Source organism: Capricornis sumatraensis, chromosome 4 (genome assembly GCF_032405125.1).
Source record: "Capricornis sumatraensis isolate serow.1 chromosome 4, serow.2, whole genome shotgun sequence".
Taxonomy (NCBI): Eukaryota; Metazoa; Chordata; class Mammalia; order Artiodactyla; family Bovidae; genus Capricornis; species Capricornis sumatraensis.
In genome coordinates this window covers 111580985-111725163 of record NC_091072.1, presented here as the reverse complement: position 1 = coordinate 111725163, position 144179 = coordinate 111580985, and the positions used below count along the sequence as shown (strand labels likewise).

Genomic DNA, 144179 nt, shown 5'->3' with positions numbered 1-144179 from the left:
ACTAGACTGTAGGCTCAAGGGCTGAGATCATGCCTTGTTTACTTTGGTGTCCCTAGAGCCCGATAAGAAATAGATTTCTGCTTGAAGAGTCATCCAACCCAGACAGTCTTCATCATTACAACTTGGGCAACTCATGACTGTGAGATGCTTCACTTTAGATTCTGGCTACTCATTTAAGAAATTAGTTTCTTGAAACCTAGCCATATAATTTTATAGTGGGAGGGAACTTCGAGAACATATGATCTAACATTTCACTAAATTTGCAGATCACTGGTGAGACTCAAGAAAGGTAACTTCAAAAAAAAAGAGAAAGGTAACTTCTAGAATGTTTATAGGTGATACATGGAAGAACATTTTTATTAAAGTTCAACAGGATGCATATATGTATGTGTATAGAAAAATGTGGGCTTCCCTGATAGTTCTTCCCTGATAGAAAAATGTGTAGAACAAAGCAGTGCTTCTATAGATTAATGCTTAAAAAATGCTAAACTTATTTTGAAAAGTAAATGCAAAGGTGAAATTTTTATGCTATTAGAAATAAGCAAAGGGAATTCTCTGGCAGTCCAGTGGTTAGGACTCCATGCTTCCATTGCTGACAGTCTGGCTTTAATCTCTGGCAGAACTGGCAGAACTAAGATCCCTCAAGCCTTCAGGTGGGGCAAAAAAAAAAAAAAAGAAGAAGAAGAAGAAGAAATCAGCAAAGTGGTTGCCCTTGGTGTGGTGGTGTGAGAGTAAGAGGCATGAGGGGGTTTCTGAGGTATTGGAAACCTTGTTTCTTTAGCTGGGTGCTGGCTGGATAGGGTTGTTCAGTTTGCAAAAATAATTGCACTTTTCTGTACATATAGTATACTTCAATTAAAAAGCATTTCAGAAGGTGACATAATTAAAGAAAAATAGATCATAGTACATGAATATGGGGAAAAATTCTGAAACTGGTACATGGAAGGCAAATTTGGGACACACAGACTCAAACTCCTTCATTGTGTAGATGAGAAAAAGCTCAAATGGTCACCTAAACCTAACCCTAACCTGTGTGACCTTGAGCAGCAACTCCCCCACTCCACTTTCTCTCATTCTTCCCTTCCCCCAATTCAAGTCTTTACCAACCACCTCCAGGCTAGTCTTATCAGCTGCTCCCAGAGCAAGAACAATCTTTCTCTTTGAGATACCCCTGCAAAATCCTTAACTTCCAAGGGAGTCGCCTTCCCCACTTGGCTGCTTCTAACATTCCTCTTAGACCTTCACCATATGCTGCTGCTGCTGCTGCTAAGTCGCTTCAGTCGTGTCCGACTCTGTGCGACCCCATAGACGGCAGCCCACCAGGCTCCACCGTCCCTGGGATTCTCCAGGCAAGAACACTGGAGTGGGTTGCCATTTCCTTCTCCAATGCGTGAAAGTGAAGTCGCTCAGTCGTGTCCGACTCTTCGCGACCCCATGGACTGCAGCCTACCAGGTTCCTCCGTCCATGGGATTTTCCAGGCAAGAGTACTGGAGTGGGGTGCCATTGCCTTCTCCATCACCATATGCTGCCCTAAATGTTAAGTCTCTGAAAGAGGCAGACCCTACAGCATTTAACAACCCCATCAGCTGGGCAGGTTACAATTCACACAACATAGTAAATCAACTACACCTCGGTTTAAAAAAAAATGTCTTTTTGTTTTTAATCGGGCAAGTTACTTTTGTGGGTCTCACTTTTTACACTTGCTAAAATCAGAGGTGAGAGGTGGAGTACAATGGTGAAGACCTGGGCTTTGGAATCAAATTGCCTCAGCCATGTTCTACCACCCATGTTCTATCATTAATCAGTTGTGGAACTTTGGGTGGGTTTTGTAAGCTCTAGGTGCCTCAGTTTCTGTATCTGTAAAACGAGGGGCGGAGGGATGTATCGCTGGTAAAATGACACAAGATTGTCCACATCAAGTGTTTGAAACAGTGCTTAGTAACTGTTAGCCATTATGGCCATTACCTGCAAAGCCAAGGAAATACAAGAACCTTTCTCACCTCAAAGAGTAATTGAAAGAATAAAGTGGGGTGATGCACCAGAAACCTGCTGAAAATTCAAGGGAGTGGGGCAAGATCTGTCTGATAAGATTGGGGATAGATGCCAAGAGGGTGTGGGGGACAGATGGTACATGTGCCTCACACAAGACCTACCCAATCAGAATCTCCAGTTAAAACTGGTGTAAAATCCCCTCTGGCGCTTTGAGTCTGTCACTCTCAGCCCAGGGTTCTGGATTCCTGAGTAAGTAAGGAAGTGTTAGTCGCTCAGTCGTGCCCGACTCTTTGTGACCCCATGGGCTGCAGCCCACCAGGCTCCTCTGTCCGTGAGATTTTTCAGGAAAGGACACTGGATCGAGCCCAGGGCTTCTGCACTGCAGGCAGATTCTTTACCGACGGCGCTACAACGGAAGCCCTGCGAGGCGAGGGTAATTACCCGGGGGTAGTAAGTGGCTTGGTCCCTTCCCCTCTCCTCCTTCTTTGGGAACGCGGTGCTTGTAAGAAGGGTGCACCTTCCACACCCCGCGAGCCAAAAAAAAAAAAAGGCCAGTAATTCTCCATAACGTGGACTCTGAACGCTCTTCGCAGGTCCGGTCTGCCGGCACCTGCCTCCGACCCCCTTGAAAGCGACAAAGCCGGGCGGCCCTCCGCCAGCCGCCACCTCCGAGTCTCTCGGTGAGCGGGTGTGGGGGGCGGGGGGGAGGGGGCGGGGAGTGGCCTCTCTCCGCCGCGGGGCATCGCCGGCGCCCGCAGCCGGGCAGGCCTCGCCAGTTTCTGGATTCTCCAGCTTGGCGCCCGTCAGGCCCGCGACGACGGCCAAAGGCAGCCCGGCCGAGGAGCCTGGAGCGCGGGGGCCCAACCACAGCGGGCCAGCGCCGGCCGTCTGGAGGGTCCCGGGGCCGCGCCTCTGCCCTCGGTCGTACCTGCCGTGCGACCGCCCCGGTCACTCTTGCGCTTGGCCTTCCGCTCGGCCGCCCGCGCCTCCTTGCTCTAGGCGCAGCCCATGGCGCGCGGGGCCCTGTGGGAACTCGAGGCCGAGCGACGCCGAGTGAGGGCCGCGCGCCCCCTGCCGGCCGCCGCCGGAGAGACCTCTTTCAAGACCTAGTTTTTTGTTTGTTTAATATTAAAATAGGAGAAGGCGATGGCATCCCACTCCAGTACTCTTGCCTGGAAAATCCCATGGACGGAGGAACCTGGTAGGCTGCAGTCCATGGGGTCGCGAAGAGTCGGACACGACTGAGCGACTTCACTTTCACTTTTCACTTTCATGCATTGGAGAAGGAAATGGCAACCCACTCCAGTGTTCTTGCCTGGAGAATCCCAGGGACGGTGGAGCCTGGTGGGCTGCCGTCTATGGGGTCGCACAGAGTCGGACACCACTGAAGCGACTTAGCAGCAGCAGCAGCAGCAGCAGCAGCAACATTAAAATCCGTTCGCCGAAGATGATTCAGTTCAGGTCAGCCGCTCAGTTGTATCCGACTCTTTGCGACCCCATGAATCGCAGCACGCCAGGCCTCCCTGTCCATCACCAACTCCCGGAGTTCACTCAAACTCACGTCCATCGAGTCGGTGATGCCATCCAACCATCTCATCCTCTGTCGTCCCCTTTTCCTCCTGCCCCCAATCCCTCCCAGCATCAGAGTCTTTTCCAATGAGTCAACTCTTCGAATGAGGTGGCCAAACTACTGGAGTTTCAGCTTTAGCATCATTCCTTCCAAAGAACACCCAGGGCTGATCTCCTTCAGAATGGACTGGTTGGCTCTCCTTGAGAGTCTCCAAGGGACTCTCAAGAGTCTTCTCCAACACCACAGTTCAAAAGCATCAATTCTTCGGCTCTCAGCTTTCTTCACAGTCTGACTCTCACATCCATACATGACCACTGGAAAAACCATAGCCTTGACTAGACGGACCTTTGTTGGCAAAGTAATGTCTCTGCTTTTGAATATGCTATCTAGGTTGGTCATAACTTTTCTTCCAAGGAGTAAGCATCTTTTAATTTCATGGCTGTAGTCACCATCTGCAGTGAATTTGGAGCCCCCAAAAATAAAGTCTGTCACTGTTTCCACTGTTTCCCCATGTATTTCCCATGACGTGATGGGACCAGATGCCATGATTTTCGTTTTCTGAATGTTGAGCTTTAAGCCAACTTTTTCACTCTCCTCTTTCATTTTCATCAAGACAAAGCCTTTGACTGTGTGGATCACAATAAACTGTGGAAAATTCTGAAAGAGATGGGAATACCAGACCACCTGACCTGCCTCTTGAGAAACCTATATGCAGGTCAGGAAGCAACAGTTAGAACTGGACATGGTACACCAGACTGGTTCCAAATAGGAAAAGGAGTGTGTCAAGGCTGTATATTGTCACCCTGCTTATTTAACTTATATGGAGAATACATCATGAGAAACGCTGGGCTGGAAGAAGCACAAGCTGGAATCAAGATTGCTAGGAGAAATATCAATAACCTCAGATATACAGATGACCACCAAAGTTGATTAGAAAAATGCTAAGTGGGAAGAAGAAAAAGCATCATCCAAAATCTTCCCCTTCAAACTGCTTTTGCTGCGTTTATTACTTCTTCTGAAGTCTCTTGAGAGTCCCTTGGACTGCAAGGAGATCCAACCAGTCCATCCTAAAGGATATCAGTCCTGAATATTCATTGGAAGGACTGATGCTGCAGCTGAAACTCCAATACTTTGGCCACCTGATGCGAAGAACTGACTCATTTGAAAAGACCCTGATGCTTCGAAAGATTGAAGGCAGGAGGAGAAGGGGATGACAGAGGATGAGATGGTTGGATGGCATCACTGACTCAACGGGCATGAGTTTGAGTAAACTCTGGGAGTTGGTGGCGGACAGGAAAGCCTGGTGTGCTGCAGTCCATGGGGTCACAAAGAGTTGGACATGACTGAGGGACTGAACTGAACTGATTACTTCTTTTCAGCTTTCCCCTCCCACACACACAATGCATAGTTTTGCACCCAGCTTTTCACTTAATGCTAGCATTTTCCGTCTTATTATGTAGTCCTCCAGATAACTGCCTGGCTTCCATCAACACTTCAGAGTTTGCCAAAGAATGAGACTTATACTGCCATTGTATTTTACACAGAAGCCTGTTCAGACCACCCCCACACCTTACCTTATTCTTTTGTTCCTTTAGCGCTGAGTAACTTGTCCTATTTTCTTGGTCTCAGGCCATCTCCTCTCTCCTCCTAAAATGTACTGTTGTTGCATAGTCCCTTGGTCTTGTTCCACTCTTTGCGACCCCATGGACTGTAGCCAGCCAAGCTCCTCTGTCCATGGGTTTCTCCAGGCAAAATTACTGGAGTAGGTTGTCATTCCCATCTTCTCAACCCAGGAGTCAACCCATGTCTTCTGCATTGACAGGCGAAGTCTTTACCACTGAGCCACTAGGGAAGCCCCTAAAATGTATAACCCAGCAGAATAACTTCTTTGCATGTTTTTTCCTCTTTGTTACATCCCAACAGTCCAGAACAGTGCCCAGGACATTACAGAAATCAATATCAAGAGGTGTAAGAGAGGAAACATATCTTTAATAATCAGCAGCATAATAGTGCTTCCAGTAGAACTAAAGTACTAGGCCTCCTCGGTTCTCTTCATTAGACATTTAGTTTCTTGCTTATTTTAAAATATAAATAATGTTGCCATGAATATCTTTGTGTTTACAGCCTTAAGGCTCTCCTTACACATGGCCAAATTGCTTTTCCAGAAAAGCAGTCCTTGTTTGTACTCCCAGGAGTAATGAATGAAAGTTCCACCGCTCCCTGAGGGTGATTTTTTAAACACCAAAACCACATTGTGCCACATCAAGCTGGGGGCGGGAAAGGGGGTCACTGTTCTCAAATAGTGCAGTGCTTTATTTTTCTTTCTTCTGGCTAATTACCATATGTGAAGCATCCAACCCATATCCGACTCTGTTCTAGGGTTACAGGGTGTCTAATACAAGTTTCCTGCTCTTGAGGAACTTCCATCCCAGCTAGATTCAGGGAACTTGTCTGGTCACCAGCTGTGTGATAATGCTGCAGGCTCTTGCTTTTTAGCTGGGTTTGTGGGCAAGCTTGTTACCTGCTTTTTTGGGGAGAAACCCAGAATCAAAATGCTCTTGGAAAACACTGGGTGTTAAAAACAGGCACTGTCCCAAGCCAAAGTGAATCCTAATTAACAGCCTCATGTTTGCTGCCCATCATAATAGTAACTAAATATAACTAAGCCCACAACTTTCTAAAGGCGAAGGAAAGCTTCCTCCCTCTGTGAACCAAGTCTATTTCCTTTGTTCAGATGGAGTGATTGTTTCAGAGATTTTTTTAAAAAATTATGCTTGTTCAACTTATGCTAAGACTACTATTTTGTCAGCAAAATTCCAATTGTGGCTGTCTTTTCTCTTTCTGTATTTAAACCACACATTTCACTAAAATGAGTTGTTTAGTCACTCAGTTTTGTCCGACTCTTTGTGACCCCATGGACTGCAGCACACCAGGCTTCCCTGTCCTTCACTATCTTCTGAAGTTTGCTCAAACTCCTGTCCATTGAGTCAGTGATGCCATCTCACCATCTCATTCTGTCACCCTCTTCTCCTGCTCTCAATCTTTCCCAGCACCAGGGTCTTTTCCATGGCTTTCCCATTAAAAATATAAATAAATAAAAGCTAGCAGAAGTGGCCGACAGTCTTATGTTTGAATCATCCTATCATATATTAATAATTTCTTGGGCATCCAGTTTAGTCCTTTTCACACAGTAGCTCAATGTTATCTGCATGAGAGCCTCACATAGTAGGGACTATTATTCTTCCTATTCTACAGATGAGAATCCTGATGCCAATCTAGTTCTCCTAGCTCCCAGGCCTCTGCTCTTACCCTCTAGTCTCTCTAAGCACTGTGATAGTGCAATCCACTCAGCCCTATGCATGAAAAGGACTCTTCCCTGGGAAATGTTTGGAGTTTGTCCTCACCACTCCGCCTGCAGAACTTCCCTGACTAGGGATCAAAACGGCCCCCCCTGCAGGGAAAGTGCAGAGTCCTAACCTCTGGAACACCAGGAAAGTCCTTCCTTCATTTTTAAACTTTCCGTGAATAAAACTTTTCAGAGTAACATGAATCAACATTTCATCGAAGTGAAGCTCATGTTTTTAAATCTTTAATTTTATCCCAATGCTTATTGACAATTTTTATTCATATTCCATGTGGCGTTTATATATTTTACTGGAATGTCATGCTCATTAGTGAGTGAAAATTGCTCAGTCGTGTCTGATTCTTTGCAATCCCGTGGACTGTAGCCTGCCAGGCTCCTATGTCCATGGAATTCTCCAGGCAAGAATAGTGGAGTGGGATGCCATTCCCTTCTCCAGGGGATCTTCCCAACCCAGGGATCGAACCTGGGTCTCCTGCATTGCAGGATTCTTTACCAGCTGAGCTACCAGGGAAGCCCATTCTTATTATGATGACTTATCAAATATCCCCTCAGTTTTCTTATGAACCAAAATATTCCTCTATTTATAGTAATGCACAAACTCACGGTTCCTAAAAGGTGAATTAATCATCATAGATATATTTATTTCAGCCTGCCTGAGTCAGTGTTGCTATGTATAAAAGGCTGCATTGGCACATGTTGCAAAAACTGCAAGTCTATCTCAATAAATTCTCCCAGTGGAGCTGGTAGCAGAGGGAGCTTTGGGCATATGAGTTAGCATCTGGTCCCTGCCTGTTTTGTTTTATAGCCTTCTTCCAGTTTTATTGAGATATAGCTGACATACAGAACTATATAAGTTCAAGATGTACGGCCTAATAATTTACATACATAGATCATGAAATGATCACAATATGTTTAGTGAACATCTGTCATCTCATACAGAACCAAAATTCAAGTATTAGAAAAAAAAATTTCCCTTGTCCTGAGAACTCAGAATTTACTAATCTCTTAATAACTTTCATATAAAACACCTAGCAGTGTTAATTATATTTATGTTATACATCTCATCCCTGGGCTTTCCTGGTGGCTCAGATGGTAAAGAATCCTCCTGCAGTGCAGGAGACTGGAGTTCGATCCCTGGGTCGGGGAGATATCCTGGAGAAGGAAATGGCAACCCATTCTGGTATTCTTGCCTGGAGAATCCCATGGACAGAGGAGCCTGGTGGGCTACAGTTCATGGGGTTGCAAAGAGTTGGCCAGAACTGATTAAGTGCACACACACACACATTACATCTCTAGTACATATTTATCTTATAACTGGAAGTCTGGAAGTTTGTACTTTCTGATTGTCTTCATCAATTCCCCTTTCTGTCAACCCCCGAGCTCTCTGTCTCTGGTAAATACAAATCGGACAAATCTGATTCTTTTTTCCCCGCAGCCACTCCACATATCATGTGGGATCTTAGTTCTCTGACCAGGGATCACACCCACACCCCCTGCATTGGAAATATGGAGTCTTAACCATTGGAACACCAGGGAAGTACCCTGATCTCTTTGTTCAATGAGTTTGTTTGGTTTTGAAGTATAATTGATCTAAAGCATTCTCTTAGTTCCTGTTACACGACCTGTTACACATGTGCGTGCATGATAAGTCGCTTCAGTTGTGTCTGACTCTTTTGCAACCCCATGGACTGTAGCCTGCCAGGCTCCTCTGTCCATGGGATTCTCCAGGCAAGAATACTGAAGTGGGTTTCCATACCCTTCTTCTGGGAGATTTTCCCGACCCAGGGATTGAACCTGCATCTTCTGTGACTCCTGCCTTGCAGGCAGATTCTCTACTGCTAAGCCACCGGGGAAGCCCATAGTTATCCAATATTTCTATACATTTCAAAATGATCGCCAAGATAAGCCTGATTATGTTATGTTACCACTCAGAGATATTGCATTATTATTGGCTATATTCCCCACACTGTGCATTTTATATGTGTGACTCATTTATTTTGCAACTAGAAGTTTGTGCCTCAGTCTGCCTCACCTATTTTCTTTCTCCCTCAGGCCCCTCCCCTCTGGCAATTACCTGTTTGTTCTCCATATCTAGGATGCTGTTTCTACTTTGTTGTTTGCACACTTGTTATTTTTTAGATTATATATTTTAAGTAAAATCATACAGCATTTGTCTTTTCCTGTCTGACTTACCTCACTTAGCATAATATCCTCTAGGTTGATCACAAATAATATTTCATTCCTTCTCATGGCTGAGTAATTCTTTGGGCTTCTCTGATGGCTCAGTGATAAAGATTTCATCTGCCACTGCAGGAGATGTGGGTTTGATACCTGGCTCAGGAAGATCTCTGGAGAAGGAAATGGCAACCCACTCCAACATTCTTCCCTAGGAAATCCCATGGACAGAAGTGTCTAGAGGGCTGTAGTACATGGGGTTGCAAAAGAGTCAGACACGACTTAGTGACTGAACAACAGCAACAGTATTCTTCTTTATCTGTTCACCTATCAATGGACATTTAAGTCACTTCCATATCTGCAATAACATAGGAGTGCACATATCTTTTCTAATTAGTGTTTTCTTTGGATAAAATCCAGGAGTGAACTTGCTGGAACTTATGGTAGTTCTATTTTTACTTTTTTGAGGAAACTTTATACTGTTTTCCATAGTGGCTGCACAGTCATTCGATTTTTATTATTTCCTTTGAATCTCCAGGAAACCCAATGAGGTTCAGAGAGGTAAGGCAAGTCACTCAAGAGCGTGTAGCTGATGTGAGGCGGGTTGGAGACGTCAACCTCCATCTTCTGCCTGCACATCCAGTGCCCTTTCCCTCTGACACACCTGCAAGGGCTAGAGACTAGGACCTAAGTCCTTGAATAAAGTCTTTGATTGCTGAAGACTGATAAAATGCTGGGACTCCACATCTGTGTTCATAGAAGCATTATTCACAAGAGCCAAAAGGTGGAGCCAATCCAGGTGTTCACTGAAGGGTAAATGGAGAAACAGAATGTGGTCTATACCTGCCCTGGGGCAGTGCCTGCATGCTAAGTGGCTCAGTCATGTCCAGCTTTTTGCGACCCTATGGGTTGTAGCCCGCCAAGCTTCTCTGTCCATGGGATTCTCCAGGCAAGAATACTAGATGTCTCCTGTATCAGCAGGCAGGTTCTCTATCACTAGTGCCACCTGGGAAGCCTGCAATGGGACATTGTTCAGCCTTAAGAAGGAAGGAAATTCTGACACACACTGCAACATAGATGAACTGAGAGGACATTGTGCTAAGTGAGTCAGACACGAAAGAACAAATATGCATGATTCCATTATATGAGATACTTAAAGCAGGCAAATTCATGGAGACACAGAGCAGATGGTGGTTACCAGGGACTGTGGGCAGGGAGAAATGGGGACTTGGTGTTCAATGAGCCCAGAATTTCGGTTTGAGGAAATGAAGAGAGTTCTGTGGCTGTGTGATGGTGGTGGTTGCACAACAATGTGAATGTACCGAATCCCACTCAGATGGACACTTGAAAATGGTTAGAATGGTGAATATTCTCTTCTGTGTCTTTTGTTTTTTTCTTGGCTGTGCCAAGAGGCAAGTGGGATTTTAATTTCCCATCTAAGGACTGAACCTGTGCCCCCTACAATGGAAGTGAGGAGTCTTAACCACTGGCCTGCCAGGGAATTTCCAGATCACAATTTTTAAAAATTAAAAAGAAAGAAAATGCTGACTCCTTTAACTGACTTCATGAATACGAGGTAAATTAGTATTAACTCAGGTCAGAGGGCAATGCCTTTGTTGGAGTATGCTCTTGTTAACACTTTCTGAGTTAATGTGGCGTGTACTGTGGATATCTGGCCACCTTTGACTACCTAGCACCCCACCCCACTTCCCCGGGGAACAGAATCCATCTTTTTTTTTGGTAGAGTAATGAGTCTGAGTGAACTCCGGGAGTTGGTGATGGACAGGGAGGCCTGGCGTGCTGCGATTCATGGGGTCGCAAAGAGTCGGACACGACTGAGCGACTGAACTGAACTGAACTGAACTGAACTGAACACATACTGTGAAGTTCAAGGAGACCCAGACCAGACCAGTCACGTACTTCGTCACTGTGGTCACTGACATTTGCGCAAACAGAACCTTTATGTCATTTGAGCAAACAAACGCTTAGAGACATTAAGTGGTTTTTATTAGAATGTCTTCCTACTTCAGTTTGAATGCCAGAGTGATTTTACAGCATGTTTACAAATTATTTAACGCTAGTCCCTTCAAAAGGTGGAGACTATTATCCCTGAGCATAACAGTACTCAGTGACTCACTTCTGACAAAGAGGATGCTGCATAAATATGAGTCATCTGTGGCTAAATCATAAATGACACGTGCTTCTCACGAGGATGGGATGGCTGGTTCTGGAGGACACTGGCTGCCATGTTATGACGATGCTCAAGCAGCCCTAGGGAGAGGTTCATGTGGTGAGAAGTTAAGGCTTCCTGCCAATAAGTAGTATGGACCCAAGGCCATCAGCCATCAGCCATGTAAGTCACATGGAAGGATCTTGGAAGCAGATCCTCCAACCCCAGTTAAGCCTTCAGATGACTTTGATGACTGCAGTCCCAGCCAACATCTGACTGCAACTTTGAGACCTTGTACCAGAATCACCCAGCTAAGTTGTTCCTAAATCTCTTCTTTTGGAGGGCCACACTGCAACATTTGGGATCTTAATTTCCCAACCAGGGATCGAACCTGTGCCCCCTGTAGTGGAAACAGAGTCTTAACCACTGGACCATCAGGAAGTCTCATGCTCCTGAATTTGACTCACATAAATAGTGAGACAATAAAAGGTTGTTTTTTAAGTGATGTAATTTATTTTTTAATCACAGTAAAACACACATAACATTTACCATTTTTTAGGTATATAGTTTGGTGGTGTCAAGTACATGCATATTGTTGTGCAACTATCTAGCTTCAGAACATTTTCCTTTTTGCAAAAACTTCAGACTTCACCTGCATCGTCAGCAATTCTGGGTCTTGAGACTGCTCATCCACACAGCTGATTTTGGACTTATCAGCCTACATAACCATGTGAGCCAGCTCCTTGTAAGTTTCTTAAATCTTTTTCTGTATATAAACATACACATTCTGTTGGTTCTGTCTCTGGAGAACCCTGACTAACACAATACTGTATGTGAACGTGCATTCAAAACCAGTCTGGAAGTGCCTGTAGTCTTAGAAACGCTCGGTCTGCAGCCTCACATGTCACCCCATTTAAGAATCCTGTAGGCAAATTCATCCCAGTCCTTTGTGCTTTTGTGACACCTCTCCATCAAGCATTAGTCCCTCAGTCATGTCTGACTCTGCAACTCCGTGGACTGTAGCTTGCCAGGCTCCTCTGTCCATGGAATTCTCCAAGCAAGAAGGCTGGAGTGGGTTGCCATTTCCTTCTCCAGGGGATCTTCCTGATCCAGCGATCGAACACAGCTCTCCCACATTACAGGCAGATTTTTACCATCTGAGCCACCAGGGAAGCCTGTCCATGATTGGCTGGATTGGCAGCATGATTGTAACTTCATTTTCTCACAGTTGTAAAGAAGAAAGAACCGATACTCAAAATTCTTGACATGTCCCCACGTGCATCTTAAATGTTCACATAATCAGCTTACTGAATGACACATTCTTAAAAGCATTTAATTTTTTCTAGATTGCTCTATGTTGTTCAGTTTTCTTAAAAAGCCATTGTACTGCAGGGTGCATATGAATATGGTGTGTGGTTGTTGTTTAGTTGCTAACTAAGCTGTGTCTGACCCTCTGCAACCCCATGGACTGTAGCCTGCCACGGTCCTCTGTCCATGGCATTTCCCAGGTATGAATACTGGAGTGGGTTAGCATTTCCTTTTGTGTAATAATGTGTAAAAAAGGATACTGATAGATCAATCAACTGATCTAACATCTGTTTATCTATCTATTCTTATATGTCCATGCTTGCATATTCATGAACCTTCTCTGGCAATGCACAAATGAAACTGGTAACACTGGCACTGTCCTAAGACAGGAAACATAAGATAGTAGGGAAAAACGGATGGAGAGTTGATTGAAAAACATGAATTTATTCCTCACATTTCTGGAGGCTGGAACTCCAAGATCAAGGCACCAATAAATTTGATGTTTCATGTGAGCACACTTCCTTGTTCGTAGAGGGCCATCTTCTTGCAGTGTCCTCACCTGGTAGAAGGGGAGAGGGATCTAGGTGGAGTCTTGTAAACACATCTTAATCTTTATAAACACATTAATCCCATTCAGGAGGGCTCCATTATCATGACCTAATTACCACTCAGAGGCCTCGTTCCTAATACCATCACACTGGGCATTAGGATGTAACATGAATTTGGGAGAAATACAAACATTCAGTTATAGCATCCAGCAAGACGGGACCATTTAAATAAATTATGTTGTTGTTTAGTTGCTTAGTCATGTCTCACTCTTTTGCAACTCCCTCTAGACTGTAGCCCACCAGGCTCCTCTATCCCTGGGATTTCCCAGGCAAGAATACTGCGATGGGCTGCCGTTTCCTTCTCCTAGGGATCTTCCCAACCCAGGGGTTGAACCTACGTCTCCTGCACTGCAAACAGATTCCTTACTGCTGAGCCACGGGGGATGTCCAAGTAAATTACGACATATCCATAAAATGAAATGCTTGGCCTCCAGAAAAAGAATGAGAAAGCTTTTATGTGCTAATATGCACAGTCTCCAAAATCATTTTTAAGTATAATAAGCCAGAGCAAGGTATATAGCCACATGAAGAGCATACTACCATTCTGTTTCTTGTTTTTAAAAGGAGAAAAGAGAAAAAGAATCTATATATGTACTTGCTTATCAGTATAGATTTTGTCTGTGTAAGGATTTACAAAGTAGTAACAATAGTTGTTTCCAGTGAGGGAGGACTAGGGAAGTGGAGACAGAGGTGGGTGTGACTTCAGCTGCACATATCTTTTGGTATCTCTTGAATTTTGAATCATGAATGCAAACCATATTTTAAAAGAAACTCCTTTTAAAAAGTTCAGGGGACTTCCCTGGCCAGGGGCTAAGAATCTGCCTTCCAATGCAGGGACTGTGGGTTCAGTCCCTGGTTGGGGAACTAAGATCCCGTATGCTGCAGGGCAGTAAAGCTTGTATGCTGCAGCAACTGAGCCCTTGGGACACAGCTAGAGTCCATGCACCACCGCGCACCACGACGAGGGACCCCACATGAAGAGAATAAGATCTGATGCAGCAAAATGAATAAACACATAATTTTTAAAAAACCTGTTAATTTAAAAAAAAGAAAAATGAGCTTGGAAGCAGGTTTTTCTGTTAATCCTTCAGATGAGAACTCAGCCTGGCTGATCCCTAGATACCAGTCTGTGAGGCGGTATATGGCACGTGGTTGTAAGCTGCCAAGTTTGTGTATTGCTTCATAAGCATGGACCCAAGTAAGTTTCAGGGAGATTAGTGCCAGCCTTGTTTATTTTTTAATTTTGGCTGCACTGTGCAGCATGCACGATCTTAGTCCCCCCACCAGACTGAACCCACGCACCCTGCATTGGAAGTGAGGAGTCTTAACCGCTGGACCGCCAAGGAAGTCTCCTAGCATGTTTATCGGTAACTATGCAATGGAAGATTTGCACCTGATCTCAACGAGAACCCCTTGAAGGGGCTCACTCGGCAGTGATCTCAAGGTTGCTACAGAGCAAAAGAAAAGGTCAATGAGCAAGCCATATATAGCTCGTGTTCCTGGCCTCCTGGACACTCCTTTCTAATGCCAGCTTTTCATGGACCCTTTTAGACAAGCTGTCCTCAAGTGAAAGGGTCCAGCTGATTGTATTTGGCGGGCATGTCACCTGTGCTCCTTTCTGAGCATCACCCCAGGGGTTCAGAGGCCTCTTTTGAGCTGCCAACAACGGTTTAAAAGCAGATTTTTGTACTAGTTGAGTCTTGTCACTCCTGCCTCTTTTACAGTTTCTCTTTCCAAAAATGGCCCATAATTTTACTAAGAACCTCTAAAGAAGGATTCTCCATTTGGGGAAAAAAAAAAACCCCTTTGAAGCCCTGTATATGAAGAGATCTTAAAGTAGGAAATGGCAACCCACTCCAGTATTCTTGCCTAGAAAATTCCATGGACAGAGAAGCCTGGCAGGCTGCAGTCCATGGGATTCCAGAGTCTGACACAACTGAGCCACTGAGTATGCACCCACAAGCACCAACTGGTTCCCCAAGAATGTGTGAGGCCTTTCTCAAGTTTCCTATTATTTCTATTCAGCAGCCATGATACACCTTCTGTGCTTGAGACGGACTTTGACAGAAGGATCTAGGAGTAAGTGCTCATTTTTGATTTTTCTGAACATTAATAAGAATAAACTTTATGGTTTTTGAAAATCAGTGGGAGCAGGGGGAACAAGGTGGAAAGGCCCATGGCTTTAGAACTTGGAGAAGGAACATCAGGTTTCTTATTCTTCTTTTAATTAATTTATTTGGCAGTGCTGTTTAAGGATCTTTAGTTGTGGCATGTGAACTCTTGGTTGCAGCACGTGAGAGCTAGTCCCCTGACCGGAAATCCAACCTTAGCCCCCTTCACTGGGAACTCAGAATCTTAGCCACTGGTCCACCAGGGAAGTACCAAGCACCAGGCTTCTTAACCCAGACATTTTAAAGTGGCCATACGGATAGTATCTGCCACAGTAAGAAAGTTTACAATCCAAAAGAGAACTAAGCCAAAAAAAGCTAAACTTGGCCAAAGGAATGAATTTTGGTATTTACATTTGGAAATGGGTTTGCCTGATTTCTTGCACAACCAGACAAGAATGAAGCTGCTCTGACCCAGGACTCTGCTCTGACTCACAGAAACTGAACCAAGAGAGGCTAGAGACCCATAGTTTCCTCACCCAAAGATTTTACCTCCTACCTGATATTGTGAGAGCATTGCCTTACTTTTCATGTCTAATCCACACTTTCTCAGAGTAAAGGTGAGATAATAATGAAGCATTTTTATTCAAAAAATAAAATCATTGGGGATTCTTTCAGGTGCAATTGGCATAAACACCAAAGTAAATAGATTAAATGAAAAGACAACTCATTTACCCATGGGAAGGAAAGGCTGTTGGCTTCAGGCACATCTTGATCCAGGAGCTCAAATGATGTTATCAAGACTCCCTTTCTGTTAAACAGGTCTTCTCTACTGGAGAATATAATGATCACTGGCAGCTCCAACTTACCTCCTTCCAGCTTAGTCTCCTCAGAGGCAGGAGAGCATTTCCCCAAATCCCATTGGCAGAAAAGTCTCAAGGAAGACTTTCTTTTCAAGGAGGATTTTGAATGGTCTCATTTGGGTCATGTGCCCAATCCTAAGCCAATCATCATGTCTGAGGACACAGAGTCCCTTGGGAGCTGGATATGAGCAAAACCATGGTGGCTCAGATGATAAAATAATCTGCCTGCAATGCAGGTGACCCAGGGTCAACCCTTTGGTTGAGAAGATCCCCTGAAGAAGAGAATGGCTACCCATTCCCGTATTCTTGCCTGGAGAATTCTATGGAGAGAGGAACCTGGTGGGCTACAGTCCATGGGGATCATAAAAGTCGGACACAACTAAGCCATTCACACACACACACACACACACATACACACACACTAAATGGGAAGGTTTTTCTACAAGGAAGAAGGATGCTGTTTGCAAAAGAGGGAACGGATGTCAGGCAGACAATTACCACAGATAGTCTCCACAAAAGGCCTCCTGGAGTAACTTATCCAGCCTAATAGGGAGGCAGAAGGAAGAAAGAGGTGAAGGATGGGGTGCCATCTGTGGAACACACTTTTTTTTTTAATGTTTAATTTCTTGTTTTCCTCCTTCCTTCAATCATTTTATTCAACAAATCTCCTTGCTTGTTGGAAACAGTAGGAACTGGGATTGCAGACTTAACAATATCACATTCGAGAGTTTTAACAGAGACGTGAACAGTGGAGGCTGGACAGACTTCCTGAGAATTTAATTCTGAGTCAGGTCTGAGCAGTGATAAAGGAGATCATGAGGTGGGGGAGAAGTGAAGAAATAAATGCCAGGTCAAGGAGACAGCTGGCATCAAGTTACAGCCATTCTGGCAGGGTAGGCACATTTATTCAACACTGGAACATTCCCCACGGCTGGGGCAGGGGTTGCATGGGAGGAAGGAGGGCCGGTGATGAGAGAGGAGCCAGGAGAGGGACCTCAGGGCAGACTGTGAGCACCTTGAACTTCACGCCAAAATGTTCGGACTTGATTTCTCTCTAGGTTTGGGGGAGGTTTTTCACCCGAGAATTAATTTTTCAAGTATTTTTATGATGACGTCTCTGGCAGCTGACAAGAAGGTGAGGTGGGATTGGGCAGGACGGCTGGCAAGGAGCCCAGTTTGGAGGCTAAGTTGGGAATCCTGATCAGAAGTGACAAAGCCCCCAAAGGAAATGGTAGAAGGGAGGGTGGGAGACAGAGCTCAGGTTGAGCTCAGGTAGAATCCATGGGACTTGATTCTGCCAGAGTTCAGAGAACTGGTTCACAGAAGAGGTATAGGGAGACCAGAGTGTGAAGTAAGGAGCTACTGCCCTCCCCTGGCAAATTATTGACAGGATGAATCACCCATTAAGAGATGGGAAAGGTCACTGTAGTTTCAGAACAGAAGATGCATGTTTCTGGAACACATCGGGAGGTATGTGTTGCATTCGTGTGGATTTTCATTTCATTTGCTTTTCAAAACCTTTTAAAATACATTCATTCATTTATTTTCGGCTGTGTTGAGTCTTTGTTGCTGCACATGGACTTTCTCTAGCTTTGGAGAGCGGGGGCTACTCTTCATGTGGAGAACAGGCTTCAGTAGTCTGGGCATGTGGGCTCAGGAGTTGTGGCGCAAGGATCGTTGCTCCTGCGCGTGTCGCATCTTCCCGGACAAGGGATCAAACTCGTGGCTCCTGCGTTGGCAGGCAGATTCTTACCCACTGTACTACCGGAGCAGTCCCCCAAACTTTTAAATGTATTTGTCTTTATTTTTGACCGTGCTGCATCTCAGTTGCTTTGCGCAGGCTTTCTCTAGTTGTGATGAGCAGGGGCTACTCTTCATTGCGGTGCTTGGGTTTTTCACTGAAGCGGCTTCTCTTGCTGCAGAGCACAGGCTTGAGGATGCACGCGCTCACTCATGGGCTCAGTAGTTGCAGCTCACAAGCTCTAGAGAGCGGCTCAGTCGTTGTAGTGCATGGGCTAAGTTGCGTCGTGGTATGTGGAATCTTCCCAGACCATGGATCAAACCCTTGTCATCTGCACTGGCAGGTAGATTCCTACTCACTGTACCACCAAAGAAGTCCATCATTTCATTCACTTCTCAAGAAACATTTATTAGGTCCTGTTACATGTCAAGTCCCATGCTAGATGCTGGGTACAGATTAGAAGTGAAACAGACATCGTTCTTGTCATCATGGAGCTTTCTATATACTGTACTGGAGGAAAGGACAATAAACAAATGTATGTACAGTTAAAACATACAAACGCTTTTAAATGTATAAAGACAATTGATTTCAGGTGCAAGGAAAAGAAATGAAGGGAGCAGAGAAGCTCCTAAGATAGGTGGTCAAGATGAGACTAGATTCTGAGTGGGACTGTCCACATCACCTTTCATCTGGGGAGGGTATTTCTAGCCAAGCAGATGTCAAATGAATGACAATTTTGCTATATTAATAAATTTCGCTTTGAATTCAAAACCACTCTTTTCTCCAGGTATTGTGCAGTTTTAAATGTACTCTGAGTAACTTGGCTTTACTTACCCTCAAGTTTTATGACTATAACTCATTTAGAATTTAGAATCTGCAGTAATTCTCTATTTGCTGACTGATTTATGTGCTGTTCCTTGGGCAGATTGTTACAATAATGGCTCCCACTCTATCACTGTTTCCCAGATCCAGTCTCTTAGGTAGACCCCTCCCACACTGACATGTGGTATAGCCATGGGACTTGCTTTGACCAATGGAATATTAGGAGATATGATACAAGCAGGGGCTTTCCAGGTGGCTCAGTGGTAAAAAATGCACCTATCAATGCAAGAGACACAGAAGACGTGGGTTCAATCCCTGAGTCAGGAATATCTCCTGGAGAAGGAAATGGCAACCCACTCCAGTATTCTTGCCTGGAGAATCCCATGGACAGAGGAACCTGGCAGGCTGCAGCCCATGGCGTCGAAAAGAGTCGGACACAACTGAGTGTGCACGTACAACTCAGCACATGATACAAGCAGAGAATTAAAAGTGCTAGAACACTGGGCTTGCCCTCTTTTGCTCCCTGAGAATGACATGTGAGGAAGCCTGAGCTAGCCTCCTGGAGGATGAGTATCCCAGCTGAGGCCTCAGAAATCAGTCAGCTCTCAACCAGATGACTGTCACCACAGGTGTGAGCCTAGACAACCAGCAGAACATCCATCTAGTTGAGCTCAGTCTAAATGAATAATCCAAAGAAATGTTGAGGAAATTAAAGGATTCTTGTTTTACGTCATTAAATTTCAGGGGCTTTTTATGCAGCAATAGATAACTGATATGGTGAAATCTTTAAACAGCTTAGTTTAACAAGCTGTTTAACAAGAAAACTAAAAAGCAGCAAAGATAAATGATGCTACTAAGATCTCATCAGAGTTTGGGGATGTATCTGAATTCTTACTTTACATTCTAAAGACCACTTCATTTCTGCAAGACCCAGTATCTTTTGGAAAATATCTAAACCCAAACCTACTAATAAATCAAGATTCCCCAGCTTCCTAGCTTTCTTGGCATATCTTAAAGTGATATTAAGATACTGGGCTTTCATATAATTTTAAATTATTAAGAGCCAAGATTATATTTAACTATATGACTAAACAGAACTAAACTGATCATTTTCAAAACAGCCACAGAACTTCATAACTTATAACCTTCTGGGAAATATATTATTCTATCATTCTAAACAGCAAACAAATTGAAAGGAACTAGAAGGACCTTTTACTCAGCTTGTTAAAAATAAATCATTGTGACTTTTTTCCTTTGTGCTTATAGAAGAAATGTATTTTTCCAGTTCTTTGAAATATTAAAACAATAACTAAACCTAAAGTGGTATATAACACATATGTTTCTGAATCTTTAGATATGAAATAATTTGTTCCCTAGGACAAAAGAAACTTATATCTCTTTAATGTATTCTATATTTTTTAAAACATGACAATCACTTTCAACTTTTTAATAATAATGACCCGAAGATGTTAAGTTACTTGCCCAAGACTATAGATTATAAGTCACAAAAACGGAATCAAATATTTATCTTTTTGATGCTAAATCCCATTCTCTTAACTTTTCTATTCTATCATTATACAAGTAATATGTGCTCACTTTCTTCTTCCTAACTGAGTGACTGAACTGAACAGAAAGAATATTTTTGCAGTTTCCCATCTTCCACCAAACAGACACATGCTTCTGGGGAGATGGGCATTTGACCATCTTGAAGGCATGGTCCTTATTGGTCTATCTTTATCAATCATAGTGGTCTCAGCTGGTTTACACACGGACATGTGATCCTTGTAACACACAGGAAAAGTCTGTTGGGGCATTTATTCCTAAAAAGAGAGAATGCTTTTTCAGCTCTCCACCTACAGGGACCCTAACTGACTGACAGTCTCTGAGCACCTGAGGCTGTGCTTCCCAGGGCGGCTTCCAGCCAGTGATGAAGTGCGGCTGGGGTACTAAGACAGACTTGTTCCTGGGAGACAGGAGACTCCCCTGACAGGTGAAGTTTGATCAAAATTGACTTTCACTCGGTGCCTTTGGCCTTCTCTGCTGAGGAGTCTAAGTATGGATGCTTCTCCTGAGACTGCTGCAAGTAAGCCCCTTGAGGGGAGCTGCCAGAAAACAAAGCCTGCTCCCAGAGAATGGCAAAGCAGAGAGATAGAAAGAACCTAGGTCTCGAATGGTGTTCTGACCTGCTGAACCGATCAACCCCAGGGTCCCCCTCCCCATGGACTTCTTGTTTTGAAGGCAATACATTTTCTTATTGTGTGAGCCACTGAGTTGAGGTGTTCTTTACTTGCAGCAGAAAGCATTGTCGGGGATAGAATTATTCTTCAACTTCACTTCCTAAAGAAGAAATCTCTGATAACATTACTATGCACTTTTCCAATACATTTACAAACATGCACATAATTTTGCAACTTGATTTATTTTGTAGTCATCAATATGTTATACACATTCTTCCATATAGGTACCTATAGATCTACCCGTCTTTCTTTTTCACAGCCACACAGAATTCTACGTGGGTATATGCCCTCATCAACGTGCTTCTACCTACGATCATTCATGCCTGCCCTTTTTCTGAGTCAAGAGACTTGAGAATCCCCGGTGGAGCCTTCTTTGGAGGTTAGATTATTATGTTCCTCCTCTTTCCATCCCAGTAACGGGGCCGCTGTCAATGCAGGGGGAAATACACTTTCTAATGAACACCAAAGTTAGTCTGAGCAAATAAGTCAGGAACCGAGAGGGCAGACGTTGAGTGTAATAGAAGACAGACCTCCCAGCGAGACCTGGTCACAGAGATGCAGCCTGAGACTGTGCGGAAGAGAGGACGAGCATCCCAGATTATTCTAGACACTTTTCGCTCCTTCACTCCACCGGCCTCTCTTCCTTCTCGGCTGCCTGGTACACCCGGTTCTGGGGGCCGCGAGAGAGAAGAGGGGTAACTGGGCTTAGACGGAAGAATCACCCCACAGGAAGAGCCTCAGCTGCTCAGGCTGAGCTCGGTGGGCTAGCAGACGCTCACTCCACGCCACCCGGCCTAGCCAGCTTTCCACCTTCCTCGCCCGGAGGGAGTCCGGCCACGCCCCCCTAAACAGTCAGACCCCGCCCCAGCCCCACCCACAACCCACCTGCGGCCCCGCCCCCGCCCCCTGCGGGCCGATGCGCTTCTGGGTCTAGAGTCCACCTCTCCGGATACAAAGGGATGTTTTGAGCCGCAAACTGCAAAACAGCACAGAAAGTGTTCATGCTAAGGTGCTGTTCTTGTGACTCGCATTCTAAGGTGCTGTATTTGTTAAGAGTCAAACAGCTAATACGGTCCACCTAATGAGATCATTCATCTTACCTTCTGAAAGCCCAAGCCGTATACAGAGGTCTGGTGTTCAGGATAGAACTCTGCACCGGGATCCTTTCCACGAAGCTTCCCTCGTTCAGCCGGCTGGTTTCAATCACTCTATGCACCTCAAACTGGCCTGGTTTAGAGATGGATCTTATCTGGCTGGAAAGATAAAAGCAGCGGGCTTTTTTTTTTTTTTAAAGCTTGTGTAGGCCTGCTTGCTTATTACAGCAAACATTAAAATAGCACCACATCATATATTAAATATACTTTTAAAATTTTTGCTATGTTATTTGCTCAAGATAGAGAAAAGAGGGTTTAATATGCCAATGTTTATCTAAAAAGAGGGAGATACAAATCTTTATGTATATTTACTTATTTGGCAGAGAAAAGGACAATGGGAAAATATACCATTAAAATGAACAGTTATCTATAGGGAGAAAAAGAAACGGATTGGAAAGAATAGAAATACAAGCTAGTCGTTGAATGTACCTTCTTTTTCAGATTCAAGATATCTTTTGATATTTTATATAATTAGAAAAATTATGTTAAATAAAAAATATTTAACAGTGAAAGCAAGTTTAAAAAAAAAGAAGTTAAATGTACATTTAATTGTAATATAACCATACTATGAAGAAATAACTGTGACCAAAATACCAAAGAACCCTCTACTGGAAGATGCTAGAGAACTAAGTAATTATTCTGAAAACTGTTAATAAAGAGAAAGAATCAAACATTTACCTTGCCTCTTTTATACAAACTATGCTTTGGGGTGGAGAAGGCAATGGCACCCCACTCCAGTACTCTTGCCTGGAAAATCCCATGGATGGAGAAGCCTGGTAGGCTGCAGTCCATGGGGTCCCGAAGAGTCGGACACGACTGAGCGACTTCACTTTCACTTTTCACTTTCATGCATTGGAGAAGGAAATGGCAACCCACTCCAGTGTTCTTGCCTGGAGGATCCCAGGGATGGGGGAGCCTGGTGGGCTGTCGTCTATGGGGTTGCACAGAGTCGGACATGACTGAAGTGACTTAGCAGCAGCAGCAGCATGCTTTGGGGTAACCAATTAATTGACGAAGGAACATTTCTTTTTTATAGTATTCCAATTATTAAAAGAAGGAATGATAGAATTATAATATCACCATTTTACAGCATTGAATGAATTAATGGATCTAGGCAATGATCATCAGTGGTTGCAAATGTCTGAAAAATAAATACAGGCAGATACTGTGTGCCTCCTGATAGACGTCCTCTGACTGAGGTTTCTAAAAAATGCTGATTACATAAGAATCTAATCAGTTAACTTGGTCTGACTGCCAAAGAACTCAGAGGAAATACTAGGAGAAGGAGTGTGAAGGGACTCTGAAAGGTACAAAGTAGCAAATCCAGACTATGACAAATTCCATGGGACAAACACCTGGTTATTCAACAAGAAAAACTGTCAGTAAGAAGATCAAAAGGCATTTAAAAGGCATCATTCATTTACAATGACTGGACTTTATTTGGACCTTAATTCAAACAACTCTTTTAAAAAACCCAGCTCTATAAATAAACACACATATTTGAACTTCTGGCTAGATATTTGATGGTATTACAATTTTATTGCTTATTTATATTTACTGGGTTTGGGGGGTTATATTTTGTGTTTTGGTGGTTATGTTTTTTTAAGAGTCCTTGTCTTTTCAAAGTAAATGTTGAAATATTTACAAACAAAATGATAGGAAGCATGTCTAGAATGTTTTTGAAAATAATCCTGGCTTGGGGGCAGGGCAGTGGGTAGGGATGTAGATAAACAAGATTGGCCACGAGTTGGTCATGGTTGACACTATTTTCTTTATATTTGTATTGGCTTGATACAGTGTTTTAAGAAATCTTTTGGAAAGAGTTCTTATAATTTTGCTTTTGAAATTACTTTCCTGTGAAAGTCACTCAGTAGTGTCCGACTCTTTGCAACTGCATGGACTATACAGTCCCAGGTCTCCTGCTGACTTCCCTGGTGGCTCAGACAGTAAAGTGTCTGCCTCCAATGCGGGAGACCCGGGTTCAATCCCTGGGTCGGGAAGATCTCCTGGAGAAGGAAATGGCAACCCACTCCAGTATACTTGCCTGGAAAATTCCATGAACAGAGAAGCCTGGTAGTCTACAGTCCACAGGGTCGCAAAGAGTCAGACATGACTGAGCAACTTCACTTTCTCCTGCATTGCAGGTGGATTCTTTACCAACTGAGCTATCAGGGAAGCCCTGAAATTACTTTAATTTCATTTAATTTGAGAAACTCATGAGAAGTTCATTTAATTTGACTACAATTTCACATTTTGGAATTCTTTCCAAGTAAGAAAGCAATGATAATAACAATAACAGTCAGTACACATCCTTAGAGTATGCCAAGCATGTTGTCTAACTGTTTTGCTCATCTAACCTTTTCAACAGTCTTTAAAGTTAGTAGTATAACTATCCTCATCTTATATATGGGATTACAGAACATGAGGAAAAAGAAGCTCAGGGAGACTATAAACAGCAACTCAGGTGTTGTTGGCCAGAAGTCACAAAGTAAATGAGGAGCCAGGATCTGACCACAGGTAATGTGGCTTCACAGTTCATGCTTTTAAATACTAGGGGCTTCCCAAGTGGCACTAGTGGTAAAGAACCTGCCTCCCAGTGCAGGAGACATAAGAAATGCTGGTTCAGTCCCTGGGTCAGGAAGATCCCCTGGAGTGAAGCGTGGCAACCCACTCCAGTATTCTTGCCTGCAGAATCCGATGGACAGAGGAGCCTGGCAGGCTACAGTTCCATAGTATCACAGAGTCGGACACGACTGAGTGACTAAGCACAGCACAGCAACCTTCATTAACTTACATTCTGAGATTTTTCTCTTTGTATTATAGAGCAGTATTTTTTGCAAGATCCCAGATATTTTCAAAAGTCCCAAATATCTCATAGACCCTATGCCCTGGGCCTCTCCTGCCCAGTGTATAAAACACCTGAGATCTGGGGCAGAAATTCTTAGGTGTTTGTATCAGTCTGATCCTCCTGTCTTGGTTTTGTCAACTTTCAACATCCCTTCGCATTGTCTCTATCTGCTTCTTTGGTATATCTGCAACTCATCTTCTGGAGTGGATCCCAGTGTATTTTTTTAAAAAATATTTATTTATTAGCTCTTAGTTGCAGCATGGGGGATCTTTAGTTGCAGAATGAAGATCCCAGTGTATTCTTCCTTGAGAGGTGAGTTTCAGTTTGCTCCCAAAGAATGCATTTTGGCTTTCCCCGTAGCTCACAGGGTTGGTTGGCCACTGTAGAGTCAGAATTCAGACTCTGAGCCTAAGAAATGCATTCAGTTGGGCAGGGCAATCAACTCAAAATTTTTCCCCAATCCCCACTGAGACAGCTGGGTGTATGCTAGTTCAGTTCAGTCACTCAGTCGTGTCTGACTCTTTGCAACCCCATGAACCACAGCACATCAGGCCTCCCTGTCCATCACCAACTCCCGGAGTCGACTCAAACCCATGTTCATTGAGTCGGTGATGCCAGCCAACCATCTCATCCTCTGTCGTCCCCTTCTCCTCCCACCCTCAATCTTTCCCAGCATCAGGGTCTTTTCAAATGAGTCAGCTCTTCGCATCAGGTGGCCAAATACTGGAGTTTCAGCTTCAACATCAGTCCTTCCAATGAACACCCAGGACTGATCTCCTTTAGGATGGACTGGTTGGATCACCTTGCAGTCCAAGGGACTCTCGAGAGTCTTCTCCATCACCACAGTTCAAAAGCATCAATTCTTCAGCACTCAGCTTTCTTCACAGTCCAACTCTCACACCCATACATGACCACTGGAAAAACCATAGCCTTGACTAGATGGCCCTTTGTTGACAAAGTAATCTGTCTGCTTTTGAATATGCTGTCTAGGTTGGTCATAACTTTCCCTCCAAGGAGTAAGCGTCTTTTAATTTCATGGCTGTAGCCACTATCTGCAGTGATTTTGGAGCCCCCCAAAATAAAGTCTGACACTGTTTTCACTGTTTCCTCATCTATTTGCCATGAACTGATGGGACCAGATGCCATGATCTTAGTTTTCTGAATGTTGAGCTTTAAGCCAACTTTTTCACTCTCCTCTTTTAGTTTCATCAAGAGGCTCTTTAGTTCTTCTTCACTTTCTGCCATGAGGGTGGTGTCATCTGCATATCTGAGGTTATTGATATTTCTCCTGGCAATCTTGATTCCAGCTTGTGCTTCTTCCAGCCTGGCATTTCTCATAATGTATCCTGCATTTAAGTTAAATAAGCAGGGTGACAATATACAGTCTTGATGTACTCCTTTTCCTATTTGGAACCAATCTGTTGTTCCATGTCCAGTTCTAACTGTTGCTTCCTGACCTGCATACAGATTTCTCAAGAGGCAGGTCAGGTGGTCTGGTATTCCCATCTCTTTCAGAATTTTCCACAGTTTATTGTAATCCACACAGTCAAAGGCTTTGGCATAGTCAATAAAGCAGAAATAGATGTTTTTCTGGAACTCTCTTGCTTTTTCCATGATCCAGCGTATGTTGGCAATTTGATTTCTGGTTCCTCTGCCTTTTCTAAAACCAGCTTGAACATCTGGAAGTTCACAGTTCATGTATTGCTGAAGCCTGGCTTGGAAAATTTTGAGCATTACTTTACTAGCATGTGAGATGAGGGCAATTGTGCAATAGTTTGAGCATTCTTTGGCATTGCCTTTCTTTGGGATTGGAATGAAGACTCACCTTTTCCAGTCCTGTGGCCACTGCTGAGTTTCCCAAATTTGCTGGCATACTGAGTACAGCACTTTCACAGCATCATCTTTCAGGATTTGAAATAGCTCAACTGGGATTCCATCACCTCCACTAGCTTTGTTCGTAGTGATGCTTTCTAAGGCCCACCTGACTTCACATTCCAGGATGTCTGGTTCTAGGTGAATGTGAGTGATCACACCTTTGTGATCATGTGGGTCGTGAAGATCTTTTTTGTACAGTTCTTCTGTGTATTCATGCCACCTCTTCTTAATATCTTCTGCTTCTGTTAGGTCTCTACCATTTCTGTCCTTTACTGAGCCCATCTTTGCATGATATGTTCCCTTGGTATCTCTGATTTTCTTGAAGAGAACTCTAGTCTTTCGGATTCTATTGATTTCCTCTATTTCTTTGCATTGATCGCTGAGGAAGGCTTTCTTATCTCTCCTTGCTATTCTTTGGAACTCTGGATTCAAATGGGTCTATCTTTCCTTTTCTCCTTTGCTTTTGGCTTCCCTTTTCACAGCTATTTGTAAGGCCTCCTCAGACAGCTATTTTGATTTTTTGCATTTCTTTTTCTTGGGGATGGTCTTGATTCCTGTCTCCTATACAATGTCATGAACCTCCATCCATAATGTATGCTAGAGGACTTTACAAAGTTCAAGCCAATGAGATTCCTGCATTTCGTTTCTGTATAGTGACCAACTAACTGGGTGTAAGAATAGTCTAGGCAATAGAAAACATAAAAAGATCTGCACATAGTCAGCTTCAAACTGTGCTGGAGAAGACTCTTGAGAATTGCTTAGACAACAAGGAGGTCAAACCACTCAATCCTAAAGGAAATAAACCCTGACTATTCATTGGAAGGACTGATGCTGAAGCTGAAGCTCCAATACTTTGGCCCTCTGATGTGAAGGCCCAACTCACTGGAAAAGACACTGTTGCCAGGAAAGATTGAGGGCAGGAGAAGGGGGCAGCTGAGGATGAGATGGTTGGATGACATCACTGACTCAATGAACATGAGTCTGAACAAACTCCAGGAGATAACTGAAGGACAGGGAAGCCTGGGGTGCTGCAGTCCATGGGGTAGCAGAGAGTTAGACATGACTTAGTGATTGAACACCAATGGCCTATGAAATTCTCCTATGGATCCTCTGACACTGTTTATGGGACCTTGGGATCCCTCATGCTGTCAGTCATCTTGTTATGCATCTTATTTTTCCACTTCTGTCTGTTCTTTGCATTTATTTTAATATCACTTAATCTGCCATAAATGTTTGGTGCTGGGAAGAAGGAACAGAGTGTAATTTGTCCTGGGCCCTCACCTGCTAGAGAATTATTAGCTATGAACCCTCCCTAAAGATAACTTTGAACACAGGATAAGCATGCATTCCAAGCATGATTTACTAAGAAGTCTGCAATGTATCAAAAAATAAAAGGATAAGCATAGACTGACTCAAAGATCAAAAGAGCAGTAGAACTTTGAACTTCTAAATCAATTTTTCCTTCAAAGCATATGTTTAAAAACATTTATTGGCAGCAAACCTGAAGGATTTTGGGGTTGTGGTCTCATAGATAAGCAGATAAGTTCAGTTCAGTTCAGTTCATTTCAGTCACTCAGTTGTGTCCGACTCTTTGAGACCCCGTGGACTGCAGCACGCCAGGCCTCCCTGTCCATCACCAACTCCTGGAGCCTACTCAAACTCATGCCCATTGAGTCAGTGATGCCATCCAACCATCTCACCCTCTGTCATCCCCTTCTCCCACCTCCAGTCTTTCCCAGCATCAGGGTCTTTTCAAATGAGTCAACTCTTTGCATCAGGTGGCCAAAGTACTGGAGTTTCAGCTTCAACATCAGTCCTTCCAGTGACCATTCAGGACCAATTTCCTTTAGGATGGACTGGTTGGATCTCCTTGCAGTCCAAGGGACTCTCAAGAGTATTCTCCAACACCACAGTTCAAAAGCATTAATTCTTTGGTGCTCAGGTTTCTTTATAGTCCAACTCTCACATCCATACATGACTACTGGAAAAACCATAGCCTTGACTAGATGGACCTTTGCTGATAAGCAGATAGCCAGCTCCAAAGGCTGTTTCACCAGCATTAGTTTCTTCTTCCTTAGTGAATAAATAAACTGCCACTTATTGAATTGCCTCTATTGGTCCCTGCACTGCCTATATATACTTGGAGGTGTCTGAAATTCAAGAGTTGATCTGTTTGATCCTATGTAATTTAGGAAATTTGAAAATGGCCCAAGCAAATAAGACTCAGAGCCAGAAACACAGCCTGATATCAGTGACAAGACAACAAGAAGAGGATGAGATAAATACACTGCATTTAATCTTGTTAATGTTTGTGTTGCTATTTGCACCATTCCAATTAAAGGAATGGATAGCCATTCCCTTCTCCAAGGGATCTTCCCAACCCAGGGTCAAACCCTGGTCTCCTACATTGCAGGCTGATTCTTTACCATCTGAGCCACCAGGGAAGCCCCAGTTAAAAGAGTTTTTAGTTGCTTAGTCGTGTCTGACTCTTTGCAACCCCATGGACTATAGGTAGCCTGCCAGGCTCCTTTATTCATGGGATTCTCTAGGCAAAAATACTGGAGTGGATAGCCATTCCCTTCTCCAGGGACTCTGCCCAACCCAGGAATCGAATCCCAGTTTCCTACTTTGCAGACGGATTCTTTACTATAGCTGTACACACGTGAAGTTTTCTCCAGTTGTGATGTGAAGTAGTCAAGAACTGTGCTAGGCCAGAGTTTTCTAAGCAGTGTGGTGGTGTGGGATGGTGAGGATGAGTTGAAATGGAGAACAAGGTATGATAGGTATATGGAGTGAGTCACCATGTTGTACAACTACAGAGGACGCAGCTCATTATAGACCAAGTCAACAGCGTCTCTGGCATCGGTCAGTGTGTCCTGGGGATCCAGGAGAGTAGGGGAGCCGTTATCTCACTAGTCCAGCTGAGTGATGCCTTGGCAGACAGGGTGATAGTCCTTTCCCATTTGTCTAACCAGTGAGTAATGGCTTCTTTACTTTTCAGAATCCGTTTCATTGTCTGCATCCTCTCTGATGGTTTCCTAATACTGCATCCTGCCCTGAGAGAGTTAACAGCATCGTCTTCTATATTCCATCTCTCCCCCAAACACAATTTCTTCACTGCACATTCCACCCTGAAATCATAAGAATTAGGTGCCATCTCCCTTGCTGGATCATTTTTTGAAGACAGGAAACATTGTCTGTTTTGTTCATATTTGTAATCCTAATGCCTGGTACATAGTAGGCACTCAATAAATGTTTATTGAACTATACCAAAAGGAAAGGATGCTTTCCTCATCTCTTAAATTCTAATCTAGAAACCCAAGAAGCATTTCCTGAAGTGAGGACACAGCACAGAAGTCCCAGAGAAAAGCTTTTCCAAAGAGGGTGAACATGGCAACGAAACTGTCTCCTCATGAAAATCACAGTGCATATTACAGAGCACAAGCTTTACGAAGTCCTGCAATTAGAAGAAAAACAAACACATTTTAACTTCATTTTGAACGCAAACTTTCCAAACTCATTTGAGCATGGTATCCTTTCCCCTTCTCTGTGGTAGCATGGCATTTCTACGGGCACTTAAGAAACACTTCTAGAGTATTTTGATGTCCATAAACCAAGTTGTACTCACAACTCGCAAATTGAACCTGCCTTTTTAGTTCGCCCATGGAAAAAAACCTTATTTTATTTATATATTCATTTGTGTATATTCACTTAAACTAAAAGAAAGGCAATGCCAAAGAATGCTCAAACTACCGCACAATTGCACTCATCTCACATGCTAGTAAAGTAATGCTCAAAATTCTCCAAGCCAGGCTTCAGCAATACTTAAACTGTGAACTTCCAGATGTTCAAGCTGGTTTTAGAAAAGGCAGAGGAACCAGAGATCAAATTGCCAACATACGCTGGATCATGGAAAAAGCAAGAGAGTTCCAGAAAAACATCTATTTCTGCTTTATTGACTATGCCAAAGCCTTTGACTGTGTGGATTACAATAAACTGTGGAAAATTCTGAAAGAGATGGGAATACCAGACCACCTGACTTGCCTCTTGAGAAACCTATATGCGGGTCAGGAAGCAACAGTTAGAACTGGACATGGAACAACAGACTTGTTCCAAATAGGAAAAGGAGTATGTCAAGGCTGTATACTGTCACCCTGCTTATTTAACTTCTATGCAGAGTACATCATGATAACCACTGGGCTGGAAGAAGCACAAGCTGGAATCAAGATTGCCGGGAGAAATATCAATCACCTCAGATATGCCGATGACACCACCCTTATGGCAGAAAGTGAAGAGGAACTAAAAAAAGCCTCTTGATGAAAGTGAAAGAGGGGAGTGAAAAAGTTGGCTCAACATTCAGAAAATGAAGATCATGGCATTTGGCCCCATCACTTCTTGGGAAATAGATGGGGAAACAGTGGAAACAGTGTCAGACTTTATTTTTTTGGGCTCCAAAATCACTGGAGATAGTGATTGCAGCCATGAAATTGAAAGATACTTACTCCTTGGTAGGAAAGTTATGACCAACCTAGATAGCATATTCAAAAGCAGAGACATTACTTTGTCAACAAACGTCTGTCTAGTTAAGGCTATGGTTTTTCCAGTGGTCATGTATGGATGTGAGAGTTGGACTGTGGAGAAAGCTGAGTGCCAAAGAATTGATGCTTTTGAACTGTGGTGTTGGAGAAGACTCTTGAGAGTCCGTTGGACTGCAAGGAGATCTAACCAGTCAATCCTAAAGGAAATCAACCCTGAACATTCATTGGAAGGACTGATGCTGAAGCTAAAACTCCCAATACTCTGGCCACCTGATGAGAAGAACTGACTCATTGGACAAGACTCTGATGTTAGGAAAGATTGAAGGCAGAAGGAGAAGGGGACGACAGAGGATGAGATGGCTGGATGGCATCACCGACTCAATGGACATGAGTTTGAGTGAACTCCGGGAGTTGGTAATGGACAGGGAGGCCTGGCGTGCTGCAATTCATGGGGTCGCAAAGAGTCAGACACGACTGAGCAACTGAACTGAACTGAACACATATGGAGTGTTTATAGCTCATATGACAAGGATAACAAAAGATGTCTTAGCCTTCTGAAAATTCATAGTCAAGACAAGAAGACAGGTAAACAGACTGTTGCAATACATACAACTCAATGTTTTTCTGAAATAAATAGCCCCTGCTTCACACCACATTGGGCTGTTATTCACCTTGAAATTTAGATCAACTGGGAGGAGGTAGGGCAAATTCACCTGCCAGGGCGTCTCAAGCTCTTTGGGGTGAAGGACCAGTTGGTTTTGTGATATTGTGATTTATAGTAAGAAAGACATTTGGTTTTCTGAAAGTTCTGGGAATTTCCTATTAAGGGGATAAAGGTATCTTCATATTTATATAAACTCTTTTCAACTACACCTGAGTTTATGTCAGTGAAGCAACTTTTAAAAAGCTCCTAAGGATGGGGGGTGGTTTCCAAGGGAACCAATCAGGTGTTTAGAGAGTTGGAACTTTCGGTCCTCCCTGCTCTTCCCCCTGACCTGCCAAGAAAGCAGAGGGGCTAGAGATTGAGTTCAATCACCAATGACCAATGATTCAACCAATTGTGCCTATGTAATGAAGCATCCATTAAAACCTGAAAGGATGGGGTTCAAAGAGTTTCCAGTGGATGAGCACTTTGAGATTTGGGGAGACTGATACACAGGAAAGGGTATGGGAGCTCCAAGCTCCTTTCCACATACCTTACCCTATGCATCTCTTCATTTGGCTGTTCATCCATTTCCTTTATGATACCCTTTATGATAAATTGGCAAACATAAGTAAATATTTCTGAGTTCTTTTCTGAGTTCTGTAAGTCAGTCCAGCAAATTAATTGAACCCAAGGAGGGTGTTGTAGGACCCTCTAATCTTTAGCCAGTGGTTGGAAGCACAGGTGACAGCTGGACTTGTGACTGGTGTCTTGAAGTGGGATGCAGGGGGTGTATCCTGTAGGTGTCAGCTCTTCTCCTGTGGGACCTGACACTATTTCCAGGTAGATATTGTCAGAATTGAATTGAATTATAGGACCCTCAGCTGGTGCTGGGAAAGATTGTAGGCAAAAGGAGAAGGGGACAACAGAGGATGAGATGGTTGGATGGCATCACCGACTCAATGGACATGGGTTTGAGCAAGCTCCGGGAGACAGTGAAGGACAGGGAAGCCTGTGTATGCTGCAGTCCATGGAGTTGCAGAGAGTTGGACACAACTGAGCGACTGAACAGCAACAGCTGGTGTTGGCACATTTCTTTTTGGTGTCGGGGAAAAAAAACCCAACAACAAAGTTTTTCTTTTTCAGTCCATTGTGATTTGATACCTTTGCAAAATACATTAAAAATGTATTACTAAGATAGTGTAATACTGGGATTAAGAAAGACACATAGATCAACATCGAGAAACAAACCCTTAGATTTATGGTTAATTAATTTTTAACAAAGGTGCTAAGACTTTTGCTGAAAATCAATTAATTTAATGGGGAAATAGTACTTCTCTCTTTTCAACAAATGGTGCTGAAAAAACTAAATATCTATATGGATATTTAAAAGAATGGAACTGGATTCCTTCCTTATACGGTGCACAAAAATGAACTCAAAATTGATCACAGACCTAAATGTAAAACTATTCTTATAAGAAAACATAAGAGCAAACTTTTGGAATCTTGGATTAGGCAAAGCCTTCTTAAAGGATATAACACAAAAAGCACTAGAGAAAAAGAAAAAATAGAGAATAATTTTAATAATATTAAAACAAAACTTCTGTGCTTCAAAGGACACCATCAGGAAAATGAAAAGATCACTCACAGAATGGGAGAGAATATTTGCAAAACATACACATCTAGCAAGAGGTTTATAACCAGAGTAGACAAGGAACTATTGCAACGCAATGATATACAAGATAAATAACCCAACTGAAAAATGGGCAAAGGGTCTCAATAGACATTCTTCCAAAGATATACAATGGCCTAAGATGTGATCAGGATTTGTAAATCAATAGGAGACACTGTGGAGCAGGCAATGGCAAACCACTCCAGCACTCTTGCCTGGAGAATCCCATGGGTGGAGGAGCCTGGTGGTATGCAGTCCATGGGGTCACTAGGAGTCGGACACGACTGAGCGACTTCACTTTCACTTTTCACTTTCATGTATTGGAGAAGGAAATGGCAACCCACTCCAGTGTTCTTGCCTGGAGAATCTCAGGGACAGGGAGCCTGGTGGGCTGCCGTCTATGGGGTCGCACAGAGTCGGACACGAGTGAAGCTACTTAGCAGCAGCAGCAGCAGCAACAGGAGACGCTGTGGGTCCCCGAGGGTTAGCAAGACCAGGAAATCATGAGCAATGAAGGAGCAATGGGAGGGAGTAGTTTCAGAATCTATGGAGAGAGACTTCCCTGGTGGTGTAGTGGTTAAGAATCAGACTGACAATGCAGCGGAAATGAGCTCGATTCCTGATCCGAGAAGATCCCACATGCTGGAGAGGAATTAAATCCGTGTGCCACAGCTACTGAGCTGTCCTCTAGGGTCTGTAACAACTACTGAAGCCTGAGCACAGCAACGAAGTCCCAGTGTAGCCAAAAATAAATGAATAAAAAAAAAAAAAAAGAATCTATGGAGAGGAGTTGAAGGGAGAGGGCTGCCCAGACAGGATCGTGGCCTTTGGTAGAGAGACACAGCAAATCCACTGCTTCCAGCGAGAAAGTAATCAGAAAAATAAACACCCCAAACCCACTCTCTTTCTGCCTTTGATTTCCTTCCCCATTGGCCAGACTCAGGAGTAGAGCTTGCATCCCCCAGTTGGAACCCCAGTGGAATTAGGGTGAGTATAGAATAGGAATAGGAAATAGAGCTGTGCGTGTAATTTAGGGAATAGGAGACAGTGGGAGAATTTATGCATGGGATGGAAAATCAAAATGAAAGAAAAACCACGGTGAGGATCAGGGCGGGAACAAGGAAGGTGGGGTGGGAACAGTATATACTGTGGATTTAGATGTGATTAGGCTGCCTGTGGAGTGTCAGGATGTTCTCTGAGGGGTAGAACCCAGGGGCAGTTGGGCTTGGAGCATAAGTGACCTAAAAACTATTCTGCTGTTTCTTCACTTCTGTTTGGAGCATTGTCCTGGGCCAGAGGTGATTTTTCTCAAAGGGCCAGCTGGTAACGATTTTGTTTTACATCACAGTTACTCAACTGCCATTACAGCGAGAAAGTACAAGGCACGTGTATGCAGACAGTACAGACGGTACAGGAACGGATTGTTTGGTTCTGTTTCAAAATACTTTTATAAACTGCAGAGCTTTATCATCTGCAGGGCTTCCCTTTAGCTCAGATACTTAGGAATCCACCTGCAATGTAGGAGACCTGGGTTTGATCCCCAGGTCAAGAAGATCCCCTGCAGAAGAGAATGACAACCCACTCCAGGGAGAATCCCAAGGACAGAGGAGCCTGGTGGTCTACAGTCCATGGGAACACAAAGAGTCGGACAAGACTGAGTGACTGACACTCCACTGTGTTTATTTATAAACACAGCAAGCCTGAAAGCTATAAGAATTTTTTGATCATTTTGCCTTCAGGTAGACTTGTGATGTATCTATTCAAATGACCTTTCCCAGTTCTGGCTTCTGACAGATTAAACAATCTGAACTTCTTTCAGTGTACCAGGAATGAATGAGTGAGTAGATTCTGCCTTAATTCCTATGGATGTCTAAGAAAGGAAGCATGAGTATCTGACTAACCACTAACAAGGGACATGCGGCAGAAATTTCCAGTGTCCAGTCTCCAATGTCTTCATCTCAAATATTTTCCTAAAAATAGGTGAGACTAAAGGAAGGAACTCGGGGAGATAGTGAAGGACAGGGAAGCCTGGCTGTTCATGGGGTTCGCTGTTCATGGGGTCGCAAAGAGTTAGATGTGACTTAGTGACTGAACAACAAAAGGAAGGTTTGCTTTTCATGCCAGGAACATACTCTAGTCTGGAGACATGAGATGAAGCTTGGAAATCACACAGACCTGAGTTTAAAGCCAGTCACTTACAGGTTGTTTGACCTTGCTGAGCCTGCTTTCTCATCTATAGAATGGAGATAATCCTTACCTCATAGGTAGCAATAGCTGTTATTATTATAAGGAGTCACAAAATATCGTGTTGGCCAAAAATTTCCTTTTGGATTTTCCATATCATCTGATGGAAAAATCTGAATGAACTCTTTGGCCAACCAAATATATTCCTGTTTAGAGCTTTTTTCTCTCTTACTCTTTTCTACTGCCCTCTTGAAGACTATTGGTTCTAAAAGTTTGTTCCCAATCTACAGGCTTTTCCCTTAGGTTCTCTGATGCTCCTTGGGCAGATCAAAAATAGGTTGCAGACAATTTATAAACTGATGGAGATCCTTTGTTTTTTTATTTTTTATCTTATTTTTTCATGGAAAGGCATTTTATTTTCAATATAGCGGTGTGTACAAGTCAATCCCCAAATCCCAATTTATCTGTTCACCCCCTGTCCCTGCAACCATAAGTTTGTTGTCTAAGTCTGTGAGTCTGTTGAAGATTCTTTGCTTATAGCAATAGAAACTGAATTCAAACTAATGTAAGAAGAACAAAAAGAAAGGTGGGATAATTTATTGGATCCTGGAGTAATTCTCCAAATTGAAACATAACTATTCAGCCTCAGGAAAGCATGGATTTCAGGAACTGAACTCATATTCTATTTTCTCTGCATTTCTTATGTGGACGAGTATTTTCTATACTTCAAGAGAGGTGCCTGCTGAGAACTCTCAGTCATGTCACAGCTTCACCACCTATGAGGAAAGGAAAGTTCTTTGCCTCTTCTTCCCCTACAGCTGTATTTCAAAACCCCACAAAAGGGTCCTGTCTGTCCAGACTTGGGTGGAACCCACTCCTTGAGCTACTTGCTGTGGCTATGGAGCTGAGGGACCATGGCCTGCTGAGCTTGTGTCCAGCACCCACAGCACCTGACTGGCCACACCCACTCAGACCACATGGCTGGAGTGGGGGACAAGCACTTGTCACTAAAGGAGAGTGACGTTACCTGAAGAAGGATGGAAAGGTGCGCTCGGCAGAGACATGCGTGCTATATGCACAGGCCACATCTGCTCTATTCAGAACATCGACACAGCAATTTTCCCAAGTGCCTGCCACGATTACAGCGCTAAGATCCTTAGAATAATCGACAGGACAAAGGTGAGCACATGATTCCTGCTCTGTTGTTGGTGGAGTGGTGGGGGGTAGTTGTCTGATGGGAGAGCTGTGAATAGGAGGATCAATTTAGTGTAAGATATAAGGTGAGAGATTGTACCAAACAGTTTTCCAAATGATCACACTAGACCCATTAAACTTTGATACTAGTGCCATACATTTTTTTTTTTTCAGTTGAAAACTTGAAAAGTGAAAGTCCAGTTCCCAGTGTTTCTCTTTTTTTTATTCCTCTGGCTGTTTCTTTCTCTGTACTTGCCCTGTCCCATGGCTCTCTCCTGGATACGATATCTCCTTAATTATAAGCTTTGTGATGATTTCTTTTGCATTACATATCACCTGAGGTGGTAGAGAGGTGACTGTATATATTAACTCAGATGAAAGGAGGTGGCAGGCAGTATCATAAAGAACAAAATCAACATCCCCTCTGTGGTTATTACCTCTGAGATCATACTAGACACAGGGTGTGTTACTCAGGACTTAACTTCAAGGGACAAAAAGCGACTAGTACTAAGTGAAGTAAGTCAAACAGAGACAGACAAATATTATATGATATCATGTATATGAGGAATCTGGGCTTCCCAGGTGTCTGGGCTTCCCAGTGATAAAGATCTGCCTGCCAGTGCAGGAGACACAAGAGACGCAGGTTCGATCCCTGGGTTGGGAAGATCCCCTGGAGTAGGGAATGGCAACACACTTCAGTATTCTTGCCTGGAAGATTCCATGGAGAGCCTGGTGGGCTACCATCCATGGGGTCACAAAGACTCAGACATGACTGAACACACACACATATGAGGAATCTAAAAAATTGTATGAATGAACTTATTTGCAAAACAGAAAGACTCACAGACATAGAAAAAAAACATGACTACCATAGGGGAAGGAGAAGCGGAGGGATAAGTTGGGAGTATGAGATTAGCAGATACACACTACCATACACAAAATAGACAAACAGCAAGGATTTTCTGTATAGCACAGAGAACTACATTCAATATCGTGTAATAAACTATAATGGAAAGAATCAGAAAAAAATGAATGCATATATATACATGTGTGTATAATCAAATCAGTTTTCTGTATACCTGAAACACAATATTGTAAATCAACTATACTTCAATGAAAAAAAAAAGAAATAAAGAGAAAAAATAAGAAAAAAAGAACCAGCCAGTACTAAGTTGATGACCAGTACTAAGTTGGCAAAAAGTTAGACAGATTGGTGAACCAGAAACTAGAACCCAGCTGAGACCTTTCTTGGCTTCTCTGTGTGTGTGTGTGTGTGTTGGCTGTCTCCATGGGGCTGGGGGCCAGGCAGTTGCCAGGCCAGTTCCTCCCAGCTTTGACACCAGACAGAGGTAGACATTTGCTCTCCTTAAAGTCAAGCACTCTTTCTCGGGATAGGTTGAAGGCTGAACTAGCATCAGTTGCCAACACCAAGACCTGTCTTCAGAGGTCAGGCAGGTCACAAAAGGTAAGAAATAGTCTGGTAGAAGCCAGGGATTGGTGGGGCCTGGGGCAAGTGACAGAAGCCATTGTTCCCAAATGACTTAAACTCCTCCCTCCCAGCTCCAAGATCCAAATCCTGTACCCATCACTTCAGTTCAGTCGCTCAGTCCCGTCCAACTCTTTGAGACCCCATGCACTGCAGCACACCAGGCCTCCCTGTCCATCACCAACTCCAACCATCTCAACCTCTGTCGTCCCCTTCTCCTCCCACCTTCAATCTTTCCCAGCATCAGGGTCTTTTCAAATGAGTCAGTTCTTCGAATCAGGTGTTTAAGTGACATAAAAGTATGTGTGCTGCCTCCAGAGACCAGACTGGCTTGGTAGGAGTTTGCAATCTTGGAGCTAGAAGGCCTAGAATGTCTTCACAATTGTGCAAATGAATCTGTAAGTTTGATTATCAGCAAACACAAGTGGGAGGAGTCTTTGCAGCCAGGAAAATCCTATTTCCCAGAAGGATAATGAAGATGAGGGAGGTGCCAAGTTGGGAGGAGCCACTAAGCATCCTTCCCTTTACATTTCATAAAACTCGGTGATTTCCCAGATTATAGTCACAAATGCCTTAAAAGAAAGAAAGAAAGAAAGAAAGAAAACCTTTTCACTCTAGGTTCAGAAAATTCAGTTATGTTGGTTCAGTCTTAGCTCATAATTGTGTATCCTTTGATTGCATTGGGTTCTCCCTGGACTGGGTCAGAGTCAAGTCAAAGGCATGGTGGTGGAAGGGTCTCTGGCTCTGAGGCAGGAAAACTTCAAGGGTCCTGGAGTCCCATCAGAGCAACCTGCACAGAGCTGGCCTGTTAGCTTTGTCCAGGGGCTTGTAGGCAGTGAGGGAGTTGGGGGGTGAGGTCACTCATTAGATAATCTGTTCATTTAGAAAACTGCCATTCACCTCTGAGCCAGGCACTGTCATAGGGTGCAGTGATGAACAAGGTGGATGTGCTTGGGCTCTCGCAGAATCTACACTCACAGGAGGACATATTGAGATGAATATAATTCTAAGGCTTGGACTTGGAGGATCAGGAAGGCTTCCTAGAGGGGATGATATCTACAATAAATTCTGGAGGATATGTAAGCAGTAGCCAGGCAAATGTCAATGAGTGAGAGGTCAGTGGGCTACCCTGGTGGCTCAGCGGTAAAGAATCTGCTTGCCAATGCAGGAACCAAGGTTTGATCCCTCAGTAGGGAAAATCCTCTGGAGGAGAAACCCACACCAGTATTCCTGCCTAGAGAATCCCATGGACAGAGGAGCCTGGCAGGCTAGAATCCATGGGGTTACAGAGAGTCAGACATGACTGAGCATGCACGCAGGGGAGGTCAGTAGCCCAAACTTCCCAGGTGGAATGAACCATTATACATACCAAGAATGTGCTTAAGGACCAGCAAAACAAAGATATCAGAAAATGAGGGGAAATATTATTTGGAAAGAGTTTAATATTGAAAAACATCCCAGAGTGCCCATTTGGGAGAAAGGTAAAACTCTGTGGGACTTATATCCATGTATTTTGCAATAAAGTCTCCTTTTAATTTTGAATTAGATGTGAGCAACATGGCACCATAATCTTTTCGATGCCTAGGGCCACTGAAAATCCTCAGGAGCTGTCCTGCACCAAGAGGTGGGAGGGAGGTCTGTGGTTCCCCATTTCCTCCCCCTCAGGTTACCTCCTCCAGCAGGTCCTTCCCCTCCAGGGCTCAGCCTGCCTCATCACACCTCTCTTGTAGGCCCACTCCCTAACATGCCTATTAAAATTCACTGCCCTTTTATTCCTTCCCCCAAGCACCTCAAATCTACAGAGACATGGGTGTTAATGATCACATAGCATATAAATTACTCCCATAACTGAGCAGACTAGATAACCTTTAAAGATGGCCTGATTCCACTGTAAAAAAGAACATTAATAACTGTCAATTATATTACGTACTCATAGTTATTCTTAATTTTGATTTCATTCTCAGTCATCCCCATCTCAACAATTATAACAACAATGACTGGGCTTCCCTGGTGTCTCAGGGGTAAAGAATCTGCCTGCCAATGCAGGAGACATGAGTTTGATCCCTGGCCCAGGAGGATCCCACATGACTCAGAGCAGCTAAACCAGTGTGCCACAACTAATTGAGCCTGTGCTCTAGAGCCTGGGAACTGTCACTACTGAGCCCACATGCCACAACTACTGAGCCCACATGCCACAACTATTGAGCCTCGTGGGTCCTAGAGCCTGTGTTCCGCAACAGGAGAAGCCACCACAATGAGAAGCCCGCGCCCTTTGATGAAGAGTAGGCCCCGATCTCTGCAACTAGAGAAAAGCACTTGCAGCATCGAAGACCCAGCGCAGCCAAAAATAAATAGATAAAATAATAATGGCTAATGATTTTGACCAACCTTCAACGCATCAGGCTCTCTTTTAAGTTCTTTATACTAACTCATGCCCCCCAACTCAATCTAAGAGTTATATTGCTATCTCTAAAATGGATGAGAAAGCCATCACTCTGCAGATAAGAAGACTGGGGCATACAGAGATTATGTAGCCTGTGCCTCCAAGGTCACTCAGCTGATGGTTATTACACCACGATTGCATACCAAGCAGTCCAGCTCTAGAATCCTCCCCTGCTACTCAGGCCAACCACCCAAGAGAAAATTCTATTTCTTCATACACATTTTTGGCACCAAAATGTTTTATTTCTAAAATGTATCTGACAGTCTATCCACTACTCTCCATTTCTCTCTCTCTCCATGAGCTATCTCATCAAGCATGTTTCAGAAGAGCAGTGACTTGGTCTTGTTCCCTACGAGAGCAAGATGTTCTCAGGGCTGGTGGGCACATTGTAGATATTCAGTAGAAATGAACTGAATGATTCCCTAACTGAAATCCACACGCATGTGAGGAACAACTATTCTGTGTCAGAGAAAACTGTTGACTATTAACATATTCACTTGCAGGTTTTCCCTGTAAGTATTCATGCAAATACAGACTTTCCAATTTGGAATCATATTGTATATCTTTTTGGAGTTTATTTCTCAACATTGTAATCTGAACATCTTCCTGTGTTACTAAAAATTCTTTAACAGATGTTTAACAGCAGTGTAACATACTATTTCACCTACTTTAAGCATTTTCAGTCTGTTAGACAATGAGGCTGTATTAGTTATCTATTACTGTGTGACAAATTAATACCCTACAACTCAAAGGCATAAAACAGTAAACATTTTCTATCTCACAGTTTCGATGGGGTGGGAATCTGGCCGTGGCTTTGGCTCAGGCTTTTCAAGGTGGCTGGAGAAGGAAATGGCAACCCACTCCAGTACTCTTGCCTGGAAAATTCCATGGATGGAGGAGCCGGGTGGGCTACAGTCCACGCGCTCACAAAGAGTTGGACATGACTGAGCGACTTCACTCACTCACTCACTTTCAAGGTGGCAACCAAGATAGCTGGTGGGCTTCAGTCATCTCAAACTTCAACTGGGGGAAGACTCACTTCCAAGCTTCCATAACCATTGGCAGAATTCAGTTTCTTGCTGGCTGTCAGCTATAGACATAAGTTTTCTCTTTTTCTCTCTAGGTAGATAGATAAATATAGCTATAAATATTGATATACAATGGGCTTCCCTTGTGGTTCAGACGGTAAAGAATGTGCTTACAATGCAGGAGACCCGAGTTCGATCTCTGGGTCAGGAAGACCCCTGGAGAAGGAAATGGCAACCTACTTCATTATTCTTGCCTGGAGAATTCCATGGACAGAGGAACCTGGTGGGCTATACAGTCCATGGGGTCACAAAGAGTCAGACATGACTAAGTGACTAACACTTCCACTTTTACTTTTTCATCTATATACAGACCTCTCTATATTTACTATTTATATGTCTATCCACATATCTCTGTATCTATTAGAGAGAAAGGATGGAATTCAGTCTTTTTGTAATCTAATTTTACCTGTTACACTCTATTCACTGGAAGCAAATCAATAAATCCAGCCTACAAGCTAGGGGAGGTTAATTTATACATTTTTTGGCTACACCAGGCTGCATGTGGGATCCTAGGTCCCTGACCAGGGATCAATATTTATCCCCTGCACTGGAAGCTTGGAGTCTTAATCACTGGACCATCAGGAAAGTAAACAGGGGAGGGAATTGCACAAAGGCATGAATACCAGGAAGTAGGGATCATTGCAGGCCATTTTATGTTTCATTCTTTGGTACTATAATTCATCACAGATATTGATCTACTTCCCTATGCTATACAGTAGGACAGGGGCCACTTTAGAGTCTGCCTGCCATATAGCTTTTCTACTGCTGACAGAGCTCTTCTGAATCTCTTATTACCTAATTATTATATTAGATAATATAATCTAACCTGCATCACAAAATTATTTTATTAGGTAATATACTATTACTTGCATTACAAGTTATTTCCTTATGATTCATTTATTGACTAGAAGGGAAAAGCATCTTAAAGTCTGCTGGTGCACACTCACTAATTGCTTTCTAGAACGCTTCCTATCATCAGGGTATGGGAACACTTATCTCACCACATCTTCGTCTTTGTTGTACAATTCTTAGCGTATTTGATTGTTGTTCAGTCACTCAGTCATGTCCGACTCTTTGAGACCCCATGGACTGCAGCACACCAGGTTTTCCCTGGCCTTTACCAACTCCTGGAGCTCGCTCAGACTCATGTCCATTGAGTTGGTGATGCCATCCAGTCATCTCATCCTCTGTTGGCCCCTTCTCCTTCTGCCTTATATCTTTCCCAGCATCAGGGTGGTTTCTAATGAGTCAGCTCTTTGCATCAGGTGGCCAAAGTATTGGAGCTTCAGCTTCAGCTTCAGCATCAGTCCTTCCAATGAATATTCAGGATTGATTTCTTTTAGGATTGACTGGTTTGATCTTGCAGCCCAAGGGACTCTCAAGAGTCTTCTCCAACACCACAATTTAGAAAGCATGAAATTTTTGGTGCTCAGCCTTCTTTATGGTCCAACCCTTACATCCATACATGACCACTGGAAAAACCATACCTTTGACTAGACTGACCTTTGTTGGCAAAGTAAAGTCTCTGCTTTTTAATATGCTGTCTAGGTTTATCATAGCTTTTCTTCCAAGGAGCAAGCATCTTTTAATTTCATGGCTACAGTCACCATCTGCAGTGAGGGATGCCCAAGAAAATAAGGTCTGTCACTGTTTCCATTGTTTTCCCATCTATTTGCCATGAAGTGATGGGACCAGATGCCATGATCTTAGTTTTTGAAATGTGGAGTTTTAAGCCAGCTTTTTCACTTCTTCATTTGATTTGAGGGGAAACTCCCCTCCCCCAGGCAACACATGTTTATTAGCTATTTGTATTTCTCTTTTGTGAGTTTTCTATTTTATGCCCTTTGCTTGCTTTTCTGTTGGAGATATGTGTTTTTCTTATCAATCTGTATGCACTTCACACATAAAGATATTAACAGTGGGTAGGATTTTTTTTAATAACAGCTTTACTGGGATGCTGTTTACCTACCATACTATTTAACCATTTAAAGTGTACAATTCAATGGTTTTTAGTATATTGACAGATTTGTGCAACTATCACTGCAATCAATTTTAGAACATTTTCGTCACCCCAAAAGAAACCTCATGTCCTGTAACTGTCACCCCTTATTCTCCCATCCCCTCCTGGAGTTCTAAACAACCAGCTGACTTTGTCTCTATGGATTTGCCTCTTCTGTACATTTACTATAAATGAAATCACATACTCTGTGGTCTTTTGGGTCTGCCTTCTTCTGCATAGATGTTTCCAAGGCTCATCCATGTTGTAGCATGTGTCAGAACTTTATTCATTTTTATGGCTGAATAATATTCATACACCTCATCTGTTTATCCATTTATTAGTTGATGGGCATTTGAGTTATCTCCACATTTTGGCTATATGAATAACACTGCTATGAAGCTTCAGGTACAAGTTTGTGTGCAGATTTTTTTTTCTTTCTGTTTGTCCTAGGTATACACTTAGGAGTGGCGTTGATTGTTGGGTCAAATGTTAACTCTATGTTTAACTGTTTGAGGAACTGTCCAAACAGGTCCACCACAGCTACACCTTTTACATGCCCACCAGCAGTGTATGAGGGCTCTGTGTATGAGGATTTCCCCACATCCTCAACAACATTTGTCATTAGCTGTTTTTTATGATAGCCAAACTAATGGTTGTGAAGTAGACTCACACTGTGGTTTTCATTTGCATTTCCTTTATAATTAATGGTGCTGCACATCTTCTCACGTGCTTATTGCCCATCTAAACATCTTCATAGAGGATCGTCTATTCAGATCTTATAAACAGGATTTTTATAAGGGAGATTGGGGTCAGAATGAACTTGCAATGTGGTGAGACTAAGAGGAGGTGTTAGCCTTGGCTCCTCCACTTATTAGCTGTGTCATGTCTGGGTTTCTTGAATTCTGAGCTTGCTTTCAGTTCTTTTAAATGGCAATAATAATACCTACTTCACAAGGTCATGGTGTGACTAAAATGAGAAAACACGTGTGAATGACTAGAGTACCCAATTGCAGTAAACATGCTGAAAGTGGGAACTATTGTCATGATTTTTAAAAGGTAATAACATGGTAATACTTGGGTTTCAGGAAGATTAATCTGAACCTGTCATAGTAAATAGATCAAAAAGAGACTGCAGACAGGGTCACTGGTTCAGAGAAGACAACAATTTAAGTGAAAGCAAACAAAATGAGAAAAAGTTGTTCTCTGGCTTTCCTTTCTGTCAATTTTTCCACTGGTCCTTGGCCTGGGCAGCCCTAGAACAGAGAAAGATCTTTTTCAGATGGATCAAGGATGTTTTAATCATCTTCATATATTAATTTATCTAATCCATGCAGAACTAGTGATGAATATGTTTTGAATATTTGATGAACACTTCATAGTAACTTGAGGAATTTAAAATATGATTATTAGCTCTGTTTCTCTGGAGAGAAATGATACATATGGCTTTGGTAATTTCAGGGTCATTTATTTTATCAATTAAAATGCAGATCTTCCTTGATTTATATGGGGTTACATCATTATATCCAGATAAACCCATAGGAAGCTGAAAATATTGTAAGTTGAAATGCATTTAGTACACCTCACCTACTGAACATCACAGCTTAGCCTAACCTACCTTAAACATGCCCAGAATACTACATCAGCCTTCATGTGTGCATGGTAAGTTGCCTCAGTCGTGTCCGACTCTGTGTGACCCTATGAACTGTGTAGCCCATCAGGCTCCTCTGTCCATGGGATTCTCCAGACAAGAATACTGGAGTGGGTTGTCATGCCCTTCTCCAGGGGATCTTCTTGACCCAGGGATTGAACCTGTGTCTTCTACGGCTCCTGCTTTGGCAGGTGGGTTCTTACCACCAGCACACCTGGTGAAGAGCACCCAGGAAGCCCTTACATCAGCCTATAGTTGGGAAAAATTATCTAACACAGAGCCTATGTTACAATAAAGTGTTAAATATCTCATGTAATTTATTGAATACTGTACTGAAAGTGAAAAGCAGAATGGCTGTGTGGGGACAGAAGGGTTGTGAATGTACTGGGTTTTACCCTCATGATCTTGTGGTTGACTGGAAGCTGTGGCTCACTGCCACTGCCCAGCATCCTGAGAATATGAATACCATCAGTCTGAAAAATGATCAAAACTCAACATTTGGTGGATTCCCTGGTAGTCTAATGGTTCTAGATTTAGAACCACTAGTTCTAGGTTCATGGATCTAGAGATCCATGCTTCCATTGCAGAGGGCATGGGTTTGATCCCTGATCAGGGAACTAAAGATCCTGTAAGCTGCACAGCCAAAACAAAACAAAAGTCTCAAAATCTGAAGAACAATTTTTAGTGATTGTATATTGCTTTTGCACCATTGCAAAGCTGAAAAATAAAAAATCGAACCATATTAGCCATCCATGTAGTGTTATCCAACGTCTCCTCATTCACTCATCCCATACATATCTCTGGAGCATCTACTATGTGCAGACACTCTTCCAGACCCTGACTATACAGCAGTAAACACAAGGTCTTTGCACACAAGGAGTCTATATTGTAATACAGTGAAATGTTAAAAATCCATTCACTCAACAAGTATTTTTGAACACCTACTATGTGCTTGGGATGCACAAAATAAGCAAAACTCCTTGTCCTCATAGAGCTTACATTCTAGCAGGAAGAGACAGACAAAACACAAATAAAATAAATAAGGAAGCTCTATAGGATGTCAGAGGTGATAAAGTATTACTGAAAAAAATAATAAAGCAGTTAAGAGAGAGTGGGGGAAGGGAACTGGAATTGCATCTTTAATATTTATTTATTTTAGCTGCATCCCCAGGGCATGCGGGATCTTGGTTCCCTGACCTGGGATCAAACACATGCCTCTTGCATTGCAAGTGCAGAGTCTTAAACACTGGACCTCCAGGGAAGGCCCTGGTATTACAGTTTCTAGATAAGAGAACAGGCTGGTGTAACAAAGAAATAGAAGGAGGTGAGAGAGTGAGCTGTGTGGTTATCAGAGGGAAACATGTGCTAGGCAAATGTTGGAATAGCAAATGCAAAGGCCCTGAGGTAGGAGTGTTCCTGCCATAAATAAAGATAAAAGGAAGTGGAGTGAGCAAAGGAGAAAATAGGATATAAAAGTCAGAGGGGGAGTAGAGAGGAAATCTGGTCCAATCTTCATGAAAAGTGAAAGTCGCTCTGTTGTGTCTGACTCTTTGCAACCCCAAGGACTATACAGTCCATGGAATTCTCCAGGCCAGAATACTACAGTGGGTAGCCTTTGCCTTCTCCAGGGGATCTTCCCAACCCAGGGATCGAACCCAACGGTCTCCCACATTGCAGGCAGCTTCTTTACCAGCTAAGCCACAAGGGAAGTCCAAGAATACTGGAGAGGGTAGCCTATTCCTTCTCCAGGGGATCTTCCCAACCCAGGAATCGAACTGGGGTCTTCTTCATTGCAGGTAGGTTCTTTACCAACTGAGCTATCAGGGAAGCCCGATCTTCATATCTGACAGAAATAAAAAGTGATGAATATATTTCTGGCTAAGCAAAGGACAGCTGTATTATAAGGCAGAGCATCTTTGAACAGAGAAGTCTAAGGTCTTATATATAGTGTTCAGGAAGTGCAGGGTTCAGAGACTGGAACTTTTAGAAGCTAGACTGATCAGAGATGAATTGGCCTTTAGCTGAAGAAGGAAGAGGATTAGTGAAGTATGCCTGTTGCTGATTGGCTAACTTCCGGAAGTCAGCAGCAGCCATGATTGGGAGGTTGTCACTGATTGATTAAAAAAGATTCTGGGTGTTGCTTGTTTAATGGCCAAAGAGCAATTAGTCTTTTCCTTTGTTCAACTTGAAATGTACAAACTTGTCACTCTCTGCTTGCAAGGCCACTGTAGAGTCTTTTGTCGTTTACTCTGGGGAAAATGGGGAGGTACTGGAGGATGTTTTGAGCAGAGGAGTGACAGAATCTGACATCCATTTTGGTAGGATCGCTCTGGCTGCTGTGTAAGCCAGAGTAGAAGCAGCGGGACAAGCTAGGAGGTCACTGCAGCTGCCTTGGTGAGAGCAGATGGAAGGAGAAGTGTTCCCATTTTGGATATATTGATAGACAACAAACAACCAAGGTAACCCAATGAGGCTAAGCATATTGGAATGAAAGTAATAATATTATTATGATATGACTGGATGGCTCTCTATGATTATACAGAGTAACTGAGTGGGGTTTTAAAAGAGGTCAATGGTGAGGGAAAACCTTCTTGAAGAGATGAGGCCTCAAAGATGAAAAGGAGCCAGTTAAGACCCCAAGGCTAGAGCCTGTGTGTGAGTGTGTGTGTGTGTGTGTGTATGTGTGTGTAGCAGACCTGAGGCCATTGTGTCTAGAAGGTGGTGAGGTGGGAGTGGGCCTAGAGTGATATCAGAGGTGGGAGATGGAAGCTGAAGCTGGACCCTTCCAGGCCCTCAGTGCTGAGAATGGATGGAGAGGACAGGGCAAGAGTAGACCAGGAAGCTGGAAACAGAGACAATACTAGTAATACAATAGATACTGTCATCATGGGGATTTATTAGGTCTCATTAAAGCAATAAAGTAAAATCCAACTGAGGAGTCTTCATTGAGCCAGGGATTCAGTTTTAATGTTTGCCGAATTATGACTCATATATGGTGGTATAAATAAGGGGCAGCTGTGGTGTATGAACTAGGAAAGTATGTGCACGCTTAGTCACTCAGTCATGTCTGACTCTTTGCGACCCCATGAACTGTAGCCTACCAGGCTTCTCTGTTCAAGTGGATTCTCCAGGCAAGAATACTGGAGTGGATTGCCATGCCCTCCTCCAGGGGATCTTCCCAAGCCAGGGATTGAACCCAGGTCTCCCTCATAGCAGGCGGATTCTTTACCATCTGAGCTACCAGGGACGCCCATGGACTAGAAAAGGAATGAAGTCAAATTACCTGTCCTTTGGCCTGTAATACAAAGTCAAGATTAGTCCAGAGAAGGTCTTTTCTTAGGCATTAAATTGTGATCCACATCCCTCTCTTTCACTGTGTGACCATGAAACATGGTGGATATTGACTGGAGGCTTCTGGAACACAGGTTTTCGAGGCACAGAGAACACAGGTGGTCAAGATTGGGTAACTGGCATTCAACTGCAGAGGGGGTGTGGCCTGGGTCTCCTGTCTCCTAGTGGTAGCTCCCAGGGGAAAGACAGTGCTTTATTCACCTTTGTAGCCCCAACACTCCTAGCACAGTGCTTGTGGACAGTAGGAGCTGGATAATCTGTTGACTCTGAATTAAGTACGTAGATTAGATCAGTGGCACTGAAATAATACCATAGGAATTCAGGGAAAGTAGTCAGTCATCTTTGCATCTTTTGAGTCATCATCCAGTGTGTGGATTCATCATACTTCCAGTTCTATTCTTCCTTTTTTATATTTTCTACCTTTGAGTACATGATTTCACTCCTAAAATTCCACTTTATGGATAATCATAAAGAAAGGGAGGGGTTAAAACATAGGCCAACTTTACTCCTTTTTAGCAAATAACAGTTTAAAAAAGTTTGTTGGAGGGGACTTCCATTGTGGTCTAATGTTTGGGACTTCGCCTTTCAATGCAGATGGTGTGGTTTTGATCCCTGGTAGGGGAGCTAAGATCCCACATGCCTCAGGGCCCAAAACCCAAACATAAAACAGAAGCAATATTGTAACAAATTCAATAAAGACTTTAAAAATGGTCCACATTAAAAATAAAAACTTTAAAAATAAATAAAAAGTTTGATGGAGATTGAAATTCATGTGATACAAAGATCTTAAGTTAATGGGCCAAGTTTTTTTTTTTTTTTTTAAAGGGCTTTCTATGTGCATTTACTTTAAGTAAATTCCAAGCAATCCTAAGAAGTGGCTACTATTACTCCTATCTCAGAGATAGTTACAGTACTTACCCAGAGATAAAGAAATTTGGCTAGGGTCACATGCCAGTAAGAGAGGGAGTTGGAATTCAAGCCAGATTGTCTGATCCTAGGGTGGTATTGCTTACTTACTCCTCTTGGAATAATTTGGAGTCTTTCATTTGTTTTTGCTTCGTTATTTGCTCCAGAAATGTGAAAATATGCAGCCCAACAGTAGGAGCTTTATAAATAAAACATAGCTATATATTTTTAAATGATTAAAGCTGGAAAGTTTAATGTGGCACGGAGCCACTTGTTTAGAGGAAGTAAAGGGAACGCGATTCCCGGCTCTGGTTGCAAAAACCCTGCGCGCTTTGCAGCGAGTGATGTCTGGCTCGCCGCCCATCTGTGATGGTGACGGTCCAGGGAAGACCGACCCAGACTGCACTCAGGGAAAGACAGAGAGGGAGCTTGCACCAAAGCAAGAACGGGCCATGGATTCTTGAAGCCCAAATGTCATCTGGTTGGGAAAAGCCACACGTTGGTGTTGCAATATTTTAAGGGATATGCAATATTTTAAGCTGGGGTGAAGGCTCACTAGTCTGACAACTTGTTAAACCTGAAGGAGAGGATTGTATCTTTAGATGGAATCTGAAAAACTAACACCGGAGCTCGGTGGTCGACTGAAAAGGACCGCTGTGTTTGTGGCAACATTTACAGCGACACAAAGCGAACACGAGGTACTTTCAGCACCAGGAGGCAATCGGCGCACAGATCCACAGATCCACCCTGTCGCTCGGGTGTCGCCCTGGCCCGCGGCTTCTAACCTTGGTTTACCCTTCTTAAAAATCGAGGCGCAGGCAGGCTGCACTCAGGCGGGTGAGACGCTTCCACGTGGGGGAGGGAGGGGATTGAAAAGAGAGGGCGGGCTGAGAAATCAGCCTTCTCAAAGCCTGGGGAAAACACCGCGGGAAGCAACTCGGCACAGACCTCAGCAGCATCTCGCTCGGGCCCTAGTCCCTGGTAGCCCCAGCCGAACTAGGAGGCCACTGGACGGCTTGGATAGCCTCGCAGGACCGGCCCGCCGCAGCAGGCTGGCGGAGCTTCGGCCGCCGGGCGCGCGGGGCGGGGTCGGAGGCGGGGCCGGGGCCGGGGCGTGGCCGCGCCGGGAGGGCGCGCGGGAGGCGCGGAGGGAGGGTGTCGCGCCGAGGGAAGCGGCCCGCAGCGGAGGGAGGGGAGGCCGAGTCCTGGAAGCGGAGCTCCGCGCTGGGACTGGTTCCTTCGCAGCCATTTTCTGTCCAACCAAACAGCCGATTGGAGACGGGAGCCAACCAGGGCTGCATTGGAGGTTTGTGTCTCGCTTCGGCCAATGATCGCTCCTAAACCGACTCCACTTTAGCTCGAATGAAATGTCCGTCTCCTCCCGGCGCCGTCCCCGCCGCCAACGCCGCCGCGGCCGGGGGCACTCGCCTCCCTCCTGCCCACCCGCCCTCCCGCCTGGGCCGGGGCCGGGGCCGGGCGGGCGCCTGCGAGGCCTGTCCCGCTGCGGGCCCGGCCGGGGAGCCGGCGCGGGGCCGCTCCTCGGCTCTTTGTGCGCCGGGCCGAGGAGCGGCGGGACGCGGGCCAGGCCGCCTCTTGTTCGCCGCCGCCGAGCTCCGGGCCCGAAGCCGAGGAGGGGGCACCGGGGCACCGGGGCACCGTCGGGCCCGCTCTCGGCGGTGTCCCGACCGGCTCCATTTTGTGCGGAGAGCCGGCCGTGGGGGCGGGGGACGCGGCCCGGACCCCCGGCCCAGATCCTGCCCCCAGCCCCGGGCCTGGCCCCCTCGCGGGGATTCCCGGGGGCGCCCCCCTTCCGCCTGTCCGCCCGCCCGCGGGGGCACGGCGGGGCCGGGCCGCTTTGTCTGCTGCCCCGGCACCCCGGGCGCCGCGCGGCGGGCGTTGGGCGCGGGCCCGGGCCCGGGCCTGGGCCGGGCGAGTCGGGGGGATGGCGCGCCAGGGAAGACCGCGCGGCGCGGGCGGGACTGACAGGTCGGCCGAGCGGGCCGGGGGCCCGGGGGCAACCCGCTTACCTTCGTAGGGGAGGAAGCCAGGTCCCCGGGAGGAAGGAGTGGATTTCGTTTCCCCGCAGTCTGGTTTACGCGTAAAGAATGCAGCCATCTGGCGGCTTGCGGTCCCTGGACTTGCCCCGAAGGTGGGAAGGAAGCTTTCCGGATTGGGCTAAGGTTTTAATCTTGGGTGGGAGGCGGGGAGGATGTGCCGGGCCTTAGGAGTAGTAGTCTCCGAGAACAAAGAATTACGGGGCACCCACAAGTCATAATCTTGCCCAGAGTACTTTAATGAGATGATTTAAGCAAGGTTAGGTAATCTAAGACTTAAAAAAAAAAAAAAAAGAATAGCATCCCTCTTAACCTGCGTGGACTCCACCGCTCGTGCCACGAATTGCCGGGATGGTTTCCGCTCTCTGATATGGAAACTAATCAACAATATGAAGTGATGAGGTAACCTGATCAATGTAAGTGGCGTTAACAAATAGGAATTTTATTTGTAAAATAAAAAGTTTAATCCCAATACCTCAAAAGGCAATTATTCCTTCCTCACACTGCTCCTGTAGTTTAATTTAGGGATTGCATTGATGCAAAACTCGGGTCTCGATGCCAGAGACTGGAGGGTGGAGGAAGAGTCTGCTGCTTTTCTTGGATACAAATTTGCATTTCTTTAAACATTAAACAGATGTATGCATTCCCTTGAGCTTTCACATATATCATAACCTGCCTTTAAGAAAATATATACCATATGCGGTGATAGTGTTTTTAATATACCAAGTCCAAATATATACTGACTCAACTATTTGGGTGAGTGATTGTAGTGAGGTGTGCACCCCCTCCCCCGGCAAAATACATAAATATATACAGCTCCTACATTTTAAGTATTCTGAAGATTCTCCCTCCACCCCCCTCCAGACTCCCTTTGAAAAATAACACTTAAAGCTACAAGGAAGGAATTTTCTGGGCAACTATGGGTTAGAAAGAGGACGTTTTCTGAAAAGAAATTAGAAATTGCTTTTAAGATTATAGCAGAGTAGACAGTGCCAGCCAGTCTTGCTGCCTAGACCCTTGTAATGGCATTTTAAAATTCAATTCAGTGGTTACAATTTCTTCTGCTATTTACTAGATTTCATGCTTGAATGCATATCCATATTTTTTATTACTTTAAAAATTAACACTGAAAGGGTATGTTTTTGTCCTCTCCACTCTCCATTTACTTGTTTTACGTGAGAAAACCAAAAGCAAATGAGAAAGGAAGATTGTAACATTGTAGTTGATGCCAGTTAATTCAGCTATTTATGCCTTACAGTGAGAATGAAGTGCTATCCAGATGCAATTTTAGTCCAAAATGGTGGTGCCTTAAAATGATAAATAAAGGTCTTAATTGATTCTGTTGTTCTCTGGGCAACATTCCTGTTCTCTGGGCAACATTTGTCTTCTCATTATAATATGAAATGTTTAAAAGCATTATATTCTGAGGTAAATTTGTCTCCCACTTTGAGCTTTTGGACCCTAACAAAGAAAACCCTCACCAAAAAATTAAGTTGATGTCTGGGTGTTGGTGTTTTAAATAGCTTAGATACGTGATGTGATTTTTTTTTTCTTGCATATTATATAATTTGGTGTGTTGTGATGAATATTTATGATGAACATGACTAAATATATGTTGGAAAAGCAATATCTCTTCCCAATGGCATTAAGTTTTTTGTAAGTTTTCCAAAATATATCTTCCAATTTAACAAACATTTATTGGGTGCTTGCATTTTGCATCATTTTATTGCCATATATTACATTAAATAATAGTAGGTAAAATTATACATGCCTTTAAAACTTTTACTAGGAAGAAAGCCTATGGGCTATACCTTTTTTTTTTTTTTTTTAAACTACTAATAGATGTTTATCTTCCAGGTTGAAATTGGGCAGAGATTAGACACCTTTTTTAGGCAGGTGTTCTTGAGTACCACTGACAACACGGTTCTCAGCGTATTTCATGACAGTAAGTATGTTTTATCATTCTGGTTGTTAATTAGATTTGAACTGTAATTAACTGAAAACAAAATTCTAAGTGGTTTATACTGGAGATTCCTGCTAGAATGAGTGCCTTTCCAGGCCAGACAGTACCTCTCCCCATTCCTGTTGCTTCCTTCTTCTCAGTGACCTGCATGTATTAAGTATTTCCTCTGGGCCACAGGGTTAAAAGTTGTCCCATCTCAGGTGGCTGTCTGTTTAGCTGGCAGGGCTTTAGTCAAATTGTATTTAGAGGCAAGTTATGTGTGGAACAGAAAATGCTGGTTCTAAGGGTAGCACAAGTGAAAAGAAGAGAGGTGTGGTGGGCTGGGTAGTTGGGAATGTCACAGAAGGAACTAGTAGGGCTGGAACTGAGCCTTGAAGGATGGGTAGGGTTGGATAGGTAGATGCTGTCACCGGAAGTTGAACCCTGAAGGCAGGGCTGAGTGACTTCTGTTGGTGGCAGGGAAGTGGATCTGCACGGTGCAGGTGGGGATCTCACAGGGTAACCTAGTGAAGAGATACCACTTGGCCTATCTGAATACTTTACTTTTGAATGGGATACTATGTCTGTGACAGGAGGCATGTCACAACTTCCTTGAGACAGGATTACCTCACTCCTTAAACAAAAGAACTGTACCTGGTGATCCATAAATAAGGTTTTTTAGCCCTGAAGAGAGGTGAAAATCAGTTTTCAACTGGTTTAGTTTAGTTAGGTTTAACAAGGGAATCACTTATAAAAAGCCATGAAAACTAGGTTTGGATTTGACATGGAAGACTTTTAGAACCATCATAGGTTCAAGAGCTATAAAAGCAATGTTTCAGTGACATTAGTCTTAAAACATTATGTACCCAAGTAGGTTGGATTGTAGTCCAGTGGAAAGAGAAAAGGAAGGGCATATCCAGAAAACATTTAAAAAGAGGTCACAGATTAGGTAGAGCTTGGAGGAGATGGAAGAGCCTAAGGTGACACTGTATAATTAGCCTGGAGGAGTAGAGAGATGGCATTGTTCTTAATGGAACAGTTCAAAAGGAGCTCCCCTCCACTGCCTCCCTGCAAGGGATGGGGAAGGTGAATTTCATTTTCCAGTATCTTAAGTTTCCAGTGGCAGGATAATCAGATATATCCTACAGGCCTGGCTTGCATGAGCGGCAGTCACGATATGGTTGTAGATGTAGGATTTATGAGCATAGAAGTGATGTGTAATGAGTTTATTAAGAAAGTAAGGGAAGAAAGAGAAAATGATTGTTGGTTAAAATTAACAGTTAAGTGGGATGGGGAGGGCAGGGGAAAGAATACTGCTTTGGAAATGAAGGAGAATTCCAAGCATAAATGTGGGATTAGCAGAAGCCAGCACTACAAAGAATAGTAGAATAGTCAAGTAGGTTGAAGGCAAAATCTCTGGCAACTTTTGTGAGCAGTTTCACTATTATGTTGGGATGGAAACGCACATGTTACGGAGTTTCAGTTGGAATGAAGAGGGTGTGTAAGGACTGTCAGGGTGAGAACGAACCAGAGTGTGTAACAGAATTAAGGTTGTAGGTGTCTGTGTCCTTCAATGTGTTTGAGGGGGATTAAGAATGTTTAAGGGAGAATGAAGAAGCTGGTATCAGAGATGAGGAATCATTGTATTATGCCTTATCTACAAAGAGATAAGGAATTGATCCAGAGAACAAGTGAAAGGGGTTGTGTGAAAGAAAAAACACTTATGCCTGGGAAGAAGATGAGAACTGTATTTGAAGAGACAGTAATAATACTAGGTTACATTTGTTGAGTTCTTACTGTGTATCATGTGCTTTTTATACAGTACTTCACTTTTCATAGTAACTTCATTTTGAAAATGGGAAAGGTAATATTGTCTTTGCTTGAGGAGCATCTTTGAATGTTTTCAGTATACAGTCAGTAGACTCAGAATTTAGAGGGGAAATTAAAGATATAGGCTTAAGGACTATTTGAAAACCCATCAAGAACAAATACTGTACAGTACTTGGCATATGAGACTCCAGACTTCACTCCCATTTAGGGTGCCGCCTTTGGCAAGTCATTAGCCTCATATAACTTCTGTTTTCTCAAGTGTTTCAGTGGGTCATGAACATTGCATAAGATATTTAGAAAGTGTTCAGTAAGTGTTAAATATATTAAAAAGGGCACTATTTACACATTTGTGCAACAGATTATTCAGTTCAGTTCAGTCACTCAGTCATGTCCAACTCTTTGCAACCCCATGAATTGCAGCACGCCAGGCCTCCCTGTCCATCACCAACTCCCAGAGTTCACCCAAACTCATGTCCATCGAGTCAGCGATGCCATCCAGCCATCTCATCCTCTGTCGTCCCCTTCTCCTCCTGCCCCCAATCCCTCCCAGCATCAGTCTTTTCCAATGAGTCAACTCTTCGCATGAGGTGGCCAAAGTCTTGGAGTTTCAGCTTTGGCATCTGTCCTTCCAAAGAACACCCAGGACTGATCTCCTTTAGAATGGACTGGTTGGATCTCCTTGCAGTCCAAGGGACTCTCAAGAGAGTCTTCTCCAACACCACAGTTCAAAAGTATCAATTCTTTGGTGCTCAGCTTTCTTCATAGTCCAACTCTCACATCCATACATGACCACTGGAAAAACCATAGCCTTGACTAGATGGACCTTTGTTGGCAAAGTAATGTCTCTGCTTTTGAATATGCTATCTAGGTTGGTCATGACTTTCCTTCCAAGGAGTAAGCGTCTTTTAATTTTATGGCTACAGTCACCATCTCCACTGATTTTGGAGCCCAAAAAATAAAGTCTGACACTGTTTCCCCATCTATTTCCCATGAAGTGATGGGACCAGATGCCATAATCTTAGTTTTCTGAATGCTGAGCTTTAAGCCAACTTTTTCACTCTCCTCTTTCATTTTCATCAAGAGGCTTTTTAGTTCCTCTTCACTTTCTGCCATAAGGGTGGTGTCATCTGCATATCTGAGGTTATTGATATTTCTCCTGACAATCTTGATTCCAGCTTGCGCTTCTTCCAGCCCAGCATTTCTCATGATGTACTCTGCATATAAGTTAAATAAGCAGGGTGACAATATACAGCCTTGACGTACTCCTTTTCCTATTTGGAACCAGTCTGTTGTTCCATGTCCAGTTCTAACTGTTGCTTCCTGACCTGCATATAGGTTTCTCAAGAGGCAGGTCAGGTGGTCTGGTATTCCCATCTCTTGAAGAATTTTCCACAGATTATTGTGATCCACACAGTCAAAGGCTTTAGCATAGTCAATAAAGCAGAGATAGATGTTTTTCTGGAACTCTCTTGCTTTTTCCATGATCCAGTGGATGTTGGCAATTTGATCAACAGATTATTAGTATAGTTAAAATACTGCCACATCAAAAAATTACAGAATAAAATTTACTACTTAATCAGCTGACCATTTATTGCACTTAAGATTTTAGAGAACAATATTATCAGTTCAGCTAAATACTTAGGATAGTTAATTTAATGGGATTTAACTCCTTGTTGGTATTTCTCATTTCCCTTGGATCTAATGATTGATCATTCTTATCAGTCAGTATCCCTTGTGTTCTTTCGTGTTTGCTGTCTGGATGGAATCCACCACTTTAGCTTCTCTGTTCTTACCAGGCTTATAAGTATCACAGCTGGACCTATCGGTTCCACTAGACATGCCTGGTCACCAGCTTCAGCTGGGCTTTCTTCATTACCCAGCACTCCCCTCCCCTTCCTTTTGCATTCTCCAGGGAAAGCCATCTGTCTCCCCAGCTGTAAGAATCCCAGTGTTATCCTTGGTTTTTCCTCCAGCTCTTACTCAGTCAGTCACCAAGTCTGTTGATTTTACCAATGAAAAAGCTTTGTAGTCTCTGCTTCTGCTCTCCAGTGCTGTTTCCTGTCAATACTGGGAAAGTTCGTCATCTTGGCTGAACTCTTGCCCTAAACGCAGCATATGGTTCTTACTGGTCTTCTGACCCCATTCTTGCTCCCCTTCCAGTTCATTGTCTACATGGGACTGTAACCAGAGTGATCTTTTAAAAAAGAAACTGGGCTGGCATTCTTCTGTTAAAACTCTAATTTGATTTACTCTTGTCCACAAGGCACTGCTTGACTAGCCTCTACTTAGCTCATTCCAGGCCACCAGTACTGTGTCTTGGTTTCCTTTGCTTGGAACATTCTTGTCCTATCTTTGTTTGCCTGATTGTTGTTCATCTTTCAGTCTCAGTGTAAATGTCATCTTCTTAAGATGCCCTTCCTTGATTGAGGTCCCTTATGGAGTCAGCTCCAAAAGTGTATCATGAAACATCTTTGTTTTCCTTAGCATTGGGCACTAGCAATTAGTTAATGATTTATAATTATAACATTTACTGAGTACTCTTTATTGTACTATGCTCATCCCCACTTGCCAGTTATTAGCAGGGAATTCAAATCAGATGATTTGATTCCAGAGCCTGTGCCTTGGAAATGCTAATGGGCTGCGCTCCCCACCCCTTCTCCTTGCCCCTAGTTTACGTAATATTTGTCTTCTCTACAAGACAGGACAGAGACCTTGTCTTTGTTGTTGACCTGTTAGGTCGTCAGCACATGGTACAGACCTGATAAATACTAGGTGCTTACTTGGTAAATATTTGTTCACTGGCTTACTTATGCTCTACAAACTATTTTGAAATTTTAATAGGAAGTTTTAGAGCTAGAAGAAACCTTTGGGATGTATCTAGCAAGTTACCCCCCTCATTTTTTATACATATAAATAAGAGAATAGCTAGCATATTATAGGCATCAAAGATGAGGCTAATATGTGGAATGGTAAGAGCCTTGGGGATTCAAAGATGGGAACACTAATTTCTGGCTTACAGAGTAGGGTAAATCAGATTCAGGAAGATGGATGAACACTGGGATTAAAGTATCAGGCAGGATTTTAATGGTAGAGAAATAGAGGAGAGGAAGACAGGAGTGGTAAAATGACAGAAAAGCTAAGGCTTGCAGAAGCAAAGACACACACAGCTAAGTGGATGACGTGTGGCTCATTTTCAAAGGAGAGATGGCGAGATGTGACGTCTCCTATGTACACTGTGTGCCAAAGTCCATCCTTAGCAGGTTTCTGTTCTTTTTTTAATTCCAACAACTCTATGAAATATTTGTAGAAATATTTTTTAGAAGACTGAGGTTTAGAAGCTAATGCTATTAACTCTGGTGATGATCTTGCTGCTAATTCCAGTTCAAGACAATATAATGTGACTTAAACGTTTTGCCTTTAATACTTTTTTACATTGCATTTATAAATTAATTAATCTCTTAGACCATGGTTATTTCAACAGTCTTGCTCATCAGCTAATTAAAAATCCAGGCTATCTTGTAGACATTGATTTAGCAAAAGATTTGTTACTGCTTCATCTACCCCCCCACCTTCCTAAAAAAACAAACTGGATTTGTTTCCAGTTGTACACTCTTAAACAACCACTTTGATCTTGTCTCTGGTACCTTGACCTTGTAGGGCATTGTAAAAACCAATCAATTCACAGCTATCCTAATTGAACTTTTTCATGGGTAATAAATCCATCATCATATCTATTAAAGGCTATTCTCCTAGTATCTTTTTAGCATTTTAGGATCAAAATAGCATTTTATAATTGGTTAATATTTCATGCATATATTAACTGTTTTAAGGTGGGGGAGGTGAAATTATTATTTCCATTTTATATAGAAATACATTTAACTGGTAAGGATGCTTGTTTTCAGGGATCAGTGAGACTCTAAATCCAAGCTCACTGACTATTGTTTACCTCCTCTTAGAGGGCACTAAGGAGCATCATAAATAGGTACCCTGTACTTCTACAAATTATTAAAAGTAGGTGAATTCTTTTCTTTGCCCCTCAACAGATGCATCAAAAGCCATGTTGCTGAAGACTTGGAAACTAACCTGGTATTTTAGTATTATCTAATAGATAAAAATCCAACAGAGATGGAAAAGAGGTATTGCATAAGGACTCAAATATTGCAGTTAATAACATCAAGTTTGTGCTAGGTCATGGACCTTGATGAACTTTTAGAATTAAGTGTCTCTTCTTGAAAAACATATATAAATTAGACTTAATTTTGCTATATTTTTTATTCAGATAATACATTCAAAAAATTTCTAACCACAAATAGCCAATCCCTTATTGTTTTCAATAGTATTATTTGCAAAGCAGAAAGACTTCCAGGATTTGCCATGTTGGAATGGAGACAGTTCAGGGCTTATGGTTTTAGTTTTTTTTCCTTCCAAATCCTCCTTCTTTTACTTCTGAGCAAAATTAAGCAGGGTTCTTTTTTATTTTGTTTTGTTTGAACTTCTTATTTTGTACTGGGATGTAGCCAGTCAACAATGTTGTGATAGTTTCAGGTGAACAGTAAAGGGACTAAGGCGTACCGTGGACTTTAGCCCACCAAGCTCCTCTGTCCATGGGATTCTCCAGGCAAGAATATTGGAGTGGGTTGCCATTTCCTTCTCTAATAAATAAGCACTGCATGGCTTGAGGATTCTCAGTTCCCTGACCAGGGATTGAACCAGGGCCATAGCAGTGAAAGTGCCGAATCCTAACCAGTAGACCTCCAGGGAACTCCCATGGTTCTTTTAAAATACTCATTTTAACACTCATTTTTGTCTGTGGTTATAACACTTTCATATTTTTATATGCAGATCTCCAATCTCCCTGACCCCTCCTTTTCTTTTCTTCTGTACAAGTCAAAAGTCTCGGAGTAGGGGGTAGGGAGGAGAGAAAATTAACCTTTCAGTTAGAGGTGATGAGCTTGTTCAAAATGTGGGTGTACTTTTGGGCTGCATGGGTACAGAATTGTGCAAGGAATCCATGATTCTTATACCAAACAATAGTCTGAACCAGGACATTGTCTCTGTAGAACTTCTGAGATACTAAAGAGAGTCTGCAGCAAGAGCAAAAATGCTTGTGTAGGAATACACCTGGCTTTAGCAGGAGAGCTGAACATGCTGGATATAGGTGACTTCCAGGTGACTCACTGACAAGCTGATTTTGGCTCTTCTTGTTATTCCAGTGATAAATTAGGTTGTAAGTCATGCTTGCCTGTACGGTATTTGAGGATTATGCAAATGAAAAGAAAGACGTGTGTTTTAGATTCATTTCTTTGTAGGCTTATCACTTAATGGAGGGTAGGTAGGAGAATCTTGAATCGTTGGCAAATTATTAAAAAGTTTCCAAAACAAGAAGTGGAAATGTTTCCTTTTAGTAAACATTTTAGTAAATGTTTCTTTTAGTAAACATTCCATAGCTTAAAGCTATGTAAAATGTAATTGACTCATCCTATAACAGTTTATGAGCACTGAATCTATTATGTAGTTTTTTAGATAAGTTTTATTGAAGATTATTGAAAAGCTTTTTTTCCTTGTAGATGGATGGTGACAGTTCTACCACAGATGCTTCTCAACTAGGGATTTCTGCAGACTATATTGGAGGGAGTCATTATGTTATACAGCCTCATGATGGTAAGAAAGCCACAATTAGAAACACATTCACAAGTAGGAAAAATGAGAAAGTGGAAATTTTACTGACGTGATGTTCTAGGTTACTTTTGTATTTACAGGAAAATTTGAAATCTTTTGTCACAGTTCAGTGTTTGTCTAAAAGCTGTACTTGCTTATTTTTATTAGAAATATTTTTCAAAAGAATGATGGGTTTTAGAAAAGAATTCTGTAAAAGTATGCCTTTTTAAAGCTGATATGGTTTCTTTAATTTGTTACTGATTCCCTACTTCAGTTCAGTTCAGTCACTCAGTCGTGTCCGACTCTCTGCGACCCCATGAATCGCAGCACGCAGGCCTCCCTGTCCATCACCAATTCCCGGAGTTCACCCAAATTCACATCCATCAAGTCGGTGATGCCATCCAGCCATCTCATCCTCGGTCGTCTCCTTCTCCTCCTGCCCCCAATCCCTCCCAGCATCAGTGTCTTTTCCAATGAGTCAACTCTTCGCATGAGGTGGCCAAAGTCTTGGAGTTTCAGCTTTAGCATCAGTCCTTCCAAAGAACACCCAGGACTGATCTCCTTTAGAATGGACTGGTTGGATCTCCTTGCAGTCCAGGGGACTCTCAAGAGTCTTCTCCAACACCACAGTTCAAAAGCATCAATTCTTTGGTGCTCAGCTTTCTTCACAGTCCAACTTTCACATCCGTACATGACCACTGGAAAAACCATAGTCTTGACTAGATGGACCTTTGTTGGCAAAGTAATGTCTCTGCTTTTGAGTATGCTATGTAGGTTGGTCATAACTTTCCTTCCAAGGAGTAAGTGTCTTTTAATTTCATGGCTGCAGTCACCATCTGCAGTGATTTTGGAGCCCAAAAAATAAAGTCTGACACTGTTTCCCCATCTATTTCCCAAGAAGTGATGAGACTAGATGCCATGATCTTAGTTTTCTGAATGATTGTATATGGAAAATTCTTATTCAATTGATAGAGTAAACTAGTTCTTTAGTGGGTGGGTGCTAGCTATTATATTTCCAGTACTTATGAACATATGTAGTTTTATTTTTTATTCAATATTAAGTATTAACTGTGTATTAGAATGGCAGCATTATGTTGGCCTGTCAGAAATAATTTGCTTTTGTGGCATTCTGATGTGCAGAATTAAAAAATACTAAGATGAAGGTAGTTGAGGGTCGGTGATTGATTATTTACTTCATTTTTAAACAACTCAAGTTAATTTTGATAACATCATTTTAAAATTGAATCAACTTAAGTACCTTTCTTATGTAACATATATAAAAGAATGGGAAGTTTACTTTCAGGATACTGCATTTAATCATAAAAGGATACTTGTACTGTGAACGCTTCAGTTATATCTACATCTATATAATTTGAAAATTTACTTTTTGTAAGAACATTATATTACTGCTATTGCTTTGTTCAAAAACTATTACTACCTTAGTAATAATCCAACTGGGTCAGTAATATTCACGTCCAGATTTTCTGTTCTGTATAAACTTGGCTTTGGATAAACATACATCCTCTTAATCTAGCTATATGCATGGAGCCACAGATCAGTCTCTTATGTTTTATAGCTAAGTTATGTAACAAGTATTTATTTGTTCAACAACCTCCTCTGTTGAAGCTGCTTTACCAAATGGAAGAACATAAAGCTGATCCCTGGCCTCAGCCAAAAGCTAAGAGGAGAATAAGAAATAAGAATTACAAAATGTGTTAGAGAAGAGACAAAGAAGCACATGTGATATTTTGTGAGAGAGATCGCCTCTGAAGGTGCAGTAGAGACATATTTGAGCTTTTTGGAGAGTTAATAGGCAGAGTTGAGGATAAAAGTATTCTAGGCAGTGGGTTTGAAATTAATGAGGATATTCAGCCCTGGGAAACTTGTGTAAAGGCCTGCCATTTTAATCCTGAAAAATAATTAGGAGATGAATCAGAATGTATCCTAGGTTGTTTCAGGTAGTCTTCTCTATCTTGAAGTAAAAATTATGAGAACCTATAAACTGTTATTTTCCTTTAGATACTGAGGACAGCATGAATGATCATGAAGACACAAATGGTTCAAAAGAAAGTTTTAGAGAACAAGATATATACCTTCCAATTGCAAATGTTGCAAGAATAATGAAAAACGCCATACCTCAAACGGGAAAGGTAATGCAGAGGAGAAATTTAACTAGGTTTTATTTTTCAGGGGTGAAGAGGGGGAAGGTAAAACTACATGAACACATAGTTCATGAATGTAGTTAGCTATTGATTTCAGTCATTCAGCCTTTCAGCAGAATACTTAGTTCAGTGGTACGCGCTTGGTTACTGAGCAGTGTTCCAATTTCAGTTCTCTTACATCCCCCAAAGCTCCCTCTCCCCCACTTGCTGGAAGCAGATCAAACAGAATTAAGAATCCTTTTAAAAATAGGTACATTGTTAGAACTATCAGGTTTGGGGTCTGTGAAGTTGTAACTTCTAAACTGTGGCATCAAAATTGAATTATGTTGGACTAATGGATATTCCCCCCAAGTCTATATATCTGGAAGCTCTGTCTATAATTGTAAATATTAATATACATTTAAATTCAGCTGGCATGATTTTTTAAAATTTTTATTTATTTTTGGTCATGCCGCATGGCATGTGAGATCTTAGTTCCCCACTAGGGTTTGAACCCGTATCCCCTATGATAGAAGCCTAGAGTCTGAACCACTGGACCACCAGGGAAGTCCTTGGCATGATATTTCTAAGTTGTTTTGTCTTATAGAGAAACAACCATATAGTTAACCAATAACAGCTTTAAAAACTTACACTCTGCTTATCACTTAGTCTGAACTGAAGTCCACACTTTTTATATTGTTTCACATTGCATAATAAGCTTTCTCTCATTTTATTATAGCTTAGAAAATACTTATGAAAGTAATAAAGCTTACAAGGAAGTATATTATTAAACTATATCGTTAAGCCTAGACGTTGCAATTTGAGTGGTCCTCCTGTGTTAAGGGGAAAGAAGCACAAGTGCTACTAACTGCTGCTTAAGCAGGCCTGTGCCACAGGGTACTGTGGCCACTAGCCACCTGTGGTTACTGAGCACTTAAAATGTTGGCTGGTCTGACTTGAGATGTGCTGTAAATATAAAACATACCCCAGATTTTGAAGGCATAGTATGAAAAAAAGAATAAAGATATCTCAATTTTTTAAAATGTTTTTTATTGAAGTATACTTCAACTTTTAAATAGATTCTATGTTTAAATGATAATATTTTGGATTTATTAGGTTAAACAAAATATATTAAAATTAATTTCATCTTTTTTTTTTTTACCATAGCTGCTAGAAAATCTAAAGTCCTGTATACAGCTCACATTATATTATCTTGCTTAACTGCATTTATGCAGTAACTCTTGTTACTTTTCTCCAGGATGTAAAATAGGTGTGGAGGTGAAAGACAGTGTGTTTCAGCAAGGATTTGGTCATTCCTGTTAGACGTGACTTTGGAATTGCATGGTTTAGTCTATTACAGTTTCACTTTGAAACCCTAGATCGCTGAGTGAAGAATTATTTTTATAAGATGACAGGTGTGTGCTGCTTTTGGTAGGCTTTTTCATAAACTCAAAACCTATTCCTGACACTCTGTGTCTTTATTAATAAAAATGTCACTAGATGTCATTATTTCACTCCCTTGTAAGCCTTACACAAACTTATTTGTTTTTAAAAACTTTCTGGTGTCCTCACTGGTGGAAACACCAAGGCAGAGAAGCAGGACTTGAGTCTAGCCCACAGGACACTCCAGACATAACAGGATTGATTTTCTTGGGCACTTGGTTAGTAAGAATTTTCATCTTTATTGGGTAATAGAGTCATCTAGCGGTTGCTTTTGTACCTAAATTCTGTTTTTTGTGAATAGCTGTCAAAGCCTCTCTCCTTGTATTTGAGTTTTCAGTCTCACTCTGGGGGTTCAAATTTTGATAACATACATTATTCAGTGTTATTAGCAGGTTAACAGTCATTAACTGAAATTTATATTCTTCTGAATAGCTTTTTATTTTTGCAGGTTGTTAGGAAAGTGGTGATTATATTCCCTGCAGATTTACCTTCGATTTTTCTCCTCAGATTGCAAAAGATGCCAAAGAATGTGTTCAAGAATGTGTAAGCGAGTTCATCAGCTTCATAACATCTGAAGCAAGTGAAAGATGCCACCAAGAGAAGCGGAAGACAATCAACGGAGAAGATATTCTTTTTGCCATGTCTACCTTAGGCTTCGACAGTTACGTAGAACCTCTGAAACTATACCTTCAAAAGTTCAGAGAGGTAAGTAAAGTGTCTCCTGTTATGCTTTTAAGAAAATTAAGGTACACTATTCCCTTTAACTTTTTAAACATGTGAATCATTTCTCAGAAGTATGTAATCACTTATATTATTGAACTTAAATAGCAAGTCCTTTCTTCTTCCCTTTGTTTATTACTAATGGCAGCATAATTACGTAATGACTAAAAGAGCATGGACTCTGGATTTACACCACCTGGATGCTGAACTCCATGACCCTGGGCAGACTATTTAAGTACTTTAGGCCTTGGTTTCCTGGTCTGTAAAGTGAGGCTAATAATAGGATTTAAGACAAAGTAAAACAATCCATGTACAACCCTTGGCCTGGCACATACTGAATGGTCAATAATGTCATTAATAGCACATGCTGTTATTGTTATTAATTTAAAAGAGGTAGTATCTCAGAGCTTGGGGCGTTTAGATAAAAAGATAGGGAACTACAACTATATCATTTTCTTATATTAAATTTTTCTACATCTCATGTTTGGTTTTTCTTTGCCTATGGTATGAATTTGTGAAAATGAATTGAGATCAGCATATTTTTAAATTCTACACTCCAACTTGGGTGTCAGATTCATACTACTCATATTTCCTTAATGTCTTTAGTGTTAGAATCCCATTAACTTTGTGATATCTGTACAAAATGACTGGAGTAGGAAGAGAATATGTTAATTCTTTACAGAACTTTTCCAGATCTTCAGCATCATTAGATAATTAGAACCTGAGAGTAGACAGACACTTAAGCGGTCTTCGATCCAAACTGTAATTCTGATTGAGGAATTTTAAACTCCCAGCTGTCTGCCTCTGTGTTGCCCCGTTGGCCAAGAGATGTGTATATGGTTAAATGATACTGGGATCACTTGTAGTAGATTTGCAAGCTGAGTATTTATAATATTTTGCAGACTACTTTATCTGTAATTAGACTTTTCCTTTTGACGTAGTGTCGAATTAGAATAACTTCTTTTTACTCATAAATATTTTAGATTTTCTAGGTCATTACTAACACTGTCTTGTGATGACTACTGCATATATAGCAGTTAGCATTTTGAAGGACCTCTCCGTATGTTATTAACCAGAAGTGTTAATAAATAGTTTTATAATAATAGAAGCTTCTAATTCTAGGAACTAAGCAAGCATTTTCATTTAGGAAGTAGGTTTTTGTTGCTGTTGTTGTTGTTTTGAGTACAAGTGATTACTGTTTCATTTCCTTCCCCAGGCTATGAAAGGAGAAAAAGGAATTGGTGGAGCAGTCACAGCTACAGATGGACTAAGCGAAGAGCTTACAGAGGAGGCATTTAGTAAGTAGTGTTATGATACATTTATGCAACTAAATTGTTGGCAGTGATTAACAGGATATGTCTTTAGTGGAACTTTTGGAATATTAGCACTGTGTGTTTTGACATAGCACTATTTTGAATAGTTCTTACTAGTTCATGCCCTTATATTTGAAGTCCGTGAGGGATAAGTGTATAAATTTTAATTCTGCAGAGATTATAATCTTTTACCAATAGTTCTGATTTCCATAGTCCCTAATTTTTTATTTAAGATTCATGAGATAGGAATATTGAGAACTGTTTATAATATTAAATCTTGTGATTTAAATAAATTTGAACTGAAGGTTTCTTAAAAATTGAGACATTAGGCATTGGTGAAATAAAAGGTCTATGGTGACTATATTTCTCATGTAAAATTTATATGTATATATTTTTATATTTCTCATATTTAAAATACATACTGCTTAGTTATGTAAGTGTTATTCTCAGCCAAGCCTAAGCCTAGAGTTTAGGTGTATTTATGAATCAGAAACTTAATCCATCTTTTATGCACATGGGCAGTTAGTACACTTCATAAAATTGAAAAAATGCTATAGAAAAAAATGTGCTTTTGGGGAAACTTTTTAAATGGAAAATCACCCAGTCTTAAGATTCAGGTCAAGAAAGCAGATGCACTTCTTTACCTACTTTAGCATTTGTTTGTTTGTTTGTCTTTTAGCTAACCAGTTACCAGCTGGCTTAATAACTGCAGATGGTCAGCAACAAAATGTTATGGTTTACACAACATCATATCAACAGGTACCGTACTTTTTTTGTATTTTAAATTACTTAAATTATATTCATTGATTTTTTTTTTTTAAATCACAGGTAGTTAACATCAACATAATTATTATTAAGAACTGGATAAAGAGGCTTGTTAAAAACTGTTTTCTCAAAATATATAACTGTGTATAGTATTCTCTTATGGTTACAGATATGTACACAGATGTTCATTTAGTCTGTCCTTCATATCCATGGGTTCCACACCGTGGATTCAACCAGCTGTGGATCATATGCCGTCTCCAATCCGTCGTTGGTTGAATCCGCAGATGGAATTTACAGATGCAGAACCCGTGGATACTGAAAGCTGACTAAAGGACTTGAGCATCTGTGCATTTTGGCATCCACAGGGCGTTCTGGAACCAGTCTGCCGTGGATATTGAGGGAATGAGTGTATTCACATAGATTTCTATAAAGATATACGAGATTGTTGACGTAGCTCCTTAGGTAGAGAGAATGGAGATTTGGGATGGGAACTAGTCTTATGTTTCATTGCCTTCTGTTTTTATTCTTGGAATGTTATAGTATACATGCTACTTTTAAACTATTTTTTCTTTAATTATGCTCAATTTAAATTTTCAAATCTTAGATTTCTGGTGTTCAGCAAATTCAGTTTTCATGATCTGAAGAAATGGTGGAACGGAGAGTATAGAGAACCAAGTCTGTATACAGATTCTGGAACAGAGACATTAGAAGGAACTGACTGGTGAAAATATGTCTCTTTGTATATTAAATAGCTGTAATGTAGCTTCCTAATGCTTGACTAATTGAGGTGTTAATTCTGACTTGAGAATCTTTTTCATGAATGATTTTAAAGAAAAATTTGGATTTTAAAGGTATTAAAATATTTTTGTTTTGTACGAGAGTTTGTTGCTCTGTATGACTCCTGTATGCATTGTATATTGCAATTTATTACTGTCAGAGATTTGTAGACAGTTTCTTATTTTCATATTGAATCATGTTACTTTTGTAATTCAAGTAAGCAGCTGGGTTAATTCATGATGTTTGCCCTTTTAATAAAATATAAGGGTAGAGTTCATTTTGAATGCAAGTTGCCTTTATTATAAATTTGAGTTTGTCTTGGTTATATAATATCTTGCATGATAACCTAGCTAGATTTTTAGCATTTGCCATATTTATTAAAAATTAACTTTTTTTGTAAAACATTCATAGCTTAAACAGTACCATTTTTTTTAATGTAATTGAGAGATTAAGTGTGAATGCAGAAGCAACTATTGTCTGCCCTATTCAACTTGGTGCCCGTTAACAGTGTTTACACTGTTCCTTGTGCCTGTTAAGATAGTTTTAGTTTATTGGAGCTTTTGTTAAGACAAGATTTGTTTTCGAGTTATATTATTATGAGCGTTGGAATTCATAAGTTTATTGCAGTCGTAGTGCTCTAGAAATGGTGCCCCTTTCATTTTGTATATGATTTTTCCAAAGCATATCTGCAAATACTACATAATACCCTCTTCCAGAAGAGGAATTTTAGTCTGATGGTAAATGTCCCCATTTTACCTTTTTAACTGAAATGTCAAGTTTCCTATTATACTGTGGGAACCAGGAAATGTCAGACATCATTGTGTGTGTACAGACCTTTTTTGCATGGGTGAGTGAATGAAATGAAGAGCAGAGTGAGTGCTGTGAATGGTATGAAAGAGAAGCTGCCAACTTCTAGTGTGCTGTCTTGATCTTTGCAATAAACTAAATTTAGATAATGTAACTTTGTATAATTTAATAGCACTGCACTTGGGTTGTTGCTTTTTTAAAGTGAGGAGATTTGTATTTTCTCACCTGTTCTTTTTGGTAATAATTTTTTAATCAACAATTGCTTTTGTATAGTTTGCCTAAAAGACACTTGGAATGACTGTCATCTTGGAAGAATACTCAAATTTACAAGGGAGAAGCAATTTCCCAGATATGGGCTGGAAAGAAACATTTTCTTTGCCAGAAGGAGCTTTTGAGGGCACAACTGGGATAATCTGACGTTAATAACTTCCTCTTTATCTTCCCATTTAAAGAATAATCTTCATTACAGAAAATTCAAACAGGCAAAAAAGGGTGGTTAAGCAAAATCAACCATCATCCTACAATGTTAAAGGTAACCAATGTTAATATTTTGGTAAATATTTGTCCTTTTACTTTGCTAAATATGTATATTTTTATAAAATGGGCTCATACTTGCATACTGTTTTGTAACATGCTTTTTTCACTTAACAATATATTGTGAACATCTTTCCCAGGTCATTACGTAAGTCTGCTACTTTAATTTCTTTATTATTTTGTTGTATAGCTGAAACATAATTTATTTAATCCTCTGTCGGACATTTTGACTATATACATCTTTTCAGTTATAAACAACACTTCACTGAATCTTGTGTACATCCATGACTGTTTTCTTCAAGTTAATTCTATTAGCAGAATTGTTGGTTTAATAGATATGCAAAATTAAGGCTTTTGATGCATATATAATTGTATTTTTGAAATATCTTCTATTTGATCCAGGCAGTATGTCATTATATAACTGATAAAAGCACTTGATCTTTGGTTATCAGCTTCTTTCTCTAAAGTTTAAAGATTGGGCTGTTTAAGAATCAAGATAAAAAAGGAATTAACTTTAAATTTTACATCAATATATACCAAAATGAAATTCTAAATTTAATAATTTGCTATTAGTACTGAAACTTGAAAAGGTAAAATTGGTCAACTTTGGGTTATACGGGCTTCAGACTCTGAAAGAACATTGGCCACCTACAGGTGTCAGGTCCATAGTCCCCTCTGATGCACGTGAGAGACAGTGTTGCCTTCTCACCTGGCTATGTCGCATGTAATTGAATGTCATGTTTTCTCCCTCCCTGGAACTTCTTACCTATATAAGCTCCTTCTCCAGGGGATTTTCCCAACCCAGCGATTGAACCTGGGTTGAATCCTCCTGCACTGTAGGCAGATTCTTTGCCGTCTGAGCCACCAGGGAAGCCCACATAAGCTCTTACATTAACCTACAAGTGAGTTTTTAAAATAATTGTGTACATACTGCTTTATGCTGTGATTCATGGGGTCGCAAAGAGTCGGACACGACTGAGCGACTGAACTGAAGTGAAGAGAGACATGGATATCAGTGACTAAGTCATAGAAGAAAGGACTTAGTAGCTTCTATATACCCTCACTACCTCATTATAATGGAGATGCTCTAGAGTTTTTTTTAATGCTACCTTCCTAGTGTCATATGCTTGGTTATTTCTTTTCTTCTTACTGTATACTGCCTATGCAGTATTTTCCTTTCTTCAAGTTTTCTGGATTGCCTTACTGGGTCACAGGAATACCACTTAACCTTTAATAATGCTAACTGAACACAGCTATTATGAAGGCCCAACTAAAAGGATTTCACAGCAGTATCAATTAGGCATGAAAAATTTAAAGAAAGTTTTTTTAAATGGTTTCTACCACTCACCAAGAATGAAATCTTGCAGTGTAAAATTTTCTGGGAAAATATATTTTCTCTTAGGGAAACTTGTTAGCGGTCTAAAACAAGACAATTATTTGAAATTATGCTTCTGAGTCACTTAAATGTTATTGGATGAGATTTCTACCAAAAGCCTAGTCTATTTTACTGAAAAAAAAAAAGTTTTTTAAATTTATTATATTTTTGGCCACACACACAGCTTGCAGGATCTTAGTTTCCCAACCAGGGATAAGGCCCAGGCCCCTGACAGTGAAAACACTAAGTCCTAAACACTGCCAGTCAATTCCCAAAGCCAGTCAATTTTAAATGTATATTTTTGGTCTCCCTGAATTTGACTATTTATATATTAGTTTATGTAATAATTTACATATACACACATAGCATTAAACTTATAAGTCATACGATGTGCTCTTGAGTAAAAAACAACTCTACTAACTTTGTCTTTCAAAGAGCTGTACTATACTGTCAAAAAAAATACTCAGTTTTAATTTATGCTTCTTTCAGAGCTGAAAATGTTACTTTGTTTAATTTCACCAAGCTGAGCTTCCTCTTGCTTCATTCTGTTCTGCCATCCTGGCCTGCTGACTCCTTGTGCCCTATTCCTGATTCTTCCCACCACCCTGCCATGGCTGTAAACACATAAACTTCCCTCTGTCTAGAACATTCTTTCTCTTCCTCTGCCTGGCTAAGGCCTACTCATCCTTCAGATCTTAGTTTAAACTTCATTAAGAAAGCCTTTAACATTTTTGTAAAAACTGTTCTAATCATCACAGAAAATAGCGCCACCTAAGACTGGATTGTAATAGCCGATATGCTGGCTGCTCTAGACTCCTGGATGTTTCTTTCAAGACTGTGCTGCTTTATATACCTGATTTTAAGAATTTTAAAACCAGAAGGCAGAATCCTTTCAAATCATGGACCATAGACGGCAATGGGATAGATTCATATTGCTGGCTTCTGGGCGTCACATTTTGAGATATAAGCTTGCCTATTAATACAGTTACAGCTTTCCCTGACCTTACTCCAAAGACAGTTTCCTTTTGCACTGCATATCAAATAGACACCTGTGCAAGGCAATGTACTGGAAGAACTCCTTGGCCAAGTTTAATGCCACCAAGCATGCCAAATAAAGTCAGTAAAGTAAGTGCTGGCTGTGTCTATAGAGACCTAATGGCTATGTATTGGTTTTAGGGACAGAAATTACAAGTTGATAGGTAATGATCCATCTTCCAAAAAAATAAAAGGTTAAAAAAACTCTCACATTACAGCATAAGTTTTTACCTCTTTTAAAAAGGCATAATTTAGGTCTTCCTTGAGTGTACTCTTAAGGGCAAACAGTAACAATTTTGTGTCTTACTTTTACACCTCTTTTCCAGGGCTCAATTTCAAAGCACCTGAAAAGACAGTCCTGAACCTTTAAGCATTGGGTAATCGGTGGCTCAGTGGTAAAGAATCCGCATGCCAGCCAGGAAATGCAGATTTGATCCCTGGGTCGGGAAGATCCCTTGGAGAAGGAAATGGAAATCCATTCCAGTATTCTTGTCTGGGAAACCCCATGTACAGAGAAGCCTCCTGGGCTATAGTCCAGAGGGTCGCAAAAAGAATTGGATACAACTTAGCTACTAAACAATAAATTGGTTGAAACAATAGTGCCTTTCAGCCAGGACAGGTATGTCAAAGGGCCCATTCATGCATATATAATGCCCAATATTAGGTTTATAAGAAAACAAATCCTTTTTTCTAGACCAAAGCAGTCACTAATCAACACAAGTAATATTGGGGCTAACAGCCATTTAAGGAAATGGCAGAGCCATTCTTTACTGTGGAGGAAGAGTGTGACTAAAAAAATAGTTTTCTATACAATTCCATACCATAAAAGTGCTATCTCACAGGACAGTACAATGGAGAGAACAAGGCATCCTGTAATTCTGAATAGACTACAACCTATTATATTTCCTACTTATATTAGGGCAAAGTAAAGCAAATTTTAATTTCTACTTCCTTTCTGAGAGTAAGGCAGTCTAGATACCTTCAGTAATCCCTGCTTTAAAAAACCAAATGCTGAAAAAATATAAGAAACAATCTAAAGTAGTATTAAATAATATATATTAAAAAAATGTTTATCACTGATTTGATATGAAAGTAGAAGGCATCTGCAAAATGCCAAAACTGAAGTGCAAACAGGAAGCCTGTAAGGGAAGCTGGCACAGAAGCCTGCCTTTGCCACGAGAGTTCTGTCAAACTCTGGAGACTGGAAGCTGCCAGTAGCTAGGGGACTAGATGGAAAGCCTGAGGCTCACTCAGGCCAGAATCTAGCTGAGCTACCACTTGAGAAGTGGGCAGGAGGAACCTGGCTGTTTGGTGCTGGGTGGCAGGGGGCTAAATCACTACCACCCTCCAATTCATCATTACTGGTGAGCCCTCAAGGTTCGTGATCTGAAATCAGAGAACCTTCAAGATCATAATTGAAATTGGTCTCAGTGGCCCCTAGGTGTTTGGCAGAACAGACAAATTCTCCTGGAGATCTCAATTTCAGTCCTTATTTCATGTAATTCGCATTTTTTCCAAGGAAAACAAGTTTCGTATATCACAAAACAAGGGGAAATGGCACCATAAATGAAAAACAAGACAAATGTATACAACAGACAGTACACTCACCCACAATGAATACTGGTATCAACACAAGAAAAATTAATGATATATTGATATAAAGGAATAGAAGCATGAAAAATATGAATAAGGAGCAAAAGATTATACAGAAACAGAATAAGTACACTTGTAAAACAAATAGAACTCATAAAAAATAATAACAGGAGGGGAAAAAGTAAATGAAAATGAAAGATGAGAAGGAGACAAAAATTTTAAAAAGATGATATGAGAGCATAAAAATAGAAATCACAGGAATAAGTCCAAATTATATTTGTAATCACAGTAGATGTAAATGTATCAAACTATTCGAAGTTTTCTGTGGTCTTGTGTATCAAAATGTGAGGCTAAAGAAATATCTAAGATACTCAGATAAACACTAACCAAAATGTTGCTATAGAAAGTACAGGTAACAACAAAAAGATAAAAGCAAACAGCATTCACAGAGTCGCTACATAATTATAAAAAATTCAATTCACCAGGGAGATGGAAAAGTTCTAAGTTGGGCTTCCCAGGTGGTGCTAGTGGTAAAGAAACTGCTTGCCAATGCAGGAGACGTAAGAGACGTGGGTTCAATCCCTGGGTCAGGAAGGTCCCCTGGAGAAGGGAATGGCACCCACTCCAGTATTCTTGCCTGGAGAACCCCATGGACAGAGGAGCCTGGTGGGCTATAGTCTGTGGGGTTGCAAAGAGTCAGATATGACTGAGTGACTAAGCACTCATGCGTTCATCTAAAAATAAAGCCCAAACAGAAAGCAAACACCACTTCAAGAGAAACTGAGAAATCTGCTAATAATGAAATCTTGAGGCTCTTCAGTAAATAAGAAACCAAGTATAAGATAAATCAGTAAAGAAGATCTGCACAGCACAACTAACAAATTTGATCTAATGGACACTATATTCAACTGAGGAATATACACTTATCAATGTACACATGGGACATGTATGAAAACTGATCACAAGATAAGTCATAAAGCTAGTCTCAAATTTCAGATCTTATAGCTCATATTCTCTGGCAAAATGTCATTAGATATAAAAATTAAGACAACTGTAATCCACCCAAGCATTTGGAAATACATTTTTTAAATGACTAGTGGGTTAACCAGTCAAACCTCTGGAAGGATTAATGATGAAGAAAAAATGAGAAGGCGTAAATGACAGGAATGAGAAACAGTCATAACTACATATGCTGTGGAAACAAATGGTATAAAGATAATATGGATAACAATATCAAGAAGTTTTAAACTAAGATGAAATGGAGAAATCACTAGAAGAACTTATTAAATTTAATAAAACTGACTCGAAAATAATATATCTTAATGATGCTGTAATCCTCAAAGAAATGGATCAACAGTTTACACGCTCTTAATGACCACTGGCTTTAAGACTAGTTCCAATCTTAAACTCTTCCAGACTGTTGAAAAACTCTTTTAGTAAGATTAGTATAACCTTGACACCAAAACAGACAATGCAGGACATAAAAGGAAAATTATAAGCTGATTTCACTCATGAATGTAGAGGCAAAAATTCTAAAGAAAATATTTGCAAGTTGAGTCCAACAATGTATTAACACACACACACCAGGACCAAATTGGGTTTATCCTAGGAATTAAAGATGGGTTCAATATTAAAAAATCAACTATCAGTTTAATACAGTAACATTAAAACAATTCATCCCTTTAAATAAGTGAGAAAAAAGCATTCAATAAGATTCAACATTCATTCATATTAAACTATTAGCAGGGACCTCCCTAGTTTAAGAATCCACCTTGCAATGCAGGGGATGCGAGTTTGATCCCTGGTTGGGGAACTAGGACCCCATATGCCACAGGGCAATTAAGCCCACACACCACAAATACACAGTCTGTGCCGCAAAAGATCTTGCATGAGGCAAGAAAGATCCTGCAAGCTGCAACAAAGACTTGATGAAGGTAAATACATATTTAAAAAAAAAACTATTAGCAAACTAAAAATAGAAAAGAATCTCCTTAATCTGAGGACAGGCCATTTGTGGAAAAAACATAAAACCTAGAAAACTGAAATGTTAAAAGCATTCCCTTTAAACTGGGACTGAGACAGGATGTTCATCATCAGTCCTTTTCAACATTGTACTACAGGTCCTAGCAAGTACAGAATGTAACAAATTTTTTTAAAGGGAGAAAGTTCAGGAAAAGGAAGAAAACTGCCACCATTTCACATGATGTCATTATATAAAAAAAACTCAAAAGACATCTAAATAAGAACTAATAAAATTTTAGCATGGTTGCTAGATGCAGAATCAACATGTAGCTACAACAGATCTATAATCAGTAAGAACCACATAGATAAGAAAGTGTAATTTTAAGAAATTTACCACAGCATTAAAAAATATATTAAAAAAAACTAATATAAGACGTGAAGGCCTTTATGGAGAAAAATAGTTATAAGTTTATTGAGAGATATTAAATAAATGGAGAAATACACAACGGTTTTGGATGGGAAGACTCATTATTGAAAAGATACCAATTTTCTCCAAGCTAATTAATAAGTTCAATACAATTACAAAAGATAATACATAAACTTGGAGAACATACATACAACATATTTAAGTGACAAAGGACTGGGATTCAGAATATATAAAGAAATTATATAAATCAATGAAATAGACATCAACAGAAAAATGGGTAAAAGACATGAACAGGTATTTTACAAAGAGGAAACACGTTTATATATGAAAAAACATTCAATTTCATTAGTAATCAGGGAAATGCAAATTAAATGCACAGTAAGATACTATATAATTGCCACTCAACTGGCAAATATAAAAGATAGTCAAGATTAAGTGTTTGCTAAGACCTAAACATTTGCAATGCCACTCAACCACTGCCAGTGGGAGCCTACTGGTACAAATGCTGTAGAAAACAGTTCAGCATGACGAAGTGAAACCTGCTTTTTGGAGCATCAGTTCTCAAATTTTTACTCCAGAACCTCTATACAGCCTTAAAAATTATTGAGGACCTCAAAGAGCTTGTTGTTCATGTGGCTTATACTTATCAAAATTTACCATATTAGAAGTTAAAACAGACATTTTCAAAACAAAAATACACAGGTACACCCTTGATAAGCTGTCAGAGTGATGTCGTCATATATCTGAAAAACATTTAAATGTGAAAAATGAGAGTGAAGCGGACAAATAACATTTTAGCACTCTTATGAAAATCATTTTGCCCTCACAGACTCCCCTCTGAAGGGGTGTCAGGGTCCTCAAGAATCCCTGGACCATATTTGAAAACAAGTGCCCTAGAGAACTCTTGCACATGTGCACCAGGTGACATGTACAAGGATTCACTCATTCCTCAGATATTTATTAAGCATCCACCACGTACCAGCCTTGTTCCAGACACTGTGAATGTGTTAGAAAAAATCAGATGAATCAAGACAAAACCCCTGCCCACACAGAGCTTACACTGTAATTGGTAGAATGCTCATAGCAGTGTCATTCAGAATAGCCAAAACTGAAAACAATCCAAACCTCCATGAACAGGGGAACAGATAAATAAATTGTGGTACAGTCATACAATGGAATACTATACAGTAGTGAAAACAAATGAAATACACTTACATGCATAAACATGGATAGGAATCTCAAAAAACAATGTCAGAAAAAGTCACAGAAGAATATATAAAGCATGATACCATTTACATATAAGTTCAGAAACAAGTAAATCTAAATATTAGGGATACATAACATAGAATGCAAAGCCATAAATAAAAACAAGAGAATTGTTACCAAATAATCCAGAATAATGTTTACCTCGTGGTATGTGTGGAAGGAAGGCAAAGTGGGGGAGCTGTATACATCTCAGGGTATTCTAGTTCTTAAGCTGAAGACGTGTGATCATTTTATTCTCAACAAGCATTTTAAAAGAAAAAAATAAAAGGTTATATGATACAATTTCACCAACAAAGAGAGGGAATATCTGATATTTCAGCCACTGTTCTGCATTGCAAATCAGCCAATTATTGTAACTGGTGGGGAAGAACTACATAGTAATAGGAAGAAAGGAATAAATACGAGCTATTCTTCACAGAAGTTAATTACGTTCCCAGAAAGCTGGGATCTAATGAGATGGCAGTATTACAGTGCTGCTCTGCCAAGTTGGTTCAGCCACTGGCATGATTCTGGTTAACCGGTTACTTTGTTCACTGGGTATAATTATTTGTATAAGTGGAGAATAAAATGATAAGTGATGCAAATCCCAAAATAAACTGAGAAGACATTGACTCTACTGAATTCTGTTGACTTTCAAAAGTACAAATTCCCTTTGGCACATTCTTTTAACAGTGCATTTATGTATTAAGCAATTGAAAAATAAAGTGCATGGCAGCTAGTTTCTCCACACTGGTCAATAACAGGTGCCCAAGTTGTCATAACAATTTTGCAATCATATCTCTGCCAGGGTCATCACCAGCAGTGACATTCTGCAGATTAAACAAGGCACAGTTAAAGTGCAATTTAATCTTATTGAGGGGATTAACTATACATTTTGGTATTCAATCTAGAAATCTGAAAGAAAAAAAATCTTGAAACACGGATCTATGCTTTGTACCCAGCAACACAGGCCAAAGTTATCTTGGGTTAGGGAGTTGGTACAAGAGGTGGACTAGGCCTGGAAGCAAATGGCTGGCACCACACTCCCAGGAAACGGAGAGCAGACAGAGAGTATCCTTTAGGTCCTGTCTCCCCACCCGGGTTCCAATCATTCAAAAAGTTCCAGACATCACTATGCTATTTTTAAAATCCTAGGCTGCTTGCTGCAAGACCCAAAATCTTACCCATATGTGAACTGGAATGGACACTGCCACCAGGAAGTGCTATACTGCAGCTGGCTGCAGGATGATTTTGGACCAAGCAGTTGACAAGACCTTCAGGGTCTCACCCACTCTCTTATATGCTATGCTGCCTTAAGTGGCACACCCACACCTTTGTTAAACCAGATATAATTATTATACCTGTAGCTTTGCCCTCCTTCTTCAATAAGAAACAGAGAAATAGGGAGGGGACTTTCCTCAAGCTCTTAAGGAACTTCCACTCTGTCTTCTCAGAGAGGAGGAGGAATGGATAATTCCCTTGGTCAGAGCTGGACATTTGCTGGACCATGAATTGCTAGTGGACAGATTACTCTTTGTTAAAAAATAAACATTAGCTGCTGTGCTATACAGATATAGAAATAGAAGATACAAAAATCTATTTTGGATAAGGAGGCTGGTATAGCTTTTTCTTTCATCGTTCAGTTTTTAGAATTAATTGTTCCTCCCAGAATGCTGCAGTTCATGTTTTTCCAGGCTTGATTTTTAAAAAGTCTTTTCTGACTTATAGAAATGCATAACTATATAAGAACTCCCAAGGATAACTGGGAAACCTGGAAGGAAGGTGTGCCACTGTCATCTTATTTTCAAGTAAAAATCCTCTGTCCTGTAAGTTTAGAGGTGGCCACAGTGGCCTGACAGACTCCAGTGCAGTATTAATGCTGGGGCTCTGTGTCCTTCAGCAGCTCCCTGTGCTTACGTATTAAATAGGTAGCTTCTTCTAGACAACTGTCCATGGCTTTCCTGTGTGGAAATCAGAGAGACTGACTCTCGAAATAGTTTTAGCTCATTTTCCTTATCATCCAAAATCATTAGAAATCCTGATCATTAAAAATCATTATCCAGTAATGCCAACCGATTTCACTAAATGCTCATATCTTTTTAGATCAAAGAATCCCTCTTGATATCTAAACACACCCCTATTAAATCCTTTTTAGCCTAATAAATACATAGTAACATATCTCTTACTTATCTCAGAACTTCTCTTAGGAACCTAAGTAACAGCAGGGTAGAGTAAGACAAAGGTGGACCTTGTATTTCCTCCAAAAGCTTATTAAATCTGCTAAAATCTCTTTCCCTTTGAAAGCCTCCCTTGCACTTCGATGCAATTTGAGAAGAGGAGGGGAAGTATGGAAAGAGACATAAAGGTGACAGTTTTCCTTAATCATTTGTTAAAATATTTAAGTACCAGCTAAATGGCTGATACGGAAGAGAGATAAAGACCCAGTCTCTGCCCTAGAGACCTACCACCTGGCAGAGGGCGAGGAACAATGCTGACAAGTTAAGGGCATAACAGCTTCTAGGCTGCTATGACAAGACTGAACAAAGGGCAGTGGGGGCACAGGAAAAAGGAGGCAAGTCTCCCTAGAAATAAATTATGTCAGGAAAGGCTTCATCAGATTGGCAACATTTACGTGAATCTCTGGAGACAGGTGGGAGTGGAAAACAGGACTGCAGACAGAGGAGATACATAAGAAGACAAAGGGCACAGTTTGACAGAAGCTAAAAAAAGGTGAAAGTGTCAAGTTTAAAGTAGTTAAAGTTTCAATGATAAGATTAAGTACAATGAAACAATTCACTGGATTTGGGAAATGAGATGTTATCCCTGACCTTTGCTACAGCCATTTTGATGGAGCAGCTAGGACAGAAGACGGGCTGCTATGAATTAAAATGAAAAGCACGAAGAAAAAAATATTGAAAGTAAACAAGACCAAAGAAAAAAAAAGAAATGGGACAACTAGGTTAATCTGTTTCTTGGAGCCATTTGCTTTTTTACTTTCAAGCATACTAGTTTAGCTACAATAAAGGTTAGAGAAGCTTTATATTTTTATCAGAAAATGACTCCCAAACACAATCCACTAACTCATAAACAAATTTTTAGACACATTTCATTCTTTCTGTGCCAAAAAACCGATGCTTTTGAATTGTGGTGCTGGAGAAGACTCTTGAGAGTCCCTTGGACAGCAAGACCAAACCAGTCAATCCTAAAGGAAATCAACCCTGAATATTCCCTGGAAGGATGCTGATGCTGAAGTTCCAATACTTTGACCACCTGATGCAAAAAGCTGCCTCACTGGAAAAGACCCTGATGCTGGGAAAGACTGAGGGCAGAAGGAGAAGGGGGCAACAGAGGATAACATGGTTGGCTGGCATCATCATCAGAATGGACATGAGTTGGAGCAAACTCTGGGAGATAGTGCAAGAAAAGGTGTGCTGCAGTCCACGGGGTCACAAAGAGTTGGACACGACTTAGCGACTAAACAACTAACAGCAGCATTATTTACAAGATTGCCTATATTATTTTAAGTGATTTATACAAAATCAACATTTCTACAGATTTACTATGCCATCACTAATTTTTCTTCCACGTAATTCAAAATAAATAACACCTGTAACTGGTTACAGTAGAGAAGGTGCTTTATTTTACATGTCACTGGTACACAGTCCATAAAACTGCCTAAAATTAGCCTTGGAAAACATAACTGTCAGTTACTTACACCTTCAATGGTCAAGGACCAAGTCTATTTTGTAACCTACTTCATTTAAGATCAGATGACTACAATACTTTTAAATACGAATAATCTCTTCATATCCAATGTTACAGGTTATTTTTATGCTACAAATGCTGCAATTTTAAAAAATATCTCCAGTTATATAGACCATATCTCTGCAACAAAACTCTGCTAGTCTACAAGTCTTTGAAATAATGGATCAACAGTTTGACCTTCTTACAGATGATTATATTTATGCGACTGGGTTAGAGGGAGCAGGGGCTCATACATGCAATCAGGTTATTTCTGTTTTTTTTTTTTTTTAATGCGAGTAAAAGTGAGTATACAATACCCTACTTCTAGTTAAGTTGCCAAAGTTTACTAAACTAAAATGAAGTCAGTACAATATTTTAGAAAACATAATTCTAAGAGCGTGCAACAGAAAAATCTTTTTACTAGTATGTGAACCAAAGCTCTAGAGTCCAGGAGGATTGTGGCACAAAGACTTGTACATCTGAATTGCTTATTCAGTTAGAAGGAGTAAAGAAAGTAATTTAACTCAGTGTAAATCCTCTTACGAAAGATATCTGCATGTTATCACTGCAGTCACTGCAACACCAGAGGATCTTCACTTAGAAAATGTGCAAATCATAAGAAGATAAATGCACTTCTCCTATTATTTATATCCATCCATTCTCTTCATAAACATACAGCTCAATGATCTCTTACTAACTATTAATGTCAAAGCCACAGAGATTTCTCTATGGCATCTTTCAGTCACCAACCATTTATCAAAGGGATAAATGTGACTAGAAGTTAATGTACAATTGTAAAAAAAATGTTAAGAATTTGGGCTAATTCTCAAAGTAAATCCCTTGGTATACAAAGACTGCCTTTCTCTCTAGAAAATAAGACATATTTTAGAACCACAGGTTCATATTCACCTGCTAGTCTGGAACAGAAGAGGCATTTAAGCAAAGTAAACTAAAAAACAAAATACTAAATAGTTAGAAACACTCAAATATTCTATTCTTTGTTTAAAGTCAACTTATTCTTTGTCATTAAGGGAAGTGCTTCAAGATGCAAACTGTTAATGCAGTTTGATTAACAAACTGTTAATCCTAAATGAGAATAAGGCGTTAAAAGCCAGACCTTTTCCTAATAAAGCAAGTAGATTATACAATGACTGGGCTTGAAATATATACTTACTGTAACTTTCCATTCTTACTTTTTTTTATAACTAAACATACACACATATACAACAAACCCTAGCATTTAATATGTGCAAAATTGCTTACCATTTATTTTAACTTTGGTTAAGTACTTCTTTAGCCTATATCAGACATATTATGGAAGCTATACAAATGATTACAAACATAATAATGAGGTAAGTTAAAATTCTACTAGTGCAAAAAGCAAGCATATGCCAAAAAGCAATGCATATGAGTTAAACAAATACAGAATGAGGCTCTCACCAAGGCAGGTGCTGGGCTAACAAACCAGAGAAGCTCCTTGTAAACACTGTTTGTAAAGTACACATTTAGAGATCAAGGATTCATATAGCCACAAAAAAGGTATTCTAACAACACCACAGTAGTGCATTTATTTTACCTTTAGAGTTTGGAAATCTTTCAATACGTGTCTAACAGTTTGCATATTTTCTTCAAGAGAAACTTAATTAGTGAAGACACATTAATTACAAATACTGTAGTATAAAAATCCCAGTTCTTTACAAAAATTATATATTAAAATATTCTATACACTTTAAATTAGTAACTGGAACATACATACATATCAGTTCTGCACAATTAAATCCATCTTTGCTGGGAGTATTATACATGAAGTTTGAGGACATAGCTACTCAGTCAACCTCAACTGGCAAAAGGTTACACGGTATAAAAAGGACAGACCTGTGCTCCTGCAGTTACTGCAGCTTAGTCTGAAATGTCTTTTCTGCAATTATTGCTCTATATATTTATTCTGGATTCGAATAGGCAGTGGAACCATGAAATTCCTAAAATGTTTAAAACAAGTCACCTGTAGCAGACTCTCCATAATGCCTATATGTATCTTTAAGGTTGTAATGGAACCTGAGTAAGCTGTCTAATGCTTATATTTCAGTTGTAAAAAAGTTTATACAATTTCAAGGTAAAAACAATGCAAAAATAAAACATTTAGAGCATTTACAAAAATCTTACAAATGTTTAAAACACTATTTCAAAACTCATGTCCTGTTAAGGTGCTTCTTTCTTTCTGTGATAAGGAGGACAAAAAACGCTGAATTTTAAATTATGAACATTTTAATTTCAGCAAAAGCAAAATTAGATCCATTAAGACAGATGTTAAAATATTTAGTGATAAACTTCACTTCTAATGAACATACTGAATTTAAGTGCTGAAAGGGACCTTAAAGGTAAACTTCTTTTTAACTCCCTCATCTATTAATCAGGAAACTGAGGGCCAGGTAAGTGCTTTGGCCGAAAATATATTCCAATATATCAACCTGGTATGAATCAAGAAAACCCATTAATCTTTTTGTATGTTGCTATGATTCTTGGAAAATGATAAAAATTCCAAAGCAGAGTTTCTGAACTTGCTTCTTTCTTTTTTTTTAATTTCTTAAGCTCTGTGCTAACTGAAATGAATCAAATGGCTCCTAAAATCAGTATTACAAATATTATCCAGTAGAAGATAGTTGCTAGAGGACCACTGCTCATATAGAATAACGTGAGACGGAGTACTCAAAAACTGGACCTTTTCAGTGTAGGGAACATTTACCATATAAGACAGCACAGTGTACAACAGCCAGTTACTAGAATCATCTCAATAACTCTAGGATGACTGAGTTACATGGCCTTTATAAAAGATATTGGGGTAATAAAGCCTTTAGCTTTTATCTTAATTTTACTATTTTTCTTTATAATGGAGCTATAACTATAGGGAAGAATTCATATACTGATTTTCAGAGAGGCTTTGCTTCTTTTCTATTTTTATTTGGATCTAGAATTGAGCAAATACATTTTAAGAACAACTTACAAACTCAAATTCATAACTGCTAGAAATACAGTCAGAGAATACTCTTAAATGACAAATCTCCAAAACCAGTTACTAATAAATAATCATCACAATAGCTTCAGTAAAAAAAAAAGAAAAGAAAAGAAAATCAATTTAAAGGTGCTTTTTTATTGTTACCTTGAAGCCATCGAACTTGTGTAGCTGGTCCATATCCCTTTTCATTCTTTGCTGATATCCTGAACACAATGGCAGGCCTGGATGTATAATCAATATGTGCATTTGCAAGCTGCCCAGCAGTTACTATACATGATGTCTTAAGACCACAATAAATCCTCATAAACACAAGTTGACTTGGATTATCCTGTATTTGTGCTGTGCGGATAGCCAAGTAGGCTGAATATTCCAAAATATTTCCAGAAGGTGAAGTTGGAGGTTCCCAGGAAAGATGGATGCCCTCAACATTCTTGAAGAGAGGAGAAAAACAAAGACAGATAAAGATTCTGAAGTTTTCTCTAGTAGCACTTACTATATTATCTTTAGAACACAAGATGTTTTCACTAAAGTAACTGTATCAGATGTTACAACTTTTGTTGTTGATTTTTAAAAATTTACCTTACCTGGATCTGTAATGTTTAATTTATGCCCTTTTAAAAAACATAACTAGGCTTAAATGTCTGCCTGTACACCCAAAGAACGAGATCTTTCTTATCTGAAAGCAGAACTTTTCTTCTCTAAACAGAGATATGACCTTAGGATAAAATATAATCCAATTAAATGTCAGGTGGCACAGTGGTGAAAATCTGCCTGCCAATAGCAGAGACGTAAGAGACACAAGATTGATCCTTGAGCTGGGAAGATCCCCTTCCCAACTAGGAAGGGTAGGAAATGGCAACCCACTCCAGTATTCATGCCTGGGAAAGTTCATGGACAGGGGAGCCTGGCAGGCTACAGTCCATGGGGTGGCAAAGAGTCAGACATGAATGAGCGACTGAACACACACATTAAAATTCTCTAGCATAATACTTTTCATTTCTATAACAAGAACAAAATTAATATAAGAAGCATACACAGATCTCCCTGACTTTCCAAAATCTGGATGCTGTAATTCTGCTTGAAATTTGTGTCCTTAAAAGTATCATGCCCAGTAGTGGAACTGCTGGATCATACAGTAGTTTTATTCCTAGTTTTTTTTTAAGAAATCTCTATATTGTTCTCCAAGTGGCTGTATAAATTTACATTCTGACCAAGAGTGCAAGAGGGTTCCCTTTTCTGCACATTCTCTCCAGCATTTATTATTTGTAGATTTTTTGATGATGGCCATTCTGACCAGTGTGAGGTGATATATCATTGTAGTTTTGATTTGTATTTCTCTAATAATAAGCAAATAGGAAAAGGAGTACATCAAGGCTGTATATTGTTACCCTGCTTATTTAACTTCTATGCAGAGTACATCATGAGAAACACTGGGCTGGATGAAGCACAAGCTGGAATCAAGATTGCCGGGAGAAATATCAATAACCTCAGATATGCAGATGACACCACCCTTATGGCAGAAGGTGAAGAGGAACTAAATAGCCTCTTGATGAAAGTGAAAGAGGAGAGTGAAAAAGTTGGCTTAAAGCTCAACATTCAGAAAATGAAGATCATGGCATCTGGTCCCATCACTTCATGGGAAATAGATGGGGAAACAGTGGAAACAGTGTCAGACTTTATTTTTGGGGGCTCCAAAATCACTGCAGATGGTGATTGCAGCCATGAAATTAAAAGACGCTTACTCCTTAAAAGGAAAGTTATGACCAACCTAGATAGCATATTCAAAAGCAGAGACATTACTTTGCCAACAAAGGTCCGTCTAGTCAAGGCTATGGTTTTTCCAGTGGTCATGTATGGATGTGAAGAGTTGGACTGTGAAGAAAGCTGAGAGCTGAAGAATTGATGCTTTTGAACTGTGGTGTTGGAGAAGACCCTTGAGAGTCCCCTGGACTGCAAGGAGATCCAACCAGTCCATTCTAAAGGAGATCAGTCCTGGGTGTTCATTGGAATGACTGATGCTAAAGCTGAAACTCCTAGACTTTGGCCACCTCATGCAAAGAGTTGACTTTGGAAAAGACCTTGATGCTGGGAGGGATTGGGGGCAGGAGGAGAAGGGGACGACAGAGGATGAGATGGCTGGATGGCATCACCGACTCAATGGACAGGAGTCTGAGTGAACTCTGTGAGTTGGTGATGGACAGGGAGGCCTGGTGTGCTGTGATTCATGGGGTCGCAAAGAGTCGGACACGACTGAGTGACTGAACTGAACTGAATAATATGCAATGTTGAGCATTTTTTAATCCCACTACTGGGCAATACCCTGAGAAAATCATAATTGAAAAAGACACATGTACCCTAATGTTCACTGCAGCACTACTGACAATAGCCAGGACATGGAAGAACCCTAGATGTTGTTCATTGACAGATGAATGGATAAAAGAAGTTATGATATATATGTACAATGGAATATTATTAAGCCATAAAAAGGAATGAATTTGAGTCAGTTCTAGTAAGGTAGATAAACCTAGAACCTGTTATACAGAGGGAAGTTAGTCAGAAACAGAAAAACAAATATCATATATTAACACATATCTAAAAGAAATCAGTCCTGAATATTCATTGGAAGGACTGATGCTGAAGCTGAAACTCCAATACTTTGGCCACCAGATGCGAAGAACTGACTCATTTGAAAAGACCCTGATGCTGGGAAAGATTGAAGGTGGGAGAAGAAGGGGACAACAGAGGATGAGATTGTTGGATGGCATCACCAACTCGATGGACATGAGTTTGAGTAGGCTCCAGGAGTTCGTGATGGACAGGGAGGCCTGGTGTGCTACAATCTGTGGGGTCACAAAGAGTCGGATATAACTGAGTGACTGAACTGAACTGATGGAATCTAGAAAAATCGTACTGATGAACCTATTTGTAGGGCAGGAGGAGAGACTCAGACATAGAAAACAGACTTATGGATAGAGCAGGGGAAGGAGAGTGTGGGACTAACTGAGAAAGCAGCACTGAAATATATACATTACCATGTGTAAAACCAATAGCTAATGGGAGGTTACAGGGAAATCAGCCTGGAGCTCTGTGATAATCTAAGGGGGTGGGGGGCAGTGGAGAGAGGTTCAGGAGGGAGAGGACATGTGTATACCTATGGCTGATTCATGATGATGTATAGCAGATACCAACACAACATTGTAAAGCAATTACCCTCCAATTAAAAATAAATAAATTTTTAAAATATCACGAATGAGGACTTCTCTGGTAGTCCAGTGGCTAAGACTCTGTACTCCCAATGCAGGGGGCCCAGGTTGAACCCTGGTCAGGGAACTAGATCCCACCTGTTGCAACTAAGACTCAGCACACACAACTACTGAGCACTCTAGAGCCCACGAGCTGCAACTACTGAGCCCATGTGCCACAATTACTGAAGACCCTGGGCCCTAGAGCCCGTGCTCCACCAAAAGAGACGCGATCATGATGAGAAGCCTGCTCACCGTAATGGGAGAGTAGCCCCCACTCACTGTAACTAGAGAAAAGCCCATGCAGCAACAAAGACCTAACACAGCCAAACATAAATAAATAATTAAAAAAAAAAGACTCAGCACAGCCAAATAAATTAAAATATTTTAAATAAATATATATTATGAGTGATTAGCAAAAAATGTTTTGTAAAAATTTAATCCACCCCTTTTAGATATCTCTCATTTCATCAGACACTAAAAGGAATCTTTAAACTGATAGTTTTACTTCATGTACAAAGTATCAGTAATTTAAATCATTAAGTCTTGACCTGATGTCTCACCTTTGAAATTCTGACTGCAGAAGGAGCTCCAGGAAAACCGGGAATACAAGTTTTAAATTCACTGATTTTGCTGAAAGGGCCTATTCCACAACCATTGATGGCAGCAACCCTGAATCTGTATCCTGTGCCTGGAACAAGATCTTGTTTCTTAAGTAAACTGTAGTCAGGTACGTCTGCATTTCCTATCTAAAATGTAATATATGCAAAAGTCAAAGGAAAGATGCAATTAATTATTTTTCATTGAATAACAAAACTTTTAAAGAATGAATTAAGTTTTAGGGTTGTAGTGCACATTATTTATTTTCCTCTTTCATATATGGAATGAACACCCTCAAAACAAAAGTAAATAAGCCTATAAATTGGTGATTCTCATCCAGAGGAAAAGTGCCTTTCCAGTTGAGAGTCACTGGTTATAAAAAGAAATATAAAGGTATTCTGCACATCAAGAATACAGAGAAAAGAGAAAAAAACTAACCAGTATTAACAAAGTAACAACTATCTCCATGTAAATTTAACTTGGAATAAAAATCTCAGGTTTACTGTCAGTCTAGCCAGGAACAATACGTTTTGGACATAGGCAAGCAAGCTTGACAGAAAAGGAACAACTAGCATGCCAGCACAGAGCATTTAAAAATTAATATTCAGCAGATATTGAATAAATGTTAAATAACCAGACTGCATACTCTAGGTAGGCAGCTCATAACACCTACAACTTTCAAACAGTTTTTACATCACTACATCACTGTGAGACAGTGCCAACGTTTCATCCCATTTTTAAGGGAGTTACTTCATTTCACAGATGAGGAAACAGTCTCAGCAAGGTTAAACAAGTGATTTGTCCAAGGTCACACTGTCAAGTGCTGAAACTGATAACTCAAACTCAAGTTTACTATATGTTTCCTTCTTTGGGGAAAGACAGATAGCTAACCAGGCCCTTAGATACAGGTAGTTCCATATATATGAAATCAAACTACAGCCAGAAATTTTGTTAGGCATAATACTAACACAATATTAATAAGGATGTCTGTTTTTGTTAAGAATTGGACGATTCAATATGTAAAAGTGGGACACCAGAAAGTAGTATTAGAGAAACCAAAATATAATGATAAATGTTACATTCTCCATTTGTAAGATCTTTGGGAGATTCAAACCTAAATATCATTTTGTTGGCAATTCCCTCTCTGCAATTCCCATTCCAGAAAAAATTCAGTATGCTTTGGAGCTGTTACTTATTTCATAATTCTTAGAAGGTTAATGTCTCTCTCTATATAAGGTCCTCACTGTATTCAATAATGTTAAGGACTTTACATTTCTAAAATTATGAAATTGGGACTAACAAAAGTTCTAAGTTAAAAAAAAGTTCCGTTCTAAACACTCCAGGTAACAACATTAGAGATACTTCAAGAAATCTTCATCTGTACTGGCCAGACTGTATCATTTATGACTCAAAATCCAGTCCAGTGAGTGTATAAGACTTTTTAAAATAACCTGCTTGTGATATATTCTATAAACGGAGCCTTAAAAAAGAATACAATAACTAATACAAACTCTTAATTATAGGTAGTAAACAGATCCCAATTTCACTCATTCAAATGTCCTGAATCAGGATTACTTCTTAAAGTTGCATGTTTGAGGCTTATACTAACAGTGTAGAAAACACATCAATAGCTACCTTTGAAATGCTTTGCTTCCCTTTTGGCAGCAAATAAAACTGGCTCACCAAAGCTGTATTATTTTTAAAAATTCCTACGTCACACCACTGTCGTTCTCCTGCTTTCACCATGGCCACCGGATTTGAAGGAGTCTCTTTCTAATTTCAGAGAAAGAAAAATTTATGAAGACTCTTACTGAACATACAAGAAATGCCAAGATTTAATAACTCCATGCAGTGATCTACACGTACGTATATGGGTAAACGCCACAACATTAATAGCTCATAAGTAAATAAACTCTTAACAGATTAGGTCAACTGACAAGTGAGACAGGGATGCCAATTCAAACACAGGGAGTGACAGGCATTCTCCAAGTCAGTAGCTCTGTGCTATCAACCTACTGGAGTTAGCATGCTTTCCAATCAGTGATACGTTAAAATGCCAGCTGTTTTATAGAACATTGTCATTTCAGAGACTCTCTCAAAAAATGTAATAATCCCTTTAGTGTGACATTACAACTCGCTCCAAAAGGAGCGAATAAGGAAAAATTCATTGCAAGCTGGCTTATTTCTAGATTCAAAAACAACTAGCAGAAATTCAGTGATCTTTGCACTTGAAATACCTGTGATTCTCCAAACCTAAAAGGAGAAAAAATGTTCAAAACTAAAATGCAATTTGAATATAATTTAGCATACACTAAAGAGGAGCAGATTAAACAGTTTGACATTTTTATCTTGCTTTAACAAATAAACTTCCTGTACCTTAAACTACTTTTAGTGATAAGTGAATTATACTTGTCCTTTTTAAGCCCATCTTCTTTATAAATGAGACACTGTTTCCAGAAGCTCGAAACAAATATGTACTTCAGTTATTTAATCTGTCTTAAATATATAACAGCAGAGGTACATGCTTATAATTCACAGTACTTGTTATTGAGGCTATCACACATGATAAAGTGAGCTAACCAGGAGAGTCTTAAAGGTTTTTAAGAGAAATAGCTTTAAACTTGTTAAAATGCTCTTCAACAACTTTTATAAAACAACTGGCTCCAAATGCAACTATAGATACCATTCCAACTGATGCACTGTAAAACAGATTCAAGAGAAAAAAATCATTTTAACAATTCTTCTTTGAGAAGAGTTATTAGAACACTAGCGCTTAACATTCTGGAAAGGTGAAAGCTAATGAAGGTAAAGACATGATCAAAATCCACAGAATCATCACTGAAAGAAAACTAAAACTACAAACTATTCTTGAAGGTTCTAAATGGTAAATGTTAGGTTAAATAAAAACTCTTGCTCATAGCAATAAAGTTGAAATGACTGATAATTTAAAAATATACAAAACCACATATATGTATTATCCTCCTATTCATCCACTTGAGACAATCTTAGTATAATATTTGTGAGGCACATTCCTGGCATTTAAGTTTGATACCAGGCAGACTAATTCTGGCCTTCCACCAAAAAATCCAATGTTAGAGATTATTAGGATATCCTACAGGTATGTCTGACTCAAGATTGCAATATTCTGTTGTTATCCTATTAAGCAGCTAGCAATAAAACCATTCAAGTTTTATGTTCTATAACATGTCTTTTTATTCCTTAAATTGTTAAGTAATTTACATATGTACATATATCTATGTATATACACACATTTCTGATTATGAAAGTTAACATTATAGGAAAAGACTGAAAACATAAAGAAAAAGTAAAAATTATCTTTGGCCCCACAACCTGAAGAAAATCATCTAGCAAGGTAGTGTAGATTTGTGTGGACTCATGTGAGAGTGTGAATGTATGTACTGTGTGTTTTTAATAAAATTGGGAATGCACTATATATATTATTTTTTTATCCAACTTTTTCCACTTAAGATTACACTGTGAACATTTTTCTCTTTAAGCCTCCATTTTTCAATCTGTGTCAAGTAATTACTAACAGGATACCCAAGAGCCTTTTCCTGAATTTAGGTTGAAGTTGCTCAGCATTTAAAGTGTATTTAGCCATCTGTAAGCACATCCATCTCCAGGGCATATACTTACAGAAAACGGCATCGTGGCAGCATGTGCCTCCACACGGCTTATCTTAGTTGCAGGCAGTGCACATGTTTCATCAACTAAAAATTAAACAATTCATCATATAAGACTTATATAATCACTGAGCAAACAGACACATTAAAATATAACTTATAAATATGCAAAAATAGCCAGAGGGAGAAAAAAAAATCACAACAATTAGAAATATGGACCCTCTAACTTGAACTAATTCACAAAGCTCATTTTTCAAGGATTTGCTGACTAGCTGGAACTTCAGAGAATGTTTGTCAAACATGAAATACAATTCCTATTGCAAAATCATAAAATAAGAATTTACAAAATCAGAAATTGATCAAGCTATAAGAACTGTTACTCCATAGCAGAGAACTAATCTTTTCTAAGGAAAAAAAGTTTTGCTGAATAAACTCATGGTAGGAAAGATAAAGTCTGATTGTATTACAGTGCAGCAGAGAATATACTATATAATGATTTTAAATGAAATGCCTTTATCTTTTTATATTCAATTCAATCCAAGATGAAATGCAATTCCATCTAAAACAAATACGTTTGCTGAATTTCTATACAAAAATGGCTCAAAATACAGTATGTGAAACACATTTCAAACCTTCAGCTTTGGTACTGAATGCTGTTAGTGAAGTTTCATCTTTAACAACTGCCCCATTTGTACTGGATGATTCAGTTTTAATGGTCTGCTGGGTTACCATAGTTTGTGCGCTGGAAACAGTACTGGATACAGAAGTTTCAGGGATTACTGTTCTTAAGTCCAGGCAACTACTTAGAACACCTATATTTGCTGAAGTGTGAGGACCTAAAATTAAACGGAAAAGATTAACTATTAACAAATGAATATCTGCAAGTAACTGCTGTATCTTAGAGTTCTTGTCACCCAATTCTAAGCATTCTCAATTTTAAAATCATTAAACGTGAACACCACAAATGTCAGCCATATGACTTAACCATTAGGCATAAAATATCAACATTTAGGAAAATAGAATGCATCATATCCATGGATGTCCAACTTCTCAGTTCCTTCCTCCATTCTAAACCCTGAATCACTGTTCTTAAATTTTACTCAACCATAGATCAAATGGCTTTGCCTTTCATTTTAGGGGAAGAAATAGTCATCAGGCATAAATGCCACCCATTTTCTGCCTTCTCTTGTCCTAAACTAGAAATGTTTTTATGACTGTGCCCAGCCCCTCTGTCTTCTCTTCCATTTCAGAAGATGACTTCTCCCCTAAGGTAAGTTTAATCTATTCTCTTGTGCTCTTGGTCCCATTCCTTCCCCTATATTTTGGGATCCTCGCTTATCAATCATTCCTTTCTCTTCAAGGTTTTCAAATTCTTCTGTGCAAGTTTTGGCCCTCAATCTATACACATTATCAAGTCTTCTCCAGTCACCATCTTCCCTCGCTACTTTCCTTCAGAGCAGTCTACTTTCTTGACCACCCCAATCTGATTGAGCACACCACTCTAAGGAAATGGCTCTGACAAATGTCCAGGGATAGTTAGCTCTAAGGGATACTGATCAATTTTCATTTACTTGACCTCTGTGTAATATAAACAATGCTGACCACATACTTTTTTTTGAAGTTGTTTCTGTCTATGACTTGTATTCACTCATGTATGCATCATAAATGTATAGTTATAAATGGTAATACCCACTACAGAGGTAAAATATGATACCATTATAAATATATAGTTATAAATGGTAATACCCACTACAGAGGTAAAAAATATGATACCATTTTTTTTGGTTCTTTGCCTAACCTTCTTGGGAAGCCTTTTCAGTCTCTTTAGCTGACTTCTCTTGTTCAGATGACTCTAAATGCAGGTATTTTCCAAGCCCTATCTTGTCTCCCATTGCATATTTCCCTGCTGCTTTAGCTACCATTTACAAATCATACATCTCTCAACTATGTATGTCCTAGGCACAGTGTCAGGTCCTGAGAATCCAGCAGTGAACAAGTCAGAGAAGGTCCTTGTTCTTGTGGATATTAGACATTCTTAACTTTGAAATTAATATTTCCAGCCAAGAACTGCCTTCTAGACTCCAGACCTATGGTATCCAACTGCCCATTAGAAATCTTTACCAACATGTTCCTCAAGTGTCTCAAAAACAGCAAGTTCAAGGTTGAACCTATCTTATTCCCAAATCTGTTCTTGCTTCTGTATTTCTTATCCTGATGAAGAGTATCATCATCCACTGACTATCCAACCCAGAAAACTGGGAGTCATGTTCAGCTCGTTTTCATTTCTCATATACAACCAGTTTCCTAGTCTAATAGGTGCTACTTTCTAAGAGTCTCTGAACTAATGTATTCTCTCCTCTCCATCTCACCCACTGCTTTAGTCTCTATGCATCTCTTTAAGTCCTAAAAGAACCTTCTAACAAGTCTCCCAATCATCTCCTATAATAGCTCTTCCTGATGGTGAGGCTAGAATGTCCTTTCCAAAATAAAAAACAAAAACTAATCGTGCCACTCTTTCACTTTTGAAAAATACCAGTTACTCCAACCTACAGAGGAAAAGCCCAATCTCCTCTTGTTAACCTGAGATTAGCTAGCCATTCATTTACATATTTGAATATCCACGATGTGCCAGATGCTGTCATTGTATAACCACTCATTTCCCCATTTGCCTAATATTAATTTTATCCAAACTGCCTTATAAGTAGGATTTAGAGTACGTTAGGATCCTAAAATCTCAAAGCTCATATTTGTTTTCAAGAGTGTAAACTTCTTTACATGATGGACATAGAAAATCACTATAAAAATTTAAATTGATGTCTAGTACCCAGCTTTTATAATTCTGACCAAATGATTCATTTACATCAGCAAATCAACAAAACAAAGTCTCTCCTCTTCCACAAGTAATGAAATCAGAAAAACGATAGGAAACTATTTTTCTTGAATATTTTTATCTACCATGGATTCTTAAAGAAAAATGGAAATAAAAAGAATATTTGTCTTGTTATTTACTGAAGAGGGATTAGCTTTTTATTAACTGTCACAATTTTTTCAAATTAAAAATGAGGCCACATATTACTATGCCAGGGATATATCAGAATAAGATTTATAAAAGTTTAGATACTGAAATCAGAGGTAACATTTAATATATCACAAATGATACCAGAATATTAAAATTAAAATCTTTTAAATACAAGCCATCAAATTATAAGCTGTTCCATGCATTCAACAGGCTAATCAACAGTTCTCATAAATGAACTATCTTTCTGAGGATAATACAGTTATTTGCTAAACAAATATTTATTTATTCATTTATTTATTAAGTGACTACAATTTGCCAAGCATGGATCTGGGTGCTGAGGAAATATATGTGAACAAGACAGACAAAATCCTGACCCAAAATCAATAACTACAGATAGTTATAAGCACTAGGATAATAGAATAATGGAACAGTGACATTGAACACACTGGCCAACCTCAAATGGCATACGAGAGCTTGCCTCATTTAAATTCTGTAGTCAATAACTAATCTTCACTATTTAGGTAAGTTCTTGCTTGGTATCATGACATCATTTTAATTAGGGTTAATGTAGTAAGTATATATCATCTCTTGAAACTGGATCCAAACTATGTAACATTTACTTTTTCAAAGACTCTAAAATTCTCTATCATTATTATAAAAAACTTTAGCTTTATGTAAAATGCCATCTTTATACCTTCATTTTTCCTTAGCATATCCACCACACAACTATTATGATTAGAAGCATTAGCTGACAAAGATGAATGCAAAGAGGCATTAGAATCATTTGATGCTTTGAGATCTGGTTTGTTTTTCACTGAAGTTCCTTTCATGGCTGTATGTTCAGATTTTACACTGTTCACTATATCACTGATCTACAAGAAAGAAAATAATTTATTGCAGCAAGTAATGTTCAATTAAATAGAAATATATGAAAAAACAAGCAAAATAATTTACCAACTTAAATGCTTTTGAAAATAAATTATCCAAAATATAAAACAGCTTAACTTATAGCCTTATATTATTCTTTAAATTTTATAATAGCTTAAGAAAACAATTTCTTTTCACTTAATATCCATTCTCAAAAGATCAGTTCTGAAGGGAAAAGGAACAGTAAATTTCGAGGGAATAAAATTTATATTTTACAAGTGGTAGCTAGTATTCAAGTAAATATGGACAAGCTAGACCAACCTAGTCAGCATATTAAAAAGCAGAGACATTATTTTGCCAACAAAGGTTCCTGTAGTCAAAGCTATGTTTTTTCCAGTAGTCATGTATGGTTGTGAGAGTTGGACCATAAAGAAGGCTGAGCGCCAAAGAATTGATGCTTTTGAACTGTGGTGTTGGAGAAGACTCTTGAGAGTCCCTTGGACTGCAAGGAGATCAAACCAGTCAATCCAAAAGGAGATCAGTGCTGAATATTCATTGGAAGGACTGATGCTGAAGCTGAAACTCTAATACTTTGGCCACCTGATGCAAAGCACTGACTCCTTGGAAAAGATGCTGATGCTGGGAAAGACTGAAAGTAGTAGGAGAAGGACGACAAAGGATGAGATGGTTGGATGGCATCACCGACTCGATGGACATGAGTTTGAGTAAGCTCTGGGAGTTGGTGATGGACAGGGAGGCCTGGCATGCTGCAGTCAATGGGGTCTCAAAGAGTCGGACATGACTGAGCCACTGAACTGAATTGAATAGGTGACAATACCCAAGGTACTGAGTTTAACATTCTGGTCAAATTTTCTTAACAAGATTAGACATGTATACTAAAGATTTTGTGTGTGCTAAGTCACTCTAATCATTGCCAACTCTTTGCAACCCCATGGACTGTAGCCTGCCTGGCTCCCTTGTCCATGGGATTCTCCAGGCAAGAATACTGGAGTGGGTTGCCATGCCCTCCTCCAGGGGATCTTCCCCACCTGGGGATCAGTGTCTCTTATGTCTCCTGCACTGACAAGCAGATTCTTCACAACTATAGCACCACCGGGGAAGCCCTTACTAAAGATCTTTTGAATCCTAAAAGAAAAATCTGTTACATGAAACCTTCAAGCATACGAATTATTTTGTATGACTGAGTTTTCCATATAGGCATCAAGATTTAATACATACACATACCAATATTCTTCACCATTAAACATTTTAGATAGCAATCTTCCTAATCACCTGTTTATTTTCTTAAAGATACTATAATAAACACATTTAAACCTTTTGGTAATTCAAATCACCAATGTAAATATCAGTTATTATATAGCAATAACTATAGGTCTGCTGAACCATAAAGGTGATCTGGCTTCATTCAAATACCCCAATATTGCCTGCCTCTTTTTAGTTATCTGTTTTTTGTTACTTTTCTGTCTCCATCTTTAATGTCAATTATAACCATAGTCAATTATAATTTCTCATGGCTCAAAGGATACTTGTTCATAATATGCCCTCTGTGCTGTGCTCAGTCATGTCTGACTCTTTGCAACTACATGGACTGTAGCCCACCAGGCCCCTCTGGCTTTGGGGCTTCTCCAGGCAGAACACTGGAGTAGCCATTCCTTTCTCCAGGGGGTCTTCCCGACTCACAAATTGAACCAGGGTCTCCTGCTTTGCAGGCAGATTCTTTACCAGCTGAGCTACCAGGGAAGCCCAATACACACTTGGCCTCCATTCTAATTGATGGTGATTATGCTGGTGTTAATAAATGATGATGATGATATCCACAACCATTAGGGACCATTATACTACCTGATAGGCTCCATGATACATATTTATAAAGTCTGAATCTCACTTAATTTTCACAAGAATTCTATAAATTGGATAATATCACCCTAGCTTATAGATGGAAAATAATGAGACTCAGAGATCTTAGATACCATACCCATGATCAAGTAGCCAGCAAGCAGCAAAGCAAGAATTTGACCTCAAGTTTATTTCACTATGAACTCCCCATGTCATACTATCTGCGAGCATAGTACAGTGAAGTACAAAAAATGAGGCATGCCTTTATAAAGCAGAAAAGGCTGAAGCTAAGAGCCTGTAGGTGGAAAGTCATGGACAGGTGAACCATTTTTGCTAAAGAGCCCAGAAAGGCTTGGAAATTGGAGGCATCAGGTTCTTTGGAGGCTGAAGTACAGAATGCAAATAAACACCAGAGGACCATCATATAGAAGACTATATAAACGGCGGTTGTATGGGGAGGGAGGTGGGAAGAAGATTCAAGAGGGAGGTGACATATGCATACCTATGACTGATTCACATTGATGTTTGGGAGAAACCAACACAATTCTATAAACCAATTATCCTTCAATTAAAAAATAAATTTAAAACTAAAAAAAAAGTGGTTGTAGCCCCAGCTCTGCTCTTCCAGTATACAAAGGCAAACAAATTCCACACCTCCATTCCAACTGAAGAAGGAAGGTAGGCACAAAGATTGAAATGGGAGGCTCTGGACTGTGGTACAGTATCTCTCTGGTGAGGTTGGAGAATAGGCAACCTACTGAAAATGGGGATTAAGTGAAAGTCTGTATACTGAACAGAGAGATACCGCTTACCCTGCATTAAGCTCCAGGCTTAAAACCCATAAGCAAGAGGCTGGAGAAGTCTCAGAGGAAACCCATTGGTCCAAGAGAAAAGATACTAGTATTTGTGGATTCTCACCCAGAAACCCTCATTAAGGTCTACTAATCAAACATGCTATATGCATAGAGCCACTATGGTCTGAGTATTTGTGTTCTCCACAATTACATGTTGAAATCTAACCCCCAAGGTAATGGTATCAGAAAGCAGCATGTTTGGGCTGTGAATAGTGCCCTTATAAAAGTGGCCAAGAAAGATCAGTTGTTTCTTCCACCATGTGAGGATACAATGATAAGTTAGCAGTCTGCAACCCTTCAGAGGTTCCTTACCAGAACTCGACCATACAGGCACCCTGATCTTGGACTTCCAGACTCCAGAAATGCAGGAAATAAATTTTTCTTGTTTATAAGCCATCTAGGCTATGGTATTTTGCTAGAGCAGGCCAAATGGACTAAGAAAGCCTCCAAGCTCCTTTTTAATGCCTCACTTTAAACATGAAAGGATACCAAGCATCACCAGACATTTGTTGACAGGCTCTAATATGGAAGTCCAAGACCAAATTTTTTTAAAAGGAGCTTGAAAAAAAGAAATGATGCTGAGAGAAGAATATAACTCACCTTTTTTTTTTAAAAAAAATATAATTCTTGAAGAGATAAGAGATATATTATATTTTTGAAGCAAAAATAAAATGCCATAAAAGAAAAGAAAGAGTAGGATCAGGCTTTTAGAGAGTAACTATGTGGCTGAATATATTTAAAAACTGAATAAGAAATTTATAATACAAATGAAGAAACTTTTCAGAAAGCAGACCAACCAGAAGAAAAGATAGAAAATAAAAAGTTAAATCAGAGGATTAGTTCAGGAGTACCATCATTCAATAACAGGAGTAACAAAAAAAAGAGAATGTGGAAAGAAGAAATAATCAGTAGTGAAAGCCCTGAGTTCCCAGAATGACACAGTCCACTGAATGGACAGCACAGTGAATAAAGCAAAGACATACACTCTAAGGTACATGCTTGTTGAAATTTCTGAGAACTAGGGATTAAAACGAAACAATTAGGTCTCATGTAAATGATCAGGAATCCAAGTGGCATCCAACTTCTTAACAGCATCACTGAATGCTACAAGACAGTAGGAAAATGCCTTTCAGTTTCTCAGGAAAACATTTCCAATATAGAATTCTATAACCCAGCCAAACTACCAACCAAATGTAAACAGAGTGAGAGGCATTTTCAGATATGGAAGATCTTAAAAAGTTTACCTTTCATACTCCCTTTCTCAGGAAACTACTGGAGAATATCAAAAAAAGAGAATGACATGAGATCAAGAAACAGGCCCTAACACAGAAAAGAGATAAAAGAAGCTCACAATAAAAAACAAATGGGGACTTCCCTGGTGGCCCAGTGGTTAGGAAGTTGTCTGCAGGCGCCATGGATTCAGCCTCTGGTCTGGGCAGACTCCACATGCTGTGGAGTAACCAAGCCCATGTGCCACAGCGACTGCGGCAGCTTCTCTTGTTGAGGAGCACTGGCTCTGGGGAGCACAGGCTTTGGCAGCTGTGCTGCACAGGCTTAACTGCCTTGCAGCATGTGGAATCTTCCCAGACCAGGGATTGAACCCATGTCCCCTACATTGGCAGGCAAATTCTTTATGACTAATTCACACTGTTGTACAGCAGAAACCAACACATTGTAAAGAAATTTCCCTCCAATAAAATAAGAAAAAAGGGGAGGGGAAAAAGAGCCCATGCACAACAATTCGAGAGCAGCCCTTACTACCCACAACTAGAGAAAGGCTACATGCAGCAAAAAAGACCCAGCACAGGCAAAAAAAATTAAAAAATAAATAAAACTTGTTTTTTAAAAAAGAAACAAATGGAAGTTTTAAGATTACAGCTGAGTAGCAGACTTAGAGATGAATTAGCACAAACTAGAGCATCAAGACAGAGAGGTTTCAGTAGGGATGGTTACTGGGGCAGAGGGGTGGTAAAGAAAGAAAAAAGAAACTATATGTTCAAATATTTTGAGTTTTATTATTTTATTGGAAAATCAGAGTATGAATTAACGATAGGCAAGAAGAAAATCAAGCAAATGAAAAAGTAAGGCAGTTAACAATGCCAAGAAAAACAAAAAATTACATGAAAAAGGAACAATGTTCATAGCACATTACAGGGCTCAGCTCTGAGTATGTCATCATCACAATGTAAATATCACATAATGATTCAACTAAAAATATTATAAGTGCATGGGAAGATAAAGGGGAGGAAATGGCAATATTTTAAGAGACCAAAAAAATCTTCATCTTCCATTATTGAAAATAATTGATCTAAAACTAGAAAGTCAGGAAGTGGCAGCACAAGGATTTTATTTATATGCACAAAGGTAGATACAGAAGAAAGATAAAATATTTGAAAGTAGTAGTTTCTAGAGAGGCAGGATCAAAAGCAAATAGGAACAGAGTAGGGAACCGTTGCTCTTTATTATAAACCTTGTAGTACCACCTAAATTTATTTTTTAAAATATATATGGTGTGTATGCTTGTGTGTATACTAGCCTCTGATACTATGTACAATGAGACTTCAATTTCCTAGCCAAGGGTTCTTAATTCAGGCTACCGTCACAATGATATGCAGAGCTTTCCCTAAAAAACAGTTACCTGGTCATCATCTTAAAGATTCTGTTTCACTGGATCTGGGGAAAGGCATGGGAACCTGTGTTTATTTGTTTTTAATCTCAGAGGTGAATGTGATGTATAGCCATGGTTGAGACTCCCTATCCTAAGGTAATATAAAATATTAATAAAAACTGGCACTATAACCATAAACATTCATTTACCATTATACATTTTTTCAACTTACACTGTTAGGAATGATGCTATTACTGCCTTGTCTGTGAGGGTCCATCCTGACTCCTGTAGGAATAGGAAAGTTCAGACTGATATGCTATAAATAAACTTCCAAGAAAATATGTCACAGTCAAATATTTTTAAAAGTTACATATGAAAGGTTTAAAAAGTAGTAACTATCAAAGTTTATCTGTTTTCTTAATAGTCTGCTTAATAGCTGATTTGAATCTTTTTGGAAGAACATGTAAAATTAAATTTGCTTTTACTTTCCAAGTGCCTGTTAGTTCAAAATATTTTTGAAAGCTGAAATATTTATAAAAAATAATTAAACAAGTATCATGTCAAATTAAGAAAGCACATCAAAATGAACTACAAAAAAAACATTCTACCCTACACATCTATGTATTCCACTATATCACAATGGTAATACAGTCAAGTTCCAGAGTTGAAACATATTTGATTTACCAGGTAGGAAACATCATAGCATAACATTTCTTAAATCAGATCTAATCACAGGCTTTTCTATAGTTATCTTTTTTTCACAAAGCATATGAGCATACATGCTCTAAGTGTAAAAATTATACTACCTTGCATATTTGGTGATGCTGAAGAATCTGATGAGGCAGCTTGGTATGGCAAGTCTGTATTCAACTGCAAAAGATAGCCCTCAACTGTAGGCACTTCATCCCATTTGACGTGAAAAGAATTGGTAGTGGCTTTGATCAGTTGTACTTGTGATGGTGCTGGTGGTTTCTCTAAAGAACAAAATTGGTATTAAGTATTTAAGTTTCAAATGTATCAACAGTTTCTCTATATAGTTTGTACAGACCTGGAATTCTGAAAATATCAGCAATGAATATTTCATCTGTTTACTAAGAGGAAAAAAATTTACTCAGATAAGCAAAGCTATAGCAGGTCAAATGAAAATAATTTAGAGTTCTGATTCAATGTATTTATCTAATTACTTATCCAAATAAAACTACAAACAAAATAATCCAGGTCTAAGCTGAGTCACCAAATTAAAAAAAAAAAATTAATCCTAGAGGAGGGGGGAAACCAAGTACTTGACAGTTACAGCTATACTATTTTACCTCTTCAGGAGCTTTTAATTTTATGAACCAATTTTAAGCCAAGAGAATACATGTTAGAAATACTGTTAATGTTAGCAAATATGATTTAGAGCTGATATTTTAGAAAAATATAACTTCTTTTAAGTTAATACCTTCTTATCAAAACTTGTACTACTCAAAACAGGTAATTATTTTGGCATAAATTATTACCAACATTTCTAAAACAAGTTACAATCATGGACTCTTAGAACTGGAGAAAAGTACCTAAAATTGTTTCTACAATATCCCAGTTTTCTTTTTGCTTACCTACAAAATTAGGGAACTCACAAATCCCAGAGCAGTATATTCCATCTCTAGACAGTTACATAAGGAAAATCTATTCTTCTAGTGAGTTGAAATTCCCTGGTGGCTCAGAGGGCAAAGAATCTGCCTACAGATTCTTCCTGCAGCAGAAGATCCAGGTTTGATTCCTGGGTTGGGAAGATTCCCCTGGGGAAGGAAATGGTAACCGACTCCAGTATTCTTGCCTGGAGAATTCCATGGACAGAGAAGCCTGGTGGGCCACAGTTCATGCAGTCACAAAGAGCTGGACACGACTGAACGCCTAACAGTTTCAGTTCAGTGAGCTGAAATCTGTAAGTTATAATTTAATCTTTATATAACAAGTCTAATATCTATTTCTTTGTATCTTTTAGAATAAGGGTCAGCAAAAGCAAACTATGGCTCATGGGCCAGATCCAGTTTGTGCCTACTTTTGTAAATAAAGTTTTACTGAAATATACCTATGTTCATTTGTTTATGCATTGTCTATGAGTCCAGCTTTTGGGCTTCCCTGGGGGTTTGAACGGAAGGTAAGGGTAAGGGTAGGGAAGATCTCTATCCCTTGGTAGGGAAGATCCCCTAGAGAGGGAAATGACAGTTCACTCCAGTATTCTTGCCTAGGAAATCCCAAGGACAGAGGAGACTGGAGGGCTACAGTCCATGAGGTTGCAAAAGAGTCAGACAGGATTAAACAACTAAATAACATGACTCCTTTTATATTACACCAGTAGAGTTGAGTAGTTGTAATACAGATCATATGGTCCACAAAACTTAAAATATCTACACTCTGTGTCTTTACCAAAAAAAGTTTTATGACCCTATTTTAGAGGATAATTAAGCCAAGTTCTTTCAACTACTCCCATGTAAATTCCTCCATGATCCTATTCACAACTCAGTTTATTTATGTTTCTCAAAGTAGGGCAACCCATACCTGAGAAAAAGCAGACAAACAGACAAGTCCAGAAGATACACCACCCACATAACAGAAGTTACATGAAGAAAAATAGAGAAAACAGCAGAGTGTAAATCAGTGAAATAAATCAAGAAAATTCCCACAACTGAAGAACATGAGCTTCCAGACTGAATGGACTCACTGAGTACTCAACATAAGGAATTTAAAAAAGACACACAAGACACACAACATACATCATAAAATTTAAGAACAGTAGAGACAAGGAAAAAACCCTAAAAGCTATTAAGCATCAGGGGGAAGCTCACATTTAAAGGACCAAAATCAGAAGTGGTTTAGATTTCTCAACAAAAATGCCAGAAGTTTGAATACAATATTACACCTTTCAAAAAACATTTTCCCCAGCTTCCAAAATTCTGAAGGATAATGACTTCCAATATACAATTCTATTTCCACTCAAACTGCCAATTTGATGGGAAGGAATACTGAATGTATTTTCAAACAATGCAAAATCTCAAAATAAATATATCACCTATGTACCCTTTCCCTGGGATGTGTTCTACAAAAAATGAGGAAGTAAACTAAGAAAAGGGAAAATAAGAGATCCAGGAAGCAGGGAAACCAGCACAGGTGAGAGGCCAAAGACATCCTCAGGAAGATGACGAAGAGAGACTCTAAGAGGATAGGTGTGCTCAATCTGTAGAAGGCAGAGTTCCAATATACTCTTTACATCTCAGATTGGAGGAGGAGAAATTTCTCCAAGATGAGGAAGTCTGATAGAATATCTGATGCTTCTAACCATAATGAGAGAAGATTTAAACAAGAGAGCATAGACTGAATTAGTGGTAAATATATACAAATCTAAAACAAGGTGACCATTACTAATGCAAAGCAAATGAAGAAGTTGTACAAGAGAGATAATCACCTCTCTAGGTATTCTACATAGCTTACCTGTGAATATGTTTATATGGTTAAAGGTCCGTCTAGTCAAGGCTATGGTTTTTCCAGTGGTCATGTATGTATGTGAGAGTTGGACTATAAAGAGAGCTGAGAGCCCAAGAATTGATGCTTTTGAACTGTGGTGTTGGAGAAGACTCTTGAGAGTCCCTTGGACTGCAAGGAGATCCAACCAGTCCATCCTGGTTGAGATCAGTCCTGGGTGTTCACTGGAAGGACTGATGTTGAAGCTGAAACTCCAATACTTTGGCCACCTGATGGGAAGAGGTGACTCATTTGAGAAGACCCTGATGCTGGGAAAGATTGAGGGCAGGAGGAGAAGGGGACGACAGAGGATGAGATGGTTGGATGGCATCATCAACTCAATGGACATGGGTTTGGGTGGACTCTGGGAGTTGGTGATGGACAGGGAGGCCTGGCGTGCTGCAGTTCATGAGGTCTCAAAGAGTCAGACACGACTGAGCAACTGAACTGAACTTAACTGAATGTAAAACACTGAACTCTCATCTAACAAAATGATGGTGTAATCATACGCAGTCAGACTGAGCGAGTATGGGTTAGAGAAGGCGCATAGGAGAGAGGTAAGGAGTGGTGGGAAGAAGTGAGAAATCCTTGACTTCCATGACTTCCACAGTTTGAAAAATGAGCATATTATGACTAAACTGAAAAAAGAGTAACATATTCATGTTATATGGAGATAGGAAGCTAAATGCCATAGGAACTGTTTAACAGAGCTGAAAGCACATGCTTGTGAAGCAAGTAAGATGGGAGGAAAGTGGGAGCAAGACTGCTGTTTTTCATTTTTTAAAACGCCTTATGGAAGAATCCTAATCTTTACATGTTCTCAAGTGCACAAAACTTAACTAAAAGTTTAAAAAAAAGGCAAGATGAAGAACCTTTATATCCTTCCCCCACCCACACTGATGCCAAGTTAGCAAGAGAAAAAGCAAAATCTAAATTTTATCTTCATGATAGTGGCCATGATTACTTTTAGACAGATATTCCTGTCTATAGCCTTTTATGGAAAAGTTTATGAAAAACTGGCCATTCAGAGACAGTGATTTTTAATCTTTTAGAAGTCTCAGATCTCTTAGATAATCCTGTTAAAGTAACATAGTTGCTACTGGAAAAAATTTATATGTGCATATTTTTCTTTTAATCTCAGAGACTGATTAGAATCTTATCCTTAGACTTCAGCTCATAATTCCCAACTTCAAAGATGAATCATAAGTTCAGTTTTCTGTATTTTTTTCCTAACTCCTAACCTAATATGCTCATTTTTCTACTTTTTGCACAGAAAGCATTTAGTCTCTAACTTAATTGTTCCATTTATTACTTTTTCAAGTATCTTGAAAAATTTTTTAATCTTAATTTTAAAATTAAACTTTCTATATTATAAAAGCAACACATGCTACTGTAGAAAATACAGATAAGAAAGAAAACCTTTTTAAAAAATGTATAATCTCACCTCTTAGCTATTATTACTTTGGTACACAGTATATCCTTCCAGATTTTCCTGTTTATACACTTAAAGAAAAACTGGAATCATAGGTATGTTTTATAATTGCTTTTCTCATAAAACAACACATATTATGTCTCCAGATCTGATTTTTCTCTTTCTTTCCCTCAACTGCTTAACTGATCTCCTTATTTCAAACTTAGCAAGGTTTAAATGGAACTTTTCATTTTCTCCACAAGCCTGTTTTCTCCACAATCTTTCCCATCTCAGTAAACGGAAATAACACCATATTATTCAAGCTAAAAACTTCATCCTTTTTTTCTCTTTCTGTCAACTGCCACACCCAACTCATCAGTCAGTTCTGTTAACAAGAACTGTAAAATACATTTCAAACTTATCCACTCTTTCCACCTCTAGAGTCGAAGATTTCTTTGACGACTGCAAAAGCCTCTTTTTGTCTCTCTGTGTCTACTTTTGCCCCTTACAATTTATTTTCCACTCAAGTTCATTGATGATTCCAAAATACAGATCAGATCATGACACATCTCTCCTCCAAACTAATAAATCTCTCTACCATTGTATTTTAAAAACAATGTAATCTTTACCATGATGTTCCAGGTCCTATATGATCTGTCCTGTGGTCATCGCTCTAATCTCCATGCCTACACTCTTTTACTCAGCTCAGATCTGTTGACAAACATGCCAAGTATTCCCATCTCAGGGCCCTCATACTTGCTTTTCATTCTTCCTATAGTGTCCCCTCCCCGCCCCACCACCTGGCTTTTTACATGGATAGCACTCTCTCATCATTTGGTGCTGTGCTGTGCTAAGACGCTTCAGTTGTATCCGACTCTTTGCAACCCTATGGACTGTAGACCGCCAGGCTCCTCTGTCCATAGGATTCTCCAGGCAAGAATACTGGAATGGGTTGTCTTGCCCTCTTCATTTGGATTACATCTCAAATGCCAGTTCACCCTTTCCCGACTACCCATTCTCCAGTAGCCACCCCACTTCACCCCATTCCTAGTACCTCCCAATACTATCTTATTGTTCTATTTTACTGTCTTCAGATACTCACCCAAAACTAAATTTATTTTGTTTATTTGTCTGATTACTGCCCATCAACCTTCTGTCCTCACACTCTCTTATAGAATATAAGTTCTTTGACAGGACAGACGTTATCAGTCTTATTCACTGATTTATTCTCAGCATTTAGAACAGTTCCTATTCACAGCTGTCAACCAATAAATCAATAAATATTTATGGAAAAATGGACCTGAGTTCTATACTAAAAATTGTTTTTTATTATAATATTTCTTAAAAAAACTTTATTTTTGGAATAATTTTAGATTTATAGAAGAATTGCAGAGTTCCCATATACTTTTTACTCAGTATTTTCTAATGCTAATACACTTAAAACTAAGAAATGAACTCTGGAATAACAGTATTTATCAAGGCTTCCCTTGTGGTTCAGTGGTAAAGAATCTACATGCCAATGCAGAAGACATGGGTTCAATCCCTGGGTCAGGAAGATCCCCTAGAGAAGGAAACGGCATCCCACTCCAGTATTGTTGCCTGGGAAATCCCATGGACAGAGGAGCCTGGCAGGCTATACAGTCCATGCGGTTGCAAAAGAGCTGGACACAACTGAGCAACTAAACAACAACACTATTTATTAACCAAACTACAGACTATTCAGGTTTTACCACTTTTTTAATAAATGGTTTTTGTTCCAGGATATCACCTTATATTTAGTCATCATATCTCCTTAGTCTACTCTAATCTGTGACTATTTCTTAGTCTTTCCTTGTTTTCCATCACTTTAAACTTTTGAAGAATACTGTTCACATATCCTGTAAAACATCTAGAATGTCCCTCAGTTTGGATTTGTCTGATATGTTCTCATATTTAGAATGGTATTACGCATTTTGGGGAAGAGTACCACAGAGGTGAAGTATATTCTTATCACATGATATGGGAGGCAGGGACTAAGTGATACCAACACAACTTATCTCTAGTGATACTGACTCTTGATTACTTAAGGTGATGCTTGCCAGGTTTCTACACTGCAAAGCTACTAGTTTTCCCTTCCCATACTCTACTCTTGGGAAGGGAGTCACTAAATTCACTCTAAACTCATGGAGAGGGAAATTAAGAAACTCCTCTAGAATGGAAAATACCTATACATATCATTTCTTCCATTCATTTTTAATTATGAAAAAGAGAGGTAGTGACATGACAGCAAGCTCAAAAGACAGACATTACTTGATTATTTATCTAAAGAAAAACTTTGTTTGTTAAATACTCTTACCTACCAGTATCAAGATACCAAAGATCCTTGCAGCAAACTTGACTATTCAGTGCTTTTTTGTAGCCGTCTCTTCCACTCCAAAAATATAATCGAGTGCCAATTGCAACAGCACAGTGTCCAGCTCTTGGTCTTGGTCTTGAATTTTTTTTATCTTCCTGAGAATCTGATACTAGGGTGGTCCATTCTGCTGTATCTAAACATAGAAATATCCATGACTGATCAACTTCTCTTAAATGACAAAATAATAAAAATTATTTTATTAATAAATTTTATTTTAGTAAATAATTCTTAAAAGACTTACCAAGATTCAGGTAAGAAAATGAACTGGTACACCTCCATTCACAATCATGAGGTGAAGTCTCAATATTCTCCCCTTTATGTGGAACCCATCCACCAAAGATGTACATCCTGAACAACAACGAAAGGAAAACATAAAGGAGCTGGTTTTCTTTTTAAAATCACTTATCACTGTCAAGGAAATGCAAATACGATAATGAATAAAGTGGTCTTCATTCTAGAGTTTATAATTTTATGAAGCCATACAGAATCAAAATTATTTCTCTCTGGCCAGTTATTTAAAGTAGGAAATATTTCAATTATAACACATTTAAAAATCAATATTGTATGCAATATACTAACGGGTACCTCAGCCAGAAGCATGACATTGAAAGTCAAATTTAGAATTGATGTGTATAGTAACCAAAGAGAATTCAGTTTCATACAACTTTGGTCACTGATATCATCAAATGAAAAACATTAAATATGTTCCTCAGAGCCCTAAAGGTTCTTGAGACATGCCCAGTGGTAACTGAAAAGGTAAGGCTCATCAGGCAGAGCTTAGGCCATGTAGCCTCACGCCAACCAGAGAAGCTCTGTTTTTTAAAATCTGTTTTCTATATTATAGTTCCAGTAGAAAACCACATTTTATAAAAGAGTTCTGCTGTTTAAAAAAATGAATATCTTATTAGATTTTGCTTATGGTTATTTTTGAGAAGAACTAATGAGGTTCTAAATTTTAACTGTTGTCTCCTAAAAGATTACCGTTAAGATTAAGTCTCTACAGAGATAAGTACTTACTTCAATTCTACTTAAAACAATATTCCTAATCCTGGCTCAGTGTTGCATAAAAAAGGGAACTTGTTGATGACAGTTAACCTTGAAGGAGTGCTCTTTATGCACCAGGCACTGTTGAAAGCATTTCCCATGTACTGATTCATTCAGTCCTCATGGGAGCCTTGTGAAGGAGGTTTTACTGTTATCCCCATTTTATACTCGAGTTGGTTTAAAGCTCAATATTCAGAAAACAAAGATCATGGCATCCAGTCCCATCACTTCATGGCAAACAGATGAGGAAACAGTGGAAACAGTGGCAGACTTTATTTTTTGGGGCTCCAAAATCACTGCAGATGGTGAATGCAGCCATGAAATTAAAAGACACTTACTCCTTGGAAGGAAAGTTATGACCAACCTAGACAGCATATTAAAAAGCAGAGACATTGCTTTGCCAACAAAGGTCTGTCTAGTCAAGGCTATGGCTTTTCCAGTAGTCATGTATGGATGTGAGAGTTGGACTATAAAGAAAGCTGAGCACCAAAGAATTGATGCTTTAAACTGTGGTGTTGGAGAAGACTCTTGAGAGTCCCTTGGACTGCAAGGAGATCCAACCAGTCCATCCTAAAGGAAATCAGTCCTGAATATTCATTGGAAGGACTGATGCTGAAGCTTAAATTCCAATACTTCGGCCACCTGATGCAAAGAGCTGACTCATTTGAAAAGACCCTGATGCTGGGAAAGATTGAAGGCGTGAGGAGAAGGGGATGACAGAGGATGAGATGGTTGGATGCCATTACTGACTCAATGGACATGAGTTTGAGTAAACTCCGGGAGCTGGTGATGGACAGGGAGGCCTGGCGTGCTGCAGTCCATGGGGTCACAAAGAGTCGGACACGACTGAGCGACTGAACTGAACTGACTGATAATCGAGTAATCTGAAGTACAGAGAGATTAAGTTTCTTTGCCCCTGAACAGACAGTACAAGTATCCAAGCTGAGACTTGAATTCAGGTAATCTGGTTACAGAGTCCACCTTCTATCCATAATGCCATCCAAAGTATAATCATTGAACACAGAAGCTAAATATACACCTGAGTATGAATCAAGCACTACCAAAAATGTGTAAGAAGAAACAATGAGTTACGTGTGTCAAATCTATTGATGGAGGACAGATAAGCTTGACATCACCCTGCCTTACCCTTATGTAATACCTACTCTGTGCATGATGTAAGGAATGCAAAGAAGCAGAAGAAGGAGTATGAGAAGAAAATGCATGATATTTTGGCTCCTGTGCACATACTATTTTGGTTTCAGTAAGTGCAATCAAGCATTATCAAATCATCTTCAAGAAACTAGCAGCATCACTCTTCTTTGTATGTATCTTTCTTAAGTTTGTTAAAAAGAAAAAAAGACCAAAATACAAAATAACACCATACTTATTTCCTATAACACTGGCTGTATGAAGGCTTCGTGGAAGTGGCACTGTCCCTTTAGTTTCTGGTTTTGACCATGACATAGTTTCTAAAAATAAAAACAAGTATATTAGCAACTTAATCTAATAATAGAGAATTACCTCAACTTCCAGAAATTTTTTAAAAAAGGGACCTACCAAAATGAAGCTAAAATGTTTCAAAACCATTATTTGAATTTTATCTTAAAATAAACATTTTCAGCTGACACAAATTGTCAATCACAGCAATCTATTTACACTTGAATGTTAGTATTTGCAATGGAGAGGTGTATTTAGGGTGCAAACAATTTTGAATTAAGACTAGATTAAGGTTTTTAACATTTTAAGTAAGAGCACATTGTGCAGAAGACACTCAGAAGTGACAGCACATGTAGCTTCCAAATATTCATTCCTACAGCACCTTAAAATAGCTATGCAAGGGTTTTTTTTATCGACCAGCTGTAACATTACTAATGCCACATTTACTATAGACAGGGTAACCACATAAATTCAATCATCCTCAACTGGGACACTTTACAGAGTGAAAGGAGGTACTACTGATAATTACATGGGACAATAAGCATAAAACAGGACCATTAAAGGCAAACCAGAAAATATGGTGATCCTGCTTATAGGGAGCCCAGGAGTGTCACTATCATAAATCAAACATTCATTTGTTCAACTTGACTCATCAGCAATCATTCATATTAAATCTAAGAACAACTCAATACTGCAATAAAAATATTTTTCAAGGCAATTTTTATGTTTGCCTTTATCAATCATACTGAATTTCTAAGCCTGAATCAACTTAAGCTCACCTAAGTCAAGTTGCCATAGATCATCCAGGCGAGCACCACACATTCCACCAAAAACATACATTTTAGGGCTTCCAGAATCTCTTTTGCAATATATAACAGCTGTGTGGGATTCTCTTGGAGAAGGCACAATCCCTTTAGTCACCGGAATGCTCCAACCCACAACACCAGAACCATGCTGTAGCTCCAACTCATAGAAGTCATTTAAATATCTAGGATATAATGAAATAAATTAAAACATTAATATAATACATACCTTTTATTTGCTTTTTATTTCTATTTATAAAAATTATATATGCTTACTGTGAAAAAGTCATACAGTACAGAAAAATATTAGGAGAGCAGAAACCCCATAACTCATTCCTTCAATGCTATTTATCAAACATTACTGTGTACCAGGCACTCTGGTGGGGATCATCAGTGAACAGAAGAGATTTTAAAAACCTGCCACCATACAGCCAACTCTCGTGTCCATGACAATACTGTGATGGTTTCAAAACATAGCCTAAAATTCCCTGACCTTTTTCCCTACAGCAAGTAGGGTTTATATCCACTCCTCTAGGTGCTGGGTAGGTTGTGACTGCTTTAACTAATAGAGTACAGTGAAATGACACTATGTGATTTCTGGGGCTGAGTCACAGAAGGCCAATGCAGCTTCACTAGTGACCACTTGCATTCGGAATCCTGAACCTCCATGAAAGTTCAGCTGTCAGAAAACCACCATCTGAACAGGACACACGCAGGCACACAGGATGACAGTCCTCGCTGAGTCCATCCTTCAGCCATCCCAGCTGAGGCATCAGACATGGGAGTAACCATTCAAGCCTTCCCATCTGAGGGCCTAGCCATCACTGCTGTCTCCCATATGAATTTTCAAAGGGCAGAATCCATGGACACAATACAATGGTTGCTAGTTTCCATCACTAACTTTTGGGGCAACTTATTATACGGTACTAGATAACTGGAACAATCACTACTGACAAGAGTAAATACCCTTTAAGACCTCTCCGTCTATGGATAGCTACATACGTATAAGCAAGGTATACTAAAAATGTTGCTTTGCAACTTTTTTTCTTTATAAATTTTCACTCTATAATGTCATAGCAATGTTCTACATAGCTTTTTTACTCTAGAAATTGGCATCAGACTTCTCATCTGTGACATGGATGTTTTCTATGTTTTCAGCAAAATGATTTTCATAGGAATCTGTTTCTCAATAAATTGAGTAATCAAATTATTACTCAAGTATGAAGGCAAAATTAAACATTTCAGAACATATAAAACTTCAAAGTTTAGCCATATAATTTGTTTTGTGAAAAAATGATTCTAGATCATCCATGAAAAATAAAAAGAAATCCAAGAAAGAATACATGGAATAAAAGAAAAGGTTGTACAAATAAACTAGTAATTTATAATTAAATTTAAATTGATGTTGATAACTGTGGTTGTGAGGTCTAAATAATCACTGAGAAAGACTAATCAAAAAATTAATTTCTTAACATTATTGTCATTTGGAATAAGATTCACAATGCTACAAAACAGAAAAAAGGGAGTAAGCAGAAAAAGGCTACAGATAAAGATAATCTATTTCTAAAGATGAAAAGGTATCTTTGGTTTAAATGTGTGTGATAATTTCCAAGCAACAAAAGGAAGCACAGAAATAGCATGTATAATTTTCAAATCATTAGAAGGAAAGAATGAATCAGGAAAAAAAAAAAGGAAAATGGGAAAAAAAAAGCATAATCTATAGAGATAGGATAGGAAAAAACCAACTATAAACAGTGTCAAGAGAAAAGAAAAACTGAAAACAATTAGTATACATCACAGAAAAGAGATCAAATTTTCTTAATATAAAGACCTATAAAATCAAGAAATCAAGATAATGACCAATCACACAATAGACATAGGTAAAAGGTATAAATAGGCAGTTCACAGAACAAGAAATAAAAATTACATGAATACACTTACACAAATATTCACCCTCATCACAACTTTTACAAATCTACAAAGGAAGAGAAAGGGGTATGGAGAAGCAACAACAAGCAGAGTTTATAGAAGACATAAAATTCCATGGGCAGGGAATAACTTCCCTATTATAAGACAAAGTCTCTTCAACGTAGGGAATGTGTAGGGGAATCAAAAGAACGCCAAATCCAACTATAAGCAATTAACAAGTGAAAGTGAAAGCTGCTCAGACATGTCCAACTCTTTGTGACCCCAAGGACTATACAGTCCATGAAATTCTACAGGCCAGAATACTGTAGTGAGTAGCCTTTCCCTTCTCCTAGGGATCTTCCCAACCCAGGGATCAAACCCAGGTCTCCCACATTGCAGGTGGATTCTTTACCAGCTGAGCCACAAGGGAAGCATAGCAAGGATGATAATAAAACTATTTAACAACTGATATGGCATAGACTTAAACAGGTCAGAATGAATGCCAGCCAGTATGCTGTAAACAGTTCATACTAACTGTTAGTTCTATTTACGAAAGGTAAGTCTGTAACAAAATAATATATACAGGTTGAAATTATATATAAGGAATAAAACACAAATTCACAATCACACTGGGAGATTTTAACATGTCATTCAGAAGTTGATATGACCAAGATCTACAGCATAAAACAGTTTTGAATAATAATTTAAGACACTGATTTAATAAAGAACCTTTTACCCAACAGTCAAGAATTCATGATCCTATGAACAACTATGGAATAGTTACAAAAAATGACTGTGAAATAGACCACAAAAATAATCACTAAAAAGAAGAAACTTCATAGACCATATTTTTTAATTGAGCATAATAAAACTAGATATTAGTGATAATAACAAAATTTTCCATTTGAAAAAAATTTTTAATTATGCTCAACATACACTTTTGGTTAAAAAGAAAAAAAACTGAATTATCAAACTACAGATTTAAGAAAACTTCCCTATATACAAGAACTTAAAAAAATACAACAAATTACTAAATATAACAAAAAAGAATCAGACTCACAGATATAAAGGACAAAGTAATGGTTACCAGTGGCGAGAGGGAAGGGAGGAGGCAGAGAGGGAGGGGATGAAGAGGTACAAACTATTAGGTATAAAATAAGCTACAAGAACATATTGTACAACACAGAGAATATGGCCAATATTTTGTAACAACTATAAATGGAGTATAACCTCAAAAAATAGTGAATCACTATATTGTACACCTAAAACTTATATGATATGATACAACTATACTTCATAATCCCATCCACAGAGGAGTCTGGCAGGTTACAGTCTGTGGGGTCAAAGAGTTGGACACAACTGAGCACAAGGCACGTGACATGATATTTCATAAACAAGTATGGAATGGGACATGATTCAGTGACTGAACAACAACATACTTTATATGCTGCTGCTAAGTCGCTTCAGTCATGTCCGACTCTGTGTGACCCCATGGACGGCAGCCCACCAGGCTCCCCCGTCCCTGGGATTTTCCAGGCAAGAGTACTGGAGTGGGTTACCATTTCCTTCTCCAATGCATGAAAGTGAAAAGTGAAAGGGAAGTCGCTCAGTCGTGTCCGACTGTTAGCGACCCCATGGACTGCAATCCACCAGGCTCCTCCGTCCATGGGATTTGCCAGGCAAGAGTACTGGAGTGGGTGCCATTGCCTTCTTCAATACTTCATATATATATATATATATATATATATGTGTGTATATACATATATATACATATAATTTTTTTTAAAAAAAGCTTCCTTAATCTGACCGAAGGCATATAATGGAAACTTAAAGCAAACATCACTTAATGATAGGTAAATATTAAGTATATTAATGAAAATGAATAGAGTTTAGAATAAAAGCTGATAATATTTTTCTATAAAGAGCTAGATAGTAAATATTTTAGACTTTATAAAGTCTTCATAAGTTCATTTCTACTCTGTTCTTTTAATAAGCAGCCAGAGACAACATGTATATAAACAGGAATGGCTATGTTCCAATGAAACTTACTAGCAAAAACATGCAGTAAGCCAAATTTTCCATACAAAGAGTAGTTTGTAACCCCTGGGGTGGAGAGACTAGAAAAAGACCCATTTCTAAGAGAATTAAGATATGACAGACATGGGACTTCAAAACAGTGGGGAGGTGGAAGAAGACTGGCTTATTTAACAAATGGTTGTGGGAGAACAGAAAATTCATTCAGAAGAAAAGGTAAAAACCTACAAAAATATATTGCAAGTGCATTAACATTTTAAACATAAAAAGCAAAACTGTGAATGTACTAGAATACATGATAGAAAAATTATTTTTATAGTTTTGGGATAGGAAAGTCTTCTTAATAACCAACACACAGAGCCAGAAAGCCATTAAAATATATAAATCATCATACTTGATAAAGGAAAAAGGAAAACTCTTAAAAGGGGGGAACCAAACAAAAGACTTGGAAAATATTATTTAGAATATATAAATATATAGAACATACAAAAAGCAGCAATAAAAAGAAAAACTGTAATCCATGAAAATATGATTAGAATAATAAAATCTTGTCACTGGATACAAGATCAATACACTGGTCAGGATCAATAGAGAGAGACTAACTTTATTTCTATATGCTAGCAATGAACAATCCAAAAATGAAATTAAGAAGCCAGATCTAGTCACAATGTCATCAAAAAGAATAAAAGATTAAAAATAAATTTAACAAAACAAGAGCAAAATTAGTACACTGGAAATCTGAAAACATTGCTGACCAACAACCTAAAGAAGATCTAAATAAATGTAGAGCCATTCCATGTTTATAGACTAGAAGACTCAATACTAATAAGACAGAAACTCTCCAAATATTGATATATCCAGTCATCACATTCCCTATCAAAATCTTAGGAGAACTTTCTGCGGAAACTGGCAAGATGATCCTAAAATTTACACAGAAATGCAAAGGATTCAGAATAGCGAAAACATTCTTGAAAAAAGAGTAAAATTTCAAAACTGAGATCTTCCTATTTCGAAACTTACTACAAAGCTACAGTAACTAAGACAATGTGGTATGAGCATAAGACCAGAAATATAGATCAGTCGGACAGAATTAGAAGTCTAGAAACAAACTCTTACAGTTATGGTCAATTGACAGTCAACAAAGATGCCAGAACAATATAATGAGAAAAGGATAATCTTTACAACGAATAGTGTTGGGAAAATTGAATATCCGTATGTAAAAGGATGAATTTACTCAGTTACTTTAGGCATAAAAATTACCTCAAAAAGAACCATGGATATAAATGTAAAGGACAAAACTATAGAACTTTTAGAACAAAATAGAGGAACAAATCTTTATGACCTTGAGATAGGCAAACAGTTCTTAAAAAGGATGCTAAAAGCATAATCCATATTTGCAAATCATTTATTTGATTTTTTAAAAAACAAACTTGTATCTAGAATATATAAAGAAGTCTTACAAGTCAATAATAAGAATACAAGCAACTAAATTTTATTTTTAAAATTTACTGTATTGAAGTATAGTTGATTTACAATGTTACATTAATTTCTGTTGTACAGCAAAGTGACTCAGTTACACATATCTATATACATTCTTTTTTATACTGCTTTCTATGATGGTTTATCACAGGATACTGAATATAGCTCCCTGTGCTACACAGCAGAACCTTATTGTTTACCCAGCTCTATACGACAGTTTGCACCTGCTAATCTGAAACTCTCAATCCATCCCTCCCCCATGGCAACCACAAGCCTGTTCTCTATGTCTGTGAGTCGATTTCTGTTTCATAAACAAGTTTATTTGTATCATATATTAGATTCCACATATTAAATGATATTATATGGTATTTGTCTTTCTCTTTTTGACTTACTTCACTGAGTATGATCATCTCTAGGTCTATCCATGTTATTGCAAATAGCAGTATTTCCTTCTTTTTTATGGCCAAGTGATATTCCATTGTATATACGTACCACATCTTCTTTATCCATCCATCTGTCTATGGACATTTAGGTTGTTTCCATGCCTTGCGTATTGTGAACTGTGCTGCTATGAACATAGGTGTGCAATGTATCTTTTTGAATTATAGTTTTTTCTGGAAAAATCCCCAGGAGTGGGATTGTTGGATCATATGACAACTTTTAGTTTTTTTAGAAACTTCCATATTGTTTTCCATAGTGGCTATACCAATTCATATTCCCATCAACAGTGTAGGAGAGTTTCCTTTTCTCCATACCCTCTCGAGCATTTGTTATTTGTAGACTTTTTAATGATGGTCATTCTGACCAGTGTGAGGTGGTACCTGATTGTTATTCTGATTTGCATTTCTCTAATAATTAGCAAGGTTCAGCACCTTTTCTTGTGCCTATTGGCCATCTATATCAAACAGTATAATTTTAAAATGAACAAAGATTTGAAAAGAAATTTCACCAAAGAAGATATATAAATGGCTAAAAAGCTCATGAAAAGAAACTCAGCATCATTGGTCAATAGGGAAATGCAAACCAAAACCATAATAAGACATGACCTTATACCCACTAGCCTGGCTACAGTCAAAAAGACAGACAATAACAAATGTTAGCATTTGATGTGGAAAATTTGGAACCCTTATACATTGCTGGTGGGAAGGTAACATGGTAGTCACTGGAAAACAGTCCAGTAGTGCTTAAAAGTTAAATATAAATTTCCCACATGACTTATCAGTTCTATTACTAGGTATCTAATCAAGAGCAATGAATACATATCCATAGAAAGACTTGTAGGCAAATGATAACAGCATTATTATAAGAGCCCCAAATTGGAAACAATCCAAATCATCAACTGATGACAGATAAGTAAAATGTGACATACCAGTACAATGGAGTATTGTTCAACAATAAAAAGGAAAAAACATTTGCTACATGCTACAGTATGGTTGAACCTCAATATTACGCTAAGTGAAAGAAGATAAATGCACAAAATCACATGTATATGAAATGTTCAGAAAAAGCTAATCTAAGAGACAGAAAGTAGTCTGGTAGTTATGTGGGTATTGGTATGGGAATGAGGACTGACTGCAAATGATAAGAAGTTTCTTATAGTAACTCATATATATGGAATCTAGGAAAGCAGTACTGGTGAACCTATTTACAGAGAAGAAATGGAAATGCAGATATAGAGAATGGACTTGTGGACACAGAGAGGGGAGGAGAGGCTAGGAGAAACTGCGAGAGTAGCACTGACATAGGTGGGAAACTGCTATGTAATGCAGAGAGAGCCCAGCAGGCGCTCTGCGATGACCTAGATGAGTGGAATGTGGAGCAAGGGAGGCTACAGAGAGAGGGGAGATATATATATATAAATATAATTATGACTGATTCGAGCTGATATACAGCAGAAATCATTGTCTGAACCACCAGGGAAGCTCATAGAGACTATCACAACACTGTAAAGCAATTATCCTCCAATAAAAAAAGTTTCTTTTTGGAACGATGGAAATATTCTAGAATTGGATGGTGGTGATGGTTACACAACACTATAAATTACTAAAAATCTATGAATTGTACATATAAAAAAGATGAATGTTATGGTATATTATCAATTTTTAAACAAAAATAAATGTGGACCTAAACAATTTCAGAGTAGGAAATGTAACTATTCAATAAGCACTGTTAATTAAGCTCATTTATAGTTTAAAAATAAATCAAAATAAACCTATGAAATATATTTCATCAATTATGTTGGCAAGAACTAAGAAGAGTGAGATGATTCAGTATTGCCAGGGGTGTAAGGCACTCTTGTATACTGCCATTAGGAGTATAAAATTGTTCCATCTCTTTGGAGGTTGATTCAGGAGTACCTAACTAGAACTAACACCCAAAAGAGATGTCCTTTTCATTATCGGGGACTGGAATACAAAAGTAGGAAGTCAAGAAATATCAGTAACAGACAAATTTGGCCTTGGAGTACAGAATAAAGCAGGGCAAAGGCTAATAGAACTTTGCCAAGAGAATATACTGGTCATAGCAAACACCCTCTTCCAACAACACAAGAGAAGACTCAACACATGGGCATCACCAGATGGTCAACACCAAAATCAGACTGACTATTATTTGCAGCCAAAGATGGAGAAGCTCTGTAGTCAGCAAAAATGAGACCAGGAGCTGACTGTGGCTCAGATCATGAACTCCTTACTGTCAAATTCAGAGTTAAATTGAAGTGGGGAAAACCACTAGACCATTCAGGTATGACCTAAATCAAATCCTTTATGATTATACAGTGGAGGTGAGAAACAGATTTAAAGGACTAGATCTGATAGATAGAGTGCCTGATGAACTATGGATGGAGGTTCGTGACATTGTACAGGAGACAGGGATCAAGACCATCCCCATGGACAAGAAATGCAAAAAAGCAAAATGGCTGTCTGAGGAGGCCTTACAAATAGCTGTGAAAAGAAGAGAAGCAAAACGCAAAGGAAAAAAGGCTACCTATTTGAATGCAGAGTTCCAAAAAATAGCAAGCAGAGATAAGAAAGCCTTCCTTCCTCAGTGATCAGTGCAAAGAAATAGAGGAAAACAATAAAATGGGAAAGACTAGAGATCTCTTCAAGAAAATTAGAGATACCAAGGGAACATTTCATGCAAAAATGGGCTCAATAAAGGACAGAAATCATATGGACCTAACAGAAGCAGAAGATATTAAGAAGAGGAGGCAAGAATACACAGAAGAACTATACAAAAAAGATCTTCACGACCCAGATAATCACGAGGGTGTGATCACTCACCTAGAGCCAGACATCCTGGAATGTGAAGTCAAGTGGGCCTTAGAAAGCATCACTATGAACAAAGCTAGTGGAGGTGATGGAATTCCAGTTGAGCTATTTCAAATTCTGAAAGATGATGCTGTCAAAGTGCTGCACTCAATGTGTCAGCAAATTTGGAAAATTTAGCAGGGGCCACAGGACTGGAAAAGATCAGTTTTCATTCCAATCCCAAAGAAAGGAAATGCCAAAGAATGCTCAAACTACTGTGCAACTGTATTCATCTCATACGCTAGTAAAGTAATGCTCAAAATTCTCCAACCCAGGCTTCAACAATACGTGAACCATGAACTTCCAGATGTTCAAGCTGGTTTTAGAAAAGGCAGAGGAATCAGAGATCAAATTGCCAACATCTGCTGGATCATGGAAAAAGCAAGAGAGTTCCAGAAAAACATCTATTTCTGCTTTATTGACTATGCCAAAGCCTTTGACTGTGGATCACAACAAACTGTGGAAAATCTTCAAGCGATGGAAATACCAGACCACCTGACCTGCCTCTTGAGAAACCTATATGCAGGTCAGGAAGAAACAATTAGAACTCTACATGGAACAACAGACTGGTTCCAAATAGGAAAAGGAGTATGTCAAGGCTGTATATTGTCACCCTGCTTATTTAACTTATATGGAGAGTACATCATGAGAAACACTGGGCTGGATGAAGCACAAGCTGGAATCAAGATTGCCGGGACAAATATCAATAACCTCAGATACGCAGATGACACCACCCTTATGGCAGAAAGTGAAGAAGAACTAAAGAGCCTCTTGATGAAAGTGAAAGAGGAGAGTGAAAAAGTTGGCTTAAAGCTCAACATTCAGAAAACCAAGATCATGGCATTTGGTCCCATCACTTCATGGGAAATAGATAGGGAAACAGTGGCTGACTTTATTATTTTGGGCTCCAAAATCACCGCAGATGGTGACTACAGCCATGAAATTAAAAGACACTTACCCCTTGGAAGGAAAGTTATGACCAACCTAGATAGCATATTAAAAAGCAGAGACATTACTTTGTCAACAAAGGTCCATCTAGTCAAGGCTATGGTTTTTCCAGTGGTCATGTATGGATGTGAGAGTTGGACTATGAAGAAAGCTGAGCACAAAGAACTGATGCTTTTGAACTGTGGTGTTGGAGAAGATGCTTGAGAGTCCCTTGGACTGCAAGGGGATCCAACAAGTCCTTCCTAAAGGAAATCAGTCCTGGGTGTTTATTGGAAGGAATGATGCTGAAGCTGAAACTCCAATATTTTGACCACGTGATGCAAAGAGCTGACTCATTTGAAAAGACCCAGATGTTGGAAAAGCTTGAAGGCGGGAGGAGAAGGCGACGACAGAGGATGAGATGGTTGGATGGCATCACCAACTCAATGGACATGAGTTTGGATAAACTCCCAGAGTTGGTGATGGACAAGGAGGCCTGGAGTGCTGTGGTTCATGGGGTCGCAAAGAGGCGGACATGACTGAGCGACTGAACTGAACTGAACTGAACAAAGTTAAAATGTATCCTTGATCACCACCATCTCCTTCCCAATTCCATTTATAAGTATCAATCCCAGAAAAAAATTCATATTATGCAAAAACTATAATAGCAAAATGGAAATATTTAAGTGTCCATCTGTAGGGGAATGGTTAGATAATTTGCATAACTCAGACTACTTTTCCACTGTTAATAACAGGGCAATCCATATCTACTGCCATGTAAAGATATATTATTAAAGGTAAACAAACAAACAAAAAAACTCAAGTAAACACCCAAAGTCATAAAGCAAAAGGAAAGCTCTCACTTATATATATATATAAAAAAAAAGAGTAGAATCAGATTAACATTCCCAAGTCCCTTCTCCCAGAAAGCAAAACATGTATCCTTGCATCACCCACTCAGGTCTTGGCCTTACAGCTTGCTTTGAACAATGGAATGTCAACAGAAATGAATGTGCTGGCTTTAATCAAGGCTTTAAAAAGCATCACATGTATCTAGTTATTCTCTCAAGCAGCATAAACTTGAGAAGCTTACCCTTAACACAACAAAAACTGACTAATACAATGTGTTATATGAAAAAGGTCCCAAACATACACATCAAATTGAATTATGTGTGCCTTCCTATGTTGGGGAACAGGGATCCTGTGAAAAAGAACTTTGTACATTGTCTGATTCCTTGAATTTCACAAGTCATTATCTCAAAACAAATCTGTTTAATGGAAAAATGAAAAAAGACATGTACTAAAAGTATCTGGATTAGTATGGGGAATACATAATTTTCCTCTAGTTTCCAAATTTTCTACGTGTTTTAGCATGTTATTTTTTTCAAGTTTGTAGGGAAAAAAAAGGTAAGGCTCTAAGATTAATCTCATGTAGGTAAAAAGACATTATAATGGTGATGACAACTACTGATATTGCTAATGGCAACTTGAAAGTGCTTTGAAAATTATGCCAATGATCTTATTTAGCAATCACAATGACACTGGAAGGTATGTATTTAATCACTCCCAGAAAACAGGCTTAGATTACTTCCACCAAAGGACACATACATGGTAAGCAGTGAATCAGGAAACAGTCTTGTGGACTCTAAACCTCCAAATCCTGAATGCTATAATGACCATGTGATCAAAACATTATGCAAAAAGAAAAGAGGCAGTGATTAATTCTGTTTGAAAAAAGAAGAGGATTGGTTCTAAAGGTATTTGCTTATGTGAACCACTCTTAACAGCTTCCTATGTGAAAAATGGAAATGACGGCCTTCATTTGCTATTCAGATTTTTGTCACCAAATTCCCAGAGAAATATAATTTGTAAATAACCATTTGTTACCTTTCATTATCACTTACAACAACTAAAACACATTATGGCTCAACATATACAATATAACTGCCACAAGCAGTTATATTAATACCAATTTAGTAAGATTTGGTTAAAAAAGGCACAGTTTTGAAAATTGATATACTCCAAGGACTAAGGAAAAATCACAGAAGGACACAAATTTGTTCACTGTTAGGTTCAAATGCAAAGGGATAAGCTTCATTGCTTTTAATAATTAAAGATGGAAGAAATTACATGTTCTTAATCTAAACCATAAAATAAACATTTGATCTGAAAAAGTGTTGGCATACCTGGGAACATTATTGTTTGAATCTTCACTTTCATTTGCCAAGCCACCAAACAAATAGCATTTGTTACCATATAAAGAGAAGCTATGTCCCAGTCGAGGACAAGGAGGTAAACCAGAAGAAGGGGGATGGGGTTTCACTTTTTTCCATAACCAACGACTTGCCTAAAAAAAGAACATAAATACACTCAGACAAAATCACGATACATTCCTGTTAAAATACTAAAATATCATACCAATACATTTTAATCTGAATCCAATCAGAAGGCTTCAATAAACTACTTTGGGGACAAATGACAAATAACTAAATAAATTCTGAAATTAAAATGAGTGTTCCAACAGAAAATCAGTCTAGTCTTCCATATTCACAGCTTTCCACAATGGCAAACTAAGCTAATAATCATTAACACTAGTAATCATAAAATATTGGGTTAGCCAAAAAGTTTGTTAGAGTTTTTCAGCAACATATCATGGGGAAACTCAAACAAACTTTTGGCCAACCCAATATTTTCCAAATGAGGAATTCAAAATTATTTACAACTTTAAGATTACATGTAATTTATGCACTCTCACCTTTTGAAATTAATTAATCCATGAATGGTATATATTTTAATCTTTAAATAAACATAAAGATCATAAAAAACAACTTTTTTTTCTTGGCCACACCACAGGGCATGTGGGATCTTAGTTCCCCAACCAGGGATAGAACCTGTGCTCCCTGCAGTGGAAATGCAGAGTCTTAACCACTGGCCTGCTTCGGAAGTCCAATGTAAAGATCAAACCAAACTCCAATGTAACAAACCAAACTCCAAAACTTACTCTCTAGTCATGGATTGAAATTTTTTGAAATGAACTGCTTATTAACAGGCATAATCCATCTACATCTGCCAACTACCAAACACCCTCATGATCACAGCCTTGGGAATATAAGCACAGTTTAGGAATAAAAATTAGTCAGGGCTGTCACAGTGGGCTCTGAGCCCGGTTCATTGGAGAGTCAAATTGGAAGGCTATCTGAAACTGTTACCTCTTCTGTATGCATTGCCGGGTGGGGGGTGGGGGGGGGAGGATTATTAGTGTTAGAGAAACAATTTTTATAACTAAGGCAGAAGTTTTCCAAAAGGTATGGTCCGGGGGATCAGCAGCAGGTGTGAATTTAGTAGGAATGCAAATTCTCTGTAGACAATACTGATTCAGAAACTCTGAGGGCGGGGCTCAGCAATCTGTTTTCACAAACCCGCCCCCTGCTTCTGTTGCAGGCTAAAGCTTAAGAAAGACTGTACTAAGATACAAAAGCCCAAATATAAGTTGTACAACTGATGCTAAGTAACAGATATCTTAATGTTACAAATGTTGCACTGGGTATTGGAAAAAGAATTACATTAGAAACTTTGGCTTTTTAGTGAAGTGGAAATGTTTTCCTTGAAGCTATAAAATGTGGAGCTCACACTTATCTTCAGCATGTTAATGAAATACTTTGCAATCTTTCAAAGAATTAAGAGCAATATCATTATTACCATTTCAGTCTGAGATAATAAATTTGAAATACACTTACTTGTAACTCATATAACTCATTGCTGTATCTTCCATATTCAACCATTCCCCCAAATACTAATATTCTGGTACCATCACAGACAAATCCATGGGCAGCGCAACCTGGAGGGATGTCTCCTCTAACAGCTGGTAGGAACCACTGATTTGTAACTAATAGCCAAAATAAAATGAAAACCAATTATAATAAAGTTATCATAAACTATGAGTATGTACTTTTATAAGGATCGTTTATATCAGTGGTTCTTAACTGGAAATGATTTTGCCCGGTCAGGGACAAATAAAAAATTTTTAGCTGTCATAGTGGAAGGGCGAGAGTACTACTAGCAGCTAGTGGGTAGAGGACTAGGACTGCCAAACATCTTACAATACACAGTATCCGTGTGCTTAGTCGCTCAATCGTGTCTGACTCTGCTACACCATGGGCTGTAGCCCGCCAGGCTCCTCTTGCATGGGGATTCTTCAGGCAAGAATACTGGAGTGGGTTGCCATGCCCTCCTCCAGGGGACCTTCTCAACCCAGTGACCGAACCCACGTCTCCGCATTTCAGGCCAATTCTTTACCGTCTGAGCCACCAGGGAAGCCCAATGCACAGTAAAGCCCCCTAAAACCAAAAATTATCCGGTTCAAATGTCAATAGACATGCTGCTGAAAAACCTTGATCTATATATCATTTCATTTCTCAACAAAAACCCTACCTGGGGAGTATCATCCTCTCCATTTTACAAGTGAAAAATCTGACACTTAGGTTAACTTTAGCGCGGATCCTAAGCAACTGGCAGAGCAAAATTCAAACTCGGTCTAACTTAACTTCAAAGCCAAGATTTTCACATTCTACCGAAGTACCGATTAACTTTCTAACTTTTTAAGTTGGGGTGCCAGAAGGAGGAGAAGGTGAGAAAATAACAAATTTCTCCTACTCCACCATTTTATTCATTTCTAAATGACAGCTACAATTAAGCTATTCGGCCAGAGAAAAGTTAAGGACCGCGACGCTGATCTGAAACTCATTAATTACCGTTACACCAAGAAAACAGCTTTCTTATGACAGTTGGCGTATTTACAAGTGGGAAAAAAATGAAATTCCAACCTCCCTTATATTCCACAGAGGTACTCAAAGGCAAGGGCCTCCGCGGCCCGAGGCATTTCTCATCCGCAGCGGTGCTGAAGCCGACGGCCCTCCCAGATCGCCGAGCGCCGAACGGCTGAGCTTGGGCACGCACACCGAACTGCGCAGACCCGGGCGCCGGTCTCACCCACGAACCACTTCCCCGCCAGTTAAGAGCGCTGAGAACGGGGTAAATATCTTGACTGCCACCTGCCAGATACGGGGCTCAACTGGGGGTGAAAGTACCAGAAGGCCTTTCCTTTTCCCTCTTCATTTCCCCTATATTCTCTTCCTACGAAGGAAGGAAAGCAAAGATACGAAAGGCCCCGAGGAGCGCTCGTTTGGAGTTGGGTTTTGACAGGGAGGGATCTCGGGGCACCGGAGCGGGCGAGACTTCGGGAAGAGGCCCAGGCGGGTGGAAACAGTCTTTCTCGCCTACGTCCGCCAGCAGCGTTGGCGCGGGCCGGGAGGGGGGCGTCCACGACCGTCTGCCAGAGGGCCGGCGCGCCCCGCTCCGGGGCCGGTTCCGCCCCAGCGCAACCCGGGGAAACGGCGCTACGGCCCGAGACGCTGCGGGAGCGGGGCCACCCAGCCGAGCCGCACTCTTCGCCGCCGGTCGGAGAAGGCAGTGACCCGGCGGTGACAGCTGTCAGGGCCGCGGCCGCCGCCTCGTCTCCCCTCCCCCTCCGCGGCTCCCGCAGGAGGGGCCGAAGAACCGCCGCCGCGCCTACCGGTGTTGTAGACGTGCAGCTCATCCGCGATGCCCTCGTTGCCCCCTCCAAAGATGATCATCAGCTCCCGGATGGCCACCGCTCGGTGTCCGTGCCGGGCGCGGGGGACCGGCCCCGTGAAGGAGGAAACCCGCCTCCAGTTGAGGAGGCTGGGAGCCGCCATCTTCCCAACCCCCGCCCCTCTGCCCACAATGCACCGCGCCCGCTCCGGCGCCGCTACTCCCGGGGGAGGGCGGGGACCGGCCTCCAGCTGTGCGCATGGGGCGGGGGACGGTACCCCAAGGTGGGGATGATGGTCACGTGACCGCGGGGGTCCAGGGCAAGGCTGGAAGGCTGTGAGGAGCGGAACGGAGCGGGGCGGGGCAGGGTGGGGGGCGAGGTACTGGAAGGGAGTACCGCCCCTACCCCCGGGCGACGTGGCTGGTCTTGGCACCCGGGGCAGCGGATTTTAGGATGGAAAGAAATTTCCTGCTGACCAGTCTCCCCTCCCCACCCAGTACCTCCAGTTTTGTGTTTGCAGGAGAAGATAGAGCGTTTCCCTTTACGGTCACTTTAATTGAGCATCTAGGATGTGCAGGCGAGTCAGACCCTTTAAACAATGACAGCACAGCAAGAGAAAAGCTCGCTTAGAGGTTTTGAAGTGCCGGGAGCGGGGCGAGAGGAGAGGGGAGTTGGTCTCCGCAGAGGGCGTGACATGCGTGCCCAGACGCCGCGAGGGCGGCGAGGATGCCCACGAAGGCGGGGGCATGGGGGGACCCGGGCGGGGGTGATGAGGGGTAGGGAGAGGCGAGCGGGGGTGATCGGGCGTTGGGGATAGGGGGAGCCGGTCTGGGGGAGGGAGGGAATCTGGTCCACGACCGAGGGTCTGCGAGCGCCGCGTGCCGCCTGCAGCTAACTCTGGTGGGAAGACCGGAGCTAAGCTTGCCAAGACAAATAGGGCAGATCAGATTTGGAGGGTGTCATGCCAAGAAGTTTAGGAACGGTGAGCCGCGGAAATTGTTTTGTTTAAGCAGGTGGGAGGTTATGTATAGATTTCTGTTTTATTGTTGTCAGACGTTTGAGGGTATTTCATTGACAAGCACTGTCCTCCTTGCCTTATATGTGTTAACTCATGATTCTCCCAACTATCCAGTGAAGTGGGTGCTGTTTTCTCCTTTTAGTGAATGGAGAAATGAGGCACAGAAAAGTAATTTTCTCGTGGGCTCACAGCAGAGAAGGGCCAGGATTCAAAGGCACAACTTCGGATTCCAGAGCCCCAACCCCTAACCACTATACCATACTTCCTCTGAATGCAGTCATGCTGCTAAGTCACTTCAGTCGTGTCCGACTCTGTGCGACCCCATAGACGGCAGCCCACCAGGCTCCTCCGTCCCTGGGATTCTCCAGGCAAGAACATCAGAGTGGGTTGCCATTTCCTTCTCCAGTGCATGAAAGTGAAAAGTCATAGTGAAGTCGCTCAGTCGTGTCCGACTCTTAGCGACCCCGTGGACTGCAGCCTACCAGGCTCCTCCGTCCATGGGATTTTCCAGGCAAGAGTACTGGAGTGGGGTGCCATTGCCTTCTCCCGAATGCAGTCATAAGTAACCCTTTTAAGTCTGGGCTGCCTTGTGATCTGGTCCTATAAAGAATCATACTCAAAGTCTTGGGCCGGGGAGGGGGGAGCCTGGGGGGGAGGGGGAGCTGGGGTGGTGGGGGTGGGGGTGGGGAATTAAAGCAATTTAAATCCCTACCTCACATTCTTAAGATATCAAAGAGGGAATACACATAGTGTAGACCAAATTTCCTAAAATTTCGTTTTCCTCATCTTATTTTAAGTTTCTTTCATATGCCTAGCTCATCTCCTGTTCCCAACTCTCTCAAACCTAACCATGCCTCTCCCACCTTCTCATTCATCTAAACTTCCTTTTGAAAGGTCATTCTCTTCCTTTTAAGAAGGAATTCTTACTATTCTTTACAGCTCCTGTTTCTCAAGTTTTTACTCTCGCTGATTAATGCCTGAACCTCATAATATGGTCAAAGAGACCTTGGAATAGGAAGATGGCTGGAAACAAATAAAGCAAGCTATGAATATTTATGTACTGATTTGTTGTTGTTGTTGTTGTTACATACATACCATGGGCTTTTAACTGTTTTGGTTATATATTTTTTATCTGAAACAATACTGGAAAAGTTGGGATAGAGCAATGAGTTTTTCATAAAACGTTAAATATTTTGTTTAAAGAACTGTACTTTATTCTGAGAGTTTAGTGTTAAAATGTCCTAGCTTTTATAAATGATGCTTGTAAGTGAATGGTAGTTTGTTTTGCTTTTGTTTTAATGTCCTTATAGCAAAAGACTAAGGGTAAAATTAAAAGTTGCAAGCCCAATGTTGATACTCAGATTTTAAAAAATCCAAACTGGTGTATGATATTTGAAAGTCTGAAAACCTCTGAACTAAGAGAAAGATGAAGGCAAAATGTTAAGACACCAAGAGATTACAAGTGATAACTGCTTGCTTAGATAAGGAGCTTCAGGATGGTGGGACAGGTCTGTATTAGTTTCCTAAGACTGCTGTAATGAAGTACCACAAACCATGTGGATTAAAACCACAGAAAGGTGCTGTCTCACACTTCTAGGGTCTAGAAATCTAAAATTAAGGTATCAGCAGGGACATGATCCCTCTGAAACCTGTAGGGAAGGATTCTTCCTTGCTTTTCTAACTTCTGGTGGTGACTCTCAATCATAGACCTTCCTTGGTTTGTAGCCACATCACTCCAACTTCTGCCTCCATCCTCATATGGTGTCCTCCCTGGTCTGTGTCTCTTTTCCTTTTCTTAGAAGCTCATTAGTCATATCACATTAGGGCCCACCTGCTGACCTCATCTTAACCTGTTTACAGCTGCAAAGACCTTGTGTTCAAATGTCATAATCACAGCTTATTGGGCGTTAGAACTTCACATACCTTTTTGGGGGACATATTTCAGTATGTGACAAGATGCTTAATCCACTATGAAAGATATTTTAACAGAGTACCTATGACTCAGCTCAGCTCTGCTTAAGTGAGAAGTCTAGAATAGGTCCCCAGTTTTCAAGAAAGCTACCTTCAATCTTTGAAACTTTATGAATGCAAGTTGCCATCTAGGAGAAGAGTGTAGAAAGGGAAGAGTGAGGCAGAATAGCACCCTAAAGAAACCAACTTCTAAGTGATAAAGACAGAAGGAGGCTCTCACGAACGAAATGGGGAACAAATAGCCGGAGAAGTCAAAAGGGAACTGGGTGAGGGCGATGTCAAAGAAGCCGCAGGCAAAGGGGCTTTCACAGAGAGGAAGTGGTTATCAAAGCCAAGAGCCATAGAGAGGTCAGATAAGAAAAAGACCAAGAAGCAGCATCTGCTGAATTTGCAGACTAGGAGGTTATTAATGGCCTAGATTAAAATACTTAGTGGAGTGGGAGGAGGGAAGCCACAGAAGATCGAAGAATGAATAACAAGTGAGGCTGCACAGATAACATGTATACTTTACTTCTTACACAGACTTGCCCCTGAAAGGAAAGAAAAAACAGTGGCTGGAGGGGAGGAATGGCTGTGTACAGAGCAAGCTGTTCTTATTCTTTTCCAGGGATGAAACTTGAACATGATTGGGTCCTGAGGAAGAATCCAGATGAAAAGGTTAGAGATGTCTTAGACAGTTTAGGCTACTGTAGCACTACAGGCTGGATGGTTTCTAAACAACCCACATTTATTTCTCACAGTTCTTGAGGCTGGAAGATCTGGGTGCCAGCATGGTCAGATTCTGATGAAGACTCTCTTGCAAGTTTCACACTGCTGACCTCTCACTCTTTCCTATCTGGTGAAAAGTATGAGGGAGCTCTCTGGGATCTCTTATAAGGGCATTAATTCCATTCATGAGGGCCCCACTTTCATGACCTTAGATCAAGAGCAGAGGTTCTACATCCTAACACCATCACTTTGGGGTGTGAGGATTTCAGCATTTGAATTTGGATGGGGATACAAACATTTCTGTTCAGTTCAGTCCCGCAGTTGTATCCAACTCTTTGCGACCCCGTGGACTGCAGCATGCCAGGCTTCCCTGTCCATCACCGACTCCCAGAGCTTGCTCAAACTCATGTCCATCGAGCTGGTGATGTCATCCAACCATCTCATCCTTTATTTCCCCCTTCTCCTTCTGCCTTCAATCTTTCCCAGCATCAGGGTCTTTTCCAGTAAGTCAGTTCTTTGCATCAGGTGGCTAAAGTATTGGAGCTTCAGCTTCAACACCTATCCTTCCAGTGAATATTCAGGACTGATTTCCTTTAGGATGGACTGGTTTGATCTCCTTGCTGTCCAAGGGACCCTCAAGAGTCTTGAGGGTCTGAACATCAGTTCAGTTCAGGTCAGTTGCTCAGTCATGTCCAACACTTTGCAGCCCCATGGACTGCAGCACAACAGGCCTCCCTGTCCATCACCAACTCCCAGAGTTTACGCAGACTCGTGTTCATTGAATCAGTGATGCCATCCAACCATCTCATCCTCTGTCATCCCCTTCTCCTCCTGCCTTCAATCTTTCCCAGCATCAGGGTCTTTTCAAATGAGTCAGTTCTTCACATCAGGTGGCCAAAATATTGGAGTTTCAGCTTTAACATAGGTCCTTCCAATGAATATTCATGACTGATTTCCTTTAGGATGGATTGGTTGGATCTCCTTGGAGTCCAAGGGACTCTCAAGAGTCTTCTCCAACACCACAGTTCAAAAGCATCAATTCTTCGGTGCTCAACTTTCTTTATAGTCCAACTCTCACATCCATTCATGACTACTGGAAAAACCATAGCCTTGACTAGGTAGACCTTTGTTGGCAAAGTAATCTCTCTGCTGTCTAGGTTGGTCATAACTTTTCTTCCAAGGAGTAAGCATCTTTTAATTTCATGGCTGCAGTCACCATCTGCAGTGATTTTGGAGTCCAAAAAAGTAGTCTGTCACTGTTTCCACTGTTTCCCTATCTATCTGCCATGAAGTGACTGTGAAGAAAGCTGAGCGCCGAAGAATTGATGCTTTTGAACTGTGGTGTTGGAGAAGACTCTTGAGAGTCCCTTGGACTGCAAGGAGATCCAACCAGTCCATTCTAAAGGAGATCAGTCCTGGGTGTTCTTTGGAAGGAATGACGCTAAAGCTGAAACTCCAGTAGTTTGGCCACCTCATGAGAAGAGCTGGCTTATTGGAAAAGACTCTGATGCTGGGAGGGATTGGGGGCAGGAGGAGAAGGGGACGACAGAGGATGAAATGGCTGGATGGCATCACTGAATCGATGGACATGAGTTTGAGTGAACTCCAGGAGTTGGTGATGGACAGGGAGGCCTGGTGTGCTGCAATTCATGGGGTCGCAAAGAGTTAGACACGACTGAGCGACTGAACTGAACTGAACTGGACTGATGGGACCAGATGCCATGATCTTAGTTTTCTGAATGTTGAACTTTAAGCCAACTTTTTTACTCTCCTCTTTCACTTTCATCATGAGGCTCTTCAGTTCTTCTTCACTTTCTGCCATAAGGGTGGTGTCATCTGCATATCTGAGGTTATTGATATTTCCCCCGGCAATCTTGATTCCAGCTTGTGCTTCATCCAGCCCAGCATTACAGCCTTGACATACTCCTTTCCTTATTTGAAACCAGTCTGTTGTTCCATGTCCAGTTCTAACTTTGCTTCCTGACCTGCATACAGATTTCTCAAGAGGTAGATCAGGTGGTCTGGTATTTCGATTGCTTGAAGAATTTTCCAGTTTGTGCTGATCCACCACAGTCAAAGGTTTTGGCATAGTCAATAAAGCAGAAATAGATGTTTTTCTGGAGCTCTCTTGCTTTTTTGATAATCCAACAGATGTTGGCAATTTGATCTCTGTTTCCTCTGCCTTTTCTAAAACCAGCTTGAATATATGGAAATTCACAGTTCATGTACAGTTGAAGCCTGGCTTGGAGAATTTTGAGCATTACTTTATTGGCGTGTGAGATGAGTGCAATTGTGCAGTAGTTTGAACATTTTTTGGCATTGCCTTTCTTTGGGATTGGAATGAAAACTGACCTTTTCCAGTCCTGTGGCCACTGCTGAGTTTTCCAAATTTGCTCGTATATTGAGTGCAGCGTTTTCACAGCATCATCTTTTAGGATCTGAAATAGCTCAGCTAGAATTCTATCACCTCCACTAGTGGAGTGATAGAATTTGTAGTGATGCTTCCTAAGGCGCACTTGAGTTCATATTCCAGGATGTCTGGCTCTGGGTGAATGATAGTACCATCGTGATTATCTGGGTCTTGAAGATCTTTTTTTGCGTAGTTCTTCTGTATATTCTTCTTGCCACCTCTTCTTAATATCTTCTGCTTCTGTTAGGTCCATACCATTTCTGTCCTTTATTGAGCCCATCTTTGTGTGAAATGTTCCCTGGAAAAATGATAGCTTTGACTACATGGACCTTTGTTGGCAAAGTAACGTCTCTGCTTCTTAACATGCTGTCTAGGTTTGTAATAGCTTTTCTTCCAAGAAGCAAGCATCTTTTAATATCATGGCTACAGTCACCAGCTGCAGTGAACTTGGAGCCTTTTAAACACAAGCGTTTAACTCATAGCAAAAGAGTTTGTCATTTGGAAATGCTCTCTCTTACAAGTAGCATAATATCCAACGCAGCGTGGCTAAATGATATGACAATTATCTTGCAGAAGAAATCTGGGGTAGGTAAGTCTAAGGTTATTTTAGCAGTTCAACAGCATTACAGTTCCAGGTAGCAGCACTGAATTTCTCTCAACCTTTCCTTTGTGGATAAAAGAAGGTTGTTGTAGCTTTGGACATTGGGTCCCCACACAACCAATGCCCAAAGGCATGAAATAGGAAGACATCCAGGACAAGGAACTAGAACTCTCATTTTACAAGGAGGAAAAGCATCTTACTCAGAAACCACCCAGCACACCTGCCGTTAGGTTTCATTGGCCAGAACTTGGGCTTTTGGTATATTAACATTACATTAGCTGGGGACTTCCCTAGTGGTCCAGTGGTTAAGAATCCACCTGCCAGTGCAGGGGACACAGGTTCAGTCCTGGTCTGGGAAGATTCCACATGCCACAACTACACTGGTGCGCCACAGCTACTGATCCCTAGTGCTGCAGCAGAGTCTGTGTTCTGCAGTAAAAGAAGCCCAAGCACCGCTAGCTCCTGATCACCACAACTAGAGAAGGCGCGAGTGCAGCAATGAAGACCCAGCACATCTTCAGAGTGCAAAGAGAAATAAACCTATATATTTGGAATTCTAAAAAGACTTTAAGATTGAAAGAATAATAATAATAGGTATGTGGTCTCAGTCGAATTATTTTCTTTGAGCTTTAAATTCTCTGTCTATAAAATGGGGATGGTGATAGTATCTATTTCTTAACGTTATTTTGAATATCAAATGAGATAATACATGTAAAGTACAGGCTGTGCTTGCTTTGTAGGAGAGTGTAGTTCTGTGAAAATGACCACAGAAGTTGAAAACCTGCAAAGAGATCTTAGGCCTCCCTGGTGGCTCAGACAGTAAAGAATCTTCCTGCAACCAGGAGGCCAATCTCCAACCAGGAGACCGAGGTTGGATCCGTGGGTCAGGAAGATCCTCTGGAGAAGGGAAGGGCTACCCACTCCAGTATTCTCGTCTGTAGAATTCCATAAACAGAGGAACCTGGTGAGCTACAGTCCATGAGTACCAAAGAGTTGGACATGGCTGAGTGACTATCACTATCACTTCTATCAAAGAGGTCTTAATTCTCAGTGGGAAAAACTACAGTTGTTATGTTCTTCATCTTTAAAAATTGTCAAAATATTTAAAGTTCTCTTGCTGTTGGTTTTAACTGTCTAAAGAAACAAAAAAATAGTAGAGTTCATATTTATTTTTTTTGCTGTAATTTAAAACAGTGGACCCATTAAAGATGAAAATTAAATGTTTTGTGGCTTTTTTTTGGTACAAAATTTAGCCAAGAGTTGAAGTTTTTTGGTATGAAACTTATCTAAGTTTTTTTTTTTGTTGTTGGTATGAAACTGAGCAGTGCTTGCCTTCTTGTAATATAACATACTGTAGGGAGTAAGCATCTATTCTGTGCCTTAGAAAATGATCATATTCCTTTCTAAGTTTGTATCAGCATCCCATATTCTATCCGTAACACTTTCAGCATCATGAAATACCTTAGAGAGTTTCTTTAATGTGATTTTTTTTGCCTGTGTCAATCCCTCTGGAACATCTCCACCCTTATCACTACGACTTTTCTTATTTATGTTCGTAAAATACCCTTTACTCAAATTTTCTGGCTGCATAGCCAGCATTGAATAGTGACAGTATCATCCCACAGCCGGCTATTTCTTCTCTACCTCTGTTTACCTTTCACTCCCACCGTTATCATCTGTTGGTTGTTTGCTTTGGCTTTGTTGGGTCTTCGTTGTTGCTTGCAGGCTTTCTCTAGTGATGAGATGGGGCTACTCTCTAGTTGGGGTGCGTAGGCTTCTCACTGCAGTGGCTTCTCTTGTTGTGGAGCACAGGCTGCAGTGGGTGGGCTCAGTAGTTGCGGCTTGCAGATGTTGCACGCTGTGGCACAGGGGGCTTGGTTGCCCCGAAGCCTGCAGAATATGAGTTCCCGGACCAAGGCTCGAACCTGCATCCCTTGCGTTGGCAGGTGGATTCTTAACCCCTAGACTGCCAGAGAAGTCCCCATTTTTATCTCTTTTGCTAGATTTTTTTGTTGGCCAATTCTATTATCTGTTTTTATAGATGTCACATGAGTTTATCACTGGGAATTAAGGAAGCAATACAACTACATGCTTTGCTATCTGTACATAAACTGAATAACAACAGTCCACTGACCAATCACTTATAGATTGTAAGAGAAGTGACATGATTGGTCACAAAATCATGCTGTTATCAGCATAATAATTTTGTAGATTGAAAAGCTAACACCAAAGTCTATACTTATCCAGTTACTCACAGTTGGTATACTGTGGTAACAGTTTTGAACTGTGTTGTAGGGGGACTGATGTTATTAAACTATACTGAAATGTGTAGTTTTTGTATATGGTGCCTGAAATATATGCTGACACCATGCACAACAAGGAAAGTGCTGTGCCTAAGCAGTGCCTGGCATGTGGTTAGCACACAGTACATAATAGATTGTTTCATTTCTATCATTTTCATTACATTACTACTGTCTCTACTCATCCTGAGCTATAGGATGGAGGGAGGGGCTGGTGCTGAGAGGCAGCAGACAGTGCAGTGTTTTCAGTTAAGAGTGTAAAATTGCCATGTCCAAGGGACACCTTAATCTCAATCAAGGACTCGAGCCAAGGGCTTATTGGCAGCAGTCTGAGCTGGGTTTTGAGGAGCGCCAGCAGGTGGGCAGAGCTCAACAGCAGAGAGCGTGGGCAGGCTCTGTTCCCATCATGGAGGAGGCAGATGGTGTTTGAGAGGTCTGCTCCCGGATCACAGGCCTCCAGGCATGGCTAGAGCAGCAGCCAAGGCCTGGAGAGGGAGGGCACTGGTAGGACCAACGCAGGACTCCAGGCTAGGGAGAGCCTATACCTATGACCAGAGCAGGGAACTGGCACAGAAGCCAAGGAGGGAAAGCAGTCATCTCATGGGGAGAAGGGGACCCCAGCATGCTAAGAGTCAAGCATGGGCACAATTGTCGCAGCTAAGGGAGTGGCAGAGAAGAGACAGAGCGTCTGAGCTCCAGACAAGGAGATGACCCATCACTGAGCCCCCATCAGCCAGGGAGAGGGAATTGAAGCCCTCAGAGTCATATTTCCTGCCCCCATGCAGTTGATCTTGGAGCCCAGCCCTGGGAGACCGAGGCCATAAATAGAGCTCGTTAGCCTGTCCCAGGGCTGTAAGTCACTGCTACTGCCCAATACTGCTGCTCCCTTTCCTTCCAGTCATGTTTATCAGCTTTTGTAGACTTTATCTTACCTACTTATATACAAAGTAAAAGATTCAACCAAGGCAGGCCCATTGGGTAAAAAATGATAAACCTTTGGCTTTCAACCAATAAGAAATAAACATGAAATAATAATAACTCAGATAATTGGAGTTGTGTTGACTAATGACAGCACAAATGGAAAATGCATATAGATTGCATAGGGCTGCATTCAAGCAAGTAACTGAAACCTGACCAGAGCAACTTAACTGATCCAGGTTTGTCTTCCTCACGTGGTTACATGCTCCGTAAATAGCTCAGGCTGCTATGGTGACTCCCAGAGCCATCAGGACTGAAGCTCCTCCTGTGCTCTTTCTTGTTGTTCTTGTTTAGTAGCTAAGTCATGTCCAACCCTTTGCAGAACCTGTGGACTGCAGCCTGCCTGGCTTCTCGGTCCATGGGATTTCCCAGGCAAGAATATTGGAGAATATTTCCTTCTCCAGAGATCTTTCCAACCCAGGAATCAATCCCATGTCTCCCAAGTCTTCTGCATTGGCAGGTGGATTTTTTACTGCTGAGCCACCAGGGAAGCCCCATTCTTGCTCAGTTCAGTTCTGTTCCATTCCTCAGTCCTGTCCGACTCTTTGCAACCCCATGGACTGCACCATGCCAGGCCTCCCTGTCCATCACCAACTCCCAGAGCTTGCTGAAGCTCATGTCCACTGAATCAGTGATGCCATCCAACCATCTCATTCTCTGTCGACCCTTTCTCCTCCTGCCTTCAATCTTTCCCAGCATCAGGGTCTTTCCAATGAGTCAGTTCTTTGCATCAGGTGGCCAAAGTATTGGAGCTTCAGCTTCAGCATCAATCCTTCCAATGAACACCCAGGACTGATCTCCTTTAGGATGGATGGTTGGGTCTCCTTGCAGTCCAAGGGACTCTCAAGAGCCTTCTCCAACACCACAGTTCAAAAGCATCAATTCTTCAGTGCTCAGCCTTCTTTATGGTCCAGCTCTCACATCCATACACTCTTGCTCTGTCCTTCTTAATTGTCACATTCAGGGCCACTGAATCACGCAATGCCAGGTCACAGATATTTTCCATTTGCTCATTTGGGTCTACACTCCTCTTTAACTTGCTCAGTGCCCTGAGACTGACCTAAATGTATTGCATCACCTCAACTCTCCAGGTCTCTGGCATCCAGTTGGGTTTGGCCAATGGAAGGCACTGCCCACAGAAAATTGTAAGGTTGGGGTAATGAACCTCCTCATCCCTTTCTTGGGGTGAACAGAGGCTGCTCCTCTCAGGCAGCCCTTCCCCGCAGCTGTTTTCTCTTGGTCCTGGTAACCACTCCCTTCTCCTGCCCACAGAACTGGAAATGCTTCCTGCATTGCTAACCCCAGGCTACAGCCTTGACTCTTAACTGTGTTTCCTAACACCGACTACACCTTTTCAAATAGTGCCTGTTTTCCAAGTCTCCACCATCAGCCCATTGGAGTGAGCTGTGTGTGTCCTGTTGGGACCCTGACTGATTGAACATGGTGGTCTCTACGCACAGCCAGAGGACCATAGGCAGCAGCACAGGGTGGTCCTTTCAGCCACAGGGTGTTGAGATGGCTACTCCACCTCCAGGCTCCAAGGTTGGATTTCAGACAGGAGGAAAGGGCAAAAGGCACCAAACAGCTCTTTGCCAGGAAAACAGTAGCTTTCTAGGAAGTCCCAGACAGCCAACTTCAGCTCACATGCTGCTCTGGCCGCAGGACCTTGGAGGAGGTGTGAGTACTTTTCACCAGACAATCACCACTTCAAATGAGTGTTTCTATTAGTTGGCCAAAAAGTTCCTTCAGTTTTTAAGTAAAAATGAAAGACACATTTTTCATTTTCCCCAAGAACTTTATTGAACAACATATTCCATGTAGGTTTGTTGCACTCTCTTCTGCCATTTTTAGCCAAGTTCATAATTCTGTTTTCCCAAAACTTTTATATTTGAAGGAAAGAAGCAGAGAGGTTACTAAGTAGTACCAGGCTATCAATGTTGGCAACAGTGTATAACAAATGTGGACTTTAAAACAAAAAGTCACCACTCACTCACTGTTACAATGTCTTCCTTTTGTTCATACTTTGAAGTGTCTTCCTGCAACAACACTAATAAGAGCTTATACCCTAACCATAGCCCTTAGTGCTTTACATGCATGATGTTTTTTAACCCTCACAAGAAGCTTCTTCATTTAATAGATGAGAAAACTGAAAGTGGGCTTTTCAGGAATGTGTAAGTATAACAACTGAGCTGACACCTAGATCTCTGTCAGTCTCCAGAGCCCGGGCTGGTAACCACTGCACTTCTCAGGGTGCTCCTATATCCTGCATCTCTTTCTATTCTTATTTCCTCCACAGGGGAGAATTTATGCATCCAGTATGGAAATCCATGTCATAGATAATAAGCCTCTTGCATCCTCAGAACATGGCCCAGCAGAAATAAAGGAGAATCTGCAGTTGGAGGCAGTAAGGGATCAGGGAGAAAGTGTACCAAGAACAATGATAGAGAGATTTGGCTCCATATGGAAGTTAGTATGATCAGCAAGCAGGATCTATGAAACAACATGATCATTATTTTGTTTCTGAGTCCCCTTCTTGGGTGCTTTGTTCTCATACTCTCTGAACCTCCTTATTCACCACCTCTTCCACTGGGTCAGGCATTTCGCTAAGTGGATGAGAGATGGGAAGGAGAGGAAAACCCAGCCTTTGGAGAAAACTGGACTGGGCAGGTGTGGAGCTTGGAGCTTCTGAAATGGCAGTGGCCAGCCCTGACCCAGGAAATGTTGGTATTTTGTTCATGTAGTTGCAGTGAGGGTTGGAACAAGAGTACTTAGCCCACAGTACCCCAAGCTATCACCCAGAATCTTCTGACTTCCTGCAGGTGATCAATATATAAAATGTATCTTTGCTGCAACCAAAGATAAATATCTTACAACCACACCTGTTAGCTGAAACATCGAGAGTGGTGGTTTAAAACAGGTTCCTGGAAGTAAAGAGAGAAGAGGAATAGTGTGAAGTCGAGTCTGCTCCAAAGAAAGGTGGCACACTTGCTGGTGATGTTAAGGCTCTTTGCTGTTGTTTACTTACTAACTCTTGTCTGACTCCTTTGCAACCTCATGGGCTGTAGCCCACCAGGCTCCTCAGTCCATGGAATTTTCCAGGCAAAAATACTAGAGCAGATTGCCATTTTCTACTCCAGGGGATCTTCCCAACCCAGGGATTGAACCCGGGTCCTGTGTTTCCTGCATTGGCAGGCAGATTCTTTACCGCTGAGCCACCAGGGAGGCCCGAGTATAGGGTATACAAGAGAATGACACACGGCTGCCAGGCATTGTCCACAGTGCTTCTGAAGGATGACCTTGTTGGCTTTTTAAAAAATTTTGGCCATGCCATGCTGTCTGCAGGATCTTAGTTCCCCGAGCCTTTGGCAGTGAAGATGCTGAGTCCCAACCACTGGACTGCCCAGTAATTCACTTGAAGGATGACCAAGTGAAGAAATAATTACGGATACAATTTAACACCAGAGTTGCTGCCCCAAATCCTAGTATTTGAAACACTTCTCAAGTAAGAAACAGTTGCAAAGTGCTGAACAGAAATTCCAGTCCCTGCTTCATTACTATATTGCTGTGGGAACCTGGACTTTAACTTGCTCAAAGACTCAGCTTGCTCATTTGCAGACTGGGGTAAAAGATATCTGTTCAACTTACCTAACAAGAATGTTATACAAATAAAACAAAATAGAAGATATGAAAATGCTTTGTTAATGTTCGAAGTTCTATACAAATAGATCTGGTCTAGATACTCTGACTCTGCAAGTTCAAGTCTGAAACCAGCCCCCACTAAATCCTTCAGAGCCACAGTGTTCATTATAGTAGCCTCTAGCAACACTGGCTATGAGAACTTAATATGTGACTAGTGCCACTGAGGAACTGAACTTTAAATTGTACCTAGTCTTAATCGATTTCAGTTGAAAAACTCGTTCATGATCCAGTTACTGGAAAAGTTTGAAGTGTGTTTAGAGCAACCTGAGCCTGCAAATCTATTTTTTAAATCATAAATTTTATAAAATCTAAATACATATAAGTTGTTTCTGATGAAATTTAGTGTTGGAATTGAGATATGTTGCAAATGTAAAAGACACACCAGATTTTAAAGGCTTCATGCAAAACAAAAAGTGTAAAATGTCTTGTTAATAAGTTTTCTGCCAATTAAATATTGAAATAATATTTGTAATATATTGAGTTAAATAAAATTTATCATTAAAATTAATTTGACCTCTTTGTGTTTTTCTTTTTTGTGTGAAGGATTTTTAAAATGCTTTATTTTTAAATTGGAGGATAACTGCATTACATGTTACATTAGTTTCTGCTTTGCAACAGTGTGAGTCAGCTATATGTACACATAGATCCGTCCCTCTTAGACCTCCCTTCCAGTCCCCCATCACATGCCACCCCTCTGGGTCATCAGAGCAGCAGGCTGAGCTCCCTGTGCCATAGAGCAGCTTCCCACCAGCTATCTGTCTTACACATGCTAGTGTATATGTGTCAGTGCTCTTCTCTCAATTCGTCCCACCCTTTCCTTCCCCCACTACGTCCACAAGTCTGTTCTATCCGTCGGCATCTCTGTCCCTGCACTGCAAATAGGTCCATCAGTACCATTTTTCTAGATTCCACATATACCCGTTATCATACAATATTTGTTTTTCTCTGTCTTACTTCACTATACTTTTTTTAAACCAAGAGTTTTTATTTGTTAATTATTGGAAGATCGTGGCTTTACAATATTGTGTTAGTTTCTGCCACACATCAACATGAATCAGCCATAGGTATACATATGTCCCCTCCCTCCTGAACATCCTTCCCACCTCCCATCCTATCTCACCCCTCTAGGTTGTCACAGAGTACCAGGTTAGAGCTCCCTGTTTAATACAGTAATTCCCTTTGGCTATCCATTTTACACATGGTAATGTATATTTTTCATTCTTACTCTTTCAGTTTGTCCCTCCTCCACCTTCCCCCACTGTATTAACACACATACGTGTAATCTAGAAAGATGGCACTGATGAACCTGTTTGCAGGACAGCAGTGGAGACGCTGACATAGAGAAGAGACTTGTGGACACAATATTTTTCTTAAAGTGACTACTGGAAATTTTTAAATGGCAATGTGGCTTGCGTTATATTTCTGTTGGGCAATATCATTTTAGATGGAGGCGGTGAGCAGAGGCAGACTCATTTCCTTGTAGGAACTAGGGAGAGAAGCCACTGCTGAATACATTCCATGATCCCAGGCTAAGTGCTGGCATGGTTTCCTGGGTTTCTGAGAATAAATGGCAGGAACACAGAACAGCACAGAACTGGGTGGGGCTGATGCACTGCCTGATTCCTTTCCATGTTCAGGCACAAAACACACCATCTAGAAACTTTCTGTCACTATCATTGCCTTGGCAGAGGATACGACAGTTGTTATCTGGGTTTCGACTTGGAGATGAATGCATTCTAATGACAAGGGCATTTCAGGCGATTCTAGTGGCCATGAAGACAGTCTTAAAATTGGTACGCACTTAACTTCTTCACTTCTGCCCTCTCAACATTTACCTGAGACCCAATGTGTGGTGGAAATTCACCCTCCAAGCATTCGCTTTTTTCCAGTTTTGCATCTTTACCTCCAGAGCAGCCTTGTTTTCAAAATGATTTGCGGGCTGCCGGAGGAGGCTGCAAAAGGAAGTCTGGCCCATCGGAGCCAGCCAGCCAAGCACATCTGGAAGTGGTTTCAGAGGCCTGCTCACTCGGCCAGCACAGCGCCTGGATTCCCAGCTGCTTGGAGCAGGGGTGGAAGAAACCCGACCCACTCCAAAGTCGACGCAAGCAAGGGAGGTGCAGTGGGGGAGCAGGACTCTCTTGGAAACGGAATATTGGCCTTTAGGCTCTCCAGCCCTTTGAGATTTCCAATAGGATCTTAGAAGCAGCTGAAGCACCATGAAGGGCAGTACCCTGGGGCCAGCCACGATTTGAACACTCTGCCCTGCAGCTCTTTGGACGGAGGAACCCAGAACCCTGATCTCACCGCTCACCAGGTAAACAGAAATTTACAACAGGGTGACAGCCTGTCTATTTCACTCTGGCCTGCTGGCAGCTGTCCTTTATTTTGCTGTAGATGCAAGAAAGTAGATCTGAGGTGGACTGTCCCACGCAAACCGCCTTCAGGCACCCCCAGCTGATGTTTGTAGCCTGGCAGCGGAATCTTCATTTTTTTGCCATCGCCGCAAATCCAAAATAGTGTGCAAGTTTTTCACATCCTGCATTGCTTTTCCAGACCTGGATTTATCTCCATCTCCCTACCCGCCAAAGAGTGCTGATTTACTGTTTTCCTCATATTTTCAGTGTGGAAATCATCGGTTAGCTAGGACTTGATAAATGCTAGCATTTAAAGCAGGTATGTTTCTGAGCCACAAAAGATTTAATTGAGTTATGAATCTTGTTTTCGGAATCCATCCTAGGAAGCTGTTCTGAGGGCCCCAAGCACCCCACCCTCTTCCCCCGCAAAGAACTAGCAATCATATGAAATCTAAATAAGGGCTTATGGTAAACACAGTAGTCATAGTGTTCGGGCTGAAAAATGCTTTTTAATGTTCAAAAAATGTCCTCTTATGTTCACTTTATGAGCAAGAATAATACATTGGCTAAGCCTGATAAAGATTGATATATAATTTATGACATAAGTTAAGAAGGGATACTTAATATAAGAGGAAAAAGAGAAAAAGAAAATATGATATCCAAACATCTGAATGTGCTGTGGAAAAGGCAGTCCCTAGCTGTTTGGCCCCGTGCAGCCAAATATCCCAAGCGACACTGGTTTGTTTGTCTTTTCCTCCAAATGTTTTGGTGTTGCATCCATACACGGAATGCTTTTGCATGCTGCACGATGGAATTCTGGGTCTCTATCTAACTCAGAGCTGTGCAGGGCAGTGGTGAGAACACGGGCTCTGGGGTCTGACTCACAGAGATAAGTCTGCACTGCCACTTAGCAGCTTTGACTCTGGGTGACTCTTCTTATTTGTAAAATAAGAATTAAGTGACATCATATGTGTGAATGTGATGTGTGCTCAGTCTCTCAGTTGTGTCCGACTCTCTGTGGTCCCACGCACTGTCCATGCTCCTCTGTTTGTAGAATTTTCCAGGCAAGAATATATTCCAGGGTATCTTCCTGACCCAGGGATTGAACCCATGTCTCCAGAGTCTCCTGCACTGGCGATCGCTCAGTCATGTCTGACTCTTTGCGACTTCATGGACTGTAGCCCGCCAGGCTACTCTGTCCATGGGATTCTCCAGGCAAGAATACTGCAGTTGGCAGTCATTCCCTTCTCCAGGGGATCTTCCC

General features: G+C 40.3%; 2 protein-coding genes across 8 annotated transcripts; one reads left to right on the top strand and one right to left on the bottom strand.

The window, feature by feature from the left end:
* The first annotated feature begins 50562 nt into the window (after positions 1-50562).
* NFYB (nuclear transcription factor Y subunit beta) lies at positions 50563-70307 on the top strand. Of its 5 annotated transcripts, XR_011144817.1 has the most exons (9): positions 51168-51294; positions 53900-53987; positions 61382-61475; positions 63492-63622; positions 65564-65761; positions 66993-67074; positions 67769-67848; positions 68459-68575; positions 69712-70307. XR_011144817.1 is itself a non-coding variant. In XM_068970071.1 (8 exons), the coding sequence occupies exons 2-8, from the start codon at positions 53982-53984 to the stop codon at positions 68489-68491; spliced, it is 624 nt and encodes a 207-aa protein (XP_068826172.1). In that variant the 5' UTR covers positions 50563-50686; positions 53900-53981; the 3' UTR covers positions 68492-70307. The 5 variants fall into 5 exon arrangements, 4 of the variants coding, with proteins under 4 accessions (XP_068826172.1, XP_068826168.1, XP_068826171.1 ...); XM_068970071.1 differs by lacking the exon at positions 51168-51294 and adding an exon at positions 50563-50686 and having other exon boundaries at positions 68459-70307; XM_068970067.1 differs by having other exon boundaries at positions 68459-70307.
* A 6141-nt stretch (positions 70308-76448) lies between these two features.
* Positions 76449-127039, bottom strand: HCFC2 (host cell factor C2). 3 transcript variants are annotated; one of them, XR_011144819.1, is made up of 16 exons: positions 125042-125166; positions 123491-123651; positions 111625-111833; positions 110793-110877; positions 108606-108712; positions 108309-108497; positions 101864-102031; positions 101290-101342; positions 95566-95743; positions 92485-92688; positions 91866-91939; positions 89844-89981; positions 88172-88357; positions 84511-84796; positions 77772-77865; positions 76449-77107 (listed from the first exon to the last, which is right to left on the bottom strand). XR_011144819.1 is itself a non-coding variant. In XM_068970506.1 (15 exons), exons 1-15 carry the CDS (start codon positions 125084-125086, stop codon positions 77100-77102), a joined length of 2091 nt encoding a protein of 696 aa, XP_068826607.1. In that variant the 5' UTR covers positions 125087-125166; the 3' UTR covers positions 76449-77099. The 3 variants fall into 3 exon arrangements, 2 of the variants coding, with proteins under 2 accessions (XP_068826607.1, XP_068826606.1); XM_068970506.1 differs by lacking the exon at positions 77772-77865; XM_068970505.1 differs by lacking the exons at positions 76449-77107; positions 77772-77865 and adding an exon at positions 126877-127039 and having other exon boundaries at positions 84482-84796; positions 125042-125190.
* Positions 127040-144179: the final 17140 nt, after the last annotated feature.

Bases quoted from the DNA above. Each gene is read 5' to 3' on its own strand.
- NFYB (XM_068970071.1), top strand. The intron at 61,476-63,491 runs GTAAGAAAGCCA...ATTTTCCTTTAG, and splicing joins TGTTATACAGCCTCATGATG to ATACTGAGGACAGCATGAAT. The intron at 65,762-66,992 runs GTAAGTAAAGTG...TTCCTTCCCCAG, and splicing joins ACCTTCAAAAGTTCAGAGAG to GCTATGAAAGGAGAAAAAGG.
- HCFC2 (XM_068970505.1), bottom strand. From the start codon at position 127,039: ATGGCGGCTCCCAGCCTCCTCAACTGGAGGCGGGTTTCCTCCTTCACG. The intron at 123,652-125,041 runs GTAAGTGTATTT...TTCTTTTTTTAG, and splicing joins ATGAGTTATATGAGTTACAA to GCAAGTCGTTGGTTATGGAA. The intron at 108,498-108,605 runs GTAAGTCTTTTA...TTCTATGTTTAG, and splicing joins ATTTTCTTACCTGAATCTTG to ATACAGCAGAATGGACCACC.